A 112,523-nucleotide genomic window follows, 5' to 3' on the forward strand; every position below is an offset into this window, starting at 1 on the left:
AATAAAAGCATCAGAAAGAGTTCTGACTGAACTTTTGGGCAAATGGCATTTGAATGTCTTTCATTTGGACAGACAGGTGGATTTGCATATACACTTGTGTTGTATACACATAAACATCTACCTCCCCTGGACTTTGGGTGCTAATAAAATTGAATCCAGATGGAGAACTGAAATTTTCGTTATGAATCCTTGCTTCTTAAATCCTTCAGGAAATAGTTATAATACACTTCCCTCAAAAACTACCAGTTTCCAAGAAAAATATTTTCATAAATTGCCACTACATGCTGAGCATTAACGCTTTTAATTACAGCACAAAAGCTTAAAGTTTAACATTTTCACTAAGTTCTTGTCCTCCCTTCTTTTAAAACAAAATAGGCATGACCCCCTGCACTGTGTAACTGGACCTAGCTTTGTCTGTAACCAACCCCCTCCCCCAATCTTCCAGAAGGCCTTTTAAAAACCTCATCCTTGAATGCATAATGTTGGGATCATATACAAGTATTTCTATTTGTGTATTTAATTTATAATTAGAAAATGAAGTTATTTGCTACACAAAGTGCAGTCAAATTCATTTAATAGCTTAAAGGCTGCATTGCTGAGAATTTATCGGTAATAGTCAAACTCTGTATATCTACTTAATATGCTATCGTCTCCTGAAAATTATGAATACTCTAATACACAAGGTATGTAACGAGTTGCTGTACCTTCCAATGCCAACGCAATGTCTAAGACAGAAGTTTCTAAGATCTCAAACTACAGAAGTGACTACTTGCTTTAAAGTATGTTCATAGTTACATCAGCTAATCCCACTGTGGCCTCCTGCTTTCTTCCCTTTACATCAGGCTGAGGAATGCCCCTGAGGACAATTAGTAGGTATGTAACACCTTACTAAATATTGCATTCTGGTCATTACTCACTGTGCCACTAAGATCAATAATCATAACAACATTGACAGTGTCTAATATATGCCAAAGTGCTTCATACTTTCTCTCTCCGTCAGTACTGACTACATGACAGTGAATGGTTTTTGTTTGTTGGGGCTTTAGGGGCCTATCAACCACATGTTGATTACCATCAACATGATCATGACCATTATCACCCTCAGAGAAGAGATACAGCATAGAGGGACACAGAGGCTAGCTGACTTGTCTTAGGTCAGGGGGCTTCTCTGTGGTGTCATCAGGACCCTAACCGAGTTTGGCTCCACAGTTTAGACAAGATCTGAAAGCTGCCTTCCAAGAAACCGGCCCTGCCCAGTTTTCTCGTCCACCTAAAGGATGACAAAGTGGCCAGAGGCGGTCCCAAAAGGTCAACATTTTTCAGACACAAGTTTCGGGTTTGACTCACGGCTTTGGCTTACTCATCTCATTGTCCTGAGTTCATGAGCAGGCACAAAGGAGCCACAAGAGACTCTCCTGCGGGCCCTAAGTAAAAGCGTGACCACAGAAAAGTGAGGTCACGAATTTGGAGTCTGAGTCCCTCCTCTCTTTCCAATCTGGCACTAACTCCTCCACCCGATCCCAGGGCTAGCGCCGTCAGGTCAATGGGTGCATTCAAGCCAGGTGAGGTCCCGTAATTCCCATCTTGTGGCCTACCCACTCAGGTGTCGAGGACACGTGGGGCTCCAGATGCCAAGGGCTGCAGCCATTGCCTGACTTGGGTTCTTAGCATCTGCACGTTTCCTCAGGGGCCCGGGGAAGGGTGGACCAAAGCTCTTTCACCACAGCCATTTACTTCACTGTGACCTAATATCCCAGTTTTCATCTGGCTTCTGGCTCCAATACAGGGCTGCCCCACTTAGAAACAGCCTCTACTCCAGAGTGGCACCTCAACTTCGAACCAGGGAGAGGCTAAGGGCAGTGCACTGTGCTTGAGGGCAGAGCAGCTCACCCACTCCCTTCTCCTGGCACAGAGAGCTTTAAGAAACTTTCCCCTCCAGTCAGACAAACAGTAACCCTAGTCTCGTGTCTACTTACTCATCTCATTGCTATGGGGATCCCCACTTCCCACCCCAACAGCTGCAGTGGAACTAACAGCACATAGCAAGAGAGAACAAAGCCCATTTAAAACATTCCCAAATAAGGTTAATCCAGTAAAATGCTCCGAGAGGAAAATACTCTTGGAAGTTTTAAGACCAGTGTGGGAACAGCAAGCAACTACCCAAGATAAACCCGAGACATGACCAGTGGGCTCACACGATTTCCACTGTGCTATTGAGTGGCCTGATAAGTGTCACATCCATAAGGGACTGTCCTCCCCGTGTTGTTTTTGACTGTCGGTCAAAACCAGGTCTAATAAAAATGGGGTGAGGGTGGGGGGTGTCCTATTTCTGTTGGGAGAGGTTTTCTACCCCTTTCAAGAACTCCAGTCTCAGAAACACAGCGACAGTTCTGCCCTGTCCTATAGTCGCTATGGGTTAGGACAGACTGGATCTAGTACTTCTATTCCTCCGGGGGCCCATAAAAGTCTGTAAGGGAAACTCATGACCCCAAAGAAGCTGTCCTCCCCAGTCATGCTGCCACACTGAAGCCCACAGAGGTCAGAACAGCAGGCATGCATGTCAGAGAGACAGACACGAAACAAACCTTTTTCCTTTTGCTACGCCTGTGGATCTCCCCACACAGAAGCTGGCAGTGCACCAAGTCTGGGCCGCCGCTTTCTTGCACCTTATAAGAAAGTGAGGTGTGATGCTCAGAAATGGCCACGAGGGGTTCGGGGGGGCTTTCCGAGTCATGGTGGCCTTGCCAATTTTTCCCTGTGGTTTGAAATGGAGCTTTGAAATTCAAAAGGTTGTAGGGGTCCTGGGAGTTACAGAAAGAATTCCACAGCCTTAGACTCTCGGCCTCATCTGCACTTGAAGCCCAGTCCTCGTCCTCGCTGGAGCTCTGGTAGGGGGGCTCAGGAAGGCTGCTTCCAGCCTGGGGGAAAGAGTCCGGGTCAGCCTTGTCAGGCACCTCCTTCTCTGACCCCGAAGGCTCTCCAGGGCCTGCTCTGGTGGCAGTCTGAATAAAGGCTGTGAAGTTCTGAGGGTTGTAGGGGTCCCCGCTGTAGAAGGAGTCCCACAGGTGAAGGCCCTGGGTGGCATCGTGCTCCGGGTCTGACTCGGACAGGGAGCTGTCACTGTCAAAGCCGTCATCCTCTGTGTCCCCATCCCAATCCTCGTCTTCACAATCAGAGCTGGACTCCAGGTCACTGGCCATCCCTCCTAAAATGTAGTCGATCAACCTGTTACTGCAGGCTGGCCTGGCCGCCGCGGGAGGCTCATCTTCGAGGTCCGAGTGGTCATCCTCACCGACAAAGTCCGGGGCAGGTTCTTTCTCCTCCCCCACAGCCAAAGCAACCTGCTTCTCCTGAGTAAGTGGGCCCTCTGGAGTCAATTCTCGGTTTCTCTCTGTCACTTCCCGGAACGGTCCCGGAATGGCTTCTGCAGAGGAACTGGCCTGGGCTGGGGGCTCTGGGCCTTGGGTCAGATCCAACCGAAGAAGGCTCTGCTCCTCCTCCAGGCTGTGGTAGCCGTGATCTTGGTCCGGGGTGGGTAGCCCCTGCCCTTTGCTAGCCTGCTGCAGGAATTCTAGCCGTTTCATGCGAAGGTGGTGGATTTCAGGCAGGCCTTCTCTAGAAAGGGGGGGGCACTCCTGCCACGAAGCTCGAGTGACCTCCGCCTTCAGGGGCTGGGGGTGACAGTGGTCATCCGCCTGGCAGCTGCTGGCTGGAGTCAGCGCCTGGCCCTCACCAAGCTCGCCGCTGCTTATGCCGTTCTGATAACTGAGCTCTAGCCGGGGGAGGCAGTCAAGATAAGAGGGGTTCAGCCAACAGGAGACGGTGTCCAAGTGGCTCAGGCGCTGAATGTGGACGGCCCCCGTGGGAGCAGGGCCAAGTTCCCGGTCAGAGAAGAGCTGGGCTTGCAAGCGACTCGGCACCAGCTCCACTCGCCACCACTGCTGGTGCAGGAGGAGCGCGGGGTCCTGGGGGTCCCAGGCACTTCCTTTGGCCTTAAGGGCCAACTCGAGATCGGGAGAGGTGCGCTGCCAGTGGAACCCCTCCTCTAGCCAGTCCAGGGGGCCGGCGGCTGACTCCTCGGAGGGGTCGAGCCGCAGCGAACTCACAGACTTCGGGGCGGTGGCAGCTCCCCAACGTCCCCGCAGGGCTCTCAGGGCGCTGTAGCCTCCCACCAACTCCAGCCATCTGGTGGGTATCAGCCCGCCGAAAAGCTGGCCCCAAAGCAACAGCTTCTGCAGCAAGCTGGGGAGCGGCGCGAGGAGCTGCAAGAGCAGCTTCGCCCAGGAGCTCGTCCGATCCTCGGTCTGGGGAGACGAAGCCAGCTTGGGCTCCGCGGGGTTCCCCGGGGCGACAGGTGTGGGGAGCTCGTTAAGAGAGCCAGGCTGTGAGCGCCAGGAGAAGAAGGGTAGCCGGAACCGGGAGCCCACCCGGGGGGCGGCCCGTTTCCGCGATCCGTCTGCGCCCGACTCCATCTCCATTACTTCTTGGCAATCGCTCAGGACCCCGGCGCTCGGCAGCTGACGGGCGGGCGGGCGGGCAGGACGATCCAGCGGCGGCCTAAATAGCCCGGGCCTTACCTAGGGGCGCAACGCGTGCACCGGGCCGATTCCAGCAGGGGCGCCACAGGGGGAAGGGGCTACGGCAGCGGGCGGCGGTCCAGAGCGCGGAGCGGCAGGCGCGGGACGCGGCAGCGGAGGCCGAACTCATCGTGGCGCCGAAGGAGGTGTCCTAGTCCGCTCGAGGGCTCACCACCATCGGTAGGAGTGTCCCACGGTGGCGACTTTCAGAGGACAAAGCCTGCTCGTGAGCCCTTGGGCAGCGCGGCACCGGACGGGCTGGAGAGACAAGTAGGCGCGGGTGGAACCAAAGTCCAAAATGGCTGCAGAGCCAGCGCTGGGGCCGGATGAACGAGGGGTGGATGGGGCGTTGACCCGGCCCGCCCGCGCCGCCGAGTGTCACTCGCGAGACGCCAGGGGGCGGGCCTCTCGGCGCACTTCCGGGTGGCCGCTGATTGGTCCTGCGCGTTCCCCTGTCGGCTCCCTTACTCTCGGTAGGCTGCGTGCGCACGCACGCGGGAGGTTGCATCAGCCGGGCCCCGTCCTGCGCGTGCGCGCCCGTTTCCTCAGAGCCCGGCCGCCCGCCCGCCGTGTGCGTGAGAGGGGAGGGCTGGGGAGGCGGGGCGGGTCGAGATGACGGGAGCATTCCCCGAGGTGTCTGGATCGGTGTGCTCGCCTGAGGGCGTCCGGAAGTTGGGAGAAACCTTGGGTTGAAGATAGTGGGTTTTCACCCTCATAGACACTTGGGCATTGGGGTCCCAGTATTTTTTGGAGAAGAGCTCCGACTCGGCTGTGTGAGGACACGGAAGTGGGAAATCAGCCTCTTCACTTCCCCCGAGGTTGTAGGCTTTCTGTGTAAACCAGCATTCCCGAGACCCAGCGATGAGACCTGAGACGACTCCCGTTCGTTGCGGGGGGGGGGGGGGGGGGGCGAACGACGCGGTCCCCAGAACTCTGAACTCAAGGTGGCTTCCCAGAAGGCGACACTCTGAGCTCCCCAAACCGCAATGGGCGCCACCCAAAGAAGAAAGTCCAATTACCTTTTTGGGGTGGGGGTGGTAATACAATCTTTAATTGCTACATTTGATTCTCTCTTGTGAATTTGGTCTTCGTTCATTTACTTTCTATTCCAACTAAAACTTTTAAATCCATGGCCCTGAGTTAGGTATCTATTACATAGGAGACAACAAGACATCTTTGGGGAGCCGGGAAGGAAGAGACCAGCTACTGCCATTCCGGCTTTCTTAAGGCCCTCTTCAAGGAAACTTCTTTTTGGAAGAACACGCGCCAGATCCGCTTCTGTGGAGGCTGATGGCGACTCCATGTGCTCTACTAGGTTTTCTTGGCCGTGATTGTTAAGTCTCTCAGTTCTTGGCTTCGCATGAGAAAGGATTCACACCCAAGCCTGGTTTGTGACCCAAGTGGGTTTTTATAAAGGATGGGAAAGTTTCAAGTTTAGTCACTGAGCACCCAAGTGTACACAGGCAAGAGAGACCACAACACAATCCAGCAGAAGGCAGAAAAAAAACCCAAAGGGCCAGATGGTTTTGAGGTCCAGGTATTTGGTGCCTTGGCTGGGAGGTGTGGTCAAATGTATTGGTTGGCCCCATTGGCTGAATTAAGCCCATCTGGCCTACATTGGGCCCATGCAGGTATACCACCCACCTGGCTCTGGCTTGAATTGGCACATGCCCCTTAGCCTTTATGGCTTCCAGCCTCCTGTGTGTGTGGGGGGGGAGAGGGTAGGGGTGGGGAGCGCCCCTGTTTCTAGCTACCTAACATAATCTTTACAAAAGCAGAGCTCCAAGCCTTTTTGCCGCAGTGCTGTTTGGTGGTGTCAGCCTTGAGGGCAGTCGTGGAGTGCAAACGGTTCATGTCACCCAGGGACCATCGAGAACTCAGGTCCTCCATTTTTAGGGTTTACCTTTTAACTTTTCATTATGTCTCTCTCCAGAAATACCTCCCTTCTCAATCCTATGGACTAAGTAGAACATATCAAGAAGAGAAAAGAGATCCAAGCAGGCAAACTCATTACTAGACATCTCACTCCAGCTGCAAAGTGAATAATGGGACGAGCAAGAGAGCGGACCCTCCTAACGAGAGTGTAGGGTCACAATAAACATAGTTGATAGTCTGATGGAGCCCTGCTGGTATAGGGATTCAGTGTTGGGCTGCAGTCCGAGTGGTCAGTTCAGAACCACTAGCAAGCAGCTCCAAGGGAGAGAGACTGGGCTTCCTACGCCAGTAAACAGTTACAGTCGCAGAAACTCAGAGGGGGTCGCTGTGAGTCAGCACTGACTCATGGCAGTCACTTTGGTGGCACAGTGGGTTATCCATTGGGCTGCTAACTGCAAGGTCTGCAGCCGTTTGAAGTTACAAGTGTATCTTCGGCTTCCTACACCCATAAAAGTTTGCCAGCTCAGACACCCACAGAGGCCGTGCTGTTCTGTCCTGTATAGTCACCAGGTGTCAGAGCCAACAGCGAGTTTGGTTTGGGGCACGTTCTTGTTTCCTTCTACGTTAGACCCTTCTGTCGTATTTCCTACAGAATGAAGGCTCTGTCCTCCCACCACCCTGTCCTCCTCAGTCACTCCCTTTCCGCATGTTCTACTCCAGGAATATTGCACTCATCAGTATTCCGTGTTTCATGCCTTTGCTCGGGCTGTTCCTTGGCAGGACAGCCCTCACCTTCCCTGTCATGCCCCTGCTCGTGCCTCAGGGTCCAGCTCAGATGCCAACTCCTCCTTGAAGCCTTCATCAGAATTAGCTGATCCCTGCCAGCACCTGCATCCTGATGGTCTATTGAGTACATGCCAATCGCCCTCCATGGGTCTGTAACGTCCTCTCCTGCTTGTCTCCGCACTCCTTGAGGGCTGTGATCCAGTACCCAGCACAGCGGCTCTCCATGTGTGCTCAGGGCTCCCAGGAGGGGGACACAGTGTGAAATATTTCCAGTGTCCTCAAGATCAAAAACACAACCCTAAACTACCACTCTCACTGTGTGGTGAGTGTACAGTGGGTCCGGCCACGCCCAGAATGCGAAGGCAGATATGTGAATCCAGACGTTCTCAAGGCAGCGAGAGACCTGCTGCAGCAGCAGCAACGGAGAGCAGGGTCCCTCTTTTTTTGAACCGTTTTGCTTTTAATCAGTCGTTAAAATGTTTGTCTGCACATGATTGGTTTATGGTTTTTCAAATTATTACTAAATATTTTTACATCCCTTAATGTTTAGTTTTGTAAATATCAATAGGTGTAATCCACAGGAACAAAAGGCCTTTGGGGTCCTAAGGAATTTTTAAGAGTGGAAAGGGATGCTGGGACCAGAAAGTTTCAGGACCATTGACCTAGTGTGTGCATCACCTCATAGTAGGTGCCCAATAAAGGTTTGTTGAATGAATGGGGTGGGGGGAGTGTGTTAGTCTGGGTACTTTATAGAAACAAATCCACAGAAACTCATGTATAAGAGAAAGTTTTATATAAAGGGTAAGTGCACATCAAGAAAACATCCCAACCCAATGCTGCCCAAGCCCACAAGTCCAACATTCACCCCTAAATCTGACAAAAATCTACAAAATCCTGCTCTATCTCACAAAACAGACACAGAGATGCTGACTGCAGGAGGAAAGTCGAATCTGAATGTGTAAGCATCTTAGCGCTGGCAGGGGTCTCCACACAGCTGCTCAGCACCCAGGGCTGCATGGGGTAGGTCCGTGTGGCTTCTCAGGGATGTCTTGCAGGAAGTGAGACTTGCCAGCTGAAGCAGGGAGCTGACTAAGGCAGCTGCACCCTGGTCTGACCAAAAAGCAAGAGACCTGCGAGAACTCAAAAGGCGAGGCTCACTGAGTCATTTATGCCTCCTCCCTTCAATTACCCCCACATGTGTTTATCGGCCAGGTTGGCACAATAAACTAACGACTTCAGGGAATAAGACTTTACATCTTTCTTAGAACACACCTCTTGCATTCTATTATCTCTGTCACTAATGAGACCACGTGCTCTTAAAAAAAGTCAGGGGGGTGGGGAAGGTCCTTTTAAAACTCTTGATGGGCCTGTCTCCCCCCCGCCTAGTCATTAGAAGCATAATTTTATTCCTATGTTTGGAAGTTGTTGGGAGTGAGGATGGGGTGTTTTGGAGTGGGGGTGGGGGCAGAAAGACATCCACGAAAATTTGAAAGCAATGAAATGTGTGACTTTGCCTTGTCAGTCTTTTTTTAAAAACAGGGTTTGTACCTCCCCATCAGGGAATCAAACCCCAGTTTCCTGGATGACAGGCAGGGATACTCACCACTATACTAACAAGAATGGAACCTTGTCAGTCTTGACAAGAAAGTAACATGTGAGCTGCCTCCTGAAGGCTGCTATCAGGTGGGAGTGGGGTGGGCGGAGTGCTCTGTACATGGAGATAACCAGAGTCACCTGGGCTGTGTGCTTGCCGGTGAACATCAGAAGCCCTTGGCCTTAGTGATCTACACAAAACCCCCTCCCTGGGGACGGACAGCAGAAAAGTGGGTGAAGGGAGACATCGGTCAGTGTGAGACATGAAAAATAATAATTTATAAATTATCAAGGGTTCATGAGGGAGGGGGAAAAATGAGGAGCTGATACCAAGGGGTCAAGTAGGAAGAAAATGTTTTGAAAATGATGATGGCAACATAGATAAAAAATGTGCTTGACACAATGGATGGATGGATAAGGATTGTGATAAAAGAGCTGTATGAGCCCCTAATAAAATGATTTTTTAAAGAAGCCGTCTTTGGCCTGCCAAGCTGGCTGGCACTTTGGTGGATGAAAATGAAAACCTGCTAATCATGCAGTTTAAAAAAAATCATATCTGTTGATCTGTAAACTTTCACCCAAATCACACACCAGGAAAGAAGGGGGTGGGGGAAAAGAAACTTCTGTAGTTTTTGTTGTTGGCTCCCAGGTGAATTTCACATAGCTCTTTCCAGCAAAACAAAAACAAAACCATTGCCATTAGTAGGAAAGGGCAGGGCGCCCCGAGGGTCTCCAAGGCTGTGCGTTTGATGAAAGCTGACTGCCACGTGATCCTCCTGTGGGTCCCAGCTGCTGTCCTTTCTGGTTGGCACCTGAGTGCTTCTCCACTGCCCTGCTAGGGCTCCTTCTAGTCCTTGTACCCTACATGACGTAAATCTCATTGCCAAATACCCCATGCCCCTACTATCATCTATCTTTCCAATCCACTGCCCTGGGATCCCCATTCAGCCACTTATGCACCCCCAAGAGTCTTCCAAACCATGACCCCTACCCCTTTTGGATACTCTATCAATGTCTTCTTGTCCCTGCCCGGTGCTCTGGCTGTTGAATCCGACTCATGGTGACCTTGCGTGTGACAGAAGGATGCGTGGCCTGGTCCTGCGCCATCCTCAGGGTCGTTCCTGCATCTGAGTCCACTGTTGTGCTTCTCGCCAGTCCAGCTCATTGCCGCTGACCCTCGACTCGACCAAGCACAATGGCCTTGTCCAGTGATTGGTCTTTCCTGGTGGCATGTCCCTCCTCCTCTAGTGTGCCTGCCACGATCCTGTATTAAGACAGCCCCCCTGCAAAGCTTCTTCATTTTCTCGCCCTTCTCCTTTGCCGACTTTCTTTTCCAGCAAACCTCTGACCCTAGTTAGATCCACGCCCGTGGGAGCAGCAGTCAAGAGGCCAAAGGTGTGCTGCATTCGGCACAACCACTGCACGAGACCCGTGGGAGGCACTGAAGAGCCAAGGTGCACCGCAAGGGCACGGGGCTGGGCGGGGTTGCATCTTGTTGTACACGGGGTTCTCTGTGTGGGAACTGCTTGGAAGGCCCCAACAGCGATCTCCTCTCTTCAACCTGCTCCCCTGTGGCTTTCATCCCCACTGCTCCTTCCAGCAGCTCATCAAGGCCACCAACGCCCATTCTCCTGCTGCACTTGTCTTAGGGTCCTTTGATGCCATTCGCCCACGGCCAACGTTTCTTGTGCTGGCTCCTCCTCTTTTCCCCAACCTCTAAAACCTGACCTCTATCAATCCTCAGTCCACCCATGAAATGTCTTCCCTTTCTTTAAAAGCAAAACAAGACACCTCAATGCTAATGACTTCCATAGCTAAACTTCCAAACGGACCTCTCCCTCAGTCTCCACATGTCATCCTCCTCCTCCACTCGGGTGCTTGCTAGCCTTCTACTATGATCCAAACAAAACTCTCAATTTACCTCCACCACCCCATCTTCCCCAGCTCACTGATACCACCGTAGTACTCTTCATCCGTTGCCAAGGCTCCACACTTGGCCGTCACCGGTAGCTCTTCTCTGTCCCTCAACTTCAAATCGATCCTGCCAGCACATCCTGTCAGTTCTACTTCCAAAATATAGCTAGGATCTGACTCCCTATCACCAGCCGCAAGCCGCCATCGTTTCCCCTCTGCGGCTATAGGGCTGTGAAGGACGGTCCAATTCACAGTGACCCGGTAGGGCAGAGTAGAACTGGCCCAGGTGGCTCCAGTCAGAACCACCTCTCACTTAGCAAGTGAGCGGCTCAGCATCCCCTGCTTGCACCAAACCCGTGAGTTCTGACTCACACATACAACACTACAGCGCAGAGAAAAAGCCCTCCGTGTTCCCAAAGCTGGGACCAGCACAGCGCTCTCCCTTGCCGCAGCTGGCTAGTTTGAGCCACGGACCTGGTTAGCAGTCAGGAGCTCACTGGCTATGCCACCAGGGCACCCTAGCCCTTCTTCTTCCCTAGGGGACAGGGTAGAACCGCCCCTGTGGGTTTCTGAGACGGTCACTCCTCACAGGGGTAGGAAGCCATGCCTTTCGTCCTGGGAAGGCTGGTGGTTTCAAACTGCCGACCTTGTGGATCGCAGCCCAACTCGTGACCGCTACGCAGCCAGGGCTCCTTTCTTCCTCTCTTGGACTGCTGCAAAAGACCTCTTTGCCTTCCTTTGCACCCAGCCTGCTCCCCAGAAGGATCTTGTACCAATGTAAACCTTTCTCAACACCCTCTCACGGCGCCCAGCACCCTCTCAAGACAGCCTGGACGCGTGATTCTCTTTAAAACACGTTCATCAGGGTTCAGTGTAGCAACAATGAAACTCAAAACCTTCCTCTAGTTCTTGAATGCTTCCTCCCCCCCAATTATCATGACCCCAATTCTACCTTGCCTATCTGGTTAGACCAGAGAATGCACAGCGGTGCAGTAGGGATCTGGAAACACAGGGAATCTAGGACGACGGATGAAGCCCTCAGGACCAGTAGTGAGAGTGGCGACACCGGGAGGGAAGGGGGTGTAGAAAGGGAGAACCGATCTCAGGGATCTACGTGTAACCTCCTCTCTGGTGGATGGGAACAGGAAAGTGGGTGAGGGGAGACGCCAGGCAGTGTAAGATAGGATGGAGTAATAATTTATAAGTTATTAAGGGTTCGTGAGGGAGGGGGGAGCGGGGAGGGAAGAGGAGGGAAAAAAGGAAAATGAGCTGATTCCAGGAACCCAGGTGGAAGGCAAATTTTGAGGATGATGAGGGCAACGAATGTATAAGGGTGCTTTACCCAATTGATGTATGTATGGATTGTGATAAGAGTTGTATGAGCCCAATAAAATGATTTATTAAAAATAAAATAAAATGTTCTATTTACTGATAAAAAAACAAAACACCATTCAACCCCCTCCTCTGCTAAGCCTGGCCCACACCACTGCAGTTCTAGGTCTCCATTCTGGTTCCCTAACTAGACGGTAAGTTCCTTAAAGACAGGACACATGCCGTTTGGCATTTTCAAAGTCACGTGCCTGGGACCTTGCCAAAGTTGGTCATCGTGTTAGTGACAAGGCCCAGCCACCTGAATTACTTACTAGAATAAGCTGCTGCCACCTCATTTGACCTTCCAAATCCAATCTACTTGTCCCCTAAACCCCAGCAAGGTGGTTACTTCATTTTTACCACCTCTCTGAGAACTCTGGCCCTCCCGGACTCCATTTGTTTCTTCTCTCCCTGGGAAAGCCCTCGTTCCCATCCCCTTGGGGGAGTTCCAATTTCCACTCCATTTGGCCAAGAAATTTCCTTCAGACCCTTGCCAAGTTCAAATGCTAACTTCTCAAAGGTCTCAAGGCACTGCAGCGACGCCTTGAAACCACTTAGAAATGCAGCAGGTAACACTTCCCCCAGAAGCCCCACGAAATTCCCCAGCACGAAATGTAACTCCCCACGGGGGACTTTTTGAGAACATCTGGGTATGATGCGCCCCGCCCCGTCCCCCCTCCCCAGCACATGTGGGAGCAAGGGTGTTCAATTCTGCCACACAGATCTGTTCTTGAGGTTTCGTCTTTGTGAGGTATTTGAGAATTTTGATTTCCTGTCTTACAAAATGTAGTACTATCACTAGGCAGTACGTCTCTTAAATGCAGAAGATTGTCTAGGGGCCTTTGTAAACTCCCCCCCCCCCCGCCACACACACGTGGCATAGTGTCTGGTGCAGGGCCCCGTGCACAACTCCAAGGGGCGCCGCTCACGCCGCATTTTGGGGTGCATGCGAATGAACAGGATGTCTGCTGGAAGAAGCCACGCTGAATTCTCGGGCCGTCATGATGGAAAAAGACTGCTAACTGTGAGAATGCTCGGCACACTGCCCAGCCTCTTGCCAACCTACCATCAGCAGCTGCTGTTGGGGGGGCTCTGACTCATGGGGCCCATGTGTGTCCACGCAGAGCTGGGCTCCATGGGGCTGGTGATGGCCAGCTTTCTGGGAAATGCTCGCTAAATGAGCCTTTCTCCAGAGGTGCCTGGGGGTGGGGACGCTGGCAGTCCCCACTGCCTGGTCTTGGCACAGGGGACTCCATTTTGAGTTCGGCGCCTCCACCTTAGCTCTCAGAACTCACCCCTCGCTGGCCTCCCCTCTCCTCGCTGAAAACCGCAAGTTCTGAGAACCAAACATCCCCAGAGCGAGGACGTTCTTTGAAGATATGGTCACTCCACCCGTCCTTGACATATAGATAAGATTAACGACCTTCTCCCTTCTGAAGCACCTGTGTGCGCAGGCCCTCCCCAGCTTTGATCCCTCCCAGCTGTGCCTGCCAGCAGTGGGCATAAAAACACTGCCAGGATTTTTTTTCCAGCACAGTTTCAATAGCTCAATACCCTGAGTTGCTGAACCCACCCACAAGCTTCTCAATAAAGCCTGCTTCTAAAACTTTGCCAATGGATCCTTAGTTCTGTTTCGCGCCCCAATAAGTCTTACACCCACCACTCGGCCAGCAGCCAAGTGTGTACCCTGTGTGTTACCCCAAACAGAACAAAGCCCCAATGCCAAGGAGTTGGCTCCACTCGTGGCCACCCCAAAACTGGCTCTGAGGGGTTCTGCAATGATCAATCTTTACGCAAGCAAACAGCTTCATCTTTCTCCCTCCGAGGGTTTGAAGGACCGGCCTTGGCGGTTCGGTGGTTAGCAGGCTGGCCTGATGCCACTGGACCCCTTTCGCACCACCAGGACACCCCCTCCCGGTCAGCATCAGACTGCCACGGACGTCAGCAAGGGGGAGAAGCATGAGGTGCAGAGTCCAACTAGCCTGGGTCTCATGTCAGCGGGGTGCCCTCTCAACACTAAAGCCCCAAAACGGAGCTCACTGCTGAGTCGAGTTAGACTCAAAGCCATCCTCCAGGCCAGGAAGGTTCCCAGGAGAGGCTGCTGGATGCATACTGCTCATCTTTCGCTTAACAGTCCCAGGGGTCTCCCGTGCTCCTCAGGCTGTGCGCCCGTTTCTTCATCTGTAAAATGGGGAGCATACAACCTACCTGATGAGGCTGATGTGACCCCGGATGAAGCCGACCGTGCACCAATACATACAAAAGTCGACATGGATAACCCAGCCACTGTTGTGAAGTTCATCTTGTCAACCGAATAGGGAAACATCAGCTAGTCTTGAAAAATAGGACCATTTCCTTGATTTGGGGTTTTTCTCTCAAATGTCATTTATTAGAAAATACAGTTCCAGAGAAAGCCGGAGGTACAAGGGAGTCTGGGAAGTGGTACAGACCCCCTTAAATCAGGGGCGGGAAGGGTCACAAGAAAACGAGTGAACAGGCAAAAAACCCATAAACACATCGATGGTCCGTCCACCTGGAAAAGTCCCGCTCTCCCCCCACCCGCCCCCAACTCCACCCAAGCCCTACAGTAGCCTGCTTCGGTCTTGGCATGTTTCATCTGAAAGAAAAACACGTTAAACTCTCTCCCTCCAGCTATGGAATGAGACAACAGAAGGAGGTGTCTCCAGGATTGGAGTCACACGCAGGTCCTGGTGAGGGGCCACCTACAGAATGTCCTCACTTAGTCCTTGCCCACTCGCAGGGCACAGCAGGCCGATTCCAGATGGAAAAGTTCCTTTGGAGTGACGCGTAAAAGAGCGGACTCAATATCTGCCTGGTGGGAAACAGAGCAGGAAGAGATAAGAGACCTTGTCTCTTTCTCACAGCTCCTGAGCTCCGCTGGGGGGGGGGGGTAAGGGGGGAGGGGGAGGATGGAATAAAGGCTGCTTCTACACAGCCTGCTCCTGACCAAATAAAACTTCTGGAGGAAAACAAGTTTCCACTGAATGCCCCACCCCAGGCCCCTCCCTCCAGGAAGGGGATCCCTTTGGCTCCAGGTTCAATATGCTTATGGCCCCACGGGAGGAGGGGGAATTCTTACCAAACAATGTGACTGGGAAAGGGATTGGGGAGGAGCACAAAAGAAAGCGGGAAGGGGGGCGGGGAGGGAATGCTTCCTGGAAAATGCCCCCTGGGCAGCCCTGGTGGCCTCTGCAGCCTTTCGGGCCCTTTCCCCGGGGCCACCATGCCCACAGGCCAAACTATATCCGAGGGCCAAGGCAGATGTGAACCCACAAGAGACAGATTAAGGGAGATACTAGAGGGGAGCACCCCCAGCGTTATTCACAGGGGCCCCATGGCTGCCATGAGGGGGGATGAAGAGACTTGGGGTGGGAGGGGGTGGGGTAAGACGCACACAGGGGCGAGGGCAGTATTCAGGGCAAGTCCTAAGAAAATAGATGAGAGGAAGACCTCCGCCCCCCCCCTTCCAAAAAGCACGGTTCCTGAATACAGGTCCTTGGCGGAGTCCCAGATCCAAGGCCAAGGCCAGTTCCTACACACATAGGTATCATGCGCCCTCCTTTGGAGGCAAAAATCAGACAGGCCTGGGGCCCAGGCCTCAGTCTAGCCCACGCCACCCTCCGCCCCTCCCCTGCCTGCCCTTAGAGAGGGAGGGCTCTAAGTGAGGACCCACTGGGTCCCTCCCCACAACATTCCTATAGATAGAACCCCCAAAACAAAGCAGCGAGCCAAACCCAGGAAAGTCCATGAAGAACCTTCATCATACAAAAAGTCCACACACTCTTCCTCTCCTGCCTGCCGAGGCATAAGTACGTCCCTTCTCACAAGGCTTCCTGTCCAGTTAGGACAACGTTACTATTCCATTTTTTAAAAATAAAAATAAAGATCCCCACCCTGCCCTCCCTCAAAATGCTACTTTGTCCAGCCGGCCCCCACACACACCCCACGCCAGCCGTTGCTCCCTTGACACAAGGTAAACTGAAAATTCTCGCTGCTGCAACCCTCGGCCTCTCAGGGCTGGGTGCGCATCGCAACCAACCCAAGTCCAGCCAGCAGAGGGAGGGAGGGCAGAGAGCCTCGACTCTCCTCGCCTCCTGTCACGGAAGACAGATCCCTCTGGATGGAGGGGAGGCCCGCCGAGGGCTTTGCCCCTTCACAAGGAAAGGAGGTGTCAAGCAGGGGATACCACCAGCACCCTGGAGTCCCGGATCGTGGACTGCGGCTTCGTTGGGTTCACAAGGTCCCATGGCTTCGAGATCCCAGGGCGAACCAGCCGGTCTTCTCCTGGGCCAGGTCCAGCTCTCGCAGGCGGATGTGCACCTCTCCCAGGAGGACGTTCTCCCAGAATCCTTGCTCGCTCAGCACACTTAGCTGAAGCTCCCGCTGCTGCAGGTCTCCCTTGGGAATCCCATCATACACCAACTGCACAGAGGATGGGGAGGAGGGACGCAGGGAGAGAGGGCACTTGAAGAACCAAGAGGGAGCAAGGACAAGCCTGAGCTTAGCATAAGCCTGTGGTGGTTGAAGGCCGCAGCTAAGACCACCTGGCCCCTCCAAGCCCAGAGAACCTAAGGGGCTTAAGAGAATATACTAAATCCAACCCAGTTTATTGCTCAGAGTTCAAACAGTTGAGGGCTTTTTATAGGGGTGGGATGGGGGTGGGGGTTGCTCATGTTCAAGGAGCCCTGGTGGCGTAAGGGTTATGCGCTGGGTCTCTAACCGCAAGGTCAGCAGTTCAAAACCACTAGCCAGCACAGTGGGAGAAAGACAAGGTCTCCAGTCCCGTTAAGAGTGACAGTCTCAGAAACGCAGAGTCAATTCGACCCTGTTCTATAGGGTCGCTGTGAGTCAGAACTGACATGATGGCCGCAAGTGTGATTTTGGGTTTGGCCCATGTCCAAGATCAGCAAGACCCGACATAATCCCCACATACAAGAAGACAGGGCTCGGGCATCGCCCAGTTGTAGAATCTATCCTAAGGGCCAGTTAGCTGTTTCAGGTGAAGGGCCAGACAGTAAATATTTTCGGTGTGCTGTTCATCTGGTCCATGTTAAGGAACCCTGCTGGTGTGCCCGTGGGTTGCTAATTGAAAGGTCGGTGGTTCACACCTGCCAGCTGCTAGACAGGAGCAAGACGAGGCTCTCTGCTCCCATAAAGATTTACTGCCTCAGCCCCCCTAACGAGGGTCGCTGTGAGTCGTAGCTAGCTGACAGCAGTGGGTGGGTGTGGTGTGTGGTACAAGCACCCAGCGTGAAAGCAGCCCCAGAGCACACATCACGTGAATGGATGGGACTAGGCACCAGAGGAGCCTCGGCTATTTAAACAGGCAGACGTTGGCAGCCCCGGCCCGGCGCCCACTGGCTTCCCCACGCACCATCTCATTGTAGGTGGGGTTGCAGGTTTTCCGGGCCACCTTGGTTTTCCTCTTAGTGGTTTTCTGAGGGTCGGGAAGGAGGTAAATCTTCACGTAGGGGTCAGGGTCGTTCCCGTCCTGGAGCAGTTGCTGCAAAGGGATGGAAAACACGAGAGGCAGAGATTCCCACCCCCGTTCCTGTGACTGCGGCTTCAGCCGGACCCCCTCCGGCACCCGGCTCCTTCGACGCACATCTAATCGGCCTACTTCCCTCCTCCCGCCGCCCTCCTGACAGCCAGCCACGGTGGGGTTAGGAGTCCCACTGAGATGTCCAATGTCCACGCTTCTTCTCCTCACGCCCACGGCGTTCTGCGCGATTGCTGACGTGAGGTGCCGTGAGCCCCAAAACACACATGCTGCCGGGTCCCAGTCAAACCCCATGACAGGTTGGGGATCAAGCGGTTGCTTCACAGGGTTCTCTTTCTTTCTTTTCAAATACTATTCATTGTTTGCTGTTGCTGGTTTTCACATGAAAGCCTACGCAGAAAATTAGACTCCCAGTTGGCCATTTCTATGCAGAGGGTTCTGTGATGTTGGTTACACATTTCACAAAGTGTCCCCACGGTCTCTTCCTGGGTTCCGGTCATCCAGTCCGTAGGGTTTTCCTGGCTGATCTTCGGAAGCAGATCATCTCGTCTGTCTTAGTCGGAAAGCTCCTCTAGCAAGACACAAGCCTTCACAGACGATGAGCACTTGCCACCCAGGAGCGGCACTGTCTGGAAGTCCAACCCAGTCGCCCATCTGGGAGGTCAAGTTCCACCGTGGACCGCCCGCACGCTCTCTTAGCCCCCACGAGGTGAAGAACGGAGCCAGAGAGATGAAGTTGCTTGTCCAAGACAACCAGCTAGTAGGTTGTGGATCTAAACGAATCCCTTCGAAACTCAGATCGGGTCAGGTCAGACCTGTGCTCAAAAACCGCCGATGGCTCCCGCCTCGCTGGGAGAAAAAGCCAAAGTCCTCGCTGAGAGACCCCCGGGCTTTGGCCTGCTGTCTTCTGTGGTCGCCTCTCCTGCTTCTCTGTCCTTTGTGTCGTGGCTGTAGGGACAGGCTTCAGGCTCAGGACGTTTAGCCTGACTGTGCGCGGGGACAGTTCTCCCTGAGCAGATTCTGCACGTCTCTCTCCCTCACCTCCTCCTTCCCATCTCAGTATCTCCTCACCAAGCGGGGGCCTCTTCCCGTTTATACAAAACTGTCGCTTTGCTTCACAGAAGTCTCACCACACCTGGGCATGCCCCATTTTATATAGGTATACAATGTGTGCGTGTTTAAGTTTCATTGGCACATATGTCACATACCAGGCGGTCTAATCATCCAGTCGGTCCATTCCAGAGCATGCTCTCCTTGTGTTCCTTGTCAGCTCCCCGTTCCCCCATCCTCCTCTGCCAGGCCCCCAGGAAATTCAACCCAGTCTCTGGCACCAGAGATCTACCTACTCTGGATTTCATATGCAGAAAATCATAGAGAACGCCACATACCATATATGCTTCAATGTTCTGGCTGTCTGTCTCTCCCCGCTAGACTGTAAGCTGCCAGGGAGGGGGGGCGGAGGGGGGTCTTGCCTCCCGCTGGGCACACAGCTCAGGGATCACTGCCTGGCCCATTTGCAGAATGAGTGCCTCGTGACGTGAGAAAGAAACCCAGGGCCACCTGATTCCAAAGCTCACGCTCCTTGTGTCATGCCTACCCAAAAGGCCCTGCCAGCGAGGGGTGCTCCGGAGCTTCTTAGGATCCACCACCCAAGGTTCATAACGCTGTAGCACCTTGCTTATGCTCACTGACACCATGCCACGTGCCTCCCTTATCTCTATGACCAGGTCAAGGTCCTTTGGGCCTCTTCCTTGTCATAATTACCATCATCATCGCCATCATATACCTGGTATCAGATACCGTGGGAACTGCTTTGCAGGCATGATCTCACGTAACCCACACAACCACCCCAGGAGGCTGGGCCCCAACAGCATCCTCATTTGCATAAGGTTCTGAGCAATCGCAATCGGGTCACTGGTCAATGACCGCAGCCAGCCAGAAGCTGTGCCTGGTACTCTCAGGTCAGACCAGAGGGAGGCCTGGCATGGCTATAGGCCCACAGTAGTCTGACCAGTCAGGAAAATACCAGAAAAGGAGCCGAAGGCGGGCTGCCCAGGCACCTACCAAGCCCCGAATATGCATCACCATAATGAAGAGCTTGTTGTTTTTGTAGGAGATGGACAGCTTCACCTCCCCTCCGACTTGCCCGATGGGCCGGGGCCAGGAGCCGTCTGTGGGGATAAAGGGAGCGTGAGACAGTCACAAAGCAGCTGTGTCCCTTCCCTTTCTGGGGGAAGCAGATGTTTCTATTTCTCTTGGACCCCATCCCTCCACCCCCTAGCTCCCACCCTCTCAGGCAGTGGTTCTCAACCTGTGGGTGCGGCCCCTTTGGGCAGCCGAATGACCCATTCACAGGGGTCGCCTGATGCATAACTGTAGCAAAATGACAGTGATGAAGTAGCAACGAAAATCATTGTATGGTATCCGGTGAGGAAGGTTGAGAACCACTGCTCTAGGGCCTGCCTGTCCAGCGCGCCGAGGGCACGGGCTTCCTCCGGGATCAGATCCTGGAGTTCATGAGCACGATACGCCATCCGGCTAAGATGGGCCTATCCAGTTTGACGGTGTGATCACCAGGTGAATGTACAACCCCGAGGGGACCTGGGCAAGGGGCTATGGGCCCCACAGCCTGGGTGGAAAATCAGATTCCACAACCAGTAAGAAAAGGACCAGGACACAGCCGAGGAAAAGAATTGGGAGCAGGCAGGGGCAGGAGGAGACGTTAGCTTCGGGAGTGGCTCACTGAGGTTGGCAGGGATGTCAGGGGAAAGGCACTGTACCTGAGGACTTGGGGGCTGGGCCGGTGCCTGTGGCCTTCTCATCCCGGGGCAGGGGGTGGAAAAAGGTATACACCAAGTCACACTGGAATGAGCCAGACAGCGGGGTCACTCTTCAATACAACACACACACACACACACACACACACACACACACACACACACACACCACCCCCCCACCCCAGGCCCCGTTTGTGGGGGATTTCTTCCAGATTAAAAGAAACATGTAAAAGATCAGACATAAATCCCATGGGCGGTTCTTGTTTGCCCCCTGGCTCAAACCAACCAGCTGCAGAAAGACCTCGCAGGGACACTTGGGCCCATTTGGAATGTGTACTGGGTGATACCATGGCACGGTGGTTCTACAAGCGGGTGGTCAGATGTTTTAAAGACACAGCACTGAGTGCTGGGGGATAGAATGTTCTGGTGACTGGTGTAAAATGCTGCATGGGACTCATCTACTGTTCTGCTTGTCTGTAGGGTTGAATGTTTACAGGATTAAAAAAGAACAACAAATAAAACCAGGTCACACCAGATTAAAAACTGTTTGTTTGTTTCCACTACTTCCTCCCAGGTAAAGACACCCATGCACACGTATCAGGCTCAGAAACGAGCCCGAGCCAGTCTTGGACACAGACCACAGGTCCTCCTTTTAAAAATGTTTGCCAGCAAATTTGGAAGACAAAACACCTAAATGCGTTAAAACACTATCTTTGGTATTGATCTTTCAACGCACAACTAGTTAAGGAAGTTGTAGATTGGCGAGCAAATGTACGACTCAAATCCCGGACTCACTGCCATCACACCAGCGCTGACTCCTAGCTACCCACCTGGGGGGTTCCGGGGCTGCCACCGTGCAGAGGAGGAGAAAGCCCATCTCTCTCCCGTCCGCACTGCTAGGGGCAGTGACTGAAAGTTACGACATGCTTACCACAGATATGCAGTGGGGAAAATCAAAGTGCATTTGGGCTGTGACCACGGTTGCTAACTGCTACTACGAGACTTGTGACTCACAGTGACCCGGCCCCGTGATGGAGCTAAACTGCCCCATCCGGTTTTCTAGGCTGCAGCCTTGACGAGGACCTAGCCTGACCTTTCTCCCAGGAGGCCACTGGGGGGCGAGAGGGGTCCCCACAGCGACCCTTTTGCCAGCAGCAGGGCCCTTCACGATTGGGCCACCGGGGCTCCTGACGACCACTGCCACACCGTACCACCGTACAAGTCAGGTGTGCGAGTGGGCAGGGAAAAGGAGGACATGGGAGGAAGAGGTAGACGACTGAGTCGAGATAACGGGTTTGTCTGACGACTACATGGTCTCTAGGCCCCTCCTAACTTGTTTAACGATCCTAGTGCGTGTACTCCCACACGCAAATCTGTCCAAAGCTCCTCGAGGATTCTCTCCTTGCGTGCTGGTCATTCTGATCGCGTCCACATAGCCACATCTCTCCGTGGGGCTGGCCGCAGTCGAGTGGCCCTTTAGGCAGGTGTGTGCCTGCTAGGGATGGAACTAACCGGAGCCCTGGTGGCATAGTGGGTGACAGGCTGGGTGCCAAGCACAAGGCCTGCAGTTGGCAACCACCAGCCGCTGCCCAGGAGGAAGACGAGCAAGGCTGTCTGCTGCCATGCAGAGACAGAGCCTCAGAGATGCACAGGGGCAGCTCTACCGTCTCCTAGGCTCGCTATGGGTTGGCATGTATTCCATGCCCGTGAGTGGGTTGATGGATTGAACGGTGTCCCCCCAAACACATGCTGTGAATCCTGACCTTTATGCCTGTGGCTACCATCTCATTCAGGACAGAGAGAGTGGTCTTTGTTGTGGTCACAAGGCAGGATTCGTGGAGGGTCCCTCTTGGGTCAAGGTAGAAAAGAGATGGAAAAGGAGGGAGGTACCCCAGAGGAAGATCTCTCAGGGACAGACGCTCAAAAAGACAAGGATCTTTCTTCAGCACTGACAGGGGGAGAGAGGCCTCCCTGCCTTCTAGGCCCCTAAATTGTTCAAAACAAAAACAAACAGCTTTTGCTTGTTACAGCTGGTCCTGTGATACGTCTGTTACATACGCGGCAGCAGCAGTGAACCAGGGCGGTGTGCGCGTGACTGCGGTGAGGCTGCATCCCTCTCTCCTGTCACTTCACCAGTACCAACAAAACAGGGGGCTGGTCCCCCTCCCCGGTTCCCAGTAGGCTGGGACCCTTCTGCTCCCTTTGTCCCCCAGGCCCAGGAAGAGGAAAAGGTCCAAGGAAGAGGGCAGACTCACCTCGGCCACCTCAGGGGTCTTGTGGATCAGGTGCCAGATGTAGCCCTTTAGCTCCTCCTGCCGCCGCTCAGCCACAGCCTCTCCCCAGGAGCGGCCGATCACAAAGCGGCTGGGGAAGCTGAGGGCCAGGTGCGCAGGGCGATGCAGGTGGGAAGAGGGGGAGGAAGTCAGGAGGCTTTTTCTCAAACGTTATTGGCATTTTCAGTCACCTGAGCCACATGGCCAATCCACCCGCCCCCCACCCCCCTTCCCCAGCGCCCCAGGGGTGTGCCAAGAACAAACACACCAGCTCGACACCTCACACCAACACAGCCCGCAGAGTCCTGAGCCGCCCCAGGAAGTGCCTGGGGGTGGGGGGGCGACCCCCAGGTTTCCCCTCAAACCATCTCCAAGGAACATAAAAATTCACATCTGAGACGGTGTCACTCTTCAAAGAGGGAGAGACTTAGGAACACGGAGAGAGCTCCCTCTCCTGCTAGTGGGTGGGCCCACCAGGAATTTCAAGGCTGGGGTCAAACCTGTCTACAAACAGGTAGAGCCCTGCTGGCTTCATGCCCACCCACCCCGAGGGCGGCGGGCAAGAAGGAAAATGTGGCTGTCTGCCTGTGCCACCATGACGGCCTGGGAAGCCTGGGACAGGCCCCTGGGCTCTGGTGCTGGGTTGCTGGGAACTGGAATGGCTGGAGGACAGTGCGTTTATTGGCCAGCTCTCTGGGCGTGTCAGAGGACCTTGGCCGGCAGGGGGAGCGCTCCCCAAGCTCAAGGCTGAAAGAACGAGACTTATTGCCATTCATTCGGATGCACGGAGAGCCTCGCTACAGGGCGGGGCGGAACGGACCTGGGCTTCTCCAGCCTGAGGGTCTTTACAGGGGACAGAAAACCTCATCTTGCTCCTGAGGAGCAGCTGGTGGAGTCTGAACTGCTGACCTTGTGATTCACAGCCAGAACTCATTCCTAGGCTAAATAAATCAGCTTTTGAAAGAGTGACGTCGGAGTAGCCAGTGCGTCACTTTGGGCCTCCTACAAAGGCCAGAAGGGAAGGCCAAGATCGGAAGTCTGATGGTGCACAGGTGAACAGTTTCCTTTGCCAGAAAAAAACAAAAAGAGTGACTTCCGTCTTCGGAGACAGTCCTGCTCGCGCCCCAGCCCCTCCCCCTTCCCAGCAGGCTCTGTGCAGAGACTGGAGCTACCTGGGCAGGAGGGAGGAGGGGAAGAGCAGGCGCAGCTTGTGGTGTAATTCCTGGAACTCCTCGAAGGTGCGCTGGATGTAAGTGGCCTCCGGAGTCTTCTCCCGCATCACCTTCACCACGTAGACCTGCGGAAGCAGGTTTAGAGCCCCGCCGGCCCAGCCACCGCGCCCCGGGAGGCGCAGCTCTGAGGAGAGGGTTCGTTTGGGCAGGAGGCTATGGACAGGAGTGTCTGCAGGTCCCCGTGGGGCTCTGAGGGCACCATCGTCCTGCCCATGCTTCCACACGCCCTTTGACGCAGACTCCTGGGTCTCAGCCGCGGGGTCTGGCAGGCCCCTGAGCATGCAACAGAGAGCGTGCCTGGGTAGGGAGCGTGCCGGGTAGGATGCCAGGACAACGCACGAGGCCACTGCATGCAGGTGAAGAGACAGTCTGTCCAGCTGGGGCAGTAGGGAGCTGGAGGCAGTGGGATGGGAGAAGCCACTTACGTAGCCCTTGTTGGGGTGGAAGACCTTCTCGTGGCGGCAGAGAAATAAGTCGTAGATGCGGCTGGAGCTCTTGAGGGTGTGTGTCCGCGGGGCAAAGGAGAGAGTCAGCCGGTCGTCGGAGCCCGTGAACTTCATCTGCGCCAAGTTATGGATGAAGAAGTTGAGCTTTGTAGCTACACTGCCCAGACTGGACTCGATCAATCTGTTGGTGCAGGAGGGTGGGAGGAGAAGGGTCACCATCAGTCCGAGTCCCCTCCACAGATCAAGTCACTGTCGCTATGACATACTCTCAGAGAGGGCGTGATGGACGCACCCATTTCTACCTGTCTCTTCTGCTGCCTATCTTAGAGGTTTGAAAGTCCCCAAAAGAGCAAGTAAAATGGGACAAGGTCCTGCATTGGCCAAAGACAGTCAGACCAAGGTAAGAAGGCATTAAGGAACCCATCGTGAGGATCCGGGGAAACGTCCAAGTCCGGTTCCAAAACCAAAATCCCCAGCCAATCAGTACAATGGCATCTCACCAAGGAGCGCTTCTCCTGGGGGCAGAATGAACTCAGGGGCTCATGCCAACAACAGGTCAGCCACACAGAACAAAGCCAACAAGAAACCCAAACACAAAAAAGTGTTGGCTCCCACGGAACCCTCCCACATAAGCACAATTCGTTCTTAGGACCTGGCTCTGCTTGATGCCCACCTTCCTGAGGAGGTCTCTGAGCCTAGATTCATCGTGGGGGAGGTTGGGAAAAATGAGTAGCTAATATCAAGGAGTCTTATAAAGAAGAAAATGTTCTAAAGTCGATTGTGGTGATGACTGTACAACTCTTTTTTTAATATAACTTAACTATTGAATGGTATGATATGTAAGTTATATAGCAGTAAAATTGTGTATATATATATGGCTTGAAAGTTCCAAAAAGAACAAGTGGGACATGTTCTCCATCGGTAGAATTATAGACATTAGTACACACACACACACACACACACACACATACATCTCTGCCTTCATACGAAAAGTGATAGTCCCTGAAAACTTTGTCAGAAAAAGGAGAAACGGAGTGATGGGCTTCCATGTTTGGACGAGGGTGGGAGGCCTAATCCCAGAGAGCGACAAAGGGTTTCAAGCTCCACTTACACGCTGCCCCTCAAGCACCGCTGTCAGCCGGGCTCCCGGATGACTGCCAGTAGGAGTGCATCACCTCCATGGACAGAAGTGAGCACCGAAGTGCACGGGCAAGCGAGGCAGAGAGAGCGGAAGAGATTCACTGAGGCCGGAGCAGAAGTGAGACCACAGACGTCTGGGACGTCCTAGGCTTCCAGCCCACCAACCTTCCCCACCCCACCCCCGTCCTGTCATGACCAGCCTGGCAGCTTGGACGTTACGTTCCGCAAGGTGGGCGGGGTTCTGTCTGGCACATCACCTAGTGAAGTAGGTCGTGGCATTGGCCTCGGTGTCCTGAGGCCTCAGGGCATCATACACATACTTGAGGTCCTCCAGGTCGGACAGCTCAGGGATCCCACAGGACAACATCTAAGAGGAGAGGCAAGAAGAAAAAAAGGGGCGCTCTCACAACAAGGGATTTTTAAAAACATGTATTAAAAGATCATTTTATTGGGGGCTCTTACAGCTCTTATAACAATCCATACATCAATTGTGTCAAGCATGTTTGTATCCACTGTATATACTCGTGCATAAGCCGAGTTTTCCAGCAAAAACTGGGGTTTGGCTTAGACACGGGTCAATGGTACCCCAGCGAGGTGTAACATCTCGCTGCCCCCCACCCGCCCCGAGGTAACAGACCGAGAGCCCGTTATCTTGCAGGTGATTGCCGTTTCTCCGCTGTTCATTCAAAGCCCCACTGGCACTGCAGGGCTTTGAATGTTTGTTTACTCACATCTAACCAATCAGAGCCGTCCTATGACGTGTATCTTTGGATAAGCCTTTTAAAGACCGTGTGTGAAGGATGTGGCATGAATGGATGTTATCTGGTCAAGCCCGACTAACAAAAGGAGGAAATCTCATGAAGCCTGACATAGAGTTAAGAGCAAAGTGGGTTCGAGATGCATGGAAAGACATTCCAGAAGACCTGGTGTGACGTGCCTTCCAGAAATGTAGTATTAGTAATGCTATGGATGGCAGTGAAGACTGCGCTTTGTATGAAAATGACAGCAGTGATGGTGATGACGGATCTCAGTGAGGACAGCGTCTATGATGACCTCACACCAGCTGAAGCTCTGCATTGGGATACGGATGATGATGAGGAATCCAGTTTTGAAGGATTTTAACTCTTTATGTTTTAGCTTGGTTGCTGATTGAACTCAGGGAATAGTACTCTTAAGGTATCATTGTTGATACCTTATTGTTTTTGTTGAACCTATTTTCCACTTACTGTCCTGGTTTACTAATGTTAAATGACTTGTCCTTTTGTTTATGTTTTTTATTTAAAATAAATATTTAAATAGATTACCCCACTGATGTCTCAATTTTTAGTAATTTTATTTTCACTTGTTTTGATTATTGAAACTCACCAATAGCGTCTGCATTTTCCACCCTAGGCTTATACTCGAGTCAATCAGTTTTTCTGGTTTCCCAGGTAGTAATTAGGTCCCTCGGCTTACACTCGGGTCGGCTTATATTCGAGTGAATGCGGTATGTTGCCATCACTATTTTCTGAACATTTACTTTCTATTTGAGCCCTTGGTATCAGCTCCTCTTTTTCTCTCCCTCCTCCCACCACCTTCGTGACCCCTTGATAAATTATAAACCACTATTATTTTCATATCTTAAACACCACCCATGGTCTCCCTCCCCCCACGGTTTCTGTTGTTCATCCCCAGGGGATGGGGTGGTTAGGTTTTGATAATTTAGATCAGTTCCTCTTCCTCCCCTCCTCTCCCCACCTTCCTCACAGCCTTCAGAGCAAGGAAGTTTTGCTTCTTCTCTACCACAAGGCAAGACTGGGCCCACGTGGGGCTGCTGACCACCGACCAGCAGATGGAAAGCACCAGCCACTCCAAGGGAGGAGGCCAGGGCTTTCTCTGCTGCAGAGGCACAGCCGAGATGCCGCCTGAATTGGCAATTAGCTCTCACTTCTTCAATGACCAAAAAAAAAAATTCTCCCCTGGCTTTTTGAATGTTGATGGGTCTTTTATCTGTACTTTTGTCTTTACATTATTTTCTCCTTACCCCTTATTTCTCTTTTGTCTTTTTCTGTGTCTGTGGGGTTTCCCAGTGTGTGACGCACAGGAGGGTGGATGCGTGGCGATGATAACTGACACAGGGGTTGATAGGGGAGGCAGGGGTGGGGGAGGGTGATAGGTGGGAAAGGGGATTTCAGGAATAAACAAGGAAGGCGGGCCGGGGAAGGGAGCACCAGAACTGGCTGTGACTGCACAACTCATTGTGGGGGGTGGGGCGGGGGGCAATGTTCTGAAATCGATATGGTAATGAATGCACAACTCTCCTTGATAGGATTGAACGACTGAACTACTGAATTGTATGATATGTAAATTGTGTGGGGATAATACTGTTATTTTTTCAATTATATTGTACAATGGGAAAAACAACAACACACACAACTACACCAAAAATGAAAAGCAAAAACTGAAAATTAAAAGGGTCACCGTCTCAGAAGTCCAGAGGCTGCTCCAGCCTGTCCTGTGGGCCTCTGCGAGTCACCATCGACTCAGGGCCAGCGAGTTCGGTGGAGCTGCTCCTTCACCTTCTACAGCAGTGTTTCCCACTGTGGAAGTGCTGCCCCCTGGGGGTGCTCAACCCATCCAAGGGGGGCTATGAGAGCAGATACCTACACTGTATCCTGGATTGTGGGCAACGGTCAATAGTTCTTAATTACTAGAGGGGATTTTGGGGTTTCTTTTCTGACTAGGGGGTGGTAGGCCGAAGAAGTCTGGGAGTCTCTGGTAGACAGATGCTGTAGGTCGTGACTAGAGCACCACTAGAGGGAAGGGACTGGAGTAGAGTCTGACCCTTGAATGGGCACCACGCCCCCAGGTGCCCTAAGACTTGCCATCTCTACGATAGACAGGCGGGGCTCCACTAGAGCTCAGCAAAGTGGACCTTGAGACACCCTGAGCAAGACAAGGGAGTCTTAAAGACGGTGTCAGGGGGTCGAGGACGGGGGGCTCCACCCAGGATGGCGGTCCTCACCAGGCCCAGAAGGTTGAGGAAGAGGTGGGTGTGCTTGCGGATGAGGTTGTAGGCTTGGCAGCAAAGGTCAACGAAGTCGTGGAAGCGACTGGAGGGCTTGTCACCCCCGTTGATGACATAGGCCATGTCTGAGGTGAAGACGAAGGGGGCGCGGTCCCTGAGTCAAGGGGGACGGACAGACAGCAGGTTAGCACGGAGGTGGACGGTGCGTCAGAGGACAGCTTCCCTCACCCCTCCCTCACGAGCCAGCAAAGACAGGGCGCTCCCGAGCTCTTTCCCTGTTCCCCAACCACATCTTGAACGATGACCAGGAACAGGTACTCCATCCATGTCCATCACTGCGCCCTTGTCCAAGGTCATTAGGCCTGTCCCCTCTCTGATCATATCGCTGCACTGTGGGCTCATTTCCCTTTGCTCAGCCTCAGAAGGGAGAGGGGAGAGTTGCCTTCCCCTCCCCACCCAATTCCTTCCGCCTGGCCCTGCGGGGACCTGGCCTTGTCTCCAAAGCTGGTCAGCTCAGGTGCTGGGAGGTCCACCCATCCCTGGCCGAGCCCCACGCAGCCTTGCTTTCCGAGACCACTTACCGCTTGATATTGCCAAACATCTGGGCGTGGCCCAGGAAACGGCCAAAGTCTATGTGGAACATGTGGCCGGTGGTCTTCAGCATGATGTTGTCATTATGTCGGTCACAGATGCCCAGGACATATGTGGCCACACAGCAGCCGGCGCAGGAATAGATAAAGTTCTCCACAGCCTGTGGGGAGGGAAGGCAGATGGAAGGAGCGGGCACTGGGTTGGAGGGCCTCCAGAAGCCCTGGCTGACTGCAGTCCCCAGGCTTCTCTCTGATGAGCTCCGAGAGCACCCCCATCCTCTTGTCCCACTATCATATTCAGCCTTCATTTGGGTTTCAGTAATTCCTCTTGGTTACATTGCCCTTGATCAAGCCCTACCAGGCCTCCTATAGGTACACCCTCCTCACCATCGCTTTTGGATCACTTGTTCCCTGGGTCCCTGGGTTTGTTAACACCCACTTCCTTTCCCCCTTTCCCATGTCCACCCCCCAACCCTCTCCCTGCAATGGTAGGTCCTGTTGTTTTCTCCTCCAGATTGCTTATCCTGCCTATCTTATCTAGAGAGACCTGCACAGATAATAATATGCTCAAAAAACAAGACAGAGCAAAACAAAGCAACAACAACAAGAAAAAGCCTGTAAATAGTTCAAGGTCTGTTTGTTGACTTTATGAGTGTTTTCTGGTCTAGTCTGATGGGGTGCCATGCCCTGACCCCACAGTCTATTTTTGGTACTCTCTGGGGACTTCGTTGCTCTGTTCCGCTTGCTGTGCTGTTGCAGCCCTCAGTGTTTTGCCTCAGGCCAGCAGCGTTTCTTAAAGAGACTGTGTTGTCCCCACTGAATAGACTCGGACCCCATGTAAAAAGTCTGTTGCCCAGAGATGGGTGGGTTTATTTCTGGGTTCTTGAACTCGATATACAATAAAAATGCTATGAAATGAACGAGTAATATACCAACACTGGACATTGTCTAGGGGAAGCGGCATAAGGCTTGGAGGCAAGCCTAGATTCAAATCCCAGAGCGGAGACTGAGAGGCTGTATATGCCTGGACAAGTGACAAATGTAAAATGCCTACTTCGGGATACCAAGGATGCCAAGAACAAGGGCCTGTGTCTGCTTGTCGTTGTTTCAGCCTAAGAGACCAGGTTCTCTGGAGTTTATTCTGAAGAGTGAGACAGGAGGAAACGAGTGTGCCACCTCCAAACTGCTCCAAGAACCCAGTGAAAATCAAGCAAGTTCTATCCCTTAAACAATGTGACAAAGAGACAGGTTTTGCACTGATCCTGGGAAATGGTTAGCAGGGTTTTCCATGATCACAGGGCCCCAAACAACGTGACGAAAGCAGCAGGTTTTCCAAATGAAGGCTGAGAAGGATTGTGGGACAAGAGGAAAGTAAAAGGAAATAGAGGAAAGAACTAGGAGGCAAAGGGCATTTACAGAGGTCTAAATACAGGCATGCACACATATTTATATATGGTGATGGGGAAATATATCTTTTTATGCATACATTTATAGGTTTAGTATTAAGGAAGCAGATGGACATGGGCCTCCACTCAAGTACTCCCTCAATGCAAGACCATTGTGTTCCATTAAACTAGCATTCCATGATGCTCACCTTCTGACACGATCGCTGAAGACAAATGGGTGCATAAGAAAATGTGGTGAAGAAAGCTGATGGTGCCTGGCTATGAAAATATATACCATCTGGGGTTATAAAGGCTTGAAGATAAACAAGCGGCCATCTAGCCCAAAGGCAACAAAGCCCACATGGAAGAAGCACACAAGCCTGTGTGAACACGAGGTGTTGATGGGATCAGGCATCAGGCATCAAAGAACAAAAAAATCAAATCATTGTGAATGAGGGGGAGTGCGGAGTGGAGACCCAAAGCCCATCTGTAGGTAACTGGACATCCCCTTACAGAAGGGTCTCTGGGAGGAGATGAGCCAGTCAGGGTGCAGTGTCGCATCGATGATACATGCAACGCTCCTCTAGTTCTTTAATGCTTGTTCCCCCACACTATCATGATTCCAATTCTACCTTACAAATCTGGCTAGACCAGATGATGTACACTGGTACCAATAAAAGCTGGAAACACAGGGAATCCCAGACAGGTAAACCCCTTAGGACCAATAACAAGAGTAGTGAAACCAGGAGGCAAGGGAAAGGTGAGGGAAGAAAGAGGGAACTGATCACATCACAATGATCTACATGCAAGCCCCTCCCTAGGTGATGAACAACAGAAAAGTGGGTGAAGGGAGACATCGGTCAGTGTAAGACATAAAAAATAATAATAATTTATAAATTATCAAGGCGGGAGGGTAGGAGAGGGAGGGAGGAAATGAGGAGCTGATGTCAATGGCTCAAGTAGAAAGAAATTTTTTTGAGAATGGGGATGGAAACAAATGTACAAATGTGCTTGACACAGTGGATGGATGTGTGGATTGTGATGAGTTGTATGAGCCCCCAATAAAATGATTTTTTAAAAAGAAACGCTGCTGGCAAAATTGGATATCCATGTGAAGAAAAATCAAAGACTCACTCAAAACGGCTCAAAGACCTAACGAAAACCAGAAGAAAACACAGGGTCAAAACTAGGAACCGAACTGTAGAAAAACAGACATGCTACCAAACACAAGTATTAAGACATGAATAAGAGAAGTTAAGTTAGTTAGCTGGGGTCCACGAAAACCAAACATGTGTGCTCAACAAAAGACCACCAAAAGAGCAAAAGGAGACCCTAAAAATGGGGGAACTGTAGGGGGGCGGGGAGGTTTGGACTTTTCGGTAAGGATCCAATCTCTAAAACATAAGAAAACGTCAACCACAAAAAGCCAAACAGAAATCATGAGAAAGTTGGCATCTGTCACCAAACTAATTGTGTAGAACGTGTTCATGGGAACCACACACACACAAACACACAAACACACAGAGACACACACACACAGGTTTTTGAGTGCTTTCACGGCTGTGTTTTTCCCTCCCCAACACCCCGGAAAGTAGGCATGGCTCAGGGTATTACTTGTTTCAACAAACACAACTAACCCTCCTCTGAATCCCCTTCTTCTTCATGGGCTTGCTATGAGGGCACTGAGATTTTAATTTTAAATTCTTTTGGGGAGTTTTCTTCTTGCCCCAAATAAAATGCTCATCTTCATTCTTGGTAACCGCTAAGTGCTAGTCTAATTTAAGTTGCTTCATTCCACAGAAGAGCTGAGGCAGCTTAACACTTCCAGGGACGGTTTCACACTTGAAAATCAGACCCCTCTGATGGGTAAAATGTGTGAGAGGTATTTTTGAGTTGGAAGTAGGGGAAGCAGGAGCAACATCTCTCCAGTTTGGTCAACATCTGTCCAGAGAGGAAAGCTACCTGGAGCCAGCGCGACCGTGCCGTTGGTGGGGACTGTCGCATTCTCACGCCCTCTAGAAAGTCTCGGCGGCAAAGGGTCAACTAGAAAGGTCCAAACTCAGGGATGAGAAAAAGCTTGCCAGGTGTGCAGACTTCGCCCGCTCTCCTTGCACAGATTTCCACCCGCCCTTCAAAGACCCTCCGTGAGCCCCACACAGTGTTTCCATATGTTCGTGGCTCCAAGTGATTGCTCCTCCTTTGAGACCTTTCAGAGCCACTGCCACGGCCATTCACTGGGCGCTGTGTCTACACGCCGCCTCTCCTCTCCCCCAACCAGGCTTGTTGCAAGCAAGTCACGGTGGCCCTTTGCCCAGCAGAACGAAATGCTGCTGGACCTGCACCGGCCTAAGAGGGGTTGCCCACTGGACCACTGGGAGCCATAGGACTTTCATGGGCTGGTTTCTGGAAGTACATTGTCAGGCCTTTCTTCCTAGCCTATCTTACTCTGGAAGCTCTGCTAAAACCTGTTAAACACAGTGGCAACTACCTCTTCTCCGGTCATCTTGTGCAAGGGGGTGGAGCCTAGCCTGTCAAGCAGGTCATAGTGAATGAGGGCTCTGTGTGAGCACACCCTTCTTCTGAGCACTCTGGGAACTCCTGTCTTCCTCCCTGGGGGTGGGACACACACTTTCCCTCCCAGACATTCCTGTTGACAAGCCACATGGAGCTACACTGACGGAACCAGAGTCCCGGAGTTGGAGGAGCCACGTGGAGACCCACACCAGCACTGAGATGCTTCTACCACCACTGGATCCACAAGACTTTCTACCCACTGGCCTGTGATCTTCCTGCATTTGGCATCATTGCATGTGTTGCATGAGTCTGAAGAGGAATTTATAGATTGGTATTGGACATATGGGCTAATATCAGATTTATGGACTTGATCTGGACTGGGTTGGGATGTTTTCTTAATATATAATCTCTTTCTATAAAGCTCTTTCTTGTACACATGAGTGTCTATGAATTTGTTTCTCTAGTCAACCCGGACTAACACAAGCAACACGCAAGCCTCCACTGACAGATGACTGGGGGTACACAAGATGATAGCCAAGAATCACACCTGGGTCTCTTACACCCTACTGTCAGGTTGATTTAGGCTCACAGTGACTCTACGTAAGGTTTTTGAGGCTGTAAATCTTTTTTATTTTAAATCATTTTATTGGGGGCTCGAACAATTCTTATCACAATCCCTACATACATCCATTGTGTCAAGCACATCTGTACATTTGTTGCCATCATCATTCTCACATTTGCCCCCCACCTGAGCCCTTAATATTGGCTGCTCATTTCCCCCCTCCCTCCCTTCTCCTCCCTCCGTCATGAACCCTTCATCATTCATAAATTATTATTTTGTCATATGTTACACTGAGGCTGTAAATCTTTATGGGAACAAATAGCCTCTTCCTTCTCTCCAGGAGTGTCTGGTAGGTTTGAACCACTGACCTGAGCTAGCAATCCAAGGCTTGCCTGAGAGCATCACTAGGGCCCCTAGGTGAAAAGTCCATGACTGCGGGGACACTGTCTCCCACCCCTCAGGATGTCGGGATCTTCTAGCCCAAGCGGATTATAGGCCTCAGAGCAAGCTCCTCGGCTGTTCCAGGAAGCCTATTTTAATGTCAGCCACAAGCAGAAGCCCTCCCTGCAGCCCACACCTCGCTCCTTGTCACACTACAACTGGATGATTAGTTCACAGGGAACAGAGAATGGAAAATGTATAAATATCTCACAGAGCACATCCTCTGGAAGGAGAGAGAAAACAATTTCTAAGAAAAGGAAGATGCATACGTGAAGGAAAAGATACTGCCCGACCAGCAATACCACCCCCAACTCCCAGTCCTGTCTCAGACCTTCCTTCCCCAAAGGCATTCCATGCGGGCTTGTGCTGTGAGCACAACCTCAGCCCTTTGGACTGGAAGTCGGCCATGCTCGGGTAGAGCTCATCCGTCTGCCGCTTCACAGAGTTGGTCGCCGGCTGTTTCCCTAGCGGTCAGTCAGGAGCTGGAGCTGTTAGTTACTATTCAGATCCATCCTCTGGCTTCCCTGGCTGTTGCATTGTGGGAAACTAACACTGAGGGTAATATGGTCAGGAATATATTCCCTAAATTATAGCAGAGGGAATCTGGAAAGGTAGTATTCCACGGTAGGAAAGCCACCACTTTGGTAAGTTAGAGATAAATTCCAAGTACATTATCCTGCTTTAAACAGCGTTCCCACAGATTCTCCACTAACAGCCATGCTGCCTTAAAGTGAGCACATGGTTGATTTTTGTCTCCCTACAGAAACAGACAGTATCCTTTTGTTAGCTCCTCCTGCAGTGTCACCCAGCCCCCCTCATACCTTCCCCGAATGCAGGTATTAGGTTTCCTCACCTGTGAGCTCAGGGACTTTACTGTAGTTACCACCCACCTTGTGACGGATGTAACTACTGAATATGCATGTCCAATGGCTACCTATAAATATCCCAAGACATCAAAGACACTCCCTCTTCTCCCACCTCGACCGGACCACCAAGAGGAGCTGAGGTGAGCATGCTACTATGAAACGTGTCTGACTCCTTCATTTCATTCTCTCTCCTGTCTTTCCTATCCTCTATGACTTTACTGTGATCTTCATGTATTACCACCGTACAGTTGCGCCTGCTGACCCTTCGGTGGTTATAGGCTGGCTTCCTCTGACACTGCGCGAGGTCTGATACGTGGACAAGCTGGCTGTCAGACAGTTCATTTACAGCTCTTCTTGAACATTCCCCTGTCCTAGAATATTCTTGTGGTCTGTCCTAACATAAACCTAGCAAACGACAGTCCCCTCACATGGAGCCCATGACGGGCACTGACAGACACACGGGTATAGACACGTTGCCTGTAAACGGAAACGTGTGCAGTGCCTGCCTGTGAAACAGCCTTGGTTCTGCCGGATGTTCCGCTGGCCTGGCTTGCTGATGACCAGCTCTACTCCTTCTCTGTTCCCCTGGAGTGATTCCTCCCGGGCTCAAACCACTCCGGGCACCAGCCCCGGGATGGGGCCACATGCCTATGGGAAAATGAGTCCACATTCTCATCTCACGAAGCCCTGAAGGGTGTTAGAGTCTTACTGGCCTGTCATCTCGTGGCATCGGGGGCCTGTCTTCTGACTAGAGGGCCTTCACTTGTAGGCTCTCAGGGAACCTCTGTAATAAGTAGCTGCTCAAGGGGAAGATCTATCTCGTTCTCTTCTGGAAGTCTCTGGAAGGAACTACTAGAAGTAGCTATCTTCCAGGGATTGACGTTAAACACTGTACAGACCATTAGAGAGGCCAGGGCCTTTATTAACAGACCAGTCTCCCGGATGAGAGAGTTAAGATCCAGTGCAGTGAATGGATTTGTGGGTAGATAATGTGATGATCTTAACTCACTTCTTTCATAGATGTCATGCATGTTTTCACCTGATGAGGTGCTTTCCTTTTAATGCAAACATACCCTGTCTCCACACAACACAACGCCCCCTATCGTAAACTCACTGCCACGGACGCAATGCTGACTCGTAGAGACCCACTGTGGGTTTCTGAGACGCAACTGTTCACTGGAATCGAAAGTCCCGTCTTTCTCCCACAGAGCTGCTGGAGGTTTCGAACTGCTGACTATGTGGATCGCAGCCCAACGCATAACCATGACACCACCAGGGCTCCCTCTACTCTTGGGGATTCTCCCCTCCTTACCCCCATGCAGTCTTTATCTTCCATGTGTTTCTCAGGCATTAAGCGGCACCACTGTGCTAGGTGCTGGCTTTAGGGTGGCACCCTTCCGATGCAGCAAGAATCATGCAATAAATGTGATGGATATAAGTACCAAGAACACCCAGAAGGGCACTCACTCCACGTGGGGCATCAGAGAAGGGGTGGGTTTCAAAGGATGGGGAAGAGGTAAAGGGACTACCATGATGTAAAGGCATGAAGGAAGCCGCAGGGGCCCCTCAGCGAGAGTGCCCGTGAGCATGAGAGGGGGACGTGCAGCGGACGAGTCTACACGGGTAGACGGGGCTGGGGTGTGAGGGGCAGGGAGCACACTGCTTGGGAGCCTCAAAGGAAGGACACGGGCGAGCGTGAGCCCTGTTCTTACAAAATGAAACAAAACTCAAGAATCCACGTGAGCGATGGAGAGGAAGAAGGAGCTACAGTAAAGCATGGCTACGGACTGGGAAGAAGAGGGTGGGCTGGGAGCCCTTTGGAAGCAGACTCTCGGTATAGCACGCAGTGAGGCAAGAGCAGCAGGGAGAGCAATCACTGTTCCAGGCCGGTGACTGAATGCAGCGCCTCCTGCCGTGGAATGGCAGGGAGCACGCAGACCGCCGGGGAAACGGGAGGGAGACGGGAAGGTTGGTTTAGCCCGCACTGAGGCGGAGGCAGGGTGCAACACGAGTGGATCTGTTCCTCAGGCCGGGGGCTCCCACGCCGAAAGCTCAGCCGGGAAGAGGGCGAGAGGGCGAAGAGGACTGGCTTTGGAGGTCAGCAGCACATGGGAGGTGGTTAAAGTAGTAAGACCGGAGGAGCTGGCACAGGAAGAGAGCAGGGATAGAGAGAGCACAGCAGGGATGAAAGCCTGGGGAATATAAAACATGGAAGACCTTTTAAGAGCATCTAATTACATGTTCAGTAAACAACATTCTGTTTATCTTCTGGCTTCCTATGCAGGTTCCCCGACCCCCTCAGGGATAAAATGCATTGACTAATCTAAAAGCGATCCCTTTGTAAGTTAAATGTATATGTATATAATCAGTCTCTTATGAGTTTGGCTATTGTGACTTGTTCCTTTCTCCCCTACACCCAGTTATCCCAGGGTCTAGCCCTGTGAACCTGTGGACCAGACCTGGAACAGGCCACGAAAGGCCTACCACACAGTGAAGTCCCACCTGCGGCACCAGCCAGCCCCCTTTCTAACATCCTTGGTTGACGGCAAGGAACAGAGTGAATCTCAGTTCATTCCTATCTATGAAAAGAGGGTGGGTCTACAAGGGCCTCCAGCCGTTCTTCAAAAAAATCCCCTTCTGTCAGGTGCCACCGAACCATCAAGAACAGGGGGGACGGTGGACCCCACTCAGGATGGATACCAGGGTTCTCAAAGGTTGCCCCCTCCTCCCCTTCTCCAAAGCTCGATCCACCAGGACACTCCCTAGGGGACCCAAAAGGCGTAGTTGGCAGGTGGCGGCAGTTGTGTTGTCATCACCAGGTGCAGTAACTCGGTGCCTGCTGCGTGGGTGCACAGAGCAAATCCCACCTCTTCCATCCCCACCCCCACAGTTACCCACCGCTCCTCCTCCCCTCCCCCAATGGCCAGGGTGGACCCCCCCTCCCCGCCCCTGGTGGATATCATGACCAGCAGCATGCTGGCAGGGGTGTGCTTACATCCATCACATTTATTACATGAGTGGTGGTGGTGACGGGGACGACTGTGTGGAGTGACTCAGCCACAGTGACATAACCTAACCGCCTTACTGGCCCCTCCCCTGTGACGCCTGCTCACTGCCACTGTTCTCCCCCCACTCTGGACCCTGGGGTCATTTTGGTGTCAAATACCCACCCCCACCAATCTCAGAACTGTGAAAAAGGGGCTCTGGGATGGCTTGGGCTCCTAACCGCAAAGTCAGCAGTTCAAAACCACCAGCCATCCCGAGGAGGAAAATGAGGCTCTCTACTCCCATAAAGAAATATCGTCCTCACCACTTCCCTGACCTGTTGGCCTAGGTCACAGAACCTCGCCTGGGAGCTTCCCCCACCAAATAAAGCTCTCCCTCGACCTGTCATGTCCATCTTCCTCCCTGTTCCTCAGTTTCGCCTTTACATTGGTGCCAAAACTCGGGAGAAGTAGGGACATGGGCTCCGTGCTGTCATGGCCCTACTTTGGCTGGGACACAGCCCATCCCTCCTCTCCTCTCGAACCTCCAGAGCCTCTCTGAATGAGCAACTTCTGATTCTTGCAGGAACGGAGGAAAGATATCCACCTGACCTTCAATCAGCTTCTTCACCCTTACAGTCCACTGCCCACCGGCCAGGCCCCGAACCTTCCAACTCTCTATCCCCTTCTTCGCTCTATCTCAGCAGGAAGTAAAGGCAGAAAACGTCACCCCATTACCAATATTAAGAAGTTTGGAATGTTTGGGTTGGGTCTGAACTAGCCAACCCGTTTGGACTAAGCTGCACATGCTTCCCTGCACATCCCAAAGGTCTGCAGCAGCCGGCGGCAAATAGGATAACCAGTGAAACCAGATGTTCCTGGTTCAAAGAAAGCCTCAAGAAGTCACAAGCAATTCTCCCTCCCGGTTTCCAGACCCCATATGCTAATTGCCCTACATTCCTCACCACCCCTTTAAAAACCCTTGGCCCCAGCTGCTGAGCACCACTTCCCTGACCTGCTGGCCTAGGTCGCAGAGCTCCCCACACCTATTAAAGCTATTTCTGTTTCTGCTCAAAAAAAAAAAAAGAAATATCGTCTTTTGGGGGGAAGAGGGGGTATCAAAAACAATTTTTTTCAGATCTTTGAGCCTCTCAGCCCCTTGTTTTTAACCTATGATCTCTTCTAGGACTTCAAATATCTATTTTGACCTTGGAGTACTGGTCAAGAGGAGAAGAATGTTAAAAAAAACCACACAAAAAAACAACCAAACTGTGGGTATAATTATTACAAACCAGGTACAATAATTATACTGACACACATCTACAAAGTTACCGATGAACTGTAGGTACAGAGAAGTCTGAGTGATCCACCTTTGAGAGAGAGGGGAGCTCTCTATAAGTAAACAAAAAGTCACAGAAACTCAGTCTCAGAAATCTTCTCCCCTGCCCTATAGGGTGGCCGCGTCAGAATCAGCTCGATGTTTCCTATTTTCCTTAACGTGAGAAAGTAGATTTCTGCTCTCGAAGGTCAGACGCGTGTGTTTGTTACTAACAATGAGGATCGTCTGACAGCAGCCACCCGCCACCCCCGCAGCCCCGGCGCCTACCTTCTCATACACGTCCTCCCCAGGGTTGTGCTTCTGCAGCCAGTCGGCCAGTGGCCGGTCCTTGAAGGAGCCGGTCACCCCGTGCTCCACCTGGATCTTGCGCAGGGTCTCGGCGTTGGGAATCATCTCCACCATGCCTGAGGGAGAGCAGGGGGCAGCCCCCCAAGCAGAGTGAAGGGGACTGCAGGGGGAGGGCTGCACGTGGGAAGGTTCTCTTTCCATTTAGCTTGAGGGCAGCTGGACAGAGACTGACAATAAGGCTGGAGTTTGGGGGAAGGCGGTAGTGGACACAGGAAGGTCATTCCCTCTCATGCTCCAATTGCTGCTCCCCCAGAAAGCATGTGGCCGCTCCTTGTGCATTGTCTCTTGCTCTGACGGACAGCTTTAGACACACGGCTAAGACGAGGGGACATCCTATCAAGGATTCACATGTAACCACCATCCACCTTGAAAAGTTAACATTTTGCTAATACTCTTTCATCTAGTTCACTTGCCCAACTCGGCTTTTTTTCTCCTCCCTCCCCCCTCCTTTCCCTGGCTGGAGTATGTTAAAGCAATTCCATGGCATTTCACTTCAAGCATATCACTAACACAGGCATACCACGGTGCATTCCCTCATCCTATCGAAAATCAGCATGCATATGATCTCATGCCTAGTCCATATTCAAGTGACGTCAACTGTTTCCATTAAAAAAAAAATTTAAAAAAAAAAAAAAAACTTTTTAACTTAGTTTCAATCAGGGGCCAAAGTCGATAGACTAGGTTTGGATGTTACATCTCCACATCTGCTTTCTTTATTTTAAATGCCATTTGGCAGCTTCTTTGGTTCGTTGGCTTTTTTAAAGATCTTTTTATTGGGAGTTCTTACAGCTCTCAGAACAAGCCACACATCAGTAGTATCAAGCATATTTGTACTTTGTAGCTTCTTATGAACCCATCTTTTCCTTTACATCTTCCAGGTTGGGGAATGAGCAGAGGGCAGACAGAAGGCCAGCCCTCTACTCCTACTGACCTCTGCCCCGGCCCGTGGAGAAGCAGCGGAAAATGACCATGCGCATGTCCAGTCCCTCCTGCACCCAGATCTTGCTCATGATTCGGATCATCTGCAGGGTCAGCATGTCCTGGCGAAGGTCATCGCCACACTGGATGGAGGAAGAGCGTGACCTCAGGACTCCGTAACCCCCTCCCAGGTGGGCCTGCCTTGTCCTCCCATCTTGCACCTTGACCTGCTCACTCAGCACACATCGGCTCCCAGCACAGCGATGTCCCAGTAGCCTTTACACTGTGTCCAGGCTGAGTCCCACGCACCCCCTCCCTCCACCCCACGTTCCCACCTGGATTAGATCTACATTTCCCTCCAGCAGTTCAATCAATCGCTCCACCATGCACTGAAAAGGCAGGGCTCCAAACTCAACCCTGCAGCAGGCGAAAGACGGGGTAGCTTTAGAAATCTTAGAGGGGGCATTTCTGCTCTGTCCTATGGGCTTGTTGTGAGTTTAAACTGACTCAACAGCAATAAGTTTTTAAACAGTGGTGTAGAGATGACATGTTGATCTGCTAGCCACAAGGTCGCAAGTTTGAAACCACAAGCTGCTGCCAGGGAGAAGGAGGAGGCTTTCTATTACCCCAGAGTTACAGTCTCAGAAATCCAGAGCTGACTGATTCTGCCCTGTCGACTCAATGGCAAGCGAGTTTGGTTTTGAGGTAATCGTGTCGCGTGTCGTCCCCCCACCCCCACGCCCCGTGCAGTCCTCTCTGACCATCAGGCCAATTTCTGTAAACTTGGAACTTAAACCAAAAACTCGCTGCCATCAAGTCAATTCTGAGTCATAATGACCGAGAACAGGGTAGAACTACCCTTCGGCTCTGAGAGATTTTACATGTTGATGGCAGCTGCAGTTTCAGCCTCCTCTCGAGGAGCGGCTGGGAGCCTGACTGGAGGACCTTGTGGCCAGCAGCCCACTGCACCACCTGGGATCCTGAATTTTGTAACGCATGCGCACAAACACGGTGCAAACTGCTCACTCATGGACATGCATGGTCCCTCCTTCCCCCCACCCAGCAACTAGATCACATGCTCTGAGCCGTCTCAGAATCCCTGGTGTCCTGGAGAAAGACGGGCGCTCAGGTTTTATCTACTCCCCCTGCACTAGATATAATAATTCACTTCCTCTTCAGTTCCCCTGCTGTGCGGTCATGCAGCGTCTGCTTGGATGCTCCCAGGGACAAGCTGCTCACCATCTTACCCCTGCCATTATTGGTATGGCTCTGTCTCCCAGAAAGCACTTTCATAGGCTGGGCTGCCCGTTGTCCCCAGCCCCCTGGGGGCCACACCCTGGGCGATATTCACCAGCAGGGAATGGTGGCGGAGAGAACAGCTACCCACACTGCTTCCTGCCCTGTCTTTCCCACCTTGTCCCCACCCTGCAGCCTCTAGTGAAGGGCCCTCACCTTGAAGATGACACGGATGTTCTCCCCCAGCGGGTCCACGTTCTGGAAGGAGAGCTTGAGGGGGACGGCATTGGAGTTGAAGTAGGAGCAGTCCTGTGTGGCCAGGAGAGTGGTGGGCAGGGTCAGGGTGGAGAAAGACCCTCTTTGCTCAGATCCCACCTTGCCTTCCCACAGTGCGGGTCAAGGCCCGCCCATCACTTCCACCAGATTTCTCAGGACCTCCTATAGGGTCCTCCCGCCTCCTGACTGCCCTCATCCTGGCGCATTTGCCACTGCCCTGACTCCAGCACCCACTCCCTCAGCCCTACAGGCCACTCTGCACCTGACTGGCTAGTTGTGTGGCTTCTGAGGTGTAGGGACCTCAGTTCGCCCCTCTGCATAATGGCCTCATAACAATGCCAATAGCCTGCCTGAAGCAGAGCCCAGCACCGGGAAAGTACACGAGACACAAGTCACGGGAGATGAGAGCTGCCCTTCCCCCACCATATGCCCGCCCCTGCCTTCATCTCCAACATCTGCAGGGGGAAGACACTTAGCCAGCCCCACCCCAAGTCCTGCAGCCCGCACAGCTGTTTGTAGAAGACCCCCAATGTGCCGTTCCTCCTTGTAGCTCTCAACAGCCACACTTCTGCAGATCATGCCCACCTGGAGCCCCTGACTCCCCCCCTCCCCCACCAGTCACTCACCCTAGGCACGATGCCCTTGGCCAGCAGGCTGGGGCTGAGCGGCAGGCGGCAGGAGCCGTTGAGGGCAAAGAACTGCTTCACGTCTTCCAAGCCCACTCGGAGGACGCCCTGTGAGGGAGAGGGGGGAGTTGCCAGCTGCCCTCAGAACCAGGCCTCCCCCGGGAGGGGTCTCCAGAGGTGGCTGGGATGACTACCACCCATGAGGATGGTGGGCCACTTTCAGGAGGCCCTTCAGAAAGAAATCCACCTGAGTCACCTCCCCAGCCAGGGGCAGAGCCGGGGCACCAAGGTCCAGGGCCTACGGAGCCCTGGAAAGTGACCAATATCGGGACGCAGGAATGAAGAACTCACTCAGGCTGCTTCCCAAGGGGAGCTCTAGTCAGGCTGTTGTCAGCGGCCTACCCTTTACTCTGGAACTTCACAACTTGCAAACAGGGGCAATGGGGAACACTCCTGGCTCAACAAACCCCCTCTGTGCAGAGATCTAAAGGTGCAGCCTTTCGGGGGGGCCGTGGACCTGAGCCATGACTCACAGCCTGGTACCCAACCTCTGGCCAGGGGCGCTTGTGCAGTGAACAACCTGCACAACTGCGCAGTCTTAGCGGCCATCGTCCCATCAACACTGTAACACCTGGCCGGCCAGGGAGAACACCCTCCACCGGCTGTAGCCAGCTCACAGGTGGATGGTCTGACTGGGGCGTGTGCTTTCAAGACAGAGCCCACCCCGCCCCAGCCCTCAGTCAGGTCAGGCAGGCTGCAGACGCTCGGGGCCAGAGATGGTCAGTGGCAGCCTCACCTGCCGGGCAGACGGTGCGGCCTCGCGGACCTGCTGGGCCAGCTTGGCCAGCGTGTTGACCAGGCAACACTGGCGATTAAACTCTTCCCGCAGGCCCTTGCCACAGCAGCACAGCAGGGCTGCCAGCAGGTACTGGTAGCGGATGCTGAACTGGGAGTCCTTGAGACCATCCTTCAACAACCTGCAAGGCAGCGGGGACGGGTAGGGACCGGGTCAGGACACTTGAGGAATCCCAAGCAAGGGGGCCACACCCAGCAAAGCCCACCCCAAACTGGGCAGGGAAAGCGCTGGGCTGCCAGCCCCAAGGGAGGTGTTTCAACACCCCCCCCACCCCCAGTGGCTCCATGGGAGAAAGTCCCGCTCTGCCACCTGTGGTCGCCATGGGTGGGAGCCCAGCAGAGCAGACACACAGAGAGAGGCGTCACCAAGGCGACATCCAGGTCTGCGTCCACTTCCTCTTTAAGCAGAGAGCTCAGAGACACCCCCTCCCTCCCCATCCCCCACCCCTACCCCCACTCCCACCCCCGTGCACCTGGCTGCCCTGCATTGTTTCTGCCAGGAGGCGCAGGGACCACCCCACTGAGCTACACTGAGGTAAATTGGAACACCCTGAGGGTAAGATGGAAGCTCAAGGGCACAGCAACCTCTGAGGACCAGAAGTCCCTCGCCCACACCTGCAGGCTTTAGATGGAAAGCCCCACCCACGTGAAGGCCACCTCTCTCCCTGCCACCTTTCCAGAGCCACGTTACCAGAAGAAGTAGTGAGTCACTCGCAGGTCAGAGACTGCTCGTTTGAGGAGGAAACGCACCAGGTGACTGTCCAGGTAGCACTCATACTTCAGCGCCTGGAAGGAGGGAGGGGGCGGGGAAGTTGACACATCGGTCCTGCTGCCAGCTACATAGAGCACAGCCCTCAGGGGGTCTCAGGTTCTCAGGGCCAGAGTGCAGGCTGACTTGGGGTCTTGGGGTCGGGCCATCAGAAATGGGGGGCAGGCCTGTCCACCCACCTGTACCAGCTGGGGCAAGTAGTCTAGCAGCTCAGCGTCTGAGAGTGAACTGATCCACTGGACAGCCATGCGCCTCACCTCCTGATCCGGGAATCTGTAAAACAGACGCCGGCCCTGATGCCCAGCCCTGGACTGGGCGGCACATGCTTCTAATCCACCTGGAGTCCAGAGTGAAGAAAGGTCTCCATGTAGGAAAGACGAGGTTCCCAGAATGCACCAAAACATCTCCAAGGTCCTTCACACCTTCTCCAGAATGACCCCACCCTACAGTCAGAGTCCACCTCTGGCCACGGCCACACTTGTGCCTTGTCACTTAGAGGAACGGGATTAAGTCAGCAGCCCCCTCCCCACTCCCAGAGAGCTCCTGCAAGCGGGCCCCTAGGTCAGCAACCCTCCAATCGAAGCACCTTCACGAGGGTTACAGCGTTACTGTGCCCTGGTACCACCTTTGGGAGCCCTGGTGGTCCAGGCGATTACACACTGGGCTGCTAACCATAAAGCCGGGAGTTTGAGCCCACCCACTGCTTTGCCAGAGAAAGATGAGGCTGTCTGCTCGCTCCCTCAATGATGGATCGATGGTTTCCAAAACCCAAGGCAGCAGTTCTGTGCTGTCCTATTGAGCGAATGCTATCCTTAAGAAGCCCAGTACTGCAGTGGCTTAGTCACTGGGATACTAATCACAAGGTCAGCAAGTCAAACCTACCAGTCACTCCAAAGGAGTAAGACGAGGATGTACAACCTCACCAACCCTCCACAGGGCCACTATGACTCAAAATCGACCTGATGGCAGTGAGTTGTTTGGGTTTATTTATTATTATTTTTTGCTTCAATCCTTAAATGCAAAGACTACTGGACAAACACCAGAACTTTATCTATGCTTATTTAAGCCAGCATGCTTTGACTGAATTACTTGAGGGAGGATTAGCAAGATCATTGCCTCAAAAAGTCCCAAAAGGAGGCACGTGGATTGGGTCAATTTAGAAAACTGAGAAAAGGGAGAAACCAGCCAGGTAACTAGATAGCAGGAGCCTGAGACTGGGAGCCCATGTCCCCTCCTCAAAGAGGCCCTCAGGGGAAGGCGTGAGAGAGACAGGCTTATTATCTGTCAAAATTCAGCAAATACACACTTCAGGTTTAGGCATTTTCCTGCCTGTAAGTTATACCTCAAAAGGAAGCATAAATAATCAAAAGCTATAAACAAAATAAACGCCAAGCTGAGGATAAGGACACCTTGCTAAGATATTCAGGTGGGAATTTCAAGCTATCTGGAAGTGAGGGTGGGACCGAGTAACAAGGAGCTGTGAAGAGACGTGGAGACTGGCCCACTTCACCATTTCCCAAGGCCTGGCAGCTCCGGGGTGGTGGTGCCAAGCACTGGCTTCAGGAGGGCACAAGGGTGGGGGAAGGTGGGTGTCACACTCACGTGGCATGCAGGAGCCCCAGGGCATCCTGGTGGTTCATGTGGGTCCACTGCTTCAACAGGGCATAGATGTCGGGCAGGCACGCCCACTCCCAGCTGGGGGCGCTGGCGAGCACCAGAGGGAGCGTGCTCACCTGGGAGTGGCAGTAGTACCGCTTCTCCCACAGGTGCTTCTTGTCAGCATCCGTGAGCCTGTGGGGCGGGGGTGGTAGGGAGCCGAGTCCGCTGGCGGGAAGGGCTGCATGCACCCCCACGCAGAGGTTCCCCAACTCCTGCTGCTTGGTCATCAGTATCGCCTGGGGCGCTTGGTAAAGCCCTCATGCCCAGGCTGTGACATCTGCATGGTGCACTACGTAAACAGCCTGGCAGTCATGATCTACCCAGAGGCGTGAAGGGCAGGAGCAAGCAGGAGCCCATCCCCCGGTCAGGGTGCACTGAGGCAATTTCCACAACAGCCAGGAGACGGAAACAACCAAAATGTCTGTCCGAGGCTGACTGGATAGCAGAAAATGGCCAAGCCACCCACCCAGGAGTGAGGTACTGCACCGCCAGCCAGAGAGGTCACACGTCCCGATGTTCGCCACAGCGCGCGTGCGTGTGTGTGTGTGTGTGTGTGTGGAGGGGACCCTGAGGACATTCTGCTGAGAAAAACTAATCAGCTGCAAAAGGACAGATGCCGTGTGATTGCACACATGTGGAATACACAGCACGTGCAGAGCGAGAGGTCGCAGCAAGAAGTGTGTTCACTCAATGCCAGGAGCCAGGCGTGAGCAGTTGCTAAGGATCCCCAGTGAGTCCAACATACGACCATGTCTAGGGACCGGGGACCCCATCTCACCTTGGATCCCAACTCAGGGGACAACTCAGACTGAGGCCCCACAGACCAGGGGTGGCACGTGGGCCACCTCTCCGGAGCGCATCCCAGGCTAAGCCACCAGAGGGCAGTGGCTCCCACATGCCAGGAATGGGCAGCTCAGAGGCCTGGGGGCCTCCTGGGGCCAGCCAGCTGGCAGTTTAATAGGATCTGCAGCTAATTGGGCCTTGCTGGAGATCAGGTGTCTAATGGGAGAAGGCAGCCGAGGGGCTAATGAAGTGAAGGGTCCTCAGAGGTGTGGGGGCAGGGGAGGCCTGCAGCTGCTCTGGCTGCCCTAGGTGGGCTATGAGGGAGGAAGGGAGAGAGAAGCACCCCTTTCCTCCCACATCTCCCCACCCTTGCACAGGACCACGTGTGAGGCAGAGAGGTGTACAGAGAGCGGACCTGGGAGCCCAAATCCCAGCAGCAACTACAGCTCTGGGTTCCCACCCTGCCTTCTCCATGGCTGGAGGCTGAGATCAGCCTGGCCTCTGTTACCCAGACAGAGCACGGCTTGCATGGACATCTGATCCTCCATGGAAGGCGACAGTGCCAGAGTAATGCAAAGACTGTGGGCGGGGTGTGGAGGACAGTAGCCAGCTGCCCCAGTGGACTGGGCGGCTGACTGCAGATGTAGGGTGGAGGACCAAGCCCCCACCCTCTGGGGTCAGCCTGGGTCAAGTGGCCAGCATGGGGATGGGCACACCCATTTCTCATCTCCACTCCATTTTTCCCAGTAGCAGCTTGGGGCACAGGGCCTGGGGGCTGGCCTCCACAGAGCCTCTCCCCTCTACTTCTTCCTGCCTAGATGGCAAGGCACTCCCTGTCCTTCCTCCACTCCCACAGCAGGGCGACAGGGGCTTGGTGGGGGCCCTGACCGGTGCATGGGGGCACCCTGGGCCTCACCAGTACAGGGACTCCTTCTGCATGACGTCTTTAAGCTTGCCTTGGTCTTCCTCCCGAAGGCTGCCAAAATCATAGCGGGGACTGAACTTGTCTCCTGGAGGGCTGGTGAACTTGATGTCAAAGGCGGAGGTGGGGAAGTCGATCTGGTGGGCGACAGCAGAGCCGATCCGAGCAGGGAGAAATGAAAGCAGTCAGTTTGAGGGGGGTGCCCCCACCCACCGGGACTCTGGCTTCCCTCTCTCACCCCAGCACCCCTGCCTCGTACCTCTCTCCCTCCCTCCCTTGATGCTTTGTCTATAAAATGACACCGTCGGACTTGGTGATCTCTAAAATGTTTTTCCACTGTAACTTTTGGTAAGAAAACACAGCCATTGAGTCTGTGCTGACTCATAAGGACCTTACAGAACAGGGTAGAACCGCCGCGCCCTGTGGGATTCCAAGACTGTAACTCTTTACGGGAGGAAAGGGCCTCGTTTTTTGCCCATGGAGTGGCTGGTGGTTTGGAACTGCTGACCGGTGGTTAGCACCCGATACATAATTACTATGCCACCAGGTAAGAAATGGGAAGGAAAAGCGGAGCATGAGGGCAGGTGGGCAAGGGAACCAAGCGCTTCCATGCCAAGGTGTAGATCAGAGGACCTGGGGGAGCAGGGACTCAGCCGGCCGCGCGGGCACCTTGCTCTCAGCAGCTCAAAGCTAAAACACCCTGCTGTCCCATCAGCGGACAGACGGATGCACACAGCGCCCATCGTACAGCGGAGCATTATCCAACCGTAAAGGGTTCAGTGAAGGTCTGAGACGTGCTATGGCACAGGTGAGCCTTGAAGGCATTATGCCGAGTGAGATAAGCCAGATACCAAAGGCCAAGCATGGTTGTGATTCCAGTCTATGAACCTGCTACACTAGGCAGTGCATGCAGACAGGAAGGAGATGAATGGTCACTAGGCGGTAGGAGCAGGGGAGAATAGTCATTGTGTTAGCTATGAACTCTGTAGTCTCTGCTTGGAAACTGTTTTATAAATGGGTAGTGGCGATGGTTGGGTAACCTTGGGGTGTAGTCGGTACCATGGGCTATACATTTGAATGTAGTGCAAACAGTAAATCTTGTGTTACATCGATTTTACCCGTGTTCTGATTTTGGGGGGACAAGTTTATAAAGCTATTCATTATCTCATTCTTTGGAAGGGTAGAGAGTAGAAAAATGTGTACATCAAGAGAACAGCTAGTGAAATGCCGGCGCATTAACACTGAAGAACTGCACACACCCAACAAAGCATTTCTTAGGCTCCTGTCTCAGACGGAGGGGCTGCCATGTGGGGGCTCATGCAATAAAGAGCAGCAAGCATGCTCCTTGAAAAAGAATGCACTGTTGGTCATCTGTGAGATCATCTTTCATTTTTCTGGCTTCCAGTATTATCTTTAAAAGAGGGGCAAGTGAGGAATAGGCTAGGTCCAAATACATCTTGGTGAGGGGCCCAGCTCCAATCCAGAACACTGGACAGAAAAGTCACCAGGTAGAGCCTCTTGGGGGCCCCATCAGTGTAGCCTGGGACACATTCCTGCCTAATGGGAGGTAGGACAGTACGCCACATGAGAGGCCCCCACTCTAAAGTCTGTGATACTGGGCCCCCTTTCTCCAGGACGTAGATAAATGTGCATTCTCCTCAAACGCTATCAGAGCGGAGCGAGCCAGTTTTTACACAGAGCCCTACCTTCTTTCCCTCAAAACAATGTAAATTAAACCTTAATCTGTTTTTCGTAGTGAGGATGATTTCAGATGCTCCTAAACACTCCTGGCTAGGGACAGAGTCAGACCTGTCAATCAAATCACAGCCTGATGATATCTCCCTGATGTCATAAACCTTTTGCATAAGAGCAAGGCAAACAGACTCACTCCCTGTCTTTCTCTGCCCCTTTACCTTCCTGCCGGCTGGGACTCTGCTGCTGACCCTGAGAGCTGTCAGTGTCCTGCCACGGTTCCACCCACTTCGGATCCACTCAACTCTGCACCCACCAGCCTATGCTATTTCTGCTTCCTGGCTCACCATCCCTCACCATGCATGGCCTGTGACTACACGCGTCTGAAGAGGGCTGATGGACCAGCATCGGGCTGATGGGCCTGAGTTGGGCTGGGCTGGGTGCCTTCTGGATGCGAACAGCATCACTGAATTGTTGCTCTAGATCACAGGACCTCACATGCACGTATGGAACCTTACTAAGTACCGGGCATGGAGTAAGTGATGAAGACAGACATAGTGCCTGCTCTTCAGAGCTGTCCTTCTACAGGTTCCATTTCATGTCATATCAACCTTAATTCTCCCTCTTCCACGTCACAACATCTCAGGGCCTCAGGAAAGACAAGTCGGGGACTGGTGACTACACCTCGGTGCTAACAAACTCCTCCTCCCGCGTGAGACTGGGTCACCCCACTAAAGCACTGAGCAGGCACCTGGCTGGGGGACAGCTTCCTCTCAAGGGCCAAGAGGGGACAGCTTAGTTTTGAGCAGATTTATCCAGAAGAGAGCTCAATGCACGGGGCTCTGGAAAACCGGCTGGTCCTGTGTGGGATCGGTTATAGGCTTAGGCTCCTTGAAATCAAAGCTGACCTACAGGACAGAGCACCACACTCACGCTCCCACTCTGGGTCTAACCATACTCATTTGGCTGTTCTAGTCGCACCGTCATCCCACGCCCAGGCGTCCAGCCTGCTCCCCACTGTCTCAGCCCAGAGCTCCACGGGGAGAACGTAGCACTTAGTCTGGAGTGGTTCTGAAGGGTGGGAGGGAAGAACCGGGGCTGGGTCTTACCTGCAGGATGACGCTATCTGGCTGGTGGAAGTTGGGTGCACTCCATCGGGCACTGGGGTGCTCCTGGGTTGCTGGCCACAAGCCTAGAAGCTTCCGGCCACAGGTCAGCACTCTGAGAAGGATGGAGGGTGGGAGGAGGCAACAAAGGAACCCTGGCTACACTGTCACTCTCCTTCCGGCTCCCTCAACCCCCGAAATCTGCCTTTTCTGTCTGAACTCCCAGGTTCTCCCCACAGGCCCCCCAGCCTTCTCCTCCCAGGTTCTCCCCACAGGCCCCCCGGCCTTCTCCTCCCAGGTTCACCCCACAGGCCCCCCGGCCTTCTCCTCCCAGGTTCACCCCACAGGCCCCCCGGCCTTCACTTCCACAGAGTCCTGCCCTGGAAGTTCTGACCCGCCAGCAGTCTTCCCGAGCTAGCTGCACCCTGGTCGGGATGAACCCCGCAGCAGGAACGCCTTCACGGGGCGCAGGGAGCGGCAGGACCGGATGACCTCTAAGCTCCGTCCAATGACAAGACCAGATGGCATGTTATCCGAGTATTGCTTTCCCATGTCCTGTCCCCTCCCCCAACAGGCCTGTGGCACCAGCTCGGCGCTCACAGCACAGTCCTGGGTTTGGGCCCCCTCAGTAGGGCCGAGACCCCCTGCTCTCTGCTGCTGCATCGTCCTCTCGCCCCTGAGACAGTCAATGCAGCAGCTGCGACCCTCTCTGTCCCTCCCACCCCTCACAGGGCTGAGAACCACTGCCCCGGGCCACATACTGCCTGAAGTTGAAGAGTGGGGTGGTGACCCAGCCTAGAGCCTCAGGTACCCGTCGCTGCTTATTGGCCTCCGAGGAGCTCCCAGGCGGGGGGATGGGCAGTGCATAGAGCGTGGCACACAGCAGGGTCTCCCTCGGCAGCCTGTTCACCTGCACAGGGAAGCAGATCCTAGAAGGACAGGGCACCAAGTCAGGAGGGGCCATCCGTGGGGCGGTGAGGTCCAGGGGGCCCAGGAGGAGGCTGAAACACCAGGAGGCTTGCTCCAGCATGCCGGCTGAGCATCCCAGGGAAGCCATCCTGCAGGAGCAGGCCAGGCCCCGGCTGCAGGCAGGGCCTCCTGGAGCTTCTGGCAACACAACCTACCTCTGTGTGAGCCCCTCTGGCTGCAAGGCAGCCCAGCGCCAGTCAGAGCCGGAATGGAGTACATAGGACAAGCTCTGGCCCTGCTCCCAAGGATCACTGAGAAACTGCCTTTGTCCCCCTTCAGCTGGACCACCCCACTGATGCCCCAGATCCCCTGCTGAGAAGCAGCACGGGGTCCTCTGCCCTCCGCTCACCCAGGCGCCCTCCACAGCCCCCCAGCACCTGTCCACTCAGCACCGCCTGGCCCCCTCCCCTGAGGTGTACAGATGTTTTGCTCTCATCGCTGAAAGCCCACGACAGCACAGAGAATGAGACTCCTGCCAACTCCCCGAGCAGTGAGAAGGTGAACAGCCAGGGCCCATCGACCTGTGGAGCCCGCGCCAAGACCCAGCCCAGATCTTCCTGTGGCTGCTCAGTCTGAGCCCCACCCGGCCGCTCCCTCCAAGTTCAGGGGCAGAAGCAAGGACTGAGGTGAGGAAGGGAGGGGAGGAGAGCTAGGGGAAGAGAGACAGCACCCACGTTACCTTTAGGGGAGCCTGGGCTAACATCCATAGTCACACCCTCCTGGCAGAGCCAGGGCACAGCACCCTCTATGCCAGAGGGCACCAGAGGTGGGCAGCAAGCACCCCAGAGGTCAGGAGTCTCAGGACAATGTAGCCTCCCTCCACGGCCACCCCTCACTCCTCCAGGGACTCACCATCTGAGTGAGGTTCTCCCTCCCTCCTATGAGAGACTGGCAGCGCCCGGCGTTGGCCCAGCTGCCTCGAGCCTGGGGGGCCCATGGCTATAATTAGGGCCCCTCCAGCAGCCAGCGGACATGCCGGCTGGGCTTGGCCAGGGGTGGTAGAGCGTGGCTGCAGGGCCTATTTTAAGAGTGAGCTTATCCCTGTACGGCAGTGGTGGGAAAATCAGCTGACCCCCTGGGAAAGGGGCGAGGGAGCTGGTCCCCATGCCTTTCCGTTCACCCACGGAGAATGAGGCTGCCCGCTTTGTGTCTGTGGAGGAAGGCAGAGTGAAACTTTCCAAGTGAAACCTTAATGCCCAGAACCAGTTGGGGCCACTTCTCCTCCGTCTCTGGGTGTGTCTGGGACGCTAAACCTCCACTGTGGACTGACGCCCAGGGCTGGGCCAGGATGGCCACTATGTTGCACCCCTTCCCGGGTGTTCTCTCCGCCCTCAGCACCACATCCCATTGCCCAAACAGGCTGCCTCTTCCTCCGGGAAGGAGTCCTGGAATGAACTGGTCACAGACCTGGTCCTGCCCCGCACCCCGCTGTCCCTCCGTGTCCTCCTCAGGGAAAGGGGTACCGCATCCAACAAGCAGCCCGCCTAAGTGAGGAGCCCACCGAGTGCCCACGGAAGAAGCACACCAGCTCATGTGATCCACAGACAACAATCACAAAATCCGAACATGACCAAGGGAAACATAGCAGAGCCTGAACTGCGAACACCCCGTCTGGAGAAGGCTGCGGAGGGCAGCGGGACCCCCAAACCCATCTGCAGAGAGCCGAGCCTAACGAAGCCGCTGGCAGATCTCACGGGATTCTTCGAGGTGTGAGGATTTCTTGCTCGCCCTACCCTGGCCTCTTCAAGTATTCGCGGCGGTCTTTTCTTTCCGTACCCACTGTTTGTACTTTTATCGCTATAATTATCGTTCTATCCTTGCCACGTTATTCATTTATTTTCATTGTTTCTGCAGGTTTTCCAGCTTGTGGAGCGCAGAAGGAGCAGAGGCATAGAGATACGATCTAATGCAAGGCTTTATAGAGGAGGTGGGGTGGGGGAGGTGGGAAATGGGAAGGGTGAGGGGGCAAACAAGGTGGGAGGGGAGAGAGCACTCTCTAGCACTGATGATGATTACACAACTCGATTTAAAAGTGATTTAACCACGGGGGGAGATGTTCTGAAAAACCGTTTTTAAATAAAAGCGGGTACTGCATCATGCAGGCAAGGCCTGTCGGTGGGTTGCTATGGGGCCCTGTGGCCATGGCCCTGAAGCCAGGATATGAATAACACCCCCATGCACAAATATCTCCAACTACCAGCCCCTGGAGGAGCCCTGGGCCACAGTGGTTATGATTGGGCTGTGATGGCCAGGTTGGCAGTTCCCAGCCACTCGGAGGGAGAAAGACAAGGCTTTTTAGCCCCGTAAAGAGGGACGATCTCAGAAACTCCCCGGGACAGTGCTACCTCGTCCTACAGGGTCAGCATCGACTGGACAGCAGCGAGCTTTGAGTGATCAGTCACTGTGTCAGTGGCCTGGACCGGGGACACTGGCACGGAGATGGCTCCTGCAGCTAGCTGAGCAGAATCAGATGAAGAGAATGCCCAGCCTTGGTGCTGCCGTCGGGTAAGCATGGGATTATTGACAGGGTTGGCTTTTCAAAGCCACCAGCTGCTCCTTGGGAGAGAGACGAGGTTCGCTTCTTCCATAAAGATGCACATCCTCAGAAACCCCTGGCAGGGCTGCTGGGGTCAGAATCAACTCGAGGGCAGCAGACTGCCGCGTGCCAGGCACTCGACTTGCCATGACTAACTGTCCCTCCCATGATCCTTCAGACTTCCCAAACCAAACGCACTGCCACTGAGTCGATTCTGACTCACAGCGACCTCGTGGGACAGGGTGGAACTGCCCCTGTGGGTTTCTGAGACTGCCACTCTATATGGGAGTGGAGAGTCTTGTCTGGTGGTTTCCAATGCTGACCGTGTGGTTAGCCTCCCACCGTGTGTGACCAGAGCTCCATCCTGTGGCAGGGACACCTGGAGGCCCAGGAACTGGACGGCATGGCCTTGCAAGTGTTCCGCCTTCGGCGGAGTGTTGTCTGATCGCTTTTCTATCTATCACTCTTGTTAGTGGGAAAGATTTCAATCTCCCTTCTTGAGCAGGCGTCCACCTTATGAAGGTTCTGGTTTCCACAGGTCTTACTGTATCATCACCACGTTTTAGTCAATGACCTGTCCAAGGTCCCTGCCAATACTTCGGGGATGACTGGCCTCCAAATCCGTGCTCAGAAACACTGCCCCTCATCCACCCCCCCCGACACACACACACTGTGCCACATGCTCTGAAATGCCAGTCTTCACCATGAGGGGCCAACAGGGGCACCTTTGGGTGGGAGCACTAGGATGACCCCCACGTACCTGGGGCCGGGGTAAGCACCACTGCCGGGTCTGAGATGGAGACCTCATACAGAAGTGGAAGAAGACAGCCCCTGGGGGCCCGCGGCAGGCAGGCTGGGGCTCAAGCCGGGCCCGCGACTTGCCTTGCTTCCAGACCTCGGACAAGTTTTAAGGCCAATATTTGTCGCAACCCTTCCCTGGGAATCAATTAAGGAGACGGTGAAAGCCAAGATCCAGCAAATGCAGCCATCCTCCTGCTCTGGGCTGGCTTGAGGAAGGCCTTTCGTGTGCACTATCACGGCCGGAGGACGGAATTCCAAAGGCCCGACTCCCCAGCTCTCGCTGCTCTGCAAAACTACCCAACGCTCAGAGCCTTCCCATAGGCTCACCATTTGTTTCTGCTCTGCCACCCTCCCCCAGGACCCTCCTCGGTCTCTCTAGGCTGCACCCCAAAGGTTGAAGCTGTAGTTCTGCTGTGCGCACGAGGGCCAGATACACCCCGAGAGTCAGTGCAGGGAAGTGGAGGGTGGAAGCAGCAAACAGAATCTTCTGACAGCTTGGCGGGAGGATGGAGCAGGCCCGGGGGCAGGCAGACAGCTGCAAGGCCACTGTTCAAGGCACCCTCGCCCCCATTTCCTTCCTGCCTCTCCTGCTGATGACTCTTTACTGTCCTTATTCTTGTTAACAAGTGGTGACTGGGCCTTCATGTTTATAACCTGCCTACCTCCTTCAGCACCACCACGCCCTGTGGCTTAAAGCACCTGCTCGCTTCACAGCTGGAGAAACTGAGGCGGAGCAAGATGACTGATAGAGAACGGCGCTAGAAAACAGACTCACCCCCACGGCTTCAAGCCCACCACCCAGTCCCCATCTGTAAGGGGAAAGTGCAGCCCCTCGCTCTGTGCTAGGGAAACTTTAGGAAGAAGGAAACGTTAACAGCCCTTCAGATGCGTTCCAAGTTTTTCAAGAAGGCAAGATCCAAGCAAAAAATATTTGCATGGTCCTCTATGGATTCAAAGAGCCTTCAGGAATACTTCTTATTGGATCTTCATAACTATAAGAGCCAGAGATTACACTTGTCCCAATTAAGAGCCAGGGGAGTAATGGGGTACAGATACCGAATCACATTTCTGCTCAGGGTTCCTGAAGGAGCCGGGATTGAAGCTGCTGTGAGCCCCTGTTCCTAGTCTGTTCCTTGGCCCCGGGGAGGAGATGGGGGCGGGGGTGGGTAGAGGAGGTCTGCAGTGGTCTGGGCACTGAGCCTGGGGGCACGGCTTACTGTTGGTCCCAGATGATGAGGTGGAAGAAGAACTTGCAGAAGTGAGCCTTTCGGGTCTGCAGAGGCCTGCACAGCTCCTTGCCGCCATGGCTGAGGGAGCAGGAGAGGTAGAAATCTTCGTAGCTGCCACAACAAGGGAGCAGGTCAGGACACACAACAGCCACGCCCGATCGTAGCCACCCCACCCGGGCACCTCCTACCACCAAGCCCCATTTGTCTAGGACAACTCTGTCTCTGGGGACGGGGCGGGATGTGGGGCCAGGACCAACGAGCTGGACTTATGAAAGCGTTTCGGAAAGCAGCAGCTTCCTCTGGAATCCTCTACCCAGTGCAGGGGCCGCTGGGGCCGGGTGGATTTTCTTCCTTTCCTGGACAGTGGTCTTGTGGTCTCTCCTCACAGACCCAGGCCAACCTCTGTGTGTGTGTGTGTGTGTGCACTTGTGCCAGTATCTACATGTATGTGTTCTGTCTGTGTGTATCTGATTGTGCATATGTGTTCTCTGTGTGCGCGTGTGCCTGTGCACGTTCGGTATGTGTGTACTTTGCATGTGTGTGCATGTGTACTCATGCACTCGCATGTGATCACTGGCAGGCAAGGAGGGTGGGGGAGTAAAACGACATATGCTGACATGAATGCCAACACACGGGGGTCCCTGTGGCTGGTGACAGGTGCCTGACAGAAGAGGTCAGAAAAGGCCCTGGGTTCCCAAGCTGTCTGCTTTGTTCTGTGCCAATGGCCCAGAGGAATACATTAAGTGAGGAACAAAGGGAGAGGGGGAGGGAGAAGGAAAGGCAGGGGGTGGGACCCATTGCCTAGTCCTCCAGGCCTTGATGCTGGGGGGATCCTGCAGGAGCCAGGATTACTAAGTGAACCTCCTGCCTCCACCCACGCCCCCAGGCCAGGGGGAGCCCCAGACAGAGGGTCATGCCCACCCCCTATCCTCTCCCATTGTGTGTCCACAGGGGAATGCACTCTATCTGGGAACTGGCCATCTGTCGCCACGACTCCATCAGCTGACCCGGGATCCAGAGGGGGGTGGGATGCGGATGCAGCCTCTGAGAGACAGAGCCTAAGGGCCTTCTCCTCCCACTCTGGGAGGGCCCAGCCCAGAGCCCCCTCAGGTGCCTATCACCCCAGCCCCACACTTCAGTAAGGTCACACCACAATGCTGCACACAAGTGGTCCAGAACGACTGGCAGTTCATGCAGGCAGCAGCGGTGGTCACTCAGCCTGGACTCACCTGGTGGCCCAGGTGATGGGGATGCGGTGAGTGGCGTAGACCGTGAAGGCCAGGGGCCCGGTGAAGTGGCAAGCCTCCTGAACCAGGTCGTGCTTGCGGCTGCCGTGGACGGCTGTCTGGAAGTCCGCGTTGAAGGTGCTGCAGTACAGCTCCACCAGGTCCAGGATGGCAGCCGTCAGGGCTTCCACGACTTTCTCTGTGAGGGCGGGCACTGGGGCCTCAGCAAAGCCTGAAGCCTGGCATGACCGCCCAGGACCCTGCTCACCCCTAGGTGCTGGCCTCAGAGAAGCCTGTCCCCAGGCTCTGCACAGCTGCGGAGCTTCGTGGAAGCTGACTGCCTCTGAGCAGCTGGTCTGTTCCAACCGTCAGCTTCTCGCTGGGCACTAAGTGCTTCAACCACCAGGCCCATGGGCTCCTTAGCCACCAGGGCCCCCAAACGCCAGTCTGATTCTAATACACACGGCAAACCTCACCCCTCTCCGGGGACAGGAGGAAAGTGCCAGCTGGGGGGCATGACGAGTTTTTCATAAAGTGACAGCTCATCGCTTTTAAACACTGTCCTCACTCCTTGCACTGAGGGTAGCTTAGTGCTACGATGTCCTTGATCCCAGGAAATGGGGGGTGCGTGTACGCGGTGAAACAAAAAGCGGGCCATTCTACGATAGGTCCCTTGAATAACCTTGGGAATATTTTACTGGTCCCTAAAATCCCAAAGATGGGGGGAACTCATGATCCTTAAGCATCCCATGCGGAAGCAATGCTGTCCCTTGGAAGATTCGCAGAGGGAAATTCCAGCGACAAGTTTTCCACCTTCTCCTAGGGCCCATTTCAGAATTGGAAACCCAGGTGTGAGAAGCGGCCCGGAAGATAGTCACTGCTTCCCAAGTGGGAGCTTTCCCATTGGCTAGCTATGCTCCCTACCCCACCCCACCCACTCTTCCACCTCCTCACCATCCCCCAGGGACACAGAGAGGAATAACCAGGAAAGATGACGAGAGAATATTTGGTGGAAAGAAATATGCTCTCCAGCTGTGTTCATATGTCACGTAGGAAAACACACGCACATGTGCACAGCCAGGCTATAGAAATTTAGGGGCAGGGGGGCAAAGGAACACCTGAGTACACACCACGATGTCAGCCACCCCCCATAGACAGACGCAGAGCCTTGGCCTCACCTCGGTTCTCCCTCACAGCCAAGACACTGGGGTCCTGTTGGGGGAAACGGGGAGAGAGGGGAGCCTCAGGGCCTGGCCTTTCCTGCCCTGGCTGGAAGAAGAGCTGTTGACAGCTGTGCTCATCTGCACCAGGCGAGGCACTGCAATCCCCCAGGGAGGATGGAGTCATGGTTTGTGGGGCGGACACCCCGAATCAGACTTGGGATAAGATCATGGTGTCCGCCCAGCAGAAGCAGCCCCGGCTCAGCCGCTCTGCTGCAGACCGGGACTTGGGGGCACTGCCCGCAGGGCACAGCACCACCCTGTGGAGTCACACCCCTCCACCCCCACCCACAAGGAGGCGGGAGGAGAGGCTGGCTCTGCACAGGTCTTCCTCCTCCTTGGTCTTGCATCCTGATGGACTGGCACCAGCCAGGCAATGCCTCAGGGCTGTGAACGCCGCCTGTGCTAACCAGGACCACTCACAGCCCGCTGACCTTGGGGCAGACCCCAGCCCAACCCCGTGCTCTGAAAGAGGGGGGCTCCCTCGCCATTTATTTGCTAAGAACTCAGGTGAAGAAACTACTGATGTATACAGGATCAATGGAGGAAGAGATGGAGGCATTTTTATAAGTAGACATCGAATAGGAGGGTTCCTTAACCTGGGGCTGCCCCCTCCCCTCCTTCCCACCCGGTGCCTGAGCCCCTTCACCTTCTGGATTTTAGGCTGCATGCGAGAGGGGCACGGGGGCAGTTGGTTGAGCGCGCTGGTGATCTCCGGGGTCTCCACAGCCGCGAGGGCATTGCAGATGGCCTTGACGGACTGGACCAGCCTGTTGGCCTTCAGTGGGAAGTCCCCCTGAGGAGGGAGCATGTGAGGCCTCTGCCCCGCCCCCGCCCCACCCCGTCCTGGAAGGCCTGGCTCAATGGCTGAAAGGAGTCGGGCCTCACAAGTATCTAGTGGCATCCACGCTGCCTTTTCAGACATCTGCAGAAAGCTTCGCTCACTGAGGTTAAATGACCAGCCGCATGCCCCAACTCTCCCCTCAGCTAGTTCTCTCTCACTGCCACCACCACTACCCTGTCTTCTCATCTCCAGGCAAGATGGCAAGGGGCCACGGAGACCCTACTTCTCCTAAAGTTCACCAGACAATTCCCCGACGCACGTCGGCCCAGCACCACCCCCACGCGCTGCCTTCTGCACTTTTGCTCCGAGGTCTTCACAGTCGTCCTATCTACCCGACATACATTCAACCAGCTTAAATCCTACCTTTTCCACAAAAGCCTCCCCTGAATGCTTTAAGCCAAACCGGCTGACGCCGAAGCAACTCCAACTCCCAGCGACCCTGTGGGACCGACCGAGCAGGGTTTCCCAGGCTGTAAATCTTCACAGGAGCGGACAGCCTCGCCTTCCTCTTGCAGAGCGGCCGGCAGCCTTGAGCTGCTGACCTTTCAGTGAGCAGCTGGGCCCTTAACCGCAGTGCCACCAGAGTGCCAACTCTGCATGCTTGTACCCTAGACAACCCCCTTCCCAATCGCTAGCCACGAGCCCTTGATGAACCAACCGACTGTAGACATCTGGCTATTGATCAATTACTATTGCTATCCCACGTAGCTAATCAGAACAGAGCTCATTGAAGACGAAGACTGTATCTACCTCTCTGCCTCCAGCAGCCACTATAGTGGAGCCAGACTAGCACATCCTCAACGTTCTAGAACTCCCCGTCCATCACTGTCCGTGGTCAGGGGCTGCTAAGAAAGCGACCTGGCAGTGGGCTGCAGGTTGAACTCCACATGAGTCTGTACCCCCAAAATACAACACCCATGACCACATACATATGGCTCAATGACACCAAGCCAAACGCTGACTCACAGCGACCCTATAGGACACAGAACTGTCGCTCTAAGTTTCTGAGATTACAACTCTTTACAGAAGAAGGAAGCCCTGTCTTTCTCCCTTGGGCTGACTGGTAGTTTCAAATGCCTGGCCTTGTAGTTAGCAGCCCAAAGAGTAACCACTATGCCACCAGGGCTCCTTATCAAGAAGACAGGGTTTGCTTTTTGATATTCACTGTCTGAATCTCTCTCACACAGACATATGGGACAACTGTTTCCCATGGGCGTCAAGGCTCCAGGGAGGGGAATTTTCTTGGGGGCTGTGCCTCTTGCTCCAAGTGGCGAGAAGCCTGCCCCTCCTGCATTAGGGAGCGCCACCTCCTGAAGATGTGGCAACTCAGAGCTGCTGGCACTGCGCAGGGGATGTCCACTCCAAGGCACATTCAAGTACAGCAGCCTGGCAGACAGCAGTGTGTCCCTAGGTTTAGGGACATCTTACTCCTGAGATGGGGATCAGGGCTCAGCTCCTGACCTACTTGAACAGAGGAGCAGAGCTTCTTCCTACCCACTGGCCAGTAGCCCGACAGCTGGTGGTCTTGGTTAGCCCACGAGCTAGGGGGGTGCAAAGCATGCTCGGCTGAACACAGCTTAGGCCCGAGCCCAGCCCCTGTGCCCTGCTGGCTGGGCCCAGAAGCACTGTGGGAGAGAAGGGCGGCACTGTTGCCAGCCGGGCCGGCTCCCGTGGTTTGTACTCACATCCCCCAGAAGGAAGACATCCACTTCATTGTGGTATGTGTCGAGCAGAAGACTCAGGGCCTGCCTGGGAGTTGGGTGCAGGGAGGGGAAAATCGTCGGAGAGGTCAGGAATGAGCTGGTACAATGGAGGACCCATCTCCTCCCCACCCCCACTCCCGGTCCCGCCATCAGCTCAGGAATCAGACTCTGGTTGGAAGAGGTTCCCATCTTTCCACACGTCCCATAGAGACCAAAAGCAGAGAGTCCTTCCTCCTTCACCACCTCCAGGTAGAGAATGTGAGCAGACACTAGCAGCAGGACCCTCACAACAGTGGGTCTGGGGGTAGGGGTGGGGGTGAGGTCCCTGACAAAGATTTTGGACTCCAACCTCTGACTCCTGCAAGAATCTCTGCCTCTCTGGTGGGAGTCAGGCGGGGGCCCCATTGGGGGCCATCCTGGTTCCTCAATGGAACACTCCCAAGGCGATACCACTGCTCACCTGCTGATGGTCTGTTTCACTGGTCTTTCTTGCAGGTGGACGAGGTAGTTCAAGGTGGAAGGGCTCTGGTCATCATTCGCCTGTGGAAGAAGAGCCCTCGTTATGAGATGGGGGATACCTTCCCCTCAGTTCAGCGCTCCTACCCAACTCCCGCTATTCACCATGCCCCTCACCACCCGCTCTGCCCCTCCACGGCCAGCCGGGCTCCCTGCAGGCATCAGCCTCCCCCGGACGAACCGTGCGAGCCAGGTCCTTGCGTGTGGCCTTCCGCTCCATCAGCTGGAGCCGAATGTCCACGTCAAACTTCTGGCAGTACTGGATGTACTCGTGGCTGCCCAGGGCATGCTTGCTGGAGGGGAAGAGGAGGGACAAGACCACTATCATCCAGGGACTCCTGGGGAGGGAGACGCGTACCTCTGCCTGGGGGAGAGAGAGGCAGAACCAGGGTGGGGGTGAGAGGCTATGACCCAGTGTTCTGTGTTCTGGAAACCGTCCCGGAGAGCTTGGAGGAAGGAGTACAGAGAGCTGTGTCTCGACTCAAGGCGCCTGGATGTATACAAATTCCGACTCCCCTCAGGGATCATCACCAACACAGCTGCTACGGTGAACCCCAGGGGGGAGCTACTGGCCAGAGTGGGGAACGGGGGAATTCTCAAAGGGAAGCCATTCTGTGGGCATCGGTATACGAAACTGCCTTGGCAACTGACACCCTGTCTCCCCAGTGGTGCTAAGTCTCCCCCTGGCAGAGGCCAAACAAAACTCTATCACTCGGATGCCAAGCCCGCAGGGCTCTACTTCCAGTCCCGGAATGTGCACACCCCCCAGAAGTCTCTCCAGGCTTCCCGAGGAATGCCCACCTGCATGCCTTCCCACGGTGCCAGGGCCCACAAAAGCGGAGGGTGGCCCCTCTGCAGCTCACACTCCCCTCAGACCACACCTCAGTCAGAGAGGAAGCCCAGGGCGTGAGGCTCCCCTTTGAGCCAGCCCGGCAGCTGGCTGGGTGCCAACAGCAGGCTAACAGAAGCCGGAAAGGGAGTTCCTTCCTCAGGAGAGCTGGGACTCTAGGCCAGCTATGGGAGGGACTGGAGGGAAGCAGAGGGATGGGGATGGGGATGGGGATGTGGTGATGCTGATGCTAGAGTCCAAGGCCAGTCCAAGGCCAGTCCAGCTCCTGTGAGGACTTTGTGGGGCTCTCCACATCCTCATGGGGTCCGGAGCCCCTTCCTGACCCCAAACAGCTAAGATAGAACTAGAGACCAAACTTGTGGGTGGAGAGGCTGGGCTGTGGTGTCTCTGAACTGGAGGGTGCTGAGAGGAAGGAAGAGTGTGGTAGGGGTGGGGGAGGTGGCAGGAAACCCAACCTTCCCGGGGGCTAGCTCAGGTTCTTTATCAGGGAGTAGTCAACACCTGGGCCTGAGCTTCCTCCTCAGTATCAGCCCCTCCTATTGGACACCTTAGAGACCAGAGGCCTCCTTGGGAGCCGCCCCAGGGTCCTTTCCACCCCACCACCCTGGTCCCCAGAGAAGTTGTCAGGAACCCAAGCCAAAACCATCCAGCTGCCCTGGGGTCAGTTTCCTCTCAAGGGGCTGATGCCCAGGCCTGTCTTCCTAGGTGCCTCGGGGTGCTTCTAACCATAAGCACAAAGTGCATCACTCAGGGGCTCTGGGCCGAGAACCCTCCCTGGGCTTTTCTGGAATGGGAGGGAGTAGGAAAGGCTCGGAAGAGGGGATGGTCTCCCAACTGGGAGTCAGGACACAGGTCCCCAGGGGGCTTGCTCAACCTTCTCTGAGAAAAGCTTTCACTGTGTGCACCCAGGTGAGAGGAGGGGTAGGCATGGGCATAGCCAAGGTCACCTCCACCTGGTCTCCGCAGGGAGTCCCGCACCTGGCAGGTTGACCACCAGCCCTCGACTCTGCACCAAGAACGGGGAGCAATCTCTAGCGGCCCTTTCCTGCTGCTGTTTGTGACTGGCTCTCTGAGGCCTTCCCGCATGGGCTGTCAAGGCTCTACATGGAGCTGTGTGCGGCAAGCCAAGACTTAAGCCAGCCATCATCTGGGTGCAGCCCAGAGCTCACATGTGCCCCTGGAGCAGTGCGGGCTGCCCGGGCTCTCTCTGCCAGGGCACCCTGCACTAGGGCCCCTCCTGTCTGCAGGTGAGCGCAACCCGGACCCATCAAACTATTCCACCCAAGTACAGTTGAGAGGTGCCCTCTGGAGTTCTGCCAGCAGCGCTCAGCCTTCAGCTTTGCAGACCAGGGTGCAGACACGGGAAAAACTCACTGCCATTGAGTCAACCTGTCTCCGTGACCCTCAGGACGGAGGAGAACTGGCCCTGTGAGCAGGGAACCTCGTCTCTCCTGAGGAGTGGCTGGTGCTTTCAAACTGCTGGTAACCCAGGAACCCACTCATGCCATCCCCAAAGTTGAAGACATTAGTCAAGCTATGAATCTTCAGTCATGACTCCAGCCCTGTGCAAAGGACAGGATCAACCCCCTTTGTGTCCCAATCCGGAAGGGAGAGAGAAAGCGAGGAGCATCCTGGATGGGTGCTTGTAAGAAGAGAGGTCCAGGCTGCCACGCCATCCCAGCCCTGCCGACACCCCAGGTCTGCTTTCTCTAAGTCACAGATGGTAGGTCATTTCCAGTCTGCAGTTTGGGGGAGGAAAGCTGCCCTCCTGCTATGTCACCTGAGTGTGTGTGGGGGTGTGGGGGTGTGGGGGTGCAGGGGCGGGGATTCACCGCCTCTCCTGCTTTTCCTTCACAGGGCACTGCAAGGACCAGGAGAGTGAAAGGGGATCCCCTCAGCCAGCCCGCATCAGACTGTCCAGGGAGGCTGCCTTCTGCAGAGAGCACGTGATGGAGGCATTGGGGCTGGCCTCTGGTAAGGCTGCCCGTGTCTGCCCAGAGTAGAGAGTGTGGGGTTGGTGGCACGAGGAGGGCAGCCAGAACAAAGTGTCATAGCTTCCCAAAGGGCACCCTGCCTGGTCCTTCTTCCACCCCAGCGGGGATGACGCCGCTGCTCACCTAGAGCAGGGCACAGCAAGGTTGATTCTCAGGCACACACAGGAAGCTGGAAGAGGATGAGACCCCGTCTCTGCCTAACCCCCCCCTCCCCACATCCCTTCCACAATAGACTGGGCAAGGGTTCAACCCTGCAGGGAAGGGCAGAGTTCCGGGCAAAGTGTGATGGGGCCACGAGTGTGCCCAGAAGGCAGGGATTCATACAGTGGGGTCAAGCTCAGCACCAGCCCCCTTACCCCACCCCATCCCTCCTCACAACCCCTCTGGGCCTTCCCGGCCCCCCAAGACCACTGACTTCTGCAGGAACTCCTCCTGCCCACAGGGCTTCAGCAGGAAGTCACCGACATCCACGTCCCTCAGCTCGTCCTGGGTGTAGCACAGGGTCTGGTAGATGAGCAGGTCCACCGTGGAGGAACCTGGAAGAGGGGTAGGGACATGATGATGGGTGTGGGGCTTAGCTTCCTGCCTGGATACCTGCCCCCCCCACCATGCCTGCCCCATTCCAGCACCGTCTTCTCCAGCATTAGGAAGGGCAGATGAAACAGGCAAACGATTTGGGGTTGGGGGAGTGATGGAGGGAGGGGCTGGGGACTCGTAAAACTGGTCCTTGAACCAGTCTTTCAAAGAAGCTTCCCCAGTGCCCCCATCAGGGCCATCAGGGCCCTGCTGCTCAGGGCACACCCCCACCCCCAGTCCACCTCGAGGGAGGCTCGATCAAGGAGCAGCTTACAGTTGCAGGTAAATGTGAGCGGCTCCCGCAGGCTGTCACACACCACGGTCACCTTCAGGTTGACCTCATCTCCCAGGTGCTCTGGGCTGGGGGTGACGGTGCTCCAGACGTAGCCAGTGAGGGAATAGTCCCCAATGTCAGCGGCAGACCGAAGGCTGTGCAGGGAGAGAGGGAGCGGGACGCTGGCTGTGCCTTCCCAGGAGTGGAAGTGCTTCCCGGACACGGGCTACAATTGTAACACGCTTCTTCAGGAGTGGGGTGGAACAGGGCGGCTAGCTGTACAGGGGCACGTTGATCATAGGCGTTGCGGGTTCCGGGGCACATACGCCTCGCTCCACCTGGACTCCACTTGCAACCGAGAGCCAGAGCCTACAGCGGGTGGGTAACTGCACTGTGCCATGTAGGTTTCCTGGATTTTTCTAGAAATACCAGACTGCTAGAAATCTCAAAATGCCCGTAGCCCTCTGCTGGGAGTAACAGCCCACAGCTCTGAGCAGGGGTTCCTTAAATACGGCTTTCCTCCCTTCCTGGAGAAGGTTCTGAAATGTGTAGGCCTCCTCCCGCCCACGCCACCCTCCCACATCCCCAGTGGTCCCCTGGGCAACACTTACACATCCAGCATGTGGCAAAAAGCAGCGACTTCCTCGTCTCTCTCCTCCGAGACCTCAAACAACTCGTGTCCGTTGGTGACGGTGCGGGGCCGCGAGCCCACCTTTAGGAGAAGGACAGCTGGCTCAGTGCCCTTCTCCTCCCGGCCTCTTCTCCCCAGGAGGGGAGACTCCCAACTCCAAGCTCTTAAAGCTCTTAAGGGTGTAAGGGCTGCCCAGCCGCCCAACCAGCTGTGAAGGCAGCGTACGAGAACCAGACTATGTGTATCTGTGGTCCAAGACAGAGAGGTATTTTAGGAGACCCTGAGCCAAGCTGAACAGCGGGAGGGGAAGCTCTGCCTGAGGCCAGGCTCCTGGGTGGCATGGCCAAGCCTGTGGCCCAGCTCTCTTCCAGAGGGTACAAGCCTGAGAAATTCGCCCCTGGCAGGGCTGGCAGGGCACAGGCCCGCTGGAGGGCTTTCTGGGGGATGCTCCTAGGGGCTGGCCGAGCCCTGGGCAGGCAACCCTGTCTCCTGTCCCACCACTGAGGGGAAGGAAGGGAACTGCCCAAGTCGTCCCCGGGGAAGCTTGCCCCTAGACCAACTCCTGAACACCCACCACAAGCTCAGTGACCCACAGCAGGGCGCCCCAGGGCCCTTCTCGGGCGGGCGGCGTTGATTCAGGCGCATGCCTCATCTTGAAGCATGCTATCTGAGGACAAAAGCGTCAAAGCAGCTGCCTGTCCAGGAGTGCTGAGGACGAGCTTGTTGACAGCTGGAATGTCAGGGAGCCACCCGGCCCACTTCCTCTCTGAGAACACGCGTGTGGTGATGGCAGGTGGGGGGTCTTAAGACAGGACGCCCAGGACTCCCACCCAGAGTTCTTTTCAGTCACCCCCGGAGGGCCCAAGGAAGCCCTCAAACAAGACCTGCAGCCCAGCCCTGGGCAGGAGGAAGCAGACCTGGGAGCTGGTGCGTGACAAGCTTCTGCCCATGCAGTCCCGGGCCTGCATCCGGCACATGCAGCCAGCTGGGTCCCATTGCTGCTTTCAGCAGACCCCTCACAGCCACACCTCACCTCCCCCCTCCCCCTGCCGGCCGCCACCCCTCCCCCCAGATGGTGGTGGCAACAGAGCTCCTCATTTGAGCATCCAGGTGCTGTCTTGAGGTGCCCCCTTCCCCAGCCAGCCTGCTCCCCTACGTGCAGATGGAGGTGGCAAGAGAGGAGGGTGACAGTGGGCACAGTTGGCATGTGAGGCCCTGGCTCTGCCAAGTTCATGCCTGTGTCCCAGCCAAAACAATAGTCCTATTGTCAGCATGAAACCCACAAAAAGGAGAGAAAGAGAAGGGGTGGGGGTGGGGGGAAACAGAGTGGCCACTGAAAGCCACTTCCACGCCCTTTCAGTACCACTCACTGGCACCATAAGAAAACAAAAACCACTTACGTTTGCCCGCCTGGCAGGCCTTGGTGGCATCGCCGGGTGCTGGCTGGGGGGGTCTGCCAGGCAGAGGCTGGCAGCAGGGGTACTAGGCTGGCACTTGGAGCCAGCCAGCCCCAGAGCTGGCTCAGCAGGCCCAGGATAAAGAAGGTCCATCTGGTTGGAAGCCCGGCGAATGCGGGGTGGTGGTGTAGGCCGAGGGTCCAAAGGGGCCCCCGTCCTAGCGGGCTGAGTCCATGTACCCAGCTGAGGTGGAGAGGCCCTAGGCTGCATTTGTCCCCAGGAATGGGCCAGAGCTTCGCTGGACTGGAGCTTCTTCAAGGGGACTCTGAAAGGAGCTCCTCTGGGTCCCCTGGTGTCTCACACACAGGGCTGGGGGAGGGTACAGAGCAGGGACAGCGGGAGACAGGGAGGGACAGAGGTGGCTACCACCTACAGTGGCCTGACCCAGTGAGTAGGCCTGGAGCCGTGCAAGGACTCGGAGCTGGGAATAGGACTCTCCCAGCCCCTATAAATAGCAGGCACAGGCCCCCACTCCCAGCCGGGCTTTTAAAAAGCTCTGAGCTACAAGCGTGGGGCTGATCCCAGGAACTGGCTCTGTTTCGGGGGGGACTCTCTTAGCAGAAGCAAAGGAAGGAACTGACTGTGAGGCTCTTTCCAGAGAGCCAGGAAGGATCCCAAGGTGGACACGAGGTGGGAAAGTCCCGGTGACCCTCGGACAATGGCAGTGGAGGAAACAGGGATGGAGCTGACTGGGACTCTAGGCTGCTACAGAAATCCCCAGCCACGGAGGGGCCGCTTGAGGCTTCCCCAGGTCAGGGTTTCCAGGGGCCCAGGGAGATCCACGAGCCCAGGGAGATGCTGCTGTGGCTTGTTGTAAAAGAAAACCAGCTCTTAGCGGCAGGTACCATGCTGTCTTGGACATGGGTGTCCTGAGACAAGCATGCCTCCTTTCAGTGTGAAAAGAGGGTGGCTTTAGAACAAGCCAGGAGAGAGTTGAATGCTGGCCCCATCACATCCTGCTCTGGGACTCTGGGCAACCCCTGGGTCACTGGGACAGTGGCTCACAGGCAGTGATGCTGGGCTCTGCAATGGGTTCTGGGATTCAGTGAGCACCGCGCAGGGTGGACAGGGAGGCTGATGCTCACTGCCACATCGCGTCTGGGGGTAGAGCCGGGGCTCGGAAATGGGAAGCAGCTTGCTCAAGACCACTAGCCACAACGTCAGTGACGACGTCCGGAGCTCGAAATTCACTCCCTAGGACATGAAGGGGGTATAGGAAGGGGATGAAGAGTTAGGGTTTCAATTCCCAACAGAGCCCTTGGGGTCAAGAGACACTGACCTTGGCTCTGACTAGTCATGTCCCTTTCCTTGGCTTATCCTGGGCCTCTCTGGGCCTCTCTTCCAGGGCCCACAGCCCCAGTGGCAGAAGAAGTCCACCCTCCCCTCAAAATCCATTGCCCTGGAGTCAGCTGAGAGTAACCTGAGTCCTAGGTTTGCAAGCCTGTAATCTTTACAGGGGCACACTGCTCTGTTTTCCATGGGGCTGCTGGGGGATTCAAACTGCTGACCTTCTGGTTAGCATCCAAGTACGTTACCACCAAGCCACCAGGACTCCTTGGCAGAAGGAAGAAGAGAGGACTAGAGGTGTGAGTGTTTAGTGGAAGCGGGTTTGGGCCAGCAAAGGAGGAGGAACGAGGCCTCGCCACAGGCACAGAAGCAGCACAAGAAGGTCCTCACCGGAGCAGCGGAAATCCTGCGGCCCTTGCCAGACCCCGAGTTCTTTCGGTTGGCGTAGCGGGAGGCATAGTTGCGAGGGGGCACCTGAGGGGGCATAGTCTTGCTCCGGGCTACTGGTTTTCCAGGGGTGTCCTTGCTAAAGCCCAGGGTCCCTTGGCCCTCCTTCCAGCCCCGGGTGGCATCCCGCAACATCTCTGCATCGTAAGTCGACTTCAAGTTGAGTCTCATAATTGCATCGTTGATACCATCGTAGTCCACGGACCCCAGCAGGCACCCCTGACTCCCACCTCGCGGCCCTTCCTCCTCCTCTAGGATCTGACGGCCTAGCGATTTGCCTGATGGTTGTTCCACCAAAGAAAACGAGTTGATGTCATTGGGCTGGGTCATCTTGGAAGTTGAAGGGGACCCCTTCCTAGGCGGCAGAGGAGGGGCGTCCCAGATAGAGACTCGAGGGGGCAGGGGCGGTGGGGACAGTTTCTTAGAAGAATCATCGGCGTCCCCTGGTCCTGGGGACACAGAGAGCTCCCCATCTGAACCACTGAAAATATAGAGATAGTCTCCCGAGAGGGAGCCTTTGGGCCAAGGGTCTGGGCCCGCCTGGGAGTTCTGGGAGGTAGTGTGGTTGGGCGGCCCTTCCTGTGGGGAGAGCGAGTTGTAATTGAGGGTAGGATCAGAGCCAGAGAGACCACGGAGGAGCTTGAGGTCGTTCAGCCTGCCCGCTGGCTTGTTGTAGAAGTCGAGGACAGGCTCGTCCCAGCTGATAAGAGCGGGATCAGCATTCTGCTTGGTTCTGTTCTCCTCCTTGTCATGCCGGAGGCGGGACAACGCGTCATACTCCATCTGTAGCGCTTCTGCCATCGCCAGCTCCTTGCGGCTAATGCCCACCGACTCCAGGGACTCCCAGTGTTCCCCATTGCCCTGCGTCGAAGACATGGTGAGCATGGAGGGTGGAGGCGGCAGAGGACGATGTCGTCGACTTCCTGCCAATGTCAGGTCTGGAGGGTCAGGGCCATGGTGTCTGGGTACCTGCAGGCAAGAGATAAAACTGTCTGCCATGGAATTACACAGAGATCGCTGCGCATCATTTGACTTAAGATGACATAACCTGGGCCAGTGAGTGTCTCTTTGGTGCCTACAAGAGATGGGCACACAGAGAGAGGGAGGGAGGAAAGAAGAGGACACGAGACAACTTCATTTATTTATGGATGACACCCACCTGCCATCCAGTCATCTGTACTTGGACACTTTCCATGAGCCCAAGCAGATGAAAACAGGCCACCACTGAGAGCAGTCTACAAGTTGTGAATGCACTAGATTGGGGCTCTATTATTAATGATCAGGAAGGGCACAGCATCATCAAGATGCTGCGGTCCGGGCAATGTTTCATACCACAATGCATCAAGTTGGCCAGAGTTAAGCTGACTGGACAGTAACTAATACCAACAATAAGCCAAAACCAGACTCACTGCCACCGAGTCAATGCTGACTCCTAGTGACCCTATAGGACAGGGTAGAACTGCCCCGTGGGTTTCTGAGACTGTGAGTCCCTCTCTCCTCTACAGGGTTGCCAGTAGTTTCAAACTGCCAACCTTGCAGACCACAGCCCAATGTGTAACCACTACGCCACAAGGGTTCCTCTAAGACAGGCGTTCTCAAACTGCAGCCCACTGAGGACATTTATCCCGCCCACCGGGTGTTTTTGCCCCGCTTGTTTTTTTACTTCAAAATAAGATATGTGCACTGTGCATAGGAATTGGTTCATAGTTTGTTTGTTTTTTTAAACTATAGTCCGGCCCTCTGATGGGTCTGAGGGACAGTGAACTGGCCCCCCGTTTAAAAAGTTTGAGGCCTCCTGCAATAAGACAATGGTTCTCAACCTTCCTAATGCTGCCATCCTTTCATACAGTTCATGTTGTGGTGACCCCCCAACCATAAAATTATTTTCGTTGCTACTTCATCACTGTCATTTTGCTACTGTTAGGAATTGGGTGACCCCTGTGAAAGGGTCATTCAACCCCCAAAGGGATCACGACCCACAGGTTGAGAACTGCTGCTCTAAAGAAACCCTACCACAGCCCTGATATAAGACATGCAGATGGCAATGGAGCACATGAAAATATTGTCGACAGGGAAACACAAATTAAAAAAAATGAAGTCTACCGAGTAAACACAAACAGCGAAACAGTGAGTCAATTCTGACACATGATGGCCCTATGTGGGGTCCCCAAGACAGCCTTATTCTTCGCCCCTGAAGCAGCTGGTGGGTTTGAACTACTGACATTAGGATTGGTTAGCAGGCCAACACCTAACCCACACTGCACGAGCTTGCATGACTGCTCTAGAAACGACTTACCACGCCAAGCGCTGGAGAGGATGAAGTACCTGAGACTCTCACGCCCTGCTGGGGGCTGGTGTCAAATGTGTCCAGTCATCTTTGAAAATAGATTCTTCCAATGTCAACACACCGCCTACCCTATGACCCAACTATCCCGCTCTCAGGTCATTCTCTAAGGGGGAAAAGAACATATCTGCGCATGTCCTCGGCCCATTTTGATAACTGGGTTGACTTTTACTTGTTGAGGTGCTTTCTAGAAAATGTTGAGATGAGGCCTTTGTCTGACGCGAAACTGTTAAAATCCTCCTCCCAGTCCACGGACTAGGTGAAATCTTCGGACGTGTACATGAGTCTGTAATTTTCAGGGGTCCCAGTCATCTATTTTGTCTTTGTTGTTTGTGTATGTGCTTTTTGTTTTGCTTGAGAATATATTTATGTCCCGAACACATTATCATCATATATTCGGGCCCCTCCGTTTGTCCTTTTTTAAAAAATGGATGATCTTTATAGTTCTAAGTTTTACCTTTAGGTCTTTGATCTATCTTGAGTTAAGAAACAGAACTGAAAACCCTAAAAGACACCAGGTCTACTGGTTCGATGGGGGCTTTGGCCCTCAGTCACCCCTCAGGTCTGACTTCGCTGGAGTGGTGGAAGAGGCCACCTTCTAAGTTTAGGACAGCGTTTACCCAGGGGCGAAGTTCAGAGGGCTGGGGAAGGAGGAGAGATGGATGCGGAGGGATAAGTGATGGTACACTGTGGGGACTGCAGCGGACCAGTGAAAACAAAACGCGTGTGAATCTCTATGAAGCGTCACCTCACTCACAAGGAGGTTTTGTAAGGTATTCCCACACAAAGGTTCACACCTGACTATGCATAGCCGCTTTATTTATAAGATCAAAAAGTAAATTAAAAATTTTTTTAATTTAAAAATTATTTTTAATTTAAAAAAAAGATCCAAACTGGAGACAGTCCAAATGTCCATCCACGGGAGAAGAGACAAATTGTTCTATCTCCACCTGATCGAATGCTACTCGGCCACAAAATGGAGCGGGTGACTTGACATATATGACAACAGGGATGAATCTCAAAATGACTACGCCGAGAAAGAGAAACCAGACAAAAGAGATGCTGTGCGTTCTATTTCTACAAAATGCAAACTAATCTTTCGTGGCAGGAAACAGGTCAGCAGTTGCCAGAGAGAGGGGTGGGGAGGGGGATGGGTTGCAAAGATGCACGAGAAGGGAACTCCAAAGGTGAAAAGGCTGTGCATGATCTTGACTGTAGACTTGGGCGCATGGTGGCCGTATTAGTGACAACGCAGTGAATGGTCCACTTTATGTCCAGTTGGTTTGTCTATCAACGACACCCCAATCAAGCTGTAAAAGACAAGTTCTTTCAACAGATCTTCAATGACCCAGATGGCACTAGGATCCTCCCCAAACACACAAACCGGGCAATAAAGGGAAGCTTCCCAACTGGCGAGCCCAGATGGATTGTAGGTGTGCCAACGTACCGATTCCCTCTGCCCCAAGGAAGCCGACGGGACCCAGAAGGGCGGGCGCCCACAGACCAGCTGCGTCCTTCCAGCTGCAAGCCGCTCCGCCCTGTACTCCAGGGCTGGGACATTGTTCTGTGGAGAACAGGTCCCGAAAGGAGTGAATAACTGGTTGGAAATCAGCTTAGCCTGGCCCGCGAGTTTGCAACCCTGGCTGCACATGAAAAACACCGGGGAGATGTTAACAAGCACAACTGCCCAGCCCACACGCCCAACTCCGGGGTCCATGGGCCACAAGAGTCAACCCAGTTGACAGTCAGTTCTGACTCAGGGTGTGTCAGACCGGACCTGTGCTCCGCGGGGTTCTCAGTGGCTGAATCTTCAGGTCACCAAGCCCTTCTTCCAAGGGGCCTCTGGAGGGGCTCAAACCTTCCACCTTCCCGGGAGCAGTCGAGTGCTAGTTCGTTGTGTCACCTGTGGCAGGGCAAGATTGCCGGGGGGCAGGGGGGGATTGATTTGTAATCCCCCCCCCCGAGACTCGAGCCACAGGCTTGAGATCGGACTGGGGAGAAGGCTGGGCGAGGTCCGTCTGAAGTCGTCACTGTAGACCATCTGCCACAGGGCTGAGACGCTCCCAGTCCCAGACAACCATCAACATGGCGCACGCTACAGTTCGCGCATAGAAAGTTGCAAGCAGCAAGACACGAAAGGCTCCGGAGGGTCTTGGATGGAAAGTCCCAGTAGACACAACAGGAGTTAGCGCCAGGGTAGCCCTTCGTCCTGGCAGAGGTCCTCCCAGGATCCTCCCTGTTGCCTCTCTTGGGCCCAGGCCCAGAGTCCCGGCCTCCAGGGCCACGGCTGGTCCGATGAAAGTGCCCACTGCTCTGTGCTCCAGGAACATCTCACCAAAGATGGGGGACCCTGCGTCCAGGTGAAGAGGACGCCGGGCGGCAGGCTCTCTCTCGGCTAACTCCTCCTCCGCTCCTTACACTAGCTCCTGACTATTCGCTGTCCACTCTGATTCCTGGTGTCCACAGTGCCCAGCCCCGGCCACCCTTCCAATCGCCGGCGGAGGAGACTCTGCCTTGTGAGTGTCCGTATCCTGGGGCTCGCGCGCTCGCTGTCCGGCACGACACTGGACGGTATCTTGTTGTGAGCCAGGGTTCTCATCGGCTGCATTGGGCAAGAAGCTCACCAGGCCTTTCTCTCTAGTCCATCCTCTGTGGGAAGCTGCACAGAAATCTCCCCACCATGGGTGGCCCCGGTATTGGGGGTACTGGTGGCATAGCTTCCTGCCTCATAGGGACACGCAGGCCCCCAGAGTGTGGCAAACGTGACAGACAGGTGGGGAAGGCTCCTCACAGATTGCTTTTGATCCACAGGGTAGGAAGGAGCCCCCCTTGTTTCAAATCCGCAGGCACTGGGTTTGGTTAAGTGGATGAAACTACCCAGAACTTGGGTGCCCAAGGCTGGGGGCGAATCCCCAAGGGAAAGCAATCTCTGTGTTTTACTGACTGGACTGAGCATCAAGCTTTATAATCCACAGAACATGCTCTCACCCGAGCTGGACAAAGAGTGTTGGATTTGCCTTCATTAAGCTCCACTGTGTGTGGCAGTTACATAATCTCCTGTCAACTTGAACAAAGGAATGGCATCTAGCCTGTCAATCAGGTCAGAGCCAATGAGGGCTCTGTGTGGACATGGCCTTCTCCTGAGGACTCTGGGAACTCCTGTCTTCTTCCCTGGACATAGGACACACTCTTCTCCCTGCAAGACATTCCTGTTGACAAGCCACATGGAGCTACTACACTATGAAGCCAGACACCTGGAGCTTGAGGAGCCACATGGAGACCCATGCCAGCACTGAGATGATTTTACCACCACTGGATCCACAAGATTTTCCACCCACTGGCCTGTGATCTTCCTGCATTCAGCATCATTGCACATGTTGTGTGAGTCTGAAGAGAAATTATAGACTGGTATCGGACATATGGGTTAATATCGGCCTTATGGACTTGATCTGGACTGGGCTGGGATATTTTCTTAATATACAAGGACTCTTTGATATAAGGCTCTTTCTTCCACACATATGAGTGCCTATGACTTTGTTTCTCTGGTCTACCCGGACTAACACATTGTGGGAGCAAACTGAGGCTATGAAGAGTCATTGCTCCCCACTTCCTGCCTGTCTTCCCCTCCTGAACATCCACATTTGCATTCAACTTCCCTTTCTCCTGAGCTCTGAGGACACAGCGGGTTACAAGTTGGGCTCCTAACCTCGAGGTCAGCAACCCGGATTCACCAACCTCCCTAAAGGAGAGAGAGGAGGCTTTTTGCTCCCGTAAAGAGTTATGATCTTGGAAGCCCATGGGGGGGGGGGTGCTATACTCTGTCCTACAGAGTCACTGAGTCGGAAGCACTGAGTTTCTTTCTTACTAGCCTCAGGGGGATGCAGGCTCCTCCTTGTGAGGTTCGACCCTTTTGTGCTCCTGTTCCATCTCTGTGGTTGCCCACAGGGCCACACTCTATGAATTACTGTCCTTTTTAGTGTACCTTCCCCCCAAACTGGGCCTCTGTCTGCAGCCTGTAAGCATGTTCCCACAAACAACCCTACATCCTAAACACCTTCCAGAGCCCTGGTGGTGCAGTGGTTAAGCGTTTGCTGTTCACGGAAAGGTCAATAGGTTAAACCTAGCAGCTGCCCCACTGGAGACAGATGTGACCACAGTCTGCTCTGTTGGACAGGATCTCCGTGGGGCAGCTTGGACTTGGTTTGGTTTTCGGCGCCCTTCACATTTAGTCCTCCAGGTCATACCCCACCGCTCTCTCTTCTCTTCTCCACGAGGCTTCATAAACATAGGGGCGACCGTGATGGCCCCAAGTCCCAGCCCCCTTCCTATTTCTCTTCAGCACATTATCATCTGGCTCATGCTTCCTAGCCGTCCACCAAACAAACTCCAGCAACAGCGCCCAGGCTGCCCAGCTGGTGGGCACTTCTATCTGCCTCTGCCTGGACATTTCTGCAGTTGACTCTACAGTCCACTTACATCCTCATCTTTAAATGCGCTACCCGCTGGCTTCCGTCACCCCCGATGGGATGGCACTGGCCCGGGATTCTGCCCCCTCGGCCTGGGAACTGCCATTGGGTCTTACCTACTCACCCCGCTCCATGGTGATGACTTCCAAATGCTCACCAAGATCTCAGACTCCGAACAGAGAAAACGGAACCCGGCCGGCCTCTGCTTCTCCTGCCGCTCCCCCACCCCCACTCCATCGGCTCCTCCTCCTTCCCCAGCACGGTCCATGACACCCCCAGTCACACAAGTGTGACTTCCTCCAGTCCACCCCTCCTTCCTTTCTCCTCCTTCATCCAATGCCAAGGCCACTGTCCCTCATCAGTACCACCCCACACCATCCCCACCTACTCTCCCGAGCGGCTGCAGTTCTCATTCAAGCCCTGTACCTCCTCTCCCTAGGCTGTTACAGTAACCTCACAGTTCTTCCTACCGGTCTCCTGAAGGCAGCCAGAGGGCTCTTGCTAAAAGGCAGACGGGGTTCTATCCCTCCCTCTCAAGCCCTTCAAAGGGTTGATTCCTTGACAAGGTCTTCATCAGTTGCCCATCTCACTCACCTCCATGACCTGTTCCCTGTCTCCTCCTCCTTGACATGCCCTTCCACCTCTCCTCACCTCTGTGACTCGCCTACTCTTTTTAACTTTTTATTTATTTTTACTCATTTTATTGAGCATATGCACAGCTCTCATCACAATCCACACATCCATCCATTGTGTTAAGCACATTTGCACACCTGTTGCCATCATCCCCCAAAAAACACCCCCTTCTACTTGAGCCCTTGGTATCAGCTCCTCATATTTCTCTCTCCCTTCCCCATCCTCCTTTCCTCACGAACCCTTGATAATTTGTAAATTATAATTTTTTCATGTCTTACACTGACTGATGCATCCCTTCACCCACTTTTCTGTTGTCCGTCCCCCTGCGGGTGTGTGTGTGTCAATCATTGTGATCAATTCCCCCTTTCTCCCCACCACCTTCCCCTCACCCTCCTGGTATCGCTACTCTCATTCTTGGTCCTAAGGGGTTTATCTGTCCTGGATTCCCTGTGTCTTCAGCTCTTATCTGTACCTGTGTGCATGCTCTGGTCTAGCCGGATTTGTAAGGTAGAACTGAGGTCATGGTAGTGGGGGGGCCACCCACTCTTCTAGACCCTGCCCAGATAGGTTTCTGAGGAAGTCTTCTCTGTATCTCCAGATGGAAATACGGCCCAATCTTTGCATCCTCAAGACCAAACATCATCTTGAAATATGTATATATTTTTTTCAAGACGATATGATTTGTGGAGCTGCCACCTCTACTGAACTGAGCTGCCCGAGCTCCACATCAAAGAAAGAAATCCAGGTGCCCCGGCAGAGACGGGCAGAGCATGCTGGACCCTGGGAGGATTTCTGACATGAAGATGGGTGATCAGAAAGCAGGTGGGTCCTTCTCTAAGGTTCTCTACTGAAGGGACTAGGTTGTAACCTAAGCCCTGAGAGGAATGACAGGGCTCCAGAGATCCAGCAGGCCTCACTCCCACAGCTCCTTCCAGACTGGAATTCAGACCGGAGGAAAGACGAGCTACCCCTCTCTAACCACCAGCCCCTGGCTCTGGGCCAAGGCGCCACCAGACAATCTGTCACAGCCAGACAGGGCAGGAGGCCCAGTCGCTGATAGATCTCTCTCCCGGGTCACTCTGGCAGCTGCTCCAGGCACAGGGGGGCTCCAAGACAAGAGGAAAGAGAGAGCAAGCTGGCTGTCTCAAGAAGTCAAGCCCCCATTGAATTTTCCACTGGGGAAACACCATTGGACATAGGAGTCGTGTTTCCTGCTACCCTTATCCCTAATCCAACTCTCTGTCTGCCTCTACTGTCAACAACTTAGGGAATGCTCTGCCCCTTCCATCCTCAGGGGCTATGAGGGATTTTGGGAAAAGCACATATCCAGGTAGGTCCAGGAGAGACAAGGAATGGATCTTTGCTCCCACTCAGCAACCCTTTCTGGAAGAGCGTGTTGGGGCCGTCCTGCTATGTCATATAACTGCAGGCAGGGCCACACACCCTGTGCTCTTCCATGTGAATAACAGCCCAGCCCACAACACAGAAAAAAAACAGGTGAATGGCGCCCCCTGGAGTTGTGCGCCCTGGCAGCCCCAAATCAATACCAAACTCACTGCTAATCAAGTTGATGCCTACTCACGGTGACCCTCCAAGACAGGGTAGAACTGTCCCTGTGAGTTTCTGAGACTAACTCTTGATGAGAGTAGAAAGCCCCATCTTTCTCCCAAAAAGAGGGTGGTGGTTTTAAACCGCTGACCTTGCGGCCCACAGCTCAACTCATAACCACTGCGCCACCAGGCACCTCCTACTTGGCAGCCTAGACTGTTTTCCAATGCCCATCTCTTAGCAGATGGAGGTGATCTGAAAGGTCATTTCCAGCCAGCTTCCCATCACCACCTACAAGCATTAATTTACTAACGTTTCCTCATAATTGCTTTTCTGTCTGTCTCTCTGTGTATGTATCTGTGTGTACTTGTGTGTGTTTAGCCATTTGAAAGTAAACTGCAAACATCTCTCATTTAAGTGCTTCAGTCTGAGTCTCTAAGTGTTAGGGTATTGTCCCCTATAAACACGATGTGCCATTCGCACACCCACAGACGTGAACCTTGGCACAATGCTGTTTCCAAATACATAGTCCACCTTCAAATGACCACAAGGGTCATCTGCAAAGTTGTTCCATTCCTGCCCCTACCCCAGAGGCTCTGATTCTGTGGAGCGGGTTGTCCCCGTGCTGTGCTGGAAGCCCCAGGCCATTCTGAAGTACAGGCAGGTTTGACCCCACGGACGAAGTTTCCCACATTTCTCAGGAAGATAAGCGGGGTCGAGTGCAAGGGACCCCAAGAGGCACTGGCCGCCAGCTGGTAAAAGAAGGTGACATGTTGATGGCTGAGCCAGCTGGTAACAGTGTCCAAGCAGGCGCCAGGCACCAAACCCAGCCTCCACAGCTGTCAAAAGCTGGGGCCGGGGCAGAGCCACACAGTGCTTCAGAGTCAAAGGATGGGGCATGCAGGGCCACACCCTCCAGTGGTGCCAGCCCCCTGCAGACTCTGGGCCAGCAAGGGAGGAGCCCAGGGCAAGTAGTGGGAGGAGGGGGCTTCCTGCTGCTCATGCTGAAGGGCACCATGCCAGGTAGTTCTGCTGGGAGCCCTGAGACCCAAGCATGCCCACTGGCAGCTGCAGTTTCTGCCAGAACAAAGTTTCTAGTCTAGCTTCCGTGTGTAGATCTCCACTCCTAGAGCCCTGTGTGTCAGGGTAGAACCATGGCCCATAGGTTGTCAATGGCTGTGGCCTCTTGCATGCCAGTTGCCAGGTAGACCCCCAAGCTTTCCATTAGCAGTTGAGCACCTGAACCCACCTGAACCGTGTGGATCACCTAGGGCATCCAGCCACTCCACCAGATGCCCTGGAACTTCTCCGGGGAGCATGTCCTCTTGCACGGTCTGTAGACGGGTACGCAAAAGAATCCCATCCTTTCTCGGGGCACAGAGAAACACGACATGGCTTAGGCTATCTTGACTATGCGAGACAAATGGAGAGTTCTCAAGCCTGGTGGCTGTTGTGGTGGTTTGAACTGTGTACCCCTAAACTACGTGTCAACTTGGCCAGGCCAGGATTCTCTTGGTTTGGCATTTACATAAGGAAGGGGGAGTTTCTCTAGGGTGTGGCAGGTGTCCCCTTTTATTTTACAGGCGATCAAGAGAAAAGCGAGCAGCAGAGAGAGAGGGATCTCAGGACCACTTAGAAAACAAGAGCCAGGGACCAAGTGTGGCCTCTGAACGCCGGGTTCCTGTGCCGAGAGCCTCCTAGGACCGGGGAGAGATGGATGGAGATCGCCAAGGACTGCAGGGCCCACTCGTGTGGAAAGGCATCAAGGACCTTCCCCCAGAGCCGGCCGAGAGAGAAAACCCTCCCCGAGAGGCAGCACCCTCAATTCAGACTTCCAGTCTCCTAAACTGTAAGGGCACAGTTTCTGTTTGTAAAACCACGCACAGGTGGTATTTCTGCCAGGGCAGCAGTACACTAAGGCGCTGAGGAAAACCGAGGAGGGCCTTGGGACCCCAGTCTTAGCCCTCCCACCGTTCAGTAGCTTGCCAAAGGAATAGGACTCAGAGAATGCTCCCAGAAGGGGTCCGCAACGCCTCTCCACAGGGCAGATCGGGGCTCAAGGAGAGAGAGAAGGCAAGGCCTTTACTCCTTTGGCTTCTAGGGTTTTCTCCTCAGAGAAGACCCCTAGTCCCATCTCCCACCAACTCACAAACTCCCACCGGCTCTGCAGCAAGGGACTCAGTCGCCACGCCTCCACACCACAGCCCCAGCCCCAGCTGTGACCTGCTGCCTGGTTCCCCACCCAGACTCCATTCTCTGGGAGTGTCCACACCCCGTTCCAGCCAAGGAATCTGACACTCCCGCTGGAAGGTACATGAGGAAGGTCAATAGGACTACTCCCTGCTTTAAACAGGTGTGTTCTCTGCATCCTGTTTAAAACCCACACTGCTCTAGGCGGCTCTGTAAGCGTTGTCAAGGAGCTGGTGGTCCTATGGGTGACATACTGGGCTGCTCACCCAGAGGTTGGCAGTCCCACCCACTAGCCACTCTGGGGGGCGGGGTTACTAATAAGGCAGCCTGCCTCCATAAAGATGTAGGGCCCACCCAGCAGCCCCTCTCTGTGCAGTATGCCCTAGAGAAGTAAGAGCCGTGGCAGGAACGGACAAACCCACACCCACGTCCATGGCAGCACGAGCTGCAACAGCAAGACGACGACGACATGCCCCTCAGGGAAGAGTGGAGGGAGACGGTTCGGTACAGACCCAATGGACTACTACGCATCACCGAAAAATGATCACAAAACTGCAACACACCTCACGGCGGGGCTGGGGCTGGAGGACATTACGCTCCGTGGCGTGCGTGAGTCACCAAAAGAATAAGCACTGAGACGATTGTTATTAAAGAAGAAAAGCAAGATCAAGGTTTTCTCATGCCAAAAGACAGGTGGCCAGGGCTGGGAGGGGAGGGAGGAGAGAGGAAGCAATAAGCCAGAGGAGAAAGCGGTATCAGCTAACATGTGGGAGACAGCACCTCACAAGGGGAGCAAGAGAGAAAAAGAGGGGGGAGGGGGGCAGGGCAAACTCTTGGGAGGTTTGAGAAGCTGTTTTGTTGAACAAAAAACTAATGATCTGAAATGCAAACTCCCACCTAATTCATAATAATAAGTTTGTTTGTTTGTTTAAGTCATTGGTTTGGACTCCTGAATTGTATGATATGTGAATTATGTGCCCCCCAAACCATCTTTTACGATGTCATTGGAAGAAGGAAAACCAACAACAGCCTCAGAAACCCCAGGAGAGCAGCTCGATGTCCTGCAGGTATTATGGGTCAGAATAACCCAGTGGTCAGCAGTTTGAAGCTGCTGCTGCGTGGGACAAACGAGCTGGCCACATGTGTCTGCGCAAATTAAAGTCTGCAAACCCCTCTGGGGCAGTCTGCTCTGCCCTGTGGGGTCGCCTCGAGTTGGAATCAAGCCGTCACAGCAGCAGCAGCAGCCGCTTTGATGACGAGGTCATGACTGAGGCACACGCACCCACAGGTGCTTCTTTTCCCTAACCTGTCTTCTCTCTGAGTGTCTGTCTGTCTGTCTGTCTGTCTCTCTCTCATTGGACTCCCAATGTGTGCAGACAGAAAGAGAAGCCTGTCTTTGTCCCCCTCACGTGCCCCTGCTCTACCGTTCTCTCAGGGACACGAAAGCAGCCCCACACAGCCCGGCTTTTCCTACGGGGATTTACTCTCCGATTCTCCATCTGCTGGGCCTGCCCTGGGCTCTCCATCATCGGAAGCCACAGTGGACACGAGTCTCTAGTCACGGGCTCCTGGGAGAGCAGAGGAACAGGTGCCAGGGTCCCAAGTGACGTGGTTAGAGGCAGCTGGCTTTGCAGGCCCCGATCCAGGTTCAGACATTATGTGTGCCATCGGCTCTGTTCACACATGCACACAAACTCACACAGAATCCGTAAAAAACGCAGCTCCCACCACACACCCTGCAGATTCTCGAATCTGAATGTGAAGAAAACCAGCCACGGAAGAGGGGCGGCAACTCATGGCGCCTGGGGAAATTTTCCTTTCCCAAGCCGGCAATTTACATCAGCGGGCCAGGAACCAGCAACTGGCCGCCGACTGGATGGAAGGTCTGGCACATTGGGAGAAAGGTCCTGGCAGTGTGTGGATCCTAACCCAGAAATCCGCCCAGGAGCCAGACAGGCCACATCTCTCTGCCCAAGCCGCATCTCGTGCCTTCTCCTTTCCCTCACCCACCACCCGCTCAAGAACAGGCCGTCCCAGACGGACTCGGCAGGCAGGTTCCTGGAGGAACGGCTGTGAAGAGTTATCCCCCAGCTTCACTGGCTCTCCAGCGGGGCTCATCCAGCTGAGGACAAGAAACAGAGATGCTCCCAAAGTGACCTCCTCCTGCCAACCTTAGCCTCTGTCCGGGGGCAGTGCTGAGGAAACCTCTTCACACACAGCTCTCCCTCCCATCACCCCAGCATCGGCCCGTCAGAAAGACCCTCGGGCATTTCCACACTGCAGCATCCGGGATCCCAGGAAGCAGGAAGGAAGCCCCTTGAAGGAAAGGGATGAGGTCAGAGACGGGGACGCGGCAGTTTTCATCAGTCCTTGCCACCCCAGCTGCCGCCTGCCACCTTCCTCACCAGCTTTGCTTCACCGCACAGTTTGCGTCTTGAAAACATGGCTCTCCCGTGAGACCCGGGGTCACCCTTGTGGTCGCGAGCTCTAGGTCCAGTTTCCCCGGCTCCTGTGCTTGGGAATCCAGGTCTCCGGGGTTCCTGTGTGGGCTGGGGCAGCTCCTTAGAGGAGGCCACGTCCCCAAAGCAGGTCCTAGTGTTCCCTCCCACTCGCCCTTAGATCATTTAAACCCAATCCAGCCAGGGCCCCAAAGTGAGGGCAGGAGATTCGGATTAGCCCCTGCTCTGGGCCCAGGGAGGACTCACCTGAGGGAAGAGATGAGAGGCAGCGCCAGATCCACCTCACCTGCTCCGGTCCCGACTGTCCCGGTCCTGGGCTAACCCATTCGTGTCTCTACAAGAAGCAAGAAGGCAATAGTGAGAAGAAATTCAAATTAGGAACCAACGCTGGGTGTGTCAGGGAAACTGCGACTGACCACCCACTCCACGGCCACCGCATCGATTCCAACTCATGGAGAGCCTAAGGGACAGAGCGGCTCTGCTCCAGAGGGTTTGGGACGGCCCACCTTTATGGGCACAAGCAGCCTTAGCTTTCTCCCGTAGAGCAACTAGTGGTTTGGAACGATCCACATTTCATCAGTGCAATGCTTAACCTACTGCATGACTGGCCCTCTCGCCCCATCCACCCTCCCCCAACAAATATGCAAACTCACTCACTAACCTCACTGCCATCCAGTCTTGCAAACTCGCAGGGGCAGCGCTACCCTGTGCTATCGGGCTGCTGCAAGGGGCTGCTAGCCACAAGAAGCCAATCCATCACTTTCCAGGCCAAGGTCCTCCTCAAGGCCTGGGGAGGGGCAAGGCTTCTTAAGGAATGTCTGCAACGACCCTGGGGCTGTTTGCTGGCAGGTTTCTGAAAGGTTCTCTCCACTCTCCCTGACAAGGTCCTCTCTTACATGACACATGCGTGGAGTAGAGTGAGGCCCACAGAGGGTGATCTGCTCCTCATCATACATGGACCCCACTGCTGAGCTGGCTGCGCAGGCCCAGAGACCCCGGTGTGGGGAGGGGACACGGCAGCAATACTCAAAAGCCAGCTTACACACACACACACATCCTATGATTGTCCCCACCCCACATTGTACAAGATGTGCCAACGTCTGCTCTTGGGACAGACCTGGGGGAATTGCTACCCAAAAGGATTGTCAACATGGAACAGAGACGGAGGGGCCGGCAGCCCCATGTGGCTCTGCTGTCTGTGGGAAGAGTGGGGGCAACTATCTGTGGGTGCAGCAGCCAGCGGGCAGGGCCAGGCTCTGTGTGGGCCGTGGGCTGCCGGCAGCTGACAGCCACCTGCTCAGCTCAGCAGAGAGCCGCCAAGGGAAGTCAAGCAGAAAAAGGCCTAGCCACCGTGCATGGGAACGGGCAAGGTGCCCACCAGCCCCCACGCCATGCCTCAGACCGGCCAGTGCCTCCGCTAGGGTAGGGAGGATCCTGCACACACGTCCACACACCCTGTCACTGTGCGTCTGCCACCACAGGCCCCAAGACAGTCATCTAGATGATGGCAGAGCAGTCTCTTCAATGCCTGTTTGCTATGAAAAATCAAGAAAATCTGGATAGACCAGTCATACTCAGGGATCCAGAGTCGTGGTAGTCAACCCACGCGAACTGCACACATCCCACATGCTTCTCACACACATCCCCAACGCTCCCCATACCCCCTCCCAGGGGTTCATTCCCATACCCCCACCCCATACACCACACACACCCTACCGACTCCCTGGACATTCCTTGACCAGCTCTGGGAGGAGAGGGCACTAGCCCTGACCCCATGAGGTCACCTGCTTAGTGTCCCTGGCAAAGAATGAGGAAGGCCGAACCACTGAACCCGGAAGAAAAAGAAATACATGACTGGGCCCTCCCCAAGCAACTCTTCCTTCTCCACACCCCAAAACACTGGGGTGAGCCCAGCAGGGCAGGCGAGCTCCCAGGGCGAGGCGAGGGGAGGGAGAGTCTGAGCTGAAGCGGGCCAAGAGACATTTGCCCACACCCAGAGGTCCACAGCAGGTCCCAGGTCAGTTAGTGGGGACTCCCGAAGTCAGGAGGTGTCGGGGGAACCCTGGTGGGAAAGGAGAGGGACGCTGGTTCTCAGGCAGACCCCCATATTTCAGCCCAGACACAAAAACAAAACACCTGATCCTTGTTGATACAGACGTGTTGGAAGCCGGAGCTTTCGGCCCTCCCAGAGACATTTGCATTTTCAAGCAGAGTTATGCCCAACCCAACTGGCCCTAGAAATGGGAGGGAGGTTCTAGAGGTGCCAGGAGGAATGCTCCAGTGAGAGGCAGGCTGGGTGTCCCCTAGCTAGGGTGTGCCTCTCCATGGTCTCTACTGGCCTCAACTCCTAAGCCCTAGGATCCTCTGACCCTTCTTTGCTAAGACAAGTGCTCCCAAAGCAGTCCATCAGGCAGCCTGTCCCTTTAAGCTACAGACGCCTCCAGTCTCTGTCCTGGGCTATTCTTATCGCAGCCTGACCCCAGGGGTGCTGCAGCCCCAAGCACACACCACTAGCCCCAAGGCTCCCAAGCTGGGCGCCTCCACTCTTCCTGGTGCTGGGCCAGAAGGATTTCCTGCTCTGTGTCAGATGAGGACACAAAACCCAGGGGCAGATCACAGATTCCACTTTCATCCAGGTCCAAAGAAAAAACCGACTTGGGAGGCAGGGCCCTACGGAGGACCCAAGAAAGGAGATAACTCCCCGAAGGTGGCACTTTGAGTCCCCAAACCATAAGAAAGCCTGAAGACAGCAGGCAGTGGTCCAGTTAGTGCCAGACCTCCGGAGACTCCAGCCAGGACTCCAACACACAGGCCTTGCAGGCCAGGCCGAAACCCAAAGGAGGGGCTCTGGAGGCACTGTGGGTTAGGTGCTGTCCTGTAAGGTCAAAGGATTCTAGATTCAGAGACCTGGAGAAGGAAGGTCCTGCTTGGTAGCGAGGCACTGAAGCAGAGGAAGGCCCGCGATGAGTTCCATGGACACAGCGGCTACGATGTGGGCTGGGGCAGCTCCTTAGAGGAGAATGGCTCACAACGGAGCAGTCAGAACCAACTGTGCCTACTCTAGGGCCCCTGACAAAAACTGGAAGAGGAAGAGCCTCTGGGTTAAGGGGATGGTCAACCTGACTACAGTGATCTTGGACCCACCCCTCTGAGCTACAGTCTGGCAGGGACTCCCCACATACATATGGTGTCCCATTCCCACTGGACTCATTCCACTCCCCCACCCCTGTTGTCATGGAGTTGACTCTGACCCCTGGTGACCCCATGTGTGCCAAAGTAGATGGGAGTAGATTTTTGATGGCAGATTCTGTTTGAATAAATCCCTGGGCCTTGCTTCAGAAGTCTCTCTGGGTGGTCTAGAACTTCCCATCCTTTGGTTAGCAGCCGAGCAAGTTAACTGTTTGCAACATCAATGACCTCACCTGACTTTAGGGCCTTGAGTCATAGCAATGGCTGGAGGGCGCCTCTCCCTTCCTCCTGCTTCCCCTCCTCCTCTTCCACCCACCTCCGGGCCCTCAGAAGTCTCACTCTTTTACTGACTATGTCCCTTCAGCCCTTTGAAGGGCACTGGTGGCTGAGGAGACAAGACCAACAGACATTCAAAAAACCCCTCATTGCTATCCAGCTGAGTCTCACAGACATGCCTCTCCCTCACAGCCGCTGAGTCTGTTCCCACGCCCATGGACCTCGGAGCACAGGGGAGAACTGCCCCATGGGCTTCCAAGGGTGCAACTCTTACTCTTTATGAGAGCAGAAAGCCCCGTCTTTCTCACATACACACCTGGGATGGTGCTGATCCGTCTGCATCTCGGTGCACCAACAGGGCCTGCAGATTTTTCAAAGTAGGAAAGGTTTTGGATGTCGTTGCCGGAAGAAACATTAATCCGTCTCCTCCGTGAAGACAGCCTTTACAGCGGCTTCTGAGAATATGCCTTCGTTAGGAAACGCAGGCCTTGAAGGTGTTCTCAGTTAACCAGGCAGCCATACTGGAGTAGGGCGTGTCCTCGGCCAGTAAGAATGGCGTCCTTATAGAAGAGGAGACTCGGAGAGGGAGAACGGCCAGGTGAAGATAGCGGCCTGGAGTTAGGCAGCAGCTCCGAGCCACAGACCCCTGATCGCTACCAGCAGCCGGGAGAGACCAGAAAGGGTCTTCCCTCGAGTCTTTGCTGCTGCCGGCACCCTGAATTTGGACTCCTAGCCTGCCTCACTGTGAGCGAGCGCATTTCTGTCATTGCAAGACCCTGACTTGATGGGCTTTTACTATTATATCAAGGACCCTCTTGGCACAAAAAGATTCCAGAAAAAAAAAAATAAATAAATAAATAAATAAAAAAGATTCCAGAGAAGACAGAGACCAAGTCTCCCATCAGCAAAGGGGGCCTCCACAGGTGGTCCAGCAGCCTGCTGGTCACACTCACATTCCACCAGCCCCATTTAAATGGGGCCTGGCCCACAGAGCCGCCTCCCTCAGGGTCCACCAGGGTAGCAAAGGCCAGAGGCCACTGTTCACAGCTGGGCAAGTGCAGCAGGGTGAGACTCACAGGAGCCACAGATAGATGGAACCACGGGAAATGGGATGACGAAGGATACCTGTGGCATGTGAGGAGCTCTGGGGTCTGTCATGAATGGCGTGAGGCCTTTACACTTTTTTTTGGTGAACGGGCAGGAGGAGGGTGGAGGCGAATCCAATGAGTTACCACAGAAATAGAAGGAAGGAAACCTTTTTTGAAAAATTTCCCCCCTCCCTCCTGGTGTTTGGCGCCAGATATTGTCTTTGTTAGTACAAGATCGCGAGTGGTGGATAGGATTGTCCTGGCTTTGCAGATGAGGAAGCGGGGAAACAGGAAAGGGCTGAGCCATTTACCCAAGGTCACCCAGCTACCACGTGCTAGACTGCTGCTGAGTTAAAGCGAAACTGGGGAGCCTCAGATTCAGTCTCTTGCCTGTGGCCAGAGGGGATCTGCCAGAGGCTTAATCTGACTAGCTACTCAGCAGATGGGTTTTGGGTTCCCATGCTCCTCCATAGCCTTCTACAAATTGGGAGTTTACAATTTAAGCTCTGATATTTCCCCCCTTTATCATATTGGGTTTTGTTATTGTCATCTTTGGATCACACAGGCTGGTGTGCTTCCGTGTGGACTTAGTTGATGCCTCGCTTAGATGGCTGCTTGTTTGAATACAAGCCTGTAAGACGTTACTCTGATTGATAGCCGGGCACCATCTGCTTTCTTCACCACACTCTGCTGTAACACCCTCATCTTCAGTGACCATTTAATGAAGGTGAGTATGGAGCAGGGCCATGTTATCACAGCGAACTGTTCTTGGATTGGGGCTAGACTTCACAGGGAACCCAGAATCTATCTGCTTGTCTCTGGAATATGCACGACTCGGGTTTACTGTGGCAGTCATATGACACAATTAAAGCCCCATAAGACCAACTACACCACCAACAGTGGCCAACACCCCAACCAGCAAACAAGCAAAACCACAAAAAGTCAGTAAAGCAAAAACCCATAGAAACAAACAAGCTTTGTTTGTCAAAACTTTTTTGTTGTTTTGTCAATTATCCTCTGGGCTATAAGACAATTGATCATGTCAACGGTTTTTCCAATGACACAGCACTCTGACACTGTCCCAATGAAGAGTCTATGGGAGTGTAGTTCCACAGGGAGCCCAAACCCATGAATGTTGCCCTATACCCCTGCATCTCCCATTGGATGCGCTCTGTTTACCCTAAGTATGGGGATGGGTGCTAGGGGAAACGTCCTGGATCAATTCTTACAAGTGCAGAACCCTGCCCAACAGATCAAAAGCTGTCATGTCACATCAAGGGGGGACATCAAGGTACTAAAAATATGGTGGTCTCTTTCCATTGGACACCCCCCAAGGTCCCATGACCATCACCTCCACAGCCCCAGGGTGGCCACTCTGCTTCCTCTCCCATCCACGGACCCTAGTCCTCAGTCCAAGGGTACAGGCAACTTTGAGCCAGGGCTCAGTTCATTCAGCTGGACCTCTATGTTACATGCTTCTAGGGTAGCCCCTGTATCGCCTTCTTTTCCTGAATGAGTGCAATCGCCTCCTAGCTGGTCTCTCCCTGCAGGCAAGTGCCTACCCTCCGTTGCCAGGACAGTCTTCCTCCGCATAAGCCAACTCACCGGTCTGATGGCAGTCCTTCTGTTCTCCCTTGTCAGAGACTCAGGACTCTCCACGCTGTGTCCTTGCCAGTCCTACATGCACCCCTACATGCTGCCAGGACTGGTTATAAGCCATTCCCCAGGGCCCCGAGTTTTCTTACAAACTCACGCTCATGCTAATGCCTCCATCTGGAATATTCTCTGTCCTCGACAAAAGCTGACTCATCTTAGAAACGTCTTTCCTCTTCTATGACTGGCCATGCCTGCCCACTTCTGAGCATCTCTACAACTGGAATGCGTCCTACTCCCTTTACAGTTTGTCTTGTATTGGCGAGTGATTAGTGTGAAAATAACTTAGGTTTCTGTAGCTATGGACAGTTACAAAATGCATGCGTACACATTAACCAGCTCATCTTAAACATGGGATATGAAGAAAAAAATAAAATAAATAAACAAAAAAAACGGGAGATGTGCGTACACATTAACCAACTCATCTTAAACATGGGATATGAAGAAAAAAATAAAATAAACAAAAAAAACGGGAGATGTTCGTACACCTTAGGCAGTTCACCCTAAAAATGGGAGATTCAAACAGCCAACCTCACTGCCATTGAGTCATTGCCTTAAAAATGGGAGATTCGAACAGCCAACCTCACTGCCATCGAGTCATTGCTGACTCATAGTGAGCCCCTGTGGGTTTCCATGATAACTGTTTATGGGAGTAGAAAGCCCAGTCATTCCTCAGCAGAGAGGTTGGTGGTTTCAAACTGCTGACCGTGCAGATCTCAGCCAAACTTATAACCACTACCTCCCCCTTCCCCCCAGGGCTCCAGAAAGAGCGATTACCGGTTGTTTTTCGGTTTCTCCATCATACTTAGCACAGTGTTTTATACAAAATAAAAGAGCTCACCTCAGCACCCGCCCAAGCCCATCTGTGAGTTGATCCCCACTCATCGCGACTCAGCAGGACAGAGTAGAACTGCCATGAAAGGCTGTCTTCTGGGAGGAGTCTGGCCAACCCTGAAGAGCGGAAGACGCAACCATTGCACGTTTGGAGGATTTGAGAGTGGATGAGGATAACAAAATTATAGTGTATTTTTCCAGGTAGCTACTTCATAGCATGATTCTTACACATTCTGGTCCTGGATTCTAAACTTTGTATGAGCTGCTGCTTCCGAGGGCACAGCTCTGGAAACAGCTAGATCACCTTAGTCACACTGCGTCAATCAGGCAAAGCTAAGAGGAGCCCAGTCCGTGAAGACGCTCCTCCCTTGGCCAGTGCTCTGATACGGCAGGGTCCCTCCAACCAGGTGCTACATTGAATTCAGGTCTGTAATTCAAACTTGCTCTCTCCAGGTGATAAAGTCATTCTAACAACTGCCATGTATACTGATCCGCCTTAGTCACAGGTACTAAGTAGCTCATTCACTAAATGATTTAACTTTCATATCAACTTCCCCTGGTCCACCCCTCTGCTATTTTACCAGTCTCACCGATGAGAACACAGAAATGCAGATACTGTAACTTTGCCAAGGTGCCCCGCTAATAGTAAGTGGTAGAGTCAGGTGTTGAACCCCAGTCGTCTAGTTAAGAGGTAATCTGAGTTCCTGTGGCTCCATCCGAGAAAGGCATAGCCATCTGCTTCCACAAAGATTACAGCCAAGAAACCTCTCCCAGGTCAGTCCTAGTCTGACCCATGGGGCTGCTGTTAAGTTGGAATTTACTCAAGAGCATTCAAAAAAAGAGAAAGATCTGGTTTCAAGGTCATGCTCTTAACTACCGGGCTGGATACTCTCTCAAGGGTTGACTGAAGATGTTTATGAATGAACGATTATTTTTTAAGTTGGCATTGAGTCAACTCCAAGTCTTGCTGACCCCACATGTCAGGGTGGAACTGCACACCATAGAGTTCTCAATGACAGATTTTTTTTTGGGGGGGGGGCGGTGCTTTTCTCTGAGACACCCCTAGGTAGACTTGAACCACCAACCCTTTGTTTAGCAGTTGAGAGCATCTACAGTTTACACTGCCCAGGGACTCCCAATGAATAACTAAGTAACCATTCATTAACCTACCTTTTGTCTCTACCCTCTATTACCCACAGGCTTGAGAGTTCCCACAAGGGCCGGAAGCTCAGCAGAGTGTATCCTTAAATTACTTCTTGATCTATGGAGATATATTCCCTATCATTAAAATAAAGACGCTGGGGTCAATTTATTCTTAGTGAACTAAGTTTTCCCAGACATAAACTCCACAAGGATAGGGACTTTACCTGTCATTTTCTCTGCTGTCTACCTGGAAGAGTGTGAGATACGCAGTAGGTATTCAATCCACAACGGAATGTATGAATGAACACAGCATCAAGGACAAGTGCCTTCAAATGGCTGACCAGGTTGGACTACTTACAGTTTGCCTTTTCTCCCCTGCTCACTTCACCTCTCAACCTGCCCTAATTCCTACTCAGAGTTCGGGTTTCATCTAACAACCTCTACCAGGAAATCTGGCCACCCAAAACGCCCCACTTACGAGCATACAAGGCCTATTTATTTGTGTTTTCTCTACTCAGTGATACATTCTGGATGGTTGCCTGTCCTAATTTTTGAGAACACTCAAAAGTCATTGGTAAGCGCTCAAAACCCATTAGTTACGAGAATGAATAAATGAGTTCCTTTTTACAAACACATCATCTGACAGACATCCCTTTGTGATCACATCTTCCACCAAAATTAACTTTAAGAACACTTTCCGGGGGCCTCTGGCTCCTGAGGCAGCCCACCCCGTTCCAGACAAGACCCTTTCGCTCACAGATCGCTGCTATACAGTTGAGAGTCAGGTCTGGGGCTCCACTGAACTAGACTCACACCTTGGCTCTTCTCTCTAAACAGTTGTACCATTTGGGGCAAGTCCCTTAATCTCACTAAACCTCCGCTTTCTCATCTATAAAGGGGTAAAACCGAAACCAAACCCATTGTCAATGAGTCTGTTCTCACTCAGAACAGCCCACGGATGGACTAGAACCGCCCCCAGGTTTCCAAGGCTGTCATCTGTACGGAAGCAGACAGCCTCCTCTTTCTCCCCAGAGCGTCTGCTGGGTTTGAACCCCCAACCTCTCAGCTGGCAGCCAAAGCTTTAACCAGTGTGCCCCTTGGCTCTTTCTGTAAAGGGGCATGAAGATCACGTGGGGAGGTGGGGGTGGGGGCAGTAAATTAGGATCATGTGTGAAAAGCTACAGGTAGATAGGCACTCAACGCCTGTGGCTATTCTTCATTCACCACGTGTTCCTGCCTGTCTTTGTACTTGGACTCTGGTTTATTTTCGTGTTCCTTGTTGGGGGTCATCTGCAACAGCCCAGCCAAAATCACACTCCCACTGGCCCTCTGGAACCACTCTGTCTTTCAAAGCCTCTCATCAGGGATAGCTCTCTGTCCTCCTCTCGGAGCACCACCACCAGCACAGCCGATGCCCTGCCTTCTAGAGGCCCAGCGTGGACATCTGACATCCCTGAGGGACAGTGCAGTGGCTGGCTCCTGAGTTCTTTTAACATCTGATTAACAAACAATAGCTCCTTTTTGCTTCTAAGTGAACCCACTCTGTGGGTATCCTTGACAGTACAAGGGCCAGGGTCGGTGCCCGGAGCCCACTAGGCTCCATGGGAGAAAGCCACAGACGGCCCTCTCCCTCTGTAAGACAACGGGCAGGCCTGCTCAGCGACAAGGGTCAGCGATGGGCTGGAATCAACGCGCAGCACCTAACTCTGTACAGGCACAGTGGTGCTCCAGGAGGTCTTCGATGATGCAGATGGCCAACACCCTCACACGGCAAACCCTTCAGCCAGAGGTAGCGCGGAAGAAAGGCCTGGTGATCTACTGCCCCCCAAAACCAACCATTGAAAACCTTAGGGAGCACAGTCTTATCCTACTCACCTGTACGGGTTGCCCTTGGTCAAAGTCAACTTGATAATGGACATTCTAGTCACTTTGACTTCCTTTACCTTCTGGGAGGCGTAACACAACGGCAAGTCAGGAATATGGCCAAACTGAAAAACTCACTGCCATCGAGTCAGTGTTGACTCTGCTCACAGTCGTCCTATGGGCCAGGGTTTCCGAGACTGTAACTCTTTACCAGAGTAGAAAGCCTCACCTTTCTCCCGAGGAGCGGTTCGTGGTTTCAAACTGCTGACCATGTGGTTAGCAGGCCAACATGTACCTACTACACCAGCAGGGCTCCTCAGGAATGTGGCCGGTGCTCTAGTTGCAGAAAAAGAGGGTTTCCAGGCGCTGTTGCCTTAGCTGAAGAGCCCCATGATCCCTCTTATCTGACCGAGCTCCAGGCAGGGTCTGACCTGACTGACCTCAGACCGGAAATGTTCATAACTTCTACTTGGCAAGACCACCTACCGTATTTCCTCAAAAGGAAATCTCCTGGGTCGCTCTACTCTTCCTCCTCGTCTGCCTTCTAGTCTGCTGCTAAGGGTACCAACGAGTCTAAGAAGAAAGAGTCTAGAGAGAGAAGAAAGTCTGGCAGGAGAGGAGGCTCCACGCAAGCCACATTCCTTGGGGCCTGGCTGAGTCTGGCTCTGGGGGATGGAGAGCCAGCTGTGTGTGTGTGGAACGGCCTTCAGGCCTGGCACCCACCTTCGCTGCAGGGAAGGGCCAGGGAGGGAGATGAAGCCAAGCCAGACCTCGGGGACAGGACCAGCAGAGAGGGTAGGAGGAAGTACAGAGGAGACAAGAAACACTGCCAGGGAAGACCCCGAGATGTAACAATGACCAGTCTCTAGGTGAAGAGGGGAAGGTGGCAGGAATAAAGAATGGTGACAATGCGATAAAGTGGAAGAATAATAGTTTCCAAGGAGGCAAATGATCTAGGGAATCTCTCTGGAAGCATACAGACATTTCACTAGGCGAGACTTCCTGCCAAGAGTCCTCAGGCAAAGCAGAGTCACTGGTTCATCTCCTCAGGACTACTGAGAACCTCTCCTCCCCCTCCTCCAGATCCTGAGGGCCTCTGCTCTCCAAATGACGGGAGAAGCTCAGGCTCCTTCACCCCGAGGTGAGGCTGGCTCAGTGAATTCCATCACCAGCGCTTTGAGAGGAGAGAACCTGCCAACAATGGAAATGTGCTGAAGCTGTTGGTAGACTTGGGCACCCTATTCTAAAGCGCCAACGGAGAGGTCCTTTCACGGGTCCTTTGGTGATCTGTGTGGCTCTGGAAGTTCCAGCACTGCTCGTAACTGTGAGACATTGGGAGGAGCCTTTCTTCTAAGGGAAGTGTCCACCAAGGTCTTTTCCAATTCTGAGGTTTTATGTGTTCGTAGGAAACGCAAGGCTAGCATCCTCCCCACACCCTCCAATCTTATTTTATAAAAGAAAGGCAAAGTGAAACAGATATGAAAATACCCACACGCAGAAAAGTTTGCGTTTTCCCGAAGACAGCCCCCCCCCCCCACCCAGCAAGTGCAACTTTCCTACTAGAGTTGCTCAACGCAGAAACCGACAGGCTCAGTTCTACCCTGTCCTACAAGATGGCTATGAATTGGAATTGACTCTGGCCATACGTGAGTTCATGTTGGACTGAAGGAGCCCTGGTGGTGCTGTCAGTGAAGTGTTGGACTGTTAACTATCAGGTCAGCGGTTCAAACCCAACAGCAAGCCTGTAGGAGAACGTTGAGGCTCTCTGCTGCTGTAAAGGTTTACAGCCTCAGAAATCCTATGCAGGGGCCCTAGGAGTCGACGTCGACTTGATGGCAGAGGTGGATTTTAGTATGCTAGACTGAAAAGGGGTCCCCTGGGTGACACAAATGGTTTGCTCTCAGCAACTAATCAGGCTGGTGGTTCCAACCCATGCCTCCATCAGCACTGGATGAGAAAGGCCTGGGAGTCTGCCTCGATCAAGGTGATAGACAAGAAATCCCTGCGGAGCAGTTCGACTTTGTGATACAAGGGGGTCTCCCTGAGTTGGAGTTGATTTGACAGCAAACAAGCTTTGTTTTCCTCGACGCTGGCCTCCAGCTGGGGGGAAGACATGGAGCTAAGGCAGTGGTTCTCAACCTTCCTAATGCGGTCACCCTTTCATACAGTTCCTCATGTTGTGTTGACCCCCGAACCATAACATTATTTTAATTGCTACTTCGTGACTGTAATTTTGTTACTGTTATGAATCAGGCGACCACTATGAAAGGGTCGTTCCAGCCCCCAAAGGGGTCGAGACCCACGGTTGAGAACCGCTGATCCACGGGGAAGCCCTGCCCTCAAGCTTCATCAGCTAAGTCTCCATTCCAGCGCAGTGCCACCTCACAGACATTTAAGGAACCTGGTGGGAATAAATGCTCCAGCTGAGCTGCTCCTTTCTGGGCTGTCCTACCCCAAGTAACCCTCTGAGGTGGCTTCCAGGTAATGAGCACAGGGCCTGGAGGACGAGTGTCTGCTTCAACCCACCACCCCCCTTTGCCCAGCTGCCTGCCATCACGGAGCATTAGCCATTGCCAGCCCATGACTGCCCTGCCTATAGGCAGCAGCCAGCCTCGGGGGACTGCTTGTCTTTTCCCAACTCCCTACAAGTCTCATGAAGCAGCCTTTTCTCTCTCCCAATCTGCCAACCCCACTGAAGAAGAAATGCCGGAGCATAGTCACCACGATATTGGTTTTTCCCCATCATTTGTCCCATGTTCAGGAAAAGTCCTGGAACTTGGGGCTCCATATCCCCCACCCTGCCCCTTCCAGTGTTCGCTTCCTTCTCGCCTAGGTTAAACCCAGAATTCATAACCAACATTTACATAAGGGCTCTACTGTTTGGGGGGAGTTTTTGCATATGGGATTTCGGTGGTGAGCAGCGTATTGTATCCTTGAAATAAGCCACAGATATTCTTTCTTTCCCCCATTTTACAACTAGGCAAACTAAGTCTTGGACAGGTTTCCACAAGTTGGCAGTGCTCACAGCTAGGAGATAAGTCACAGCAGGACTCTAGGCCAGGTTCCAGTGCTGAGTCCACCCACTGTTTCCTCTACTCCACCTCATGGTCAAGTCCAAGGTCACCTCCTGGGAGCATAAGGAGCTTGAAGTGTATGTACAGTCACAACCCCGCCCCCCCCCCAGGGGGAGAGACTTCTCATCCTCCCCCCTACAGGGCCAGGCAAGGTTGTCCACCCTGAAGCACTACAAGCACCACAGAACACCTGCAGAAGCACACAGGCATAGGTGAGGTGGGGACTCCATGTGACTCAATGGCCCTTCCTCATGGTGGACACTCTTGTGGCCTCTCACTCCGATTCCCTCTGGTGGGGAAGCATAGTTAAGCTCCCTTCTGGCCAGAGCTAGGAGCTTGAGCAGGTTCACACCCATGCACAGTCACACACACCCATGCACAGTCAGCAACAAACCCAGCGCCATGGCAACCAAACCATGGCTCACCCAGAGGGCCAAAGCAGCAACCACAGCCATGGTCTGGGGCCCCCGCTCGGCACTAGCGTCTCCTCGATATTGGCTGCCAGGCATAGCTATAAAATGTTCCTCGGCTTCATTTTTCCATGGACGCTAGCTGGGGTGGGACAGCCAGGCCCTGGAGGCGCTGCAAGTCTGAAGACTCATAACCTCCAAGCTCAGAGCACTTCAGCTGGAGCTAGAAGGGATGTGGGGGCCAGCCAGGCCTGCCCCCTCTGAGCCATTGATCTTCCTAATATCTTTCCAAAGCCGCCTACAGCAACAGGACTGATCTCAGGTTGGAATTCCCTGCAAACTGCTTGCATCTGCTTGGCCACATCCCAGAGTCAGTCAGGTAGTTAGAAAAAGAAAGGAGGGATGGTATTGCCCACTTCGGGGAGCCGCCTGCTAAAAGAAGCCTCGCCTTGCTGCAGTCAACCTGCAGGGGCACACAAAACTCCCCAACTGAGTTGTAAGAAAACATCAGGGCGGCCAGACACAAAGGAGACTCCATCACAGGCCTGGCTGGTGGGACTGAGGCAGGGAAGGCCACAGGCACAGGGAAAGGGAGTGGAGATGATGGGAAGAGGGGTTGGCCTAGAGGAGGAACAGCAATGGAAGGGCACAGACACCCCAACCCCCCTATACCACACACACACACACACACACACACACACACACACACACACCGACAACAACCGTAGCCAACCACGGTGAGTGCCCAAATCAGCCACAGGCTTTTGGTAACTTGCTCCCACAATCCAGGGTCCTGCCAAGCCCCTGGGCTCCCCACCCTACCTCTCCCCACCTCAGCTTGGCAACCACTCTTGGGCTTCCTGCTGCGATTGTTCTCCAAAACCAAACGCCGCTGTGGGAAGCTGGAAAGAAGGCAAGCACAGGCCAGGGAGCCGGAGCCTTCCCTAAGGGCCCTGGGAACGAAGGCCTGAGGGTCCCTCTCCGGGTTCCAGGCTCACAGGCTCACAATCTCCGTTTGCTGCAGTCTCCTTATAAGGGAGAAGTCACTTCCATCCACTGCCTGGCTTTTAAAAATGTATACATTTCCCAGGCTAGATGCTGACTTTTCACCCACTGCAAGGAAAAGCCCCACCCCCACACCAGGCAGGTTTTGCCCTGTGTTTTCTCATCTTAAACAAACAAGTCCCAAATCTATTGGTTGGTTCAGGTCTCTCCCTGCAGCTGGGAGCCAGGAAGTGTGTTTAGAGGAAAAGGGGGGCGGGGGTGGGGTGTAGAAGAGGGTTCCAGGAGGCTCCAGACTCCCCAAAACGATGGAAGCGGAGCCTGCGGGCTGGCAACCTGCTGGGCTCGGGGCTCGGGCTGGCCCCCACGGTGGCGGCGGTGACTCGGCCAACGCTCTGCCCATTGTTGCAACCCCGCCGTTGCCATGTTGGAGAGAGCCTGTGGACGTTCCCTCCCTCCACTCGGCCGGCAACGTGCCGAGCCGGGGTGCTCACCGCCGGGCGCATCCCCTACCTGGGTTCCCCGTGGGCTTTCCCGAAAGACCCGACGTGTAGTGCGCCGGGCGACGCGGGCGGCTGGCTCCGCAGCCCCCGGGTCTCGTGCACCAGCGCGCGGCGCGGCTGGCCGCAGCCCGCCTCCTCGCGGGCCGCTCCCCTCTCCGAGATCCACCCCGCGCGACCACCAGCCCCGGGCTGCCCAGCGCAGCGGGAGAGGCCGCGGAGGGGGCCCGCGGGGAGGACAGAAATCCAGCCGAGTGCCGGCGGCCCGGAGCGTGCGCGAGCTCGCCGAGTCAGGCAGCCCCGGGGGAGACAATAGCGGGGGCAGTGCGCGCGCGGGGAGAAGCCATCTCCCGGAGAGCCGGCGCACTGCACGCCCAGGCCCGGCTCCGCAGCCCCTGCCCGACGGGCCGCCGCCGGCCGCCCGCTCCGCCCGCTCAGCCGCAGCTCCGACTCGGCCGCCGAGCGCGAGGGCGGGGCCCAGCCCGGAGCCCTGGCCTCCCCGCGCCCAGCCGCGCCGCCCCCGCCCGCCGGCCCTGCCACGGCACCGGCTGCGCGGCGTTGGCCTGGGGAGGCACCGGGCCCCCTGAGTGAGGGTTTCTGCGGATGCTCGGGATGTTTCGCTGGTTCTGGCTCGGATGAAAGCCAGCCGTGGGAGAGGCGTGCCAGGTGCCAGAAAGGGCCCCTACCTTCAGGCGGAGGGTGGGCGCGCAGAGGGCCTCCTGCCGCACACCCTCGGCCGGTGGGCTTGCTTTCCCCTGCGTGGGGCTCTTCCGACCCGCGGCCGCAGGCGCCACCACACCTGCAATCGGAGAGTGTGGAGTTGGCAGCGGAGGCTCGAGCGGTAGAGGACTGGCCCCCTCTACCATGTGTTACGAGAATCGATGTCAAAATTAGATTTCCAGTACCTTTCTCCGAACAGTGGTCTGCAGAAGAATTTTCCTAAAGGCTCCACCCTAAAGAACTCCATAATTGGCCGGCTCCTCCTTTGCATATGGTTTGCATAAATAGCTTCTGAACTCTGGTTCCAACATGCATTTCCTTCAAATTCTTGTTCTGCCCCAGGGCCCTGCTTTCTTGCTCTCCAGTCAGATGATGAAGGTCACCTTCCCTCCTCTGGAAGCCCCTTTAGGCATCTAGGGGTCATCAGAAGCACACCACCCACAGATGTCCAGGACTCCAAGCCAGGGAAGCATCTGCCAGCTTTCGCCCCCTCTTGCCTGAAGGAAGTGGTTGTTAGATGCCGTTTTCCTTGTGCGTCTTTGGTCCACGGGAGTGAAAACCGAGCAAGTTGGATAAAGGTGGGAGACGTTGAATTTCTGGCTCATGAATATGAAACTGCAACCAACAAGGAGCCCTGTGGGCTCCGTGGTCCGAACGCGCTGACTGAATGAATGGTGGGCAGTTGGGACGCACCGGCTGGGAAGAGGTGACCATGTGCTTCCATACAAACGACCGCCCTGGCACACCCCGGGGCAGTTCCACTGTGTCCCACGGGGTCACTAGGAGTTGATATGGACTTTAGGCAACGGATTTGGGTTTGGCAACAATTCAGAACCAGTGGGAGAAAATAGTTGAGAGTCTTCCTGGATGTATAAATTCCAGAACTGGAAAAGGCTTCAGCTCTGCTGTAAGGAGATCGCTCTGTGTGTATTGGGAAGGGAATTGAGTTAACTGGAGGAAGTCTCTTGTGGAACAGAGAGCAATACAAAAAGTTAACTCCCAACTCACGAGTCCTTGGGATGTAGTTTCGTTAGATCTGGCCCAAGTGCAGAGGGAAGCAAACCCAAATCCACTGCCAGGGAGTTGATCCCCAGTGATAGAGCAGTGGTTCTCAACCTGTGGGTCGCGACCCCTTTGGGGTTGTCGAACGACCCTTTCGCAGGGTTCGCCTGATTCGTAATAGTAGCAAAATGACAGTGATGAAGTAGTAGCAAAAATAATTTGATGGTTAGGGGGTCACCACAACCTGAGGAACTGTGTTAAAGGGTTGTGGCCTCAGGAAGGTTGAGAACCACTGCTGGAGAGGTTTCCAAGACTAGAACTCTTTACAGGAGCAGGCAGCTTCCACTTTTCCCCCTTGAGAAGCTGGTGGGTTTGAACCACCAATCAATCTTGTGGTTACCTTTAGTTGCAAGCAACTCTGGGTGAGGCACTAGCAGGAACCCCAGTGAGAAGGAACCCTAGGCCTCTGGTTCCCCTCCCAACCTACTGCTGCGTGACCTTAAGTAGTCAATGCTACTGCCTCTTTGAGCATCAGTGGTAACATTGACTTACTGTGCTAGGCTGGGTGGACTAGAGAAACAACTCCAGTGACCCTCACATATGTGTAAGAAAGAGCTTGATACCAAGAAGTCATTTATCTAGCAAGAAAGCATCCCAGTCCAACTCAAGTGCGTGAGTCTGGTACGAGTCCACAAGTCCCTCTTCAGACTCACACAGTCATGAGCAATGGTTCAGGAAGATCACAGGTTGAGGGGTGCAGAATCAATCGTGCGGTGTGCTCATCACAGGCCTCTGGCGGCAACCAGGGTCAGCCAGCAGGAAGGTGAAGGCAGAAGAGGAGCTAGAGGTCCCTGTGCCCTCCTCATGAGAAGGCCATGCCCACAAGGAGGCACCATCAGGCTGACTGACAGGCTAGACTCCACCCCTACACCTTTTTCCTTTTTTTGGTTTACACTGGATTTTTAAAAAATAGTTTATTAGCACTTCACATGTCCTACAATTCAGTAATTCAATCATATCAAGGAGAGCTGTACAATTGTCATCATATTCAATTCTAGAGCGTTTCCTTCTTCCTTGTACTCATCATTCTTCATGTAATTCTTATTATTTCTAATTGTGGCATAAGTAGACACAACAGAACAGTCTCCGAATCCACAACTTCTGCTTGTTGTGTAGTTCAGTGTCATTGATTAGACCCTTTGTCCTGGGCAGCCCCTATTGTTATCCTTTTCCAAACTAGTCTACCTCGTTGACATAAACTCAATGCCCCCATGCAACCACGCTTTCCCCCTCACCTATGGCAACAATTGGTCAAGTTTGTTTTTATTTCTCTCTCATGGTTTTCTTGGTATAGTATTCACATATCATGCACTTCGATGGCTTAATCGCTTTTGAAATGAGTTGGATATATAAAAAATGAATTGTATTATCACAATCCATTCTAGTGTTCCCCCCCTTCCAAATTCATTGTTTGCTCCCCAAATCCCTTCGCCCTCCCTATCAACACCCCCCACCCTGACATCCCCTATAAACCCTTGCTTCAGTTATTGTCTCAGTGCATCTACTCCTTCTTTGCTTGACAAACTGGGAAAACCAACAGAAACAATGAGAAACAAAAACAAATAATGTGGTAAGGATAAAATAATAATAATAATCTAAAGATAAAAGTACAGATAAAGAGTAAGACTAGACCACCATCAATATTTTAAAAACCAGGGAAGACCATTTTTGTCATGGAAAAAGCAACAAATACTTGAGCCTAGAACAAATTCAGGGTGGGTCAAGAGGGAGGTCAACTGACCAAGCATCGAGTTCCATCAAGCATAATCCAGTTTACAAGGCTCTCTGTCTGATATTAACGCTGCTCTAGACCCTTTCCTGTGGCTACGGGGGATCTACCAGAGGCTTAATATGATAGCTACTTCTCAGGGTACTCCAGCCCCTAATAAATCATCACGGGTCCGGTAGGCGCAATTGTACAGCAATAATAAGTAAAGATTATAGTAAAGTCATAGAGAGCATGAGAGATAGAAGAGAGATAGAAATAATGGAGTTATCCCAGCGTGGAGGAGGGAACCAGTGGAGAGGTCTGGGAGGCTGGCCCCAGCACCATAAATTAAGTGGATTCCTGCCCCTCCCCCAAAAAGAATTTGTTCCAAAGGACGACATTGACTCTGCAACTCCGGGAGATGAACATATCTGATCAGAGCACACGGGAGAAGATGAAGGGGCAGGAGGAGAGAGTGGAACACAGCCTGGCCCACCAGGCCATGAGGATGATGTTCCTGAGTAGAGCAGCCAGTCCACAGAGAGAACAACATGGCTGGCCCCACTATGAGAAATGATGCCAATCAGTGACTAAGGGCGATACAGGGGACAGCACCGGAGACACAGTGTGGGAATTGCACCTGACCTGATCCCACCACACCGAGGCAAAGCACTGGGGGAGTGCAGCGGAACAGCAAGGGAATGGAGTGGCAAGGTCCCCAGGGAATGCTGAAAGTGGACTTTGGGGCCAGGGCGTGGTGCCCCAACAGACTGGACTGGAAAACGCTCCTAAGGGCCAGCAAACGATCCCTGAACTAACTACAAGCTTTTCTCTTGTGAACTGTTTTGTTCTGTTCTTTGTCAGTGGTTTGTTTTTGTTGTTTTATTGTCTGGTTGTATACTGTTGCTTTGTTTTCCTCTGTCTTGTTTTCGTGCATGTTAGTGTCTCCACAGGTCTGTCTGAATAGGACAGGCTGGATGAACTATCTGGAGGAAAAACAACGGGACCGACAGTTCCGGGGGGACTTTGGGTGAGGGGGTAGGGGGGGTAAGGAAGTGGTGTTAACAAACCCAGGGACAAGGGAAAAACATGGGACCCCAAATGGTAGTGAAGGGGGAGTGGCAGGCCTGGTGGGAAATGATCAAGGGTAAGGTTGCTTAGAAAAGAGGTATACTCTAGCCCAGGTGGTGACGAAGCATGGTAGTAGGGCAGGAAGAAAGTCAAGGGAGATGGAGGAAAGAGCTAGGAGTCAAAGGGCATTCATGGAGGTCTAGACAAAGACATGTACATGCAAATATATATAGGAGGATGGGGAAATAGATCTATGTGTCTATATTTATAGGTCAAGTATTAAGGTGGCGGAAGGACCTTGGGCCTCTACTCAAACACTCCCTCAATGCATGAATACCTTCTTTTATTAAATTGGAACTCTATGATGCTCACTCTCCCGACACAACGGCTGGAGCCAAAGTGGGTGAACAAGTAAATGTGGTGAAGAAAGCTGATGGTGCCCGGCTATCAAAAGAGATAGTGACTGGGGTCTTAAAGGTTTGAAGATAAACAAGCGGCCATCTAGCTCAGAAGCAACAAAGTCCACATGGAAGAACACACCAGCCTGTGTGATCGAGTGGTCCCAAAGGGATCAGTTACCAGGCATCAAAGAACAAAAAATCATATCATTGACTGCACACCTCCATGATAGGATCTCTGAAGACAAATGGGTGCATAAGCAAATGTGGTGAAGAAAGCTGATGGTGCCCGGCTATCAAAAGAGATAGTGTCTGGGGTCTTAAAGGCTTGAAGGTGAACAAGCGACCATCTAGCTCAGAAGCAAAAAAGCCCACATGGAAGAAGCACACCAACCAGTGCGATCACGAGGTGCCAAGGGACCAGGTATAAGGCATCATGCAAAAAAACCCAAAACGATATAAGTGTGTGTATGTATGTGTATATATGTGTATATGTATATGTATATATATATACCATATTAGATGAAGGGGGAAGTGCAGAGTGGAGACCCAAGGCCCAAGTGTCGGCCAATGGAGATCCCCTCATAGAGGGGTTTAGGAGAGGAGATGGGTTAATTAGGGTGCGAGGTAGTACTGATGAAGTACACAGCTTTCCCCCAGATCCTGGATGCTTCCTCCCCCCAACTACCATCATCCGAATTCTACGGGTACATATGAGGGCTGGAGGTACAGGGAATCCAGGGTGGATGATACCTTCAGGACCAAGGGTGTGAGGGACGATGCTGGGAGAGTGGAGGGTGAGTGGGTTGGAAAGGGGGAACTGATTACAAGGATCCACATGTGACCTCTTCCCTGGGAGAGGGACAGCAGAGAAGGGGGGAAGGGAGACTCCGGATAGGGCAAGACATGACAAAATAATGATGTATAAATTACCAAGGGCACATGAGGGAGGGGGGAAAGGGGAGGGAGGGGGAAAAAAAAAGAGGACCTGATGCAAAGGGCTTAAGTGGAGAGCAAATGCCTTGAGAATGATTGGGGCAGGGAATGTATGGATGTGCTTTATACAATTGATGTATGTATATGTATGGATGGTGATAAGAGTTGTATGAGTCCCTAATAAAATGTAAAAAAAGAAAAGAGGAGAAAAAAATGATTAGGGCAAAGACTGCACAGAAGTGCTTTATACAATTGATGTATGTATATGTATGAACTGTGATAAGAATTGTATGAGCCCCTATAAATCGTTATAAATAAATAAATAGATAAATAAATAAATAAATAAATAAAAAGAAATAATGGAGTCAGACACAATTCATAGTAGCATGCTCACCTCAGCCTCACTTGGTGGTCCACATGAAGAGAGAGAGAGCTTCATTGATAACCAAAGCTTTTATATTCTCTGGGGACATGCAAGCCCCCTAATTACAGGTGAAGACATATGTCACAGGAAAGGGTTGTGCTATAGGTAATGGGACAGGGATGATCTAGGGGTATTCACATAATAGGAAGGGGCGGTATACATGTGATAAGATGGGCGGATCCTAGATTCAGGATGGCAGCCTAACTTTGGGTGTCACTGAGCTGGTTTGGCCTGTTCTCTGACTCACTATAGAAATCATTATCAGTACAGGATAAAACTCCACCTACAGGCACTAAATCAAAGACTGTAAACCTTTAGGGAGAAGTAGCCCATTGCCTTTAACAGCAGGAGCAGGCCCTACCAGTCCAGACAGCTGTTTGGCAACTGACTGCCTTCAGGGATGTAACATGACCATCATTTACCATTAGCTGCAAGCAGTGTCCTAAGTCTAGCATATTTGGGGGAGACGACTTGGGAGAAATCTTTCTGTTTCCCACAATTCCCCCTTTTGCTTTGTACATAAAATTTAAAAGAGCCACATGGGCGACATGGTTATTTTCTATATATTGAAAGCTGTCAAGGCAAAACTTAGTGATCCAATTAATATGGCCAAAATATCAGGCTTATAGCAAACCCCTTGAATCCAGGCGCTGGGGTTAAAGCCCCTCTAAGCCTATCTGTTATTGGAGGAAGGTACGAGAGATGTTGGATGCTCCGGCGGGAAGAAATGGAGCCAATAGAGTCTGCTTCTATAGGGAGATTGAATCAACCATGTGCTCACTTTAAGGCAGCACAGCTTTAGAGGGAAAAACTGCGGAAATGATAGACAACCACGGGAAAATGTGCTCGGACTCTATCTCCAACTACCAGAGTGGCAGTCTTCCAGCCATGGAATGCTAGTCTTCCAGATCCCTCCGTACCAGTCAGGGAATAAGTCCCAGTTCTATTTCCCTTAGTGCTAGTATCCCACATTTCCCCTCTCTGCATTACGTTTACGATTTAATAATGTCGCGGAGGCAACATGGTCTCTCTTCATATCTCTCAGCTTCCCATAGAAGCGACGCAAGACTGCGAGCATCACAATGATGATGAACAACACAGTCCGACTGGAACTTAAGCTGTGTGAGATACTTCGAGCCCAAGCTCGAGGATCCAACCCTTCTATACCATTCACCAATTGCTGAAATACCTCAGTTAGTGGAATGTCTTAAATCCACCCTTGAATGTACAGAAAGTATCTTTTTAGCTGAATCACATCTAATGAAATGTTTCCCTTAAACCCTTGCAAATGTTTCCTAGTCAAATCCCCATCATGCAATGTCTTATTATAAGGGTAAGGGGTTGTACAAAAATCAGTCACATTCCAATAACATTACAGCATTAACAAGTCCAAAATCTTGATCTTTCAGCAAAGCAACAGTTTGTAGTAATAGTCCAGTCACGAGTGTATAAAAGGTTCAGTATGATAGGGTCCCAGAGTGTCCCTTAGTCAGCATCAGCAATGGAAGAAATAGCTCAGTAGTCAGCAATTGCCATTCTCAGTGAGGTCTTTCTGATGTTTTGGATAACTTCAGTAGCAGAACAGGAGGCTCAGGTCATGCATCAGCTTCCCTGCTTTCTTCTGGGCCTTGCTGGCTGAAGAGAAATCCACCTATTTCCTTTGCTTGTGAAAATATAAACAAATAGCCCCTCTCTTCGGGTGTCAGCAACCTGGAAAGAGAATTATGATTAAGCCTCTGTGGTTCCTTCATGTCCATCTTTCTCCGAACATGGTTGCGTTCTTCTAAAGGGAGTCCATCAGCTCAATTCTGCAAAAATATAAATGTACAGCCCTTTCCCCAGGTGACAAATGGACCTGGATCCCAAATGCGATTTCCATCTTCTTGGGACTCCTTAGGATCAGCTTTCTCTGTAGACATAAAAATGTGTTTATCTGCCCTAATTTTATTGCAAGCTTTTAGTAAGGAGAAAATTTTTTTAGTTAAAATGACTAAATGAACTTTGTCACACAAAAGATTCCTCTTCTCCCCCTTCTGTTTTAACAGCTACTCAGCAGATGGGTTTTGGGTTCCCACGCTCCTCCATAGCCTTCTACAAATTGGGTGTTTACAATTTAAGCTCTGATATTTCCCCCCTTTATCATATTGGGTTTTGTTATTGTCACCTTTGGATCACACAGGCTGGTGTGCTTCTTCCGTGTGGACTTAGTTGACGCCTCACTTAGATGGCTGCTTGTTTGAATACAAGCTTGTAAGACGTTACTCTGATTGATAGCCGGGCACCATCTGCTTTCTTCACCACACTCTGCTGTAACACCCTCATCTTCAGCGACCATTTAATGAAGGTGAGTATGGAGCAGGGCCATGTTATCACAGCGAACTGTTCTTGGATTGGGGCTAGACTTCACAGGGAACCCAGAATCTATCTGCTTGTCTCTGGAATATGCACGACTCGGGTTTATTGTGGCAGTCATATGACACAATTAAAGCCCCATAAGACCAACTACACCACCAACAGCGGCCAACAACACAACCAGCAAACAAGCAAAAACAAAAAACACAAAAAGTCAGGAAAGCAAAAACCCATAGAAACAAACACGTTTTGTTTGTTAAAACTTTTTTTTCATTTTAATCATCCCCCTGGGGTATAAGACAATTGCCCTGATAATGTGAACAATTTTTCCAATGACACAGCACTCTGACACTGTCCGTACGAAGCAGCGGTTCTCAACCTGTGGGTTGGGACCTCTTTGAGGATCGAACGATCCTTTCACGGGGGTTGCCTGATTCATAACAGTAGCAAAATGACAGTGATGAAGTAGCAACGAAAATAATGTTACGGTTGGGGGGCGGTGTCACCACAACGTGAGGCACTGTATTAAAGGGTGGCATCGGATAGGTTAAGAACCCCTGGGTATGAAGAGTCCATGGGAGTGCAGTTTCACAGGGGGCCCAAACCCATGAGTTGCCGCCCTACACAGTTCCATCTCCCATCCGATTGAGCTCTGTTTACCCTTGATGCCGGTGGGAAATTTCCTGGATAAATTCTTACAAGTGCAGCAGATTCCTGTCCAGCAGACCAAAACCTGTCATGTCACTGGAAGTGGGGCATTGAGGTACTAAATATGGTGATTCTGAATCTCTTTCCCTTGAACCCACCAAGCCAGGGGTTCCCCCAACATCCACTGATCACTTCTCCCACAGCCCCAGGGCAGCCACTCTCTGCTTCCGTTCCCACCTGGAGTACCCCCGTCCGCGGCTTTGAAGCAGGGCTCTGTTCATTCAGCCGGGCCTCTGTGTTAAGTCCTTCTCATGCAGTCCCTGCCACCCCTACACTCTTATATGTCTTCAAGTTTACATGAAAGTATGTAACTACCAGTTACCTATCATCCAGGGATATTGGGACGATCAGATTTTGAGGACTGTAGGCAACTGGCTCTGCGCACACATCATGAGAGATACAATGTCAGTTTTACCCCTCTGGAGTCACAGGGTCTGAAATCATTCGCTGGTTCACCAGCTTCCTCTGTGCCTGTCATTTGTTACGCTCAGAAGTTGAAGAGAACAGAAGGTGAACGGGCGGCCAGAAGTTCAGTGTTGCTGAAGTGAGAAGTCCAAAGTGGGAAACCAGCAGGAAGTAGCACTGGGTCTTGGGGGTGAAAAGTCCCTGGTTGGTAGAAACCGTTAAGAGCTCAACCACTAACCAAAGAGCTTGTCCTTTTAATCCCCCAAATCCAAACTAATCCCCCCAAACCCAAACTCACCGCCACTGAGGCCATACCCACTACTGGCCACCCTAGTGGGGCAGGGTAGCACTACCCTGTGGGTTCTAGGACTGTGAATCTTTATGGGACTAGAAAGCCTCCTCTTTCTCCTGGGGGGTGGCTGGTGATTTCAAACTGCTGACCTTGTGGAAGATAACGCATCGCGTGATCCCTACACCACCAGGGCTCCTTTTGAATCCGCCTGAGGTCCCTAACAGATCCCAGCCATTGGAGACTGGAGCACAGTTTGGCACGGACGCACATGCGGCTACTGTGGGTCTGCAACCCTGCAAAAAGGCTTGGCCTTCTGAGTGGGGCTGAGCACCAGGTCAAAGGCTTTGTAAAGCCATTTGCTAAAGGGGGGAAATGTGATCGTGCTAAGAGGTAGCAGGCTATGCCCACAAGCTTCAGTCCCCGTCCTTGCTTTGTGTTTATCAAGGAACGTTTTATTGTGAATGTTGTGAATGAAGTGGGTAGGCTTGGTCTCGAGGTGGCCGACCCACTGGAGAACGTGAGGCTGGGGCGTGATGCCGTTGGAGGGGACAATCTGGAACATCAGATTCCAAAGACGCACTGTGTGTCTTCCCTTTGGCCTTCCACCCTGCTCGGCCCTCTGGCTTCTTGGCTGGGTTTGGCCAGGGGGCAGATCTGACAGGGGACACTGACAGTGATGTCTAGATGTTTATATTCTCAGGACCTCTTTCTTCTAGGTCACTGTGGGTTAGCTGCCACCCCCCCCCCCCCAACAAAGATCACAGTTCCTGTCAAGTGGTTCTTTCTCAGGATGGAAACAAATAGACCCTTCCTTTGACCTCCCAGCCCAATGCCTCATCCACCGCACGGTAGGGCTCCTGTCTGGGTTTGCACTTGACCTGTAAGGTCTGTGAGGGGAAACTCTGTTACTGACCCCAGGACCTGGTCCTTCTCCTTATGGCTTTCCTATATCTGCCTTCAGACACAGAAAGCAACTCACAGTCAGCAAGTTGATGCTGACTCATAGTGACCTGATCGGAAAGGATAGAAGTGCCCTGTGGTCTTCTGAGACGGGAGCTCTCTATGAGAATAGAAAGCCCCATCTTCCTCCCAAGGAGCAGCTGGTGGTTTTGAACTGTTGACTATGCAGTTAGCAGCCCAATGTGTGACCACCTTTGTAAATGGCCCCTTGATTTGAAAAATGTCCTTCCAATCGTGGTTTGTCATTTCTTTGCTTCCAAGACCTGGTTCAGGTCAGAAATACTAACTGAGAGCTCAGCAAGGGGCGCTATGGCTACGTTCCAGACATGTGGACCCAAACTCAAAGTTCACGGCCATGGAGTCAATGTCAACTTATAGCAACCCTAGAGGACAGACGCCAACTGCATCTATGAGCTTCACAGACTGTACACTGTGACTGGAATAGAATGACTCATCTTTCTCCCAAGGAGCAGCTGGCAGTTTTGAACAGCTGACCTTGGGGTTCACAGCCCAACTCATAACTCACTATGCTCCCAGGGCTCCCAGGATGAGACCAGGGGACTTGTAAGCATCCCAGGGCTGTGGCCAATGGGGATGAAAAGGAAATGGCAGTCACAAGAGATACTTAGCCCTATAACACCTGAATTTTTAATTTCAGGAAAATTTTTTTTCATTTTTATTCTTTACTTTCAGAGTTATCTATATCTATATTAATATATAGATTTATTAAGTGTTACAAAACCATTGCGCTCAGCCTTACAGGGTTAAGAGGTCACATCACCAATATTTGAGCATAGTATTGAGTGTAGGCATCTAGAGGGAAGGAAAGAGCTAGAAGTGTTCCCTGCTCTGTGCCTTAGGAGCTGGTGACCGAGGTGACGTCATTCACTACGTTAGGAACTATGGTCAGTCTGGGCCAGGTGTTGGGGGGGCAATCATTAGTTGAACTTTGGACATGTTGGGTTTGAAGAAAGCCCTGGTGACGCGGTGCTCAAGTACTTGGCTGTGAACTGCCAGTCGGGGGTGCAAACTCACCAGCCGCTGCAGGGAGAAAGAAATGGCCACCCACTGCTGTGAAGAGTTACAGCCATGGAAACCCCGTGGGCAGTTCTACTCTGTCTTAAAGGGTCACAACGAGCCAGAAATGGATTGATGGCAGTGGGCTTGGTTTGGGGTTGAGAGGACTGTGGAATACATGGGTGGTGATAGCTAAGAGATGGGAGATTTGTGAAACTCAAAATAGCAAATCCCGAAGAAGAAGCACCCAACGAGACGGGACACGAGCCGAGCGCATCAGACACGCGGGTGAGAAAGAGCATTGAGAAGAAATGATCGCACAGCACACACCACGGACAGTGGACTCATCCAGGAAAGCAGGATGGAAAATGCCTTTGGGATCGGCAGCAAGGAAGTGTCTGGGGTCCGTGGTGGGAGGGCAGCCACCGTGCAAGCAAGGCTCTGGTGGGTGGAAGTGCAGAGTGTGGCCGCTCTCTCTGGAAGCTTGGCGCTTCCCGGGAAGTTAGAGGTACGAGGCAGTGGGGAGAGGGGAATATGGAATCAAGGGAGAGGTTTCTCTTTTTAAATTGGGCAAAGCGTCAACAGGTTCATAGTCTAAGAGGACACCCCAAAGAGACAGAGAATGCTTAGCGAGATGTCTCCAAGGAGCAGGAGCCAGGGGGGAGCTACCTGGGATTGCTTTGACAGGAAGGGGACAGATGCAGATCTAGGTGGTGCTTGGTAAGCCTAGAGACAAGGACCCCAGTGGTCAGCGCTGATGTGGTCAGCTGCTACCGAACGAGTTGGTGGTTTGAAAAGCCCCCCTGGCCCGTTCCATGGGAGAAAGACCCAGTGATCTCTTTCCATGAAGGTTCCTGTCTAGAAAACCCTTGCCAACCGCCAGAGAGTGGAGTCCAACTGTAGGACCAAGGGTTTCCCAAGGATGTCAGTCTTTAAGGAAGCAGACTACCACCTCTTGTCCCACAGAGACGGGAGGGTTTGAACTGGGCTGACTGCTGCCAAAGTATTCACCCCCACCCCACCAGGTTTCTTTGCGGAGACTCAGCTCCACAGCAGTCTCAACAAGTCTACAGATGAGAAGTGAGAGACCTGAACAAACTGACCTCCTCTACTGCTGGCATCGTGAGCTCCATGCTGGGCTGCCAACCTCAAAGCCAGCAGTTCAAACCCACTGGCCCCTCTGAATGAAAAAGATGGGCCTTCTGCTCAGTCTTGGAAACCCCAGATAGACTCGCTGTGACTCGATGGCAGTGCGTTTAGTTTGGTCTGGGAAGCAATCTGCTGGGAGAGCAGGGGTCAAGGTAGAGGTGAGGATTTGGGAAAAGTGATTAAGGCTGCACTGAAAGAACGTCAGTGCCAGCTCCCTGGAGACACGCAGTGGGACTGTCAGCAGAGTTGCGGATACAGCTGGTGTTGAATATCCTCGTGGGTAGTAGCAGCAGCAGTCTCAACATTTTAATAGCTTTCTTCTGCAATGCTCCAGAGTCCAGGTGCAGAATCTTAGGTGGGGTTTGCATAATAGGCATAGCCAGCAAGATAGAGTCGTGAGCGTTACTAGCAAAGGAGGCAGTGTCCAGGGAAGGGAGGCAATGTTGAGAAAAAGGCTTTGAATTTTAGAGAAGTTACGGCTTCGCTCTAGTCCCGATACCCCCCCCCCCCCATCATCTTGTCTGTAACATCGTGGCCAGGCAGAGCTTTCTAAAGCAAAACATCTTTTTCTGCTTAACATCAACCAGCAATCCCTAAGGGCAAGGATTTTTGTCAGGGGGCGGGGCTTTTAAACGTGGATATTCCCAGAGCAAAACATGGTGCTTGGCAGATAGGAAGTGCTGAATACATGGTTATTGACTGAGCGAGTGGCTGCCACATTGTAACTCTTAACCCAGGTTCAAACTCCTTAAGGAAGTCTGCCAGGGCTCTTAAAATCTTGGCCTTGCATTTCATTCTCACCTCAGAGGACAAGGACTTTGTCTTGTCCCTTTATCTTCGGAACAACCCCTGTCCCTTGGACCACTCAGAAAACCAAACTTGCTGCCATCAAGTCGATTCCATGCACAGAGATGCTACGGGACAGGGTCAAACTGCCCCTGTGGGTTTGTGAGACTAACTCTTTTGGGGATTCGAGAGACCTCGTTCTTTGAGAAGGAGCTGGTGATTTCAAACTGCTGGCCTCGCGTATTGCAGCCCAATGTGTAACCACCACACCACCAGGGGTCCTTGGATGATATTCAATAAAAGCGCATTAGATAAAGTACTGTCCCAATATTCCGATACAAACCCCATGGTTTGGCCTCACTGAACTCCCCACAGTTCGTGCGATATGCAGTAATCTCACCTTGGGGTCCTTTGACAAGCGGTTCCCACTGCCTGGAAATTACGTCTGAGCCCCTGCCTCCACTCTACACCTCCACTAGCCTCCTTTTTGTGTGATTATCTCCTCGTGTTCGAGGCAGGAAAATGACCTCCCAGTAACTAACTCTACCTCCAAGTCTCCGACATGGCACAAGAACTTCGCAGGTGCAATTAAGTTCAAGACCCTGAGATGGAGACACCATCTGGTGAGCCCAATGTCATCCCATGGATCCTTAAAATCAGGTGGACTTTTTGGCTGAAGGAGCCCTGGTGGTATAGTGCGTTGGGCTGCCAAGCCTGAGGTCAGCTGTTCGAAACATCAGCCCTCCGTGGGAGAAAGATAAGGCTTCCTGATCAGGTCAGACACGTCAGAACGAACTCAATGGCGGTGAGTTATGGGTTTTGTTTTTTCCTGTCTGGGGTCAGATGGCCTAAACAGAGGTGACCATGAAGCAAGGGTCAGTGTGCTGACATTGAAAACGGAGGAAGGGGACCAGGAGCAA

General features: G+C 53.3%; 2 protein-coding genes across 2 annotated transcripts in view; both read right to left on the reverse strand.

The window, feature by feature from the left end:
• Positions 1–4,927, reverse strand: part of PPP1R15B (protein phosphatase 1 regulatory subunit 15B) — a 7,519-nt gene extending 2,592 nt beyond the window's left edge. Inside the window, exon 1 of the mRNA XM_075529255.1 lies at positions 2,586–4,927. Within this exon, the coding sequence (XP_075385370.1) occupies positions 2,586–4,478 (1,893 nt within the window). The 5' untranslated portion in view covers positions 4,479–4,927. The remainder of the gene's footprint in view (positions 1–2,585) is intronic.
• Positions 4,928–14,685: 9,758 nt separating this feature from the next.
• On the reverse strand, positions 14,686–97,954 carry PIK3C2B (phosphatidylinositol-4-phosphate 3-kinase catalytic subunit type 2 beta). Its single transcript, XM_075529265.1, has 34 exons — positions 97,629–97,954; positions 82,830–82,917; positions 68,887–69,912; positions 65,733–65,833; positions 65,122–65,276; positions 64,687–64,807; positions 61,609–61,720; positions 61,372–61,451; positions 60,894–60,957; positions 59,014–59,160; positions 58,323–58,356; positions 57,148–57,343; positions 55,907–56,029; positions 51,145–51,312; positions 50,387–50,498; positions 47,580–47,722; positions 45,824–46,012; positions 44,401–44,494; positions 44,144–44,238; positions 43,394–43,574; positions 42,598–42,705; positions 41,912–42,004; positions 40,473–40,602; positions 39,461–39,597; positions 29,094–29,263; positions 28,510–28,666; positions 25,763–25,872; positions 24,345–24,546; positions 23,860–23,984; positions 22,670–22,787; positions 20,418–20,499; positions 19,702–19,808; positions 17,512–17,640; positions 14,686–16,559 (listed from the first exon to the last, which is right to left on the reverse strand). The coding sequence occupies exons 3-34, from the start codon at positions 69,826–69,828 to the stop codon at positions 16,371–16,373; spliced, it is 4,914 nt and encodes a 1,637-aa protein (XP_075385380.1). The 5' UTR covers positions 69,829–69,912; positions 82,830–82,917; positions 97,629–97,954; the 3' UTR covers positions 14,686–16,370.
• Between the last annotated feature and the right edge of the window lie 14,569 nt (positions 97,955–112,523).

This window comes from Tenrec ecaudatus, chromosome 1 (genome assembly GCF_050624435.1).
Source record: "Tenrec ecaudatus isolate mTenEca1 chromosome 1, mTenEca1.hap1, whole genome shotgun sequence".
NCBI lineage: Eukaryota > Metazoa > Chordata > Mammalia > Afrosoricida > Tenrecidae > Tenrec > Tenrec ecaudatus.

Coding starts and splice junctions, on each gene's coding strand:
- PIK3C2B (XM_075529265.1), bottom strand. CDS start 69,828: ATGCTCACCATGTCTTCGACGCAGGGCAATGGGGAACACTGGGAGTCC. Junction 42,706..43,393: donor CCGCACCGTCTGCCCGGCAG/GTGAGGCTGCCA, acceptor TCTCCCTCACAG/GGCGTCCTCCGAGTGGGCTT. Junction 28,667..29,093: donor ATGTTTGGCAATATCAAGCG/GTAAGTGGTCTC, acceptor CCCTTGACTCAG/GGACCGCGCCCCCTTCGTCT.